At 51.6% G+C, this 108,606-nt stretch overlaps 4 protein-coding genes and 2 non-coding genes across 11 annotated transcripts; 3 read left to right on the top strand and 3 right to left on the bottom strand.

The window, feature by feature from the left end:
- Positions 1-10,409: 10,409 nt before the first annotated feature.
- Positions 10,410-18,151, bottom strand: RPL3 (ribosomal protein L3). The gene is made up of 10 exons (XM_055808270.1): positions 18,062-18,151; positions 16,509-16,701; positions 15,733-15,901; positions 14,701-14,836; positions 13,481-13,667; positions 12,908-13,068; positions 12,510-12,611; positions 11,940-12,035; positions 11,228-11,347; positions 10,410-10,516 (listed from the first exon to the last, which is right to left on the bottom strand). The coding sequence occupies exons 1-10, from the start codon at positions 18,062-18,064 to the stop codon at positions 10,472-10,474; spliced, it is 1,212 nt and encodes a 403-aa protein (XP_055664245.1). The 5' UTR covers positions 18,065-18,151; the 3' UTR covers positions 10,410-10,471.
- Positions 10,900-10,992, bottom strand: LOC114010919 (small nucleolar RNA U83B). Its single transcript, XR_003552622.2, has one exon. It is a non-coding gene; the product is annotated as a small nucleolar RNA U83B (small nucleolar RNA).
- On the bottom strand, positions 13,277-13,369 carry LOC114010918 (small nucleolar RNA U83B). The gene has a single exon (XR_003552621.1). It is a non-coding gene; the product is annotated as a small nucleolar RNA U83B (small nucleolar RNA).
- A 4,684-nt stretch (positions 18,152-22,835) lies between the features above and the next one.
- Positions 22,836-41,449, top strand: SYNGR1 (synaptogyrin 1). 2 transcript variants are annotated; one of them, XM_055808195.1, is made up of 4 exons: positions 22,836-23,084; positions 34,614-34,851; positions 36,320-36,465; positions 37,633-39,044. In XM_055808195.1, exons 1-4 carry the CDS (start codon positions 22,986-22,988, stop codon positions 37,729-37,731), a joined length of 582 nt encoding a protein of 193 aa, XP_055664170.1. In that variant the 5' UTR covers positions 22,836-22,985; the 3' UTR covers positions 37,732-39,044. The 2 variants fall into 2 exon arrangements, with proteins under 2 accessions (XP_055664170.1, XP_055664169.1); XM_055808194.1 differs by having other exon boundaries at positions 22,838-23,084; positions 38,903-41,449.
- Positions 41,450-48,475: 7,026 nt separating this feature from the next.
- On the top strand, positions 48,476-57,403 carry TAB1 (TGF-beta activated kinase 1 (MAP3K7) binding protein 1). 3 transcript variants are annotated; one of them, XM_027780348.2, is made up of 12 exons: positions 48,496-48,672; positions 49,184-49,232; positions 49,417-49,553; positions 49,693-49,846; positions 50,475-50,561; positions 51,127-51,265; positions 51,740-51,853; positions 54,190-54,301; positions 54,406-54,550; positions 54,962-55,184; positions 55,482-55,638; positions 56,712-57,403. In XM_027780348.2, the coding sequence occupies exons 1-12, from the start codon at positions 48,596-48,598 to the stop codon at positions 56,917-56,919; spliced, it is 1,602 nt and encodes a 533-aa protein (XP_027636149.1). In that variant the 5' UTR covers positions 48,496-48,595; the 3' UTR covers positions 56,920-57,403. The 3 variants fall into 3 exon arrangements, 2 of the variants coding, with proteins under 2 accessions (XP_005232962.1, XP_027636149.1); XM_005232905.4 differs by lacking the exon at positions 49,184-49,232 and having other exon boundaries at positions 48,476-48,628; XR_008747787.1 differs by lacking the exon at positions 56,712-57,403 and having other exon boundaries at positions 48,493-48,672; positions 54,962-55,305; positions 55,482-55,620.
- A 22,736-nt stretch (positions 57,404-80,139) lies between these two features.
- MGAT3 (beta-1,4-mannosyl-glycoprotein 4-beta-N-acetylglucosaminyltransferase) lies at positions 80,140-103,912 on the top strand. Of its 3 annotated transcripts, none has more exons than XM_055807752.1 (2): positions 80,140-80,395; positions 97,179-103,912. In XM_055807752.1, the coding sequence occupies exon 2, from the start codon at positions 97,180-97,182 to the stop codon at positions 98,686-98,688; it is 1,509 nt and encodes a 502-aa protein (XP_055663727.1). In that variant the 5' UTR covers positions 80,140-80,395; position 97,179; the 3' UTR covers positions 98,689-103,912. The 3 variants fall into 3 exon arrangements, with proteins under 3 accessions (XP_055663727.1, XP_055663729.1, XP_055663728.1); XM_055807754.1 differs by lacking the exon at positions 80,140-80,395 and adding an exon at positions 80,769-85,944; XM_055807753.1 differs by lacking the exon at positions 80,140-80,395 and adding an exon at positions 85,968-86,778.
- Positions 103,913-108,606: the final 4,694 nt, after the last annotated feature.

The raw sequence follows: 108,606 nt of genomic DNA, 5'->3' as shown, positions 1-108,606 counted from the left end.
GGGGGTAATTTCCTTGGCACAAGTGTGTTGAGGAGAAGGTTACATCCACTGTCATCACTCTCCACTGCTACACAGGAGGGCAGGGCTGGGCGAGCGTCCCAGCCCAACCTGGCCAGGACACCTGTATGCCACAGGACCAGGAGCTGGGAGACCCAAGTGCCTTGCCCCGTGCTGGGAGAATGGGTGTCCTGCCCCAGAGACATGTGGAAAAGCTCTCGGCACTTGAGATGTGGCACTGCTGATCCACGTTTTCAGGAGAGGAAACACACGGGGACTTCCTTGGGCCATGAAAGGTGCCATGGATGGGGATGTGGACAGGGGCGGCTCGTGACTCTGCAAGGCAGAGGCTTGCACACCCCTCCCGGCCCCGGGTGAGACTGGCGGCCAGGCCCTCTGGCCTTTTTACTCAAAGGTTCTATTTGTGCTCATGGGACAGAGGCCCGTTGTGTGTGCAGGGCACGGGTACAGCCCCCCTGGCATTTCAGGGTAGGGGGGGGAAGAGCTTTGAGACAGTGGTGAGGCTGGAGCCCACGCTGTCACCATACGCTGCTCTGTTCCCACGGCCGCCCTTGCTCCGCCGTGCCAGCTGAAGCTCACAGCAGCTGGGGCAAGGATAGAGGACATCCCTCTGGGTCACCTTCCCCAGGGCTTCTCCATGCCAAAAACATCTGTGTTGGCTTACAGCTGCCTCCTCTCCCCACCCTGGCCCTGCCTGAGGTCTCCTTGCGCCCCAGACCAGGGCTCAGCCTGGGGGAGACGGAGGCTCAGCATGCCGGAGAGGCAAGAGGTGTGCTGTAAGCTGAGACCGAGACGACTTGTCTGGGCTGTCTCCAGCGCAAGCCCGTGTATAAGCCCTTCTGAATCTCCGTTTTTGTTCGCCTTGGTGGCGTCAGCAGCTCTTCGCTCCCTCCAGGAGATGATTCTGCTTCCGTCACTGCTGTTTCCTGTCTTTCTCTCTCCCCCCTCGCTCCCGTAGAGCCAGGCAACACCAGCACAAAAACAGGATTCGAGCTGCTGGAGAATTACCCTGATAACAATGACCAAGGAGACAGTCCGCTGGACGGGACCCTCCCCAGAGCCAGACCAAGCGGGGCCCCTGGCCAGCTCACACCAGCCTTTGGCACCCCCTCTTCACTGTCCCCTGCGGCTGCTGGTGCACGGGGCGGGGGGTGGGGGGGTGGGGTGCGGATTTCAGGCAGGGGAATGAGCAGCCAGAAAGGGGAAAATCTGGGTGACCTGCTGCCTGCCAGCAGGTCCTTCCATCCCCACACCTTGACCATGGCGACCAGGCAAAGCAGCTCTGACACCATTCCCACAGCAGCTCTGGTCCCCACCAGCAGTCAGCAGGGCAGCAGGGATCACGCTGTGCTCTCCCTTGCCAACCCAGCTCCGTTTCCCAGCGGACAGAGCATTTCTGGGAAGCAGCCAAGGGCAGCTGCAATCTGGCTTCACCCATGAGCAGAGCTGAAGGCAGCTCTGGCTTGCAGGCAGGACTGAGGGATGTAATGCCTACAGACATGCTCCCAGGCAGCAGCAGCCGCCCTGGACCTGTGTGTCCATTCCTCCACCCTGGGCAAGCCTGAGGGAGAGCTGGGATTACTTTTGCATCCCAGATGGAGATCTGAAATTCAGGGAACCCTCGCCCTTGGCCGAAAAATCCTTACCTGGATCGTCTGAAGGAGGTCCTAGCCCCAACTGCTGGCCAGCACTCCCTGCCAAGGAGCTGCCACCCTCCCAGCGTGCTGGTGGAACCGTGGAGGGAAGCATTGCCTGCTTTGCTTTGTGCAAAGCTGGCCAGCACAGCTGAGGCAAGGAAAGAAAGGGCCTGAGCGAGCCTGGCTGACAGTGCCTGAAGCAAGCTGGGAAGCACATGCACAGACCGATCTGCTGGCAGGTCCGGAGGCAGTGACAAGTGCTGGGAAGGAGCTGCAGAGTGGGAGCGCAGCTGGAGACCAAAGGAGACACATCCATAGCCTTGCTGCAGCTTGTTGAACAAGCCGGGTCCATGCACGCGCGGGCGTCTGTGCCGCCCTCCCCCTCACAGGTGCTTGCTCACCCCTAACCAAGTGCTCCCTTTGCCTCGCATGGCAAGAACCTGCAGCTTGGAGGGCAGCAAAAACACTGGGTGAGAAAAACCACCCGAGTGACATCTCCCCTGTCTTTATGGCCTGGAAACCATACCGCCATGTTCCACTTTTTATCCAGATTTAACAGGGCATCTGCTTCCCACTGGGACAGTGGGTGGTCTTGGAGGTGGTGCAATGCAAGAAATGTCCTAGAGATAGAGGAGGCCAAAGAAGTCCTGCCTGCTGCAACACCCAGCAAGTGCCAGCCTCGCAGAGCAAAGCTGGAGCAGGATGCTGTCTCCAGCCTTACTGATCCCTCCAGCCTTAGCCCTGACCTTGCTAGTCCAAGGGGAGATGATCACTGCCCTACCCTGTAGATGCACAGCTGGTGCACAGGACCTTGAAGCAATGGCTGGGACTGAGGCCAACTGTAGGCGTGAGTCTGTCCTGCCCAGGACCCCGGGGGTTGTAATCCCCCGATTACCAGCGGTGCTGCTGATCTGTAAATTCCCGACGAGGGAGGAAAAGCTGACTTTTGGCCAACACAGGAGGTCTCTGACCAACAGAAGCAGGAAATAGCTACGGTGAGCGAATAAATAAATGGTGCAACTGTAGCTCTGCCTTACATGGTCTTTGTGGGGAGTTTTCCTTTGTTTTTCAGGTTTGCTATTTATACTGCAGAGTGTGAAAATGATGTCAGCAAAGCCTCTGCTCTTTGCTGCAAAGAAAACCAGCCCCAAGAATTTTTTGCAGGGCTGAGAGACCTCCTTGAACAGCAAGACTCAGAGACTGTTCACAAAGCTGGCAGAGCTGGCAGGAAACCTCAGTTGCGGTGTGATTTCTGAGGAGTCCTCTCCATTTCTATGTGCAGGGGCTCATTTGTCCCAGCTCAGTGGCCCATTTGTCCCAACCCATCTAGGATATGGCTCTGCTCATGTGAAAGTCCATCTTGCCTAAGATGGACTCATAACCTCCTCCAAGAATATCTCCAACCCCTTCCAAACCTAACTTTTCTTACTGCCTTTCTTTTTTTGACCCCTTTTCCTCTATCCCATTCTCCATTGCAGCCTTTAATGGTTTCAGCTCCGGCCTGCTCAGCCCAATGGTGTTGTCCCAGCTATGCCCTGGGGGACAGAGGAAGAGGGGATGGGGTGTCCTTCTCCTTGTGGGGCTTCACCACTCCCTTGGAAAGGCTCAGGAGGTATTTCGGAGAGCCAAGCTCCCAGCTGAGCAGTTCCCATATTCACATGAGGTGGGAAAGCACAGGTTCAGCCCAGAAGGTCGACCAAGTTCAAGCTGAGCCTGCTCAGCAGTGGATGGCAGGCAGCAATGGCCATGCTTTGGGAAAGGAGGAATATACCCTTCCTTCCCACATTTGTCCCCTGCAGTTAGGAGCTGCAATGACAAGCCCACGTGAACAGCTCGGTGAACAGCTCGGCGAACAGCTCGGCAGCCAGCGAAGCCTTGGTGCCCGTGGGCAGGGGCAGCTGGTGGTGGTGGGAAGGGAAAAGCCAGCGTGAGTTCAAGGGTTGCCGGTGTACTTGAGACGAGAAAAAACTCTTGGTGACACATGCATCAGGTGTTTCCAGACGATAACAAAACCTGCCTGAGGTCATCAATATTTAATTAGCAATGGGCTTGGTTAAACATTATCCCGGGGGCAGGAGGGAGGGGAAAAGTCCTGAACTGAAGAGAGATTTAACTCTTTGCAGAGAAAGGGGAAGGTTGCCTTCAAGGAGAAAGGGTATCCGTGGTTGGATGTCATCAGACTCTGACATTAGGTTGGCCAGAGGGGCAGAAAAGCTTCGGGGTACACGTCTCTTGGGTCTCCAAGTGAAAGAGGTGCTTTGCCCCATGTAAATGAAATGATCTAAAATTGGAAGCTCAGCACTCCTGCACCCCAACAGCCCCAGGCCAGCCAAGCAAAATGCTGGAGCAAGACGCCTGAGAGCAATGAGGCTGGTGGCCTGTCTGGTTTCCCCACCGGAGCTCTCCCAGCCTCGGCCGAGCCAGTGGCTGGGCACTGTGGCGCTTTCTCTGGGATGGCTGAGTCACCGCCCTGCTACCTGTGCAGGTTCGCACCTGGGTGCCTGCCTCACCGCTGTCTCCTCCGTTTCCTCTGGCGGCTGAATCCCTGGCATCAATCCCATGCCCCTGCCCCCAGGGAGACCCAGCTCAGCAACCCAGGACAAAGAAGAGGAGGAGGGAGGCATGGGGGGGCTTCGCCTAGGGTTTCTCTTTGGGAGGAAGGCTTGGGTTGAAGAAGGAGATGCTGAAGGCTCAGGGTGGGGGGGATGTGTGCATTTTGGCCCTCCAAGCACAGCCTGACACCCTGGTGTGCTCCAGGAGGAGATGTAGTGAAGGTCCATCTCTGGGGTGCAAGAAGCAAAGCAGCATGTGATGGAGGGGGAAAGACCTTGCCAAGGGAAGGGAACTGCCTTGGGGCTGCAGCTTTTGTACCCTCAGGCTCCTCCCCCAGGTCGGTGCCAGGTGGGACCTGCGTGTGTGCAGAAAAGGATGGGGCCAGGTTGCACACAAGGAGCCACAATTAACGGTGCTGGAGCGTCCTGATCTCCATAGGCAGCGTGTATGGTTGTGAGGGGGAAGCTGCAGACCCTGAAATGGGGAGCTGGCACCCGACTGCATGGGGCAAAGGGCTGCTGCAGCACCTCTACACAGGGCAGGGCAGGACCCAGGAGAAAATGGTGCTGAAATCCTGCTAGTGCCCACCGGGCTCTGTCCTTCCCTGGCCCCTCACCGTCCCTCTGCTTCTCCCTGCCACCTCCCCCTCCAAAATCCTCTCTTGGCTGCCCCAAACCTGACACCCGTAATTACCCCAAGATCACAGGGACCTGCTGAAAGAGTGAGCGTGAGCCAGGCTTGGGGGCGGGGGGGACGACACATGAAAAGCAGCTGCGGCCCCTGCCCGCAGCCAGGCCCCCCTGCCGCACCAGCAGCCCCCCGGCAGCAGGGACACCTGCAGAAGGCGCCTGCTGGGAGAGGGGAGCGGGAACCTGCTCAGGAGACGGACAGGACAGCACAGCACAGCTTGGGATATGGCCAGCGGCAGCTCCCACCAGCCAGCCAGCATCCCCAGCGCCTGCTCCTGTCTCGCAGGGAAGCCCCTCTCGGGGGGCAGGAAGGTGAAGCTGGGCTGGCGTTTGCCCACCACCCGCTTCACTTGCCAGTGGCTGGGTGCCAGAGGGGTGATTCCACTCTGCCCCAAGCAGAGCCTGGGGAACAGGCAGCCTTTGCTGGTGCTTGGCGTCACCTTCCCAGGGATGCTGCATGCTGTCCCTCCTGCGTTCTTGGCAGCAGTGGTGGTGGTCTCACACCAGCAAGCCCCCCAGGCGGGATCCCCAAAGCAAAAAGGCCTTTGGGGAAAGGGTCTGGACAGATCCCCAATGTGGCAGTATGTGAGGGCCCGTGACTGGGGTGGGGTCAGCAGCAGCAGGTTCCCACAGCAAGGATGTCATCTCTCCTCCACATCACTGGTGATACAGACAACCTGCCCAGCACAGCCATACCATGATCCTGGGACCTCACCCTCCCATTTTATCCCTGCTCATCACCAGGGCCAGGCACCGAGAAAGAGGATGGAGGTGTGGAACAGAGAAATAACCCCCTGCCGGGCACCTTCCCGTTGTCAGGAGCAGACATTCTGCTTTTCTTGGCCCCAGCCTCAGTGACATCCATGGGCACAGCCTGCATGACTTGCACGGGATGGGTCCTCACCAGGGTCCCCGGGAAGCTGAAGAGGGGATGAAGTCAAGGTGGAGAAGGTGGCGCAGTCCCAGTCCTCTTGGACCCCTCACCCATGAGCTCTGAAAACAGGGAGGGGGAAAGTGAGCAAATCCCCCATTTTGGGCAGAAGAAACAGCAGCAATGACACTCCAGGTCTCCAAGCTAAGGAAGAGGCTGCAGCCCTGGGCAGGGTGGAGCAGAGCGGCAGATGCAGGGACTTCATCTGCGAGGAGCAAGGAAATGTCCTGGAGCTGTTTGATCTTATTGTATGGAGGGAAGCGGGAGTGGGCGTCCAGCCTTGCTGGAACCAAACAAAGATTATAAATACCTCCTGCCACCAACAGCTCCTCACCGACCTGGCCCGCTGGGGACCCGGTTGCTGGCTGATTCCCAAGGGGAAAAAATGAGCACTTGAATGTAGTGGTGGAGCGCATGGCAGACAGCTCCAACCAGAAAGCTGGGGGGAATTTGTCCCTGCGGGATGAAGTGTGTGGGCGGGACATCTCCCACCACCACACACGGCCGTATGCAGCAGGAATGGCCCTTGTTGGCTTGATTCAGCCTCTACTGCCACTGGTGTCAAAAAGGTTTTAAAAATACATATTTAAACAGTCCCGTGATGTGGTGGCTGGGCATGAAGTAACGCCTGAGCCTGGTGGACAGCCTTGGAGAGGTGTCCCTGTGTCCTTTAGGGCACTAGGCCAGCACGTTTTCCCGCTTCAAGCCTTGGGTTTGAATTCAGTACCGCAAGTGTTACCAAGAGTGCCGTCTGGCATGGGGTTACTTTGGGGTTTCTGGTGCCCAAGCCCTGGCAATGCCTCTCAAGGGCACCTGGGAGTCCTGGGCAGCCCTGACACACAGCGGCTGTTCCCACCAGGAAGGGAGAGCAGCCTTGTTTTAGGGAAGTTGGGAGGCAATAGGAGATAAATTTAGTTTTCCCTGCTGTGGCCTTCGGCTGCCGCAGAAACACGTGATACCCCAGCACCACACTGGGAGGGGGCGGTGAGAAGACTTCCCAAAACTCACGTGGGCTCCCATAAGACCCGTGCCTGGCTGGGGAGCAGCACTGCACCAGGACCACTGACAGCCAGTGGCAGGGAGGCCGTGGTGGCTGTGAGGGCGGGGGAGCTTCAGCTTTGCCTCGGCATGAGAAGTTGGGGTGCCCATGGGTCTGCAGCCCTGGAACAGGGCTACCCACCACCCCTTTGCCCCACGTTGGGAGGGCCTGACCTCTGTGGGGACCCACCTCCCCGCTGCATCCATCCCCTGTTGGGTCCCGCACGCACTTCTAAGGGTTGGTGAGAAGCCAGAGAGTTGTCAGGTACAAAAACAGTCCTTGGGCTGGGGGGGCTGCAAATCAAACGCATGCTGCACTCGGAAAAGCCCAGCGGAGCTGCTCTAGTAGAAAAGCCGCCACCCGGCATGTGAACCCAGCCACTGCTCCCCTGGGGCACCTTTGTCAGCCTCTCTCCCCCATCAAGCATACTTGAAGCTCCCTGCCTGTCACTGGGATCAAAGGCAGGGCTGGGGTGGGGAGGCAGGGGTGTCAGCTGGGCCACTTGGGAAGCTGACTACGGGAGCCAAGACCTCTAACTTGAACCTGCTTTTTTTTCCCCTCCCAGGCATCCTTACGCACTTCTAACATCTCCGCTCCAGCATCGCAGCTGCATCTCGTTTCATCTCCAGTGAGGGAAAGAGGCAGCACTGGAGCCAGATGCACCGTGGGAAGGCTGGAAAAGTGCCCCCCCCTGCCTCCAGGACCACCGGGTCCCAGCCCCTGTGCTGCTGGCAGCTGGGGAGCACCAGGTGCCGGGGGTGAAACTCAGCCCTGCTTCCCAGCCATGACCCTCCCAGCACCAGCTGGGATAGGGCCCGTTCCCAAGGTGCCCAGTGCTGTTTCAGCAGGGTCAGGGCTGTGCCTGTCCTCCTGCAGCTCTTGGGCTGGCCCAAGCATCACCAGGGTGCAGGATCTTGTCTGAGCAGATCGTGATGTTGTTGGCCATTTGGGAAGATGCGCTCAAGCAGCATCACCACAGCACTTGGGAAGCTGGGGGTGTGTGTGTGTGTGACTGTGCCAAAGAGAAAAAGCTCAATGTTAAGAGAATGCAGTTAAAAAAAAAAAAACACAATACACCCCAAAACCAGTTTCTGGGTTCTTAGGAGCTGCTGGACTGACATGGCACCTGCACCGACTGCTGCCTACTGGACTGAGGACTGTCCCAAAGACAGAGGATGGATGCTCCTCAGGAGTGGGAAGGCTGGGGGGATGAGTGCCGCCAGGAGGACCCAGACATTAGGAGCAGGAAGCTTTGCAGAAGTCAGCTTGGTGTCCCCTGCCTTTGCCTTCCATCTGCATGGCTTGGTAGCGACCTCCCAAACCTGAATGCCAGGAGCTCCCCAGGAAAACGCATGGCGAGGCTTCAGGGAGCTCTCGAGCAGCTGAGAGGGACCACGTAGCCTGGGTGACCTGGCCTCAGCTAAAGGCCTCACCCTTTTCTCCAGGCCAGCTCCACCAGCAAGTCGTAGGGGACAAGTGTCCCACTCACCATCTACAGAGGGAGGAGCGCCACCTCCTGACGTTGGGTGTTCTCTTGTCCCCAGGATTCCAGGATGGAAAAGGATTAAAAACTGCTTTTGTGAGGTTTTTTCACCCCTAGCCACTGTTTCACGGGTCAGAAGCCATCGCTTCAAGAATAAACAAACCCAAGTCTGGCACTGGATCCCAAGCTGAACCAGCTACTCCTGCTAGACATGCACCAAGCATGTTCAACAAGGACAGCATTTCTTCAGGACTGCTTCCTTCTATTTAGGTGCTAATTTGACCTTAAATTCCGCCCCCTGCTACCACTGCCACTTCAAAACACATTCACCAGCTCCCCAGCCTCCAGTGGAGCTTCCACCACAAGGTGCGACTTTGTAAAATGAGGTGCTTTTACAAATTTTCACCAAGGCAGTGCATAGCTTGTCATGGATGCTCATCCCCAACACATCCCAATTTATCCTGATTTAATCCCAGTCCCCTTGGATAAATCTGACCTGTTTGATTGAAGCAGCAGTAGCAGAGAGGGCTGGCTTAGAGCCATGCTCTTGCTAGTCAGTTTGCATGTAAGTGCCTTAAAACAGCCAGCTTGCCACCAAGTGAAAATACCACCTAAGGCTTACTAACAGGCAGGGAAACCTCACTCCTCAGAGCTGCTCATGAAACTGCAGCCTCAAGATGGACAACAGGTTGGAAATTCCACTTTTCTGCATCAGAGGAATACTAAGGCTCTTCTTCACCTACCTGCTGATTTGAGACTTGTGACAGAAGAAAAGAGAAAATAAAATTAGCGGGCAAGACCTCTCTTGTTACATTTGGCTGAAATCAGCCAGCAGGTTCATGTGCTAAATGAGGCTGACAGGGAGCCAACCAGCTTGTGCAGCCATTGTGTCTGGTTTCTAGGGGAACAAGGTAAATGTTTTCTCTCCTTTTTGCCACCTCTTAACTCACAAGGTTCTTACACATCACCACAGGAAATATTATCTACATCCACCTTCCCCATTTCAGATTAAAAAGCAAATTGGGTCAGCCTCAGAGCAACACCGCACTTCAGTGTGTAGGTCTGGAGTTACCACCTCGATTGCTGCCATGTCTCCAATTATGGTCAGCGAAGGATACAGCAGCTCAGTTAGCTAAATTTACACAAGCCTTCCATCAGGCTGTGGCCCAACGCACAAGTGATCTCACTATTGCAGGAGAGACAAGCACTCCAGGCCACCCACCGCTGCCTTTCTTGGTAGCTCAGCTCCCCTAACTGCAGCACTTCCATCAGGGACAGTGCTAGTCCTTGCACACAGACAAACCCCGTAGTATCTGCCCCCTCACCACTGGCCTCTGCCGTGAACACCGGCCAAACCGCCTCCCCAGGAGCTGGCAGTTACTTTGAGCCATGCAGTAACACACCAGCAGCCAGCACAAGCAGCTCTCCCTCCTCTTGGAGGGTGGGATGCAGAAGTCTCCCTCCTCCCCTCCCAGGGAGGCCCCTTTCCCATCACAACAGGCAGAACCTTCCAGCAGGTATGGAAAATTGATTCTGGAATACTCGAGGTAGGAATTTGTCACATTACCTGCCACCTTCTGCTGCTCTCAAGAACAGTAACAAGCTGCATTTGTAAATGGTGTGCAGGTTGCATCCCCTCCGTCATACAGGAACTGGAAGGTTTCCATGGTAACCAGCAGCATCAGCCACCTACCTAAAATTTAGTAGTTTCAACTGTCTGAAGTAGTTTTATTTATTTCAAAAGCCGTTTGATTCAAAGGAGCTCTCTAGCCACCCAGCAGAGGATTAAAATGTGGAGTATCTCAGTAATTGCAAACACATTTAGGGCTCCTGCTGCTTTACTATTTCTCACACAAACAGAAAAGTCTTGCTCTGCCCAAAAATCTTTACTCTCCAAGAACAGCAGTTACAGCTTCTTTCCCATGACAGGAACCCTGCTACGAGTTGGACACTCTTTGAATGAGCTCTACTTGCTGCTTTGGTTTGGCTGCTCCCACACATAGGGCCTGCAGTGAGAGTACCAGACTTGAAACAGCTATGTATAAACCAAGAGGCAACGTTAATTTCTTTAAAATATTTATTTTGTCTGAGAGCACACAGGCCAGAAGACCATTTCACACATTAAGCTGTCTCCTCTTTTGCAATACGATCTTTCTTGAGTGGTCCCTGAAAAAAAAAAAAGAAACTATGTAAACAGCAGCCTGCACCAAAGACCACATCCCATCCCAATTACAACACCTCTTGCAGCAAAGGTGTTAGGGCCAAAAAAAGCCCTCAGTGTGGCAGGCCATTGCAAATCCCAAGCCCCATCCCCACAGCTACAGGTTTCACGGGAAAGCTGAACTTGGCGCAGCCGTGCTGCGCCAAATCAATGACTTTGTATTTAACAGAGAAGAAATGCTGGTGCCATCTCGTGGAGAAGCTGAACCACTCGCCGACCCAGCAAGGGTTTCACATCCCACCCAGGACTCCCAACCTGCTTTCTCCAGCAAGTAACAAATAGGGAATGCCACCCACAGCCCACAGTGAGGCGAGTGCAGTGGTCTGGAGCTGCTCTCAGAAGAAATCCAAGTACAGAGCCACTCCCCGCGGGTGTCACACACTGCCCAGTGCTTCTTCCCATGCCTCATCACTGAACGTGCCCAAACACAGCAACACCCCTCAGGCACCAAGCACTGTTACTGGGGTAGCCACCCCACGCCCAGCCCATGGCTGGAACACAGTGGCAGGATGCACTCTCGACTCAAGCTACACCATTTGTTACAGAGAAATTCTGGCCCTGTGGCAGCCCAAAGGTCAAGCTTCCAACTGCCATTAGCTGAAAGACAATACAGAGGTACACAACACAAAGCTGCCAGCTTCAGAAAGTGTCCTTACCATGAAAGCCTTCTTCTCCTCAGCTGTCTGGAAGCGGCCATGACCAAATTTGGAGGTCGTGTCAATGAACTTCAAGTCAATCTTCTCCAGGGCCCGGCGCTTGGTCTGCACAAGCAGGGACTACAAGAAAGATGCCAGGTGAGTACACAGCAGCACCATGTCAGCCTGCCAGTATGCTGGCTACTTATCACTTCCATGGCTAACGCCTCCCACATCACTCAGACTTCACTCTCCAGCTGCTATTATGTGCAGGAAGCCGATAAGCCAGTCTGCACCTTTGCCCTTCAAGGCTGAAGACTAGGCTAGATGGGCTTTCAGCAGCCTGGTTTTGTGAAAGGCATCCTTGCCTATGGCAGGGACAGTGGGACCAGATGATCTTTAACATCTTTTCCAACCCAAACCATTCTGTGATTTTATGAGGACTGGTCAACTCATACCAGCTGGTGAGCCCCAGTCTGCCTGCCAGTGTCCTTACAGTCCCACAAGAGCTCTCAACCCTGAAGCCTGCCCTTCAATACAAACAGCCCCGGACTGCATTAACTGGGAGAAGCACCTCATGCTGCTCCTGAGGTCATTAATGCGAGGTGGGTTTGTGTGCATGGGGCTTTTCTTTCCAGCTGGCTGCATGAATCCTCACAGCAGCAACCAACACCTGCACCAGAGGCAGTGCTGCACTGTTCCAGTCCATCTGACAGCAGGTTGCACTACTGACCTTGCGCAGGGTTAGGACCCTCTTCTTGGTCCCAACAACACAGCCTTTCAGCATGATGAAGTCATTGGTCACCTCGCCGTAGTGGACAAAGCCTCCCTGAGCAAGGAGAGAACAGTTAAGTGTCTGCATAAAGCAGGAACAGTGATCACATCTGCCTGCAGCTTGATGGCCCATTCGCACGTTCACTGAAATCCCATTTCCAGTATTGCCTTTTGCTGGTCAAACTTCTCGATACAGCCATTTACTTGCTGCCATAAGGCTGTTGCTAAGATCAGCAGAAACAAGAGGCAGCCAGCAGCAAAACAGCAAAAGCTGCTCTCCCTGCTAAGTTATTCCTTATTTACAAGTATCATTTCTAGGCTTGTAACATCCCTCTATAATATTGCCACACAGCAAATGCAATTAGCAAGTTACACAAATCAATACTGGTATGTCTGAGCAACACCACCTCCCACAGCAGCCAAGTTTTTTCAAGAGCTCTTCGTTCAATCATTCTGCATATACCAGGCCCATTTGATCTAGGACTGCACCTCGGAAGCAGACTCTCTCCATAGAGCTGCAACAACTTACCAGAGGGTTAATGCTTTTGTCAGACAAGTCATAATCAGTTGATGCATTGTTTTTGATCAGCTTTCCATCCTTTATTTGGTAACCCTGGCCAATCTTGTAGATCTAAAAACGTCAAGAATTTCTACTTAGCAAAAGGTAGGAGAAAGGGTCTGTCATTAGGTAAAACATGAAGAATTAGGATTACAAATAGCATTGGAGAAAACTATCTGTTGCACTTCAAAAGCACACAGCCATACAAGATTATGGCGATCCAACATAACTAACTATGGTTACTGCTCCCAAGATGACATTCAAACAGAGCAAAACATCCAAAGCAAAACTCCCTCCTCTATTCATCATCATGCAGCAAGTGACCTCAGCCAGCTCTCACTTCTTCCCAGCAGCTCAGGGACACAAACCTTCTTATTGATTTCAGTCCGGTGGTGATACCCCTTCTGACCAGCCCGGGCCACAGAGAAAGCCACGCGAGCAGGGTGCCATGCACCGATGCAGGCCACTTTGCGCAGACCCCTGTGAGTCTTGCGGGGCAGTTTTTTTGTGTGCCAACGGCTGGTAACACCTGAAAGAAACCGAAGCAGTGATGACAACCACTGTCAAGCTGAAATGTCACCTAACTGTTTGACTAGAGTTTAAGCCACCTTTCAAGCTGCTCTCCCCAGGCAACAAAAGGGGAAGCCAGACTAAACATCCCAGGAATTAACCACGTTTCCTGATGAAGCACCTTGTCCCTGAACCACCCATGCTCCCTCCCCCAGATGTCCCTGGGTTGTGTTCTCAGAAGGAAGGCAGCATGGAATGACTCCTCATGGATGTCAGGCACTGTGCCCAGTGCTCATTCCATGGTCTCATCATTGAACTGTGAAGAGCCGTATTTACCTCCTCAGCTCTTAACCCACACACTTGTGAAAGCTAGAGGCTAGGATTTCACTAAAAACTGTATCCAATCACAAAGAGAACTTCCATGCATTTACCTTTATATCCCTTGCCCTTGGTGACTCCAATGACATCTATCATCTCATCCTGGCCAAAGACAGTTGACACGGACACCTGCTGTTCCAACTTCTCCCGGGCCCAATCAACTTTCTCAGCAACAGTGCCACCATTCACCTGGATCTCCATCAAGTGAGACTTCTTCTGCCTCAGGGGAAGCAAACGCATCTAGAACACAGAAAGGATGACATTTAGCTCCTGCTCTTCCAACATGGACTTTCTACTAACTAGCCCAGCATCCTTCTAATCCTGGCCTTATGTTTTTCTAGCTAAACATACTCATTTCCAAGGTACACAGCTTCAACATACTGAAGTAAAAGGTCCCACGCTAAGAGGGAAAGGCTGTAATGCAGCTTCAATGACCAGTCACAGTACCTGGAAGTTATATGCCACCCACAGGAACATGGAATTTCCCTGATCAAGTGCAAGATGTCCTTGCACATGGTGGGGGCAGTGGGACTAGATAATCTTTGAAAGGTCCCTTCCAACCCAAACCATTCTATGATTCTTTGATAAAGCCTGCCACACAGAAGGACACTTTGGGTAGGGTTGCAGCTGCAGTTACTTCTACTATATTTAGCATCAAGGGACTGATACGAGTATCAACGTCATCTGCAACACTACCTTTGCTGTCTAGTACGGCAAATTAATTGTAAAACTAGCAATGTCATAACTAGACATCTTACTGCACCTACAGCCAACTCAAAAGATTTAACTGCATCTCCCAAGGAAGTCTGGCAGAATACTGATGGCTAGGGAGAAACCACCACACCACTCAGCAGCACACCTCCTTTAGCTGAGCAACAGAAGCCATTAAAGGCCTCCAAGTGTTTGCAGTCCCTACAGAACACAGCCTGAAATGATGCTGACCACACAAACTCCACAGTGAAGCACTCAGCATGCTTTTATTAGCTGGAATTAAGGGAGTTCAGGTCTACATAGTCTCAGCAAAAGAATGAATCCAAAAGTTCCTACTAGGGTTCAGTCTCTTGGGACACTTGCTTCAAAAGACTGCCAGTGGCTGCCCTCAAGCACCCTGTGAACACATACTTTGTACAGAATGAAGAGTGCTAGTACTTGTATCATGCTTCCACCAGCATCAGGCTGCAAGGGAGGGCAGAAATCTCCCCTACAGAGATTAACTGTTTTATGGTTGCTCTTAGCCATTTCCAGTGTACATCTGAGTTCCACAGACACTTACCTGAGTGTGAGCCATGACTCTAATAACCTGGCAGTATTTCTTCATGCTATTGAAATCTTTCTCCAACTGCTTTTTGCCCTCCTCATCTTGCCATTTCTTGCAGTATTTGGTGAAGGCCTTCTTCTTGGACTTGTGCCTTCAGGAGCAGAGCAGAGACAAGGTTTGGCTAAGCCCTTCATCAATCCCCCAGGGAAGTGGGGACGAGCGGAAGGAGCTGCCACCTCAGCTGGTTTTGGCTCATTGCCAGCTTCTAAAAACTCTTTTCCACTGGCAAGCGGAGCCTGGAGCTCATCAGACAGTGGCAAAGTTGCCAGAGCTGAGCGGAGCTGCCATGAATTCCAAAGCACATTAACATTCACAGTACAGAAGACAAAAGACTGTAGGGAGATGTCAAACAATAACAGAAAAAAAAAAAATCTTTAAAGCAACTGTTGCATGACTGCTATCTGCTTCAGAATACCATAATTTCCCCCCTTGTAAGCCCAAGCTATGCCTGACAGTAAGGTCACTACTTTAACACCCTTGAGATCATTATTGCTCTACTCTTGACGTCTCTTCAGCCTGCTAAGTTCATAAACAAGCTGTAAACTCTAGACACACTGGAGCCACACTCAGGCAAATGTGCATACTTTGAATCACAACAGTGCCTGGAACACTAATCAGAAGTAACACTTGTCTTCCCCTTTCCTGAGAAAACAGGGCTACAGTCAGGACTCGACACTCAACAACAAGCGCCAGAGGCGATTTCCTTATGTCCGCCCGTCGAAGTATCATCACATGTAGCCTGTTAAGGAGATTTCAAGCGAAAACCAGCACTGTCACTCCCACTCTCAAGATGGGCACTAACACACTACCACCCTCCCAGAGCCATTCCTACAGCCTGTCCCATTATTAGGCCAGTTCATCCAGGCCAAATAGTAATTGCTTAAAAGCCCCTTCAAAAAGCTATACTAGCATAATCTTCAACCCAGCAGAAAAAAATAAAACCATGGCACAATCTTAAGGCAAAAAGCAAAAGCCCTACTCTCTTACCAGTTCTTGTAGAAGCGACGCTTACACTCATCGCTGATGTGCTCAGCAAAGACGGTCTTGAAGCTACGGAGACCACGAGGAGTCTGCACATATCCCACGATGCCCACAATGACCATAGGAGGAGTCTCTATTATAGTGACTGCCTCGACCACCTCCTTCTTGTTCACCTCTGGGTGAAGACAGGAAAACAGCAAAACTAACACCAGCATCAGCTATTAAAACATTTTTTTCACACAAATCCCTCACACGGGAAGTTAAATAACCCAGGTTCTTTTCACAAAGGCAAAGATGATGCATGCTAAAGTGACCAAGTCTAAGTTATACTTCAATGCCTTGCAAAAATTTTGAGGCTGGCTCAGTAGGAAGCACAGCAACGCCTGGTAAGCATTACGGATGGTAGCAAGTAACACTCATTCAGGAAAGGTGAATCAGCAAAAAAAACCACAGGCAATTTGTTGTATCTGTCCATTGAATCTAGGTTATCCTAAGCAGCCTGTTACAGTACAGCTAAAGGAAACCATCAGATAATTGTGCTCAGTCCTCAAACAGGACCATTAACAAAACAGATACTGCCAAACATGAAGTCTTGCTGCTGGGACATCATCCACATTGAAGTGGGAGGGGTATGGGTGTTTTATACCTCAGCTCAAGGGCCTTGAACAAGGTGAAGTCACACTAGGACTCAAATTCAAAGCTACTAACAGACAGGTCATCTTTCACCATTCATAAAAAAAAAGAAAACCACCTCCTCCATTAAGAGGAACATTAATACATACTGGATCCAGGTCTGTCAACTTCACGGACAATGTGGGTCATGCCAGCTTTGTACCCCAAGAAGGCAGTGAGATGGACAGGCTTGCTGGGGTCATCTTTAGGAAAGCTCTTCACCTTGCCCCTGTGCCTGCTACTGCGCTTACGCGGCAGGAAGCCCAAAGACCCATGTCTTGGAGCTGAGAACTTGCGGTGAGACTAGAGAGAGAAAATAAACATTTAGTGCTTGCTATAGAGATTCACTTATACCCACTCAAGGGCCAAGGCCAACTCTCCTCTTGCAATGAAACATGAATATTATGTATATATCAGACGTTTTGCATTCTAGAAATTCTTCTCAGTATCAGCTGTTTGGCTTCTGAATACCAGTATGGTGTTTTAAGAATGTGATCCCCTTGTCTCAACTGTGTCCCCTCTAGAATTCCTCAACATCTCCTCCCTTTCAAGCTTATTTTAAGGTATCACCAAGTACCACACTTGTCAGGGAACCACACAAGCGGTAGTTTGGCCACAGCATGCCACCAGAATTTCAATGCACCTCAAAAGCCTAGAAAATTGAGAAGCAATGTTTCAACACATCAGTAACGCTATGAAAATAAACATTATAAAAACAATTCCAGTCTGAAAAGCTGCAGTAAAACAGTATTTCAGCATCCACCTTTAGGTCAGACATTTTGGGCAGAGCTGCCGTTATTTTTTCTAAGCTGGTCCGGCAGCCTCCCTCTGCAAGTCGAGAGCCAAAAGGCTGGGTTCCACCCGGAGAACTCTCAGCCCAAAGAACTACCCATCCCACCTCACATCCAAATTAAAGAAAAACATTTTACAGCTAAAAATGGAGCTAACAACCAATAGCTAAGAAATATGTCCTACTTAAAAAAAAAAACCAACACAAACACAACAAAAACCACAAAAACACTTAACACGCTGCCTTAAGCGGACAGTTTGCCAGGTCCAGAAAAGGCTTTTTGTTAGCGTTACAAAATGTTGTGGCAGGGGCCTGGAGAACTCCATTTTGACGCCTGCTGAAGGCTCCCAGCACAATACCTTCGCGTACGAGTGAGACACGGAATTGGATGTGGATGAAAGATGAAAAGAGGTAAACTGCATTATTTGCCTGACCACCCCGCGTGCTCGCCCCGGCCCCCCTGCCCCTGCAGCAGCCGATGCAGCCTCACCGAGGGCGCCCCCGGACCCCAACGCACCGCGCGCAGCCCGCCGGGTCAGGCGGGCACGGCTGCCGGAGCCTCTCCACACCAGAGCCCCCCTACCTAAACCAAGGGCCCATGACCACCACCGCGAGCAAAGAGCCCCCTTGGCAGCCCCCCGCGTGCCCCAGAGTCCCCGGGCACCAGGAGGGCCCGGCCGGCGCCTCCAAGGCTAAGCCTCACCCGCCCACGGCGCCTGCCGCGGCCGAGTCCCGCAACAAACCCTGCGCCGCCTCCGGCAGGGACCGGGGGCGGCGGCAGCGGGGCCGGGCAGCCGCCGATGGCGGGATGGCGCCGATTCCCGAGGGATGGCGCGGCCAGGCCCGGACGGCGCCACCGCCAGCAGCACCCACCATCTTGTCCCCACGCCGGGCCGGAAGGGCCGACAACAGCTGCGCGCGGGTTTTTTATAGACTTCCGGCCCCACCCCCGGTGACGCGCCGCGCGGCGGTCTCGCGAGAAGCGGGGGGCGGGGCGCGCGCGGCGCGGCGGGTGGGGGCGGGGCCAGGGGAGCGCGCGGGGCGCGGCCGCGGGGAAGGAGGCGGCGGGCGGAGCGCCCGGCGGGGCGGTGGGGCAGGGTCGCCGCCGAGGCGTGCGGGCCGTGGCAAGCAGCGCTACGCTGCGGCCTAAAAAAGCAAAAGGAAAGGGGAGAGCGTACTGAAAGGCGTGCAGCTCCTCACATAAACGTTCAGCTGCGGTGCGTTACCACTTTATGCAAAACCATGACGTCTCCGTGCCATCGTTCAGCTGTATGTAACCTCAGGGAGTGTGTCCCCCTGCGGTCATCCCCCTGGAGTAGGCTCGATGTTTCATTTCCACAAAATAACGTGCTTGTTCCAAGCTGGGAGTGAGTACTGGCCTCGTACCAGCCCGGACAGAGCATCCCCGCTAGCACTGAATAGGTTGTATTGAATGGCTCCGGGGCCGTAGGGAGCCACGATGCCCCCTGAGCCAAAGGGTCTTGACAAACCCGCATCACGGTTTGCAAAAGGTGTTAGGTAATGTGAAGAATCACAGTAACGAGAGAAAAATATTAAAAGTTAATAACATAAAATACATTTTGCTGCTAACATTGGCACCCATTACTTTTGCATGTATCTCAAAATAGAAAAAGACATCAAATAACATCTCTTCTTTCACACAGGGACGTGTTCTCGAGCCGATCATGTGTTCTCCAGGGGCTGTGTCCTGCTGGGTACACCCACGGTGCCTGGCACAGTGCAGCTCCAGACTCAATCAGGGCCTCTGTGTGCTACTGTTGAATTAATAATAAACAATAAAACCAACGTAGATGCCAAAGTTAGGCTGTGAAAGAGGAACTGAAAATAAGACTTCCTGTGGAACCTGTCTGGAGCTGTCGTTACTCCTGCTATTCTCTCTCACGTGCCGCTTGCTGCTGTCCTGGCACAGAGGTGAGCGCCATGGGACCCGCCATGTCTCTGGGAGATGCTGCCTGGCTTGGCCCATGTCAGAAACTTGCCAGCACAGGAGCTGGCACTGTGCAGGGTAGGGACAAAGCAGAGCTGAGGCGAAACCCAAACAGGGAGGGAGCTGGGGGATGGGAAATAAATTAGTCACCCTCCATCCGTTGATGCTGGGAAATCAGATAGGATCCAGCTGATGAAGCTCCCTCAGACTTCCCTGGATTGGGAACTGCGTGAGTACCCTCGTGGGATAACTAACGTGACACATAAATTCCAGCTGAAATGAACCCTGAAGCGGCTCTGGTCCTCAGCCAGAATCTCCACAGCTCCTGGCCAAGGAAGGGGAAGGAGGACCACCCTAATGGATCTGGAGTGGACCCACGTCTGAGGGGCAGGAGAGGGTAACAGGGCCACCTGCCTGTTTGGGCTGGGCTGATGAAAGACCAGGTGAGAAGGTTTCAAGGAAGTGATGCTGTGAGACATGGTCCCTCCAAGGACCGCACCACGGGTTAGCAGAGGGACAGCTGCCCTCCGGGCCTCATGAGCTGCGAACCCCCTTTTTCATGTCACTGGAGACACAGGACATGCACCCAGCAGCTGGGAGAGGCGAGGGCTTCATCCATCCTGCGCTCCAGCAGCTGAATGCCAGTCCCTTTTGGGGGAACAACTTGCCACTTGCTCAAAATGTCGGGGTGTCACATTGCCTCTGGGTCAGCCTGAGAGCCTCAGCTGCAATAACACAGGCTGAACCCAGGCTTTAGAGAACCGACATAGCATCAGACATCCAGGTGGCTGGTAAAAGTAAGAGCCAAGCCAGCTCAGCTGGTGGCCACGTCCTGCTACCTACAGCCTTTCTTGGAGTGAGGATGCAGGACGCAAGCCAAGCAAAGAAGCCGATGAAGCCACTGGATGGTTGAGATGGTGTCAGATATATCCAGAAGGTTATCTGTGGAAAATAACCAAACTGCTGAATGGTAAGATCCACCTCCACCCATCCAGAGGCTAAATAAACTGGGAATAAGTGGGTAAATTTGTGTTATTAGAAGGAACATGGGCCTTAATCCCACACTGCCAGTGGTACGAAAGGAGATGCAAACTCAAGACTGTGAAGATGATGGTACCCTGAGCTGGGTGGGCCGGAGCTTCCCACACATGGAGCACCCAGAGTTTGACCTTAGGATCTCCTGGGGCTTACAGAGAAGAATGTGTTTGACAAACACAAAACCATGGGGAGATTGCTGCCCCCGGGGATGGCTGCTGCCCTGCCTCCTCCTTCCCTGCCAGGGACTGCAGCACTGCACAGAGGCCATCTGAATTCCCGCTATGGGGATGCTGACCTGTAACATGCGATATAAGTGCTGCACATTATGGTTATATCAAGTTACTGCAAACAGTAATTAAATAGTCCAAGCAAACACCTATCTACAGAGCCAAATCCTGCTACCAGCTGCACAGGTGTAACGCACCTAAGCCATTCAGCACAGGAGGCTGGTTACCCAGCTAGTGTGAAATAATTAAGGAGGGCATATCCAAGCATTAAACACAATTAATCAAATCCCAGAGATCTACCTCCCCGCCTCAACTCTGGTCCCTGCCAGTTCAGTAAAACGCAAGGTTGGAGGCTTTGCTGGAGGGACTCTGCAGGCAAACCTGTGTGAAAAAGCCCATACAGACCAAGAAGAGGTGCTTCATTTGGAGGACATTTCATTGCCTGCCCTAACCTGGCAGATAGTGGGAAAGGAACCAGTACAAACCAGAGGGCTGTGGGTACAGCCATGCTGGTGCTGCAGCTCATCTTCCCAAAGCAGAGCTGCCTTGTCCCTGGAAACATTCAAGGTCAGGTTGAACAGGGCTCTGAGCAACCTGGTCTAGTTGAAGAACGTCCCTGCTCATTGCAGGGGGCTTGGACTGGATGACCTTGAAATGTCCCTTCCATCCCAAACTATTCTGTGATTCAATGGCTGGATGTGATGGGGGAATGTCCCCCACACCTCCAACCTGTCCCTCAGAAGATGCCTCACAAAGGACAAGGAATGGCTGCTTACTTTTTAGTGTGCTGTTCCTAACAGGCAAACAAGGGTAGGCTTCAAGTGTTTCTTTTATCTCCCCCCTACATTTGCCTCTAGCTCCTGCACTGAGCTCTTGAGTTGTGCAGCCCATTTGGAAACTCTGCCAAGAAAATGTATTCAGAATGAAATGGTACTAGAGAGCGTCAAGCACGTTCCCCATCCCACTGCTCTGCTCTCTGCTGCCTTGCTGCTAACCTGACTCTCTGCATAGGTGTGACCCAGAGGCGAGCGGGACGTAAGCCACACAGCTGGTCATTCTGCTTTGTCAGCCTCCATGCTGATGGTCAGGTGGAGCAATATTGCTCCACCTGGATCCGGAGCTGAAGCAGCTGCGTTTGCTCCCTACCTGGCTTGTTTGGCCAGATCCAAACCCTCTTCATGCAGAACACTGGAGAATTTCAGACACCTATTTAGCAAAACCAAATTTCTGCCCTCTTATCTCCCCTCTTCCATGCATCTCCCCCAGTTCATGGGGATGTACCTTTCAACGTGGGGACTTTTGTATTTCTGGGCCGTTTGGAGATGTCCTGGCGCTGTAAGACCTTACAGAGTGCTCACAGTGTTCCCACCTCACTCTTCAGCCAGCTGCTTCCAACAAAGCTGCTGCCAGGTTTGAGCTGAGTATCGCCATAATCTTGCTAGAGCTGTCCCGTGGTATGCCTGGTGGAAACACAGTGCAGAACATCTCTGTCCAGCTGAAGCATTTGAGCTTCAGTTGTGTTCAGGCTGAAGCAGAGTCAAAACGGTTTGGCTTCCTCTGCCAAGCTTAGGGAACCACGTTACAACCCAGGGGCTTGCTTTTAATTTCAGTCCTATGAATATAGATTGTCAGGGACTCTGCAGAAGCCAGTGGGCCGCTGGTATGCAGTTACTCTGCACAAAAGGTGCTGGTAAAGGAGTTTGAGCCACTGCTGAGGCTGGATGGCTTCTCCCCAGGCATCCCTTCGCCACAGCGGGACTGTGGATGCAGGGGAAGGCTGGGTGACTGGCGAGGGAGGCTGCAGCCCCAGGGATGCGAGGTGTGGACCCCACAGTCCCTGCATCCCAGAGTCAGGGGTCGTCCCCATAATCTGGACTCCCCTGTTTGCAAAGGGCCTTTTCCCGGCTGCCCCCTCCCAGGGACACGGCATCTCTAGAGCCAGGGATGTTAGAGATGAAAGCCTGGGGCTTCGCTGCAGCGCGATTTTGAGGCTCACCAGGCACCTCTGCCTGGGAACAGGCGCCCGGGCCGCAGGGAGCACGCTGGCTGCTCCGCTGGATAACCGGGTCTCTCCCAAGGGGGCCAGCCTTGCCCCTCTGTGGGGGCTGCAAGCGGTGAAATACGCTGGGCTGTGTGGCAGAGGGGTGACGGGTGGGTGGGAGCGGGTGGGGAGCTGGCCCCACGCTTCTGCTAAGCCCTACCAAAACAAAGCAGGGCGGCCCCCCGCCTTCCCCCTATGGCGGTGGGGTGCGCTGCCTTTGTACCGGGGTGCCCACACGCCCCCCCCGCACCCGCCGTGCCCGCACCCTCCCGCGGCCCACACGGTGCCCCGCGGCCCCCGCACCCCTCCCCCCGGGTGCCCCCCTCCCCTCCCCGCGGTGCGGCTGCGGCGGGGGGGGGAAGCGGGCGCGCGCGCGCTCCCGGCGCGGCGCGTCCCCGTGGGCGGGAGCGCGCGGCTCGTCGCCGCCGCCGCCGGGCAGCCAGGGACGGCTCGGCGCGGCTCGGCGCAGCTCGGCACGGCTCGGCGCAGCCCGGCACCGCCCGCCGAGCCCCCCGCCCGCCCTCCCCCCACCCCCGCGCCGCCATGGACGGGGGAGCCTTCGGAGCGGGGAAAGCTGGCGGCGCCTTCGACCCGCAAGCCTTCATCCGGCAGCCGCAAACCCTCCTGCGGCTCCTCTCCTGGGTAAGGCCCCGCCGCCACCGGGGGCTGCCACCGGCACCGGCACTGGCACCGGCAGCGGGGCGGGGAGCGTCCCGCCGGGCTGCGGGGGGCGCGGGCGCGGGGCTCCCTCCGGGGCGGGCAGCCGCCGCGGGCCCCAATCCCGACCTTCTGCATACCTGCGTATGCATATAGATATGTATTTCTCAAACTGTTATATATACGTTCTTACCTGTTATATATTTATTATTATATATTTTACATATGCTTGTGTGTGCATATGTATCCACATAGATATGCATATGTCCATTGATATGTTTCCACATGTCTAGATCCATACACACACAGATACATATGTATACGCCTCCGTAAGCATTCATGGCTATATCTCCATATATATATGCATGTGTATTTGGATATATGGATCTAGTGCTGGGTTTCTCAGTATGTATATATCTCTCTCTATATATCTACATATATGTGCGCTCACACAGATGTACAGCCCTATGAGCATATATATCTGTGTGTATGGATATAGGGCCATATGGGGTGAGAGCACTCTGCTGGGATTTCTTCCCTGGGGAGGGAAGGGGTGCGCCAGGTTGGACCATGACCCTATCTCCATCTCGGCTGTTTTGGAGCTGGTGGTGGGGTCTTCTCCCCCCCACATTCCCCTGTGCCGGTGGGTTTATGGTGGGCATGGGGACGCAGTGGGTTGTGAGGTGACGGGGGGAGCTGGGGGGTGATGCTGCAGTCCTGGCATGGCTCCCCAGCAGGTTGGGGCTCGAGGGGTGCTGGGCTCTGGCCCTGCTGGCACGAGTTTGGGGGGCTACAGGGGCTGGATGTTGCTCTGTGTTTTATCCTCATCCTCTCACCCTGCCAACCTCCTTTCCCTGTAATGCTTTGCTCTCTGGAATTTGTGGGGAAGGGGGCACAGGGGAAGGAGGGTCTAACGGGGGTGGTGGGGAGAGCACAGGGTGCCAGGGGACAGGTCTGTCCCTCTTCCCGTGAAGCCGATCCCATGGCTGCCAGTGGGGATGGTGCATATGTGCAAGAAGGTCATTGGGATTAAGGCAGTGAGAGCTGCAGCGCCGAGCTGGCAGGGAGAGATTGAGGTCTCGGCCAGGAGCGGGGAAGGGAGGGCAAGGGAGAGAGAGTGGAGGAGACACATGCGCACCAGAGCTGGAAGGAGAGGCATCAGGCTGGCTTTGGGAGGATGAAATAAAAGCAGTGCCAGGCAGGGGAAACGAGGAGGGAAAGGGAAGGTGGCCCGGCTTGCTGCCGGTGGTGGGGAGGCAGCCCTCGTGCTTCTGGGTGGGTGGGTGGGTGATGTCCCCTCTGGGTGACGTGACTCAGAGGGCAGCCAGAGCGTCCCAAGGCAGCTGAGGACGTGATTAATGTGGGTGATCTGTCTGTCCGTCCATCTGCCCGAGCTTGTTTACAGTACAGCACATCACTCAGGGAGTGGGCTGGCAGTGCTGGGGCTGCCACTGGGCACCAGGCAAGGGGGTACGTGTGCCCCCTGCACCCAGGCGGGTGGAACGGAGCCAGCCCGCGAGCCCAGGGATGATGGACGTGATGTGACCTACAAAGGCGCTCTCGTTGCTAATCTCTGTGGCAGAATTTCCTCTTTCTCTCCCTCCCTCTTGGTCTGGTGGTTTTTTTTCCCCACTTCATCAGAGCACTGCGGGATTTTGGCTTCCCAGAGGCACCAGGTGAGGGAGAGAGGACAAGAAATATGTTTATTTTTAATTAGGTACCTACTCTGCTTCACAGTATTTTAGACATTCTTGGCTTGCTCACCGAGCTCAGCTCTGCACCCTGCAAGGTCTGCCCAGGCAAGGAGTGTTTCCTGGGGACTGGCATCTCCTTGGGACCCCACATTGTTTCCCCCTGCCCACCTGACCTTGGCAGAGGACAGGGAGGGATTTACGCCGGGCACTCCACTTGGCCATGGAAATTCAAGTCCTTTTACAGGAGCTGGAGGTGCTCCAGGTTAGCAGTCCAGCAAGGGAGGCTGGCCTGGCTGTAGTGGTGCAAGGCTACGCATGCCCCTCTTCTCTCCTGAAATACGAGTTTCTTCTCCTGCTTTTCCACTGGCTTGATCTTGTCTGTCCTCCTGAGCATCTCTCCCTCTGCAAAGCTGGGGAGCCACATATTTAGTTGTGGTTTTGGTATTTTTTTTAACTTGAGACTGAGAGGGGTCCTCATGAGCACTGAAGTCCTATCTCTGGCTGTCACAAGCATCAGACCCTTTATGGCCCCTTCCACAAATGGGTTGAACTTTGCTGAAAAAAAGACTAGTTCATGGGGTTTTTGCCCTTCTCGCTCCCTCTGGGAGAGGGTTCAGCGGCTCCAATGGTCAGGGCCTTCCACCATAAATCTATTCGTGGCTGAGTTTTTTATCCATTTGCTTTTGTGCTCTTGTGCCCTTCAGTTTAGACGGTGCTTTTCCCTCCCTAGTGTTTTCCCCTGGGTGTATTTATAGACTGCAATCGCATCCGCATTTAGCCTTTCCATTGCCAGGCTCTACAAGGCAAACTCTTCTGGTGGCGAAGGGCTCTCCATCCCTGTGGTCTCTTGTGAGAGTCCTTCCTTTCACCTGCTCTTGCATGCACTGAAAGCACCTTGCCTCCCAGCTCCTGAGATCTCATTTGCCTTTATCCAGCTCGTGGCGTGGGTGGTCCACTGTCTCCCCAGGGCAAGCCGGAGACTCCTTTTGGTCTGTTTCACATGATGAGCTTTCACTGAGAGCAGAAATTCTCGTGACTGCTTCCCCAGGCAGTGACCTTGTGCTTAGGTCATGCTGCCTTTTAGCAAGCTTTATGACGGCATGGGAGGTGCATATGGCGTTTTACCAACAGGCAGCAAAACTGGCTTCAGCCCATGGAGTTTGTAGTCCAACTGAGATGGATGCAAATCTCCAGGGAAAGCTGCAGGGTCAGGAGCAGATGGGGTGTGAGAATATTTATGTTGCTCCTCGCTGAGGAGGAGATGGGATAGGTTTGACAAGGAGGATGCTAAACTATGGAAAGAGGTTAGCAATTCTGGGACATCTGTCCACTGTGACCGTGTTGTGAGGCAGCTCGGGTTTCTTAGCTGCTTTGGAGGTTGGGCACAGCAGAGTATGTGGCTCCCTACAGTAAGGTTGCCTGGCATGGGTGTTGGAGAGTAGTGGTGGTCCTGCAAAGCGCCCGTGTCAGGTTTGGATGTTCACCCTCAGTGTGAGCCATTTCTCTGCTGCTGCCTGTCCCAGATGTGCTTACCTGGATGAAACAGCACCTTGTAGCACAGGGAGGCAGCCCTATGGAGCAGTCCCTCCTGAGCATCTCTGCTGAGGCTGCCTTTAAGGGTATCTGCATCTTGCAGTGAGGGGACTTGTGTGATGCAGCTGGACTGAGGCTTGCCAAGGAAAGCAATCCACTGCTAGAAGATCCCACAGGCTTCTCCAACTCTCTGTAGGGAAGGGCAGAACAACTCCCTCCCTATTCCCAGTGGTGGTGAAAAGAAGTCATGCAGCCCACCCTTTTGTGGTGGGTGGCTGGAGTTTACTCCCAGTCCTGGTCTTTAAAGGCATTGCTCTACACCATGACATTTCACTTGCTGCTGGCTGCAACACAGGCATGCTCTGAGCTGAGCTGCATGGCACAGCTGGTGCCCCACAATAGATGAGACGTGGGTGCATGGGTGGGTTTTTTACCACCCTGACATATAGACCTGCATTCAGCCTGCTTAGGTGACCTGACGGCTGGAGCTAATGGAGCCTCAGCTGGAACTAGTGGAGATGGGTGACCCACACCAAGCTGGAGCTACACAGCTCCAGGATCATTCTTGAAATAAAGCAGGCAAGCGTGGGCACATCCCTGCCTAATCCTGTTGCGTCCTGACCGCAGTGCTCTCCGCAGCCGGCACGGGGGAGCTGGGAGGCTCCTTTGCAACCTGCGGGCGTTGGATGTAGCACCGGCTCCATAAATAAATAAAATGCTAATTGAAACAGGTTGTTCCAGGCGCTCCTGACTGCTTGGAAACCTGCTCACTGGAGAAACTGAAGCGCTGCTCAATGTAAAAGCCTAACAAGGCAAAAGTAACTTGCCTTTTGGAAGCAGGCCCAGCTAGGTGGCTTGAGTGAGTGTATTTCCACATGCAGCTGCACAGGCAAAGCAGCCGTTAAAACTTGCCACACAGATGTGTCCCCCTCCAACACCACGGGCACTGCCTCTCCAGAGGGAGGTTTGGTGAGGTTTGGTGGAGAGGTGCTGCCTGCCCTCCATCTCTTCCATCACCTGTTGCCATTGCCACTGTGTCCCCTGGCTGGTGTGAGCGCAAAGACCTTTCGAGCCGGGACGGGAAGCGCTATCCCCTGTCTCTGCAGGCATGTCCCATCCCAGGCAGCTCCAGCAGAGAAGACAAGGCAGGTGAAGGACGGGAACCACATCCCCAGCCTTGCCATGATGGGCTGGCACCTGCAAGCTGGAGGATGGGGACAAGCCCTAGCATGGCAGGCAGTACTGTCTCCTGCCTTGCTGGCGGGTCCCTGGCCTGCTGTAATGACGCCCAGCCTGTGACACCCCTTGCCTCTTCTCCCCATGCTGTCCTTTGCTCTAGGGAAAGGATACCAAGCATGGGCTTGTGGTAGTAGTTAAACTGAGCCTTAGAGCTCAGGTGGCCTCAGGAGCCTGAAGCCAGCTGCAAACTCCAGCTTCTTTCTGTCCCAAGTAAATTTAGCTGAGATGTTCCCTGTGTTCCTGGAATGTAGCTCATGTTCTCTGCCTCTGCTCCTCCATGTGATTTTTGCCCCAGCCACCATGCTCGCTGGCTGGGCGCTTGTGAGATGCCTTGGTGCATGGTGAAGGGAACAGGGCAGTTCAAGGCACGTGCTTTCAGTCAAGCCCTAGGTACAGTTCTTCATAGGATCCCGTTCTCTGGGTCAGCTTCAGAAAGGTTTTTTGGGGGATCGCTGTCACTGGGATTGGGTGAGAGGCTGTGTCAGAAGATGGACAGTAGATGTACACAGCTGCGTGGTGATTTGGGCTAGGATACAGCAGGTTGCGTTGTTTCCAGCATAGCATTTCCAGGAAAGATCTTGGAGCAGAAACAAATATGTTTGATGGCATTTGCAGAGAAAAATCTGAGAAGTAGCACATGGGGACCAAATACAGTCAGAAATATGAGCAAAAAATAAGATAGCCGTATGTAATCTGCTGTTTTAAAACATGAGAGGCACACAGGTGGGGAACAGAGAAACTGCATGGTGATGAGACATCACTAAGGCAAACATTTGTGGCAAGACAAGGCAGCAGAGAGAACTTGTGTGGCTGTGAGAGGAGCAGGTGGCAGCGGATGCGGTTTCCACCTAGGCTGGCACAGCCAAGCCAAGGAGGGAGAGTTGTGTTGCTGGGAAGAAAATTGAATGCTTCATCATGCAAAAAGATGCGACCTTTGGGTGGTCACTTCGCTGAGCAGCGACCTAGCAATGGAGGGACCATCTGGAAAGCACAGAAGGACCTGGATACCACCATGGGGGTGTGGCTTTTCAGGGTTGTCACTAGTAACAGTGGGACAGAAGATGATGTTTGACCACAGGAAGAGCGTGAGACTTGTGGGACTGGATGCAGCTTCCTGAAGCTGCTGTCTGGGACACAGCCTGCTGTTACAGCAGAGGGAATCTGCCCCTGGCAAAGCTCTTCCTCCCTCCCTGGGGTGGCTGGCACGGCTGCTCAGCCCAGGCCTGGCTGTCGCTGGAGGCTTCCCAGCTTCTGACTCCCCATCGTCTCCCAGGGCTTGTGCTGCTGTTGGGGGGAAGATTGATTCAGGTATGGGTCTGGCAGGCAGCGGAAGGGTTAATGGCTAGCATGTTGGCTGCCAAGCCATGTGTGAAAAAGGCTGGCTGGCCAGGAAAGCCTGTCCAGGATCCCGTGGCAGGAATTAGGGATGTGGAGCCTTTCTCCCCTCCATCACCTGCTTCAGCTCAGCCCCAGCTGGGGAGCTGGTGCCACGTGGCTGCTGGCTGGGGGGGGTGAGCTGGAAGGGAGGTGCTGGTGTATCTCTGCTCTTCCCCCATCCACTGCTCAGGGGAATCAGGTACAAACGGGTACAGGGAGTCCAGCCCCTCCAGCACCCGCACAGGGCTCAGGCACACCACCCAGACTGTGGGCAGGAGTCATTTGCTGCCTGCGTGGTGCCGGCTGGGGGAAATAATAGAGGCCACCTGTTTCCAAGCTGCCAGTCCCATGCTTATCAAAAGCTGCATATGTTTTCTTCAGAATAAACTAAATACAAGTAGATCTAATGATGATAATAACAATAGCCATAATCCAGTCTGTGCAGGGCTCTCCAAAGCTTTACAGAGACTCCATTTGCGAGTAGTGGAATGAAAATGAAAGCCAGATCATCTCTTCCAGTTTATCATTTGCACTCTCCCCTGTTCTTGCTTTCTTTTTAAACAGATTTATCCTTGGTCATTACCAGATCAGACACAGAAGAGGTTATTGCTTCATGCTGCTCAAGGTAGATTTGATTTGAAGTCCCACAAGGAATATTATGTCACTAAACTATTTCCTCTCTATAATAGAATAAAGAGAGGGTGTGGGAGAGGGAGAGGCAACACACTGTGACAGAGCCTGTGATCAGAGGGCACCGCAGCGAGCCCAAGCAGGCAGCTTGGCAGAAACCCCCTTCAGCCTCATCCCCACCATCACGGGAGTCTCAGGGATGAAGTCAGGAGGCAGCATGACAAACTCCTGGAATGAGGTGCAGGAAAATCTTAGCGCACTGCCAGAGGCGGGCTGTGCTATGCAGCCATCACATGATGCTCAGGAGCGTCTGATGCACAGCTGGGGATGGGCAGCATGGTGGAAAGCCTCACATGATGTTCAGGAGGTTTTGGCTGGCTCTCTGCAGGGCTGAGCCTCCAGTGGGGAGGTGAGGAGGGGCCAGAGAGCCTCTCTTCTGAGGGCTCATCTCTCGCCTTTGCCTCTGGCAAAATCAGCTCACCTAATCTAGCAAGAGGGGGGAAAAAGAGATCTTTTATGGTGGGATGCAGAATTTTGCCTGTTCTGCACTTTTCTCTCTGTAGCAAGCCCTTACATGCTAGTAATGGCCAGTATGAGCCCCTTGAGAAGCTGAGAGAGGAAAATTCCCTCCCTGTCTCCTCCTCGCAGTGCTTAGTGATCATTTTGCTGTGTCCTTTGGCAAGTTGCTCTGTCTTTTTCAGCTTTGTGAAGTGCCTGACTCTGGGCTTTGCTTGGTGTCTCAGAGCTCTTTGATGAAAACAGAAGTCTGGGAAAATCATTGCAACAACCTGTGTGGATGTGATGTTTGAGGAATGGTGAAGTCGACAAAAGCTGGGTCCTGGCAGCAACACTGACTTGGCCAAATCTTCACCAAGTGCTCTTTTCTGTTCCTTTTTTGAGCCTAGCTGAACATATTACTGTAAGAGACTGCGTCAGTGAGAACCACCATCCCTGTTGTTGGGCAAATAAAGTTTCTTGGCTCCGTTTTGAGCCTTAATTCTGTTCCTGAGAATACAAGCAGAACCTCGCTCCAGTCTTGGACGAGCATGCAACAATTACTGCAGGTGGGCTGCACACCTGCCCAATTAGTGTTGCTCTTGGAGGCTTAAGGAAACCCTCTCAACCTAAAAATCAAGTTACTTTAAGTCCTGTTAACTGACTTAAGCAGCCTTGCTGAAGAAATGAGACTGCTCAGGTGCACAAAGCTGGGGATGGATGCATGGTTTTTGTTGCTTAGCATAGGAAAGCAGCTAATGATCTCCCTCTGTGTAGCAGAAGGATGGGCTGTGTTTGGGAGCATCGGAATGCAGTGCTTTGCAGCTGCCTTCTGTCAGCCTTTGGACAAGACACTCACTGTGTCTTGGTGCTTAGTTGGGGGAAGGCTCCTGCCATCTTCTCCTCAGCTCTCTGCAGCTGGATGCGTATTTTGGACCATTTTATTAGTGGTTGTAGGCAAGACTTTGTGCAGCGAGGATTCACTATGCCAAACAGGTGTAGAAGGAACAGGGAGTGGTAATGCAGAGGAGCAAGAGGATTGTACTGGTGCTGCTGGTAGCTGGCATTTCTTCAGAAGTGATGCAGATGTGATGGGAACAGGAACATGAATGTGTCATCCTTGCAAACCTGGTGCTTTGTTTATAATCCAGGCAGACATTCATACTGCACTGGCTGCCTGGGTCATCTTTGCATGGATTGTGAAATCAAGGAAATAAACAATACTTGCTCTTTCAAAGGTGGGTTCCTACATCAGTGAGCTTCCACCCACCTGCCCCCGTAACAGCAAGAAGTAGCTACCAAGGATTAAGCATGCAACAGTTTCTCCTGAGGGCTGTGAGATCTGGGCTGTCACAATTATAATTTTCTAGAAAATTGTTTGTCTACGCACCCGTCACAACAGTTTCTTGGTACAGACATCAACAGGGATAAAACAGGCAACATTGTCAGCCAGCAGGAGCAGCAATTGCCTCTTCTTCTGTTGTCCAGCTCTGCTTGTTGGTGTGAATCCTCTGGTTTAAGCTGCCCATTCTTGCCCAGTTGGTGTTGTCCAGTCCAGCTCAAGGCTTCTGTGCTCAGCAGATCCTCACAGCATTTTGCTGTGCCATGAGGGTGGTGGTAGGCTGGCAAAGGGAGCAAGCCCTCTCCACTGCCACTGACTTTTCCCTGTCTGCAGTGCCGGGGAGTTGAGCATGGACCAGAGCTGATACCAGTGGTGAGGAAAACACGGAGAGAAGGAGACATCCCTTAAGCTACTGTGCTTTGGTCCATAGAAAGCTTTCCTAAAGACAAAGAGTACTTGGGGGTGGCTGTTTCAGGACACAGAAGATAAGGACCTGCAGTGACTTGTTCTGCTCACAAGTGAGAATACCCTTAGTGGAATGTCCCCAGAAAACTCCTAAGATCATCTTAAATCAGATGCTTGCCAGTAAATCATACCTTGGGCATCTCCAGGCTGCGAAACATAGAGAAGTTGTGGCATCTTGGCTGGCCGAAGATAGAGAAAGGAAGTTAGGAATGCCACCTCTGCCTGAAAATTAGGGAGAGAGAGATGTCCCTCTGGTCTCGTGACTCTGAGCTGCATCTTTACGACTTGCCAACATAAAAAGGTACAAACGAGCAAATGTAAAAAGGAATTATTCAGCTTCTTTCACTCACAGATGAGAGCTCTTCCAGGCCAGCAGTAAAAGCAAAGATAAGAGCAGAAGGAAGATGTCTATCAGGATATGAGCGAAGTAAACAGAGGTGTCTCTGGGGAGAGGCCATTACAGAAGTTCATTCATCCCAAATGAGTAAGCAGAGACTTGAAATACAGCTGGTTGCAAAGGTTGACCTGAGGCAGGGAATCGACGTTTTGGCAGTTTTGAGCTCTAAACCAAAACTGAACATCAGACTGTGCCACTTTTGAGGTGGTTTCTCATCTTCCAAAGAGAAGATATGCTTTCCGTCTAATGCTGTAGAATACGGGGTACCCGCTTTGTAATCCAGCGTATGGAGGTTGGTACTTCAGGTAGCAGCATCAGTGTGGGTCACAGCCTCACATTAGGACATTACTTCAGGAGTCTCTCAGCTCTCCCTCGGATTAGAAAAACAGTGTTACTGCCAATGGTCCTAGGCAGACCTGTCAGCCCAGCCTGTTGTGAAGGTGTGTGAGCCTGGCTGTAATTGTGTGCAATTTCACCGCTTTCCAAACCATTGAGGCTGAAATTTTGAAGACCAGACCTTTGCTTCAGGCAGAAGAGATTTTTACTTAATTTTCATGGGCAATTTCTGCAAAGTATGATCAATCTTGATTTTCAAGAAGGAGGAGGAGAACAAATCAGTTGTTTTACTTCTAAGCTTAAAAAGCTCTGGTGAACTTTCAGAGAACCCATACAGTCCCCATGCTTAGGATAGGATTCAGCTTTTTTCGTTTGCTGTAGTGTGTCAACAATATGCCAAATCTCAGCAACCCAAGTGTGACCGAATAATGAGCCTTGGGGTGAAAAAGTAGTATCGGTGTCAGTGGATACTTGTTAGAATTTGGCAGCTGAAACATGACCAGCACTGAGTATCTGCCCAAGGGCTGCTGGGACCATAGGTAAGGATTGTCCTCTTGTTCTTGATGCCACAGGTCAAACAGCAGAGGTCTGTGCTGTGGATCTCAGGCATACAACCCCACCGATAATAGATGGTGTACTGCGCTGGCATTAATCAACAGTTAATTTTGTCACAAAGCTGCTTCTTTGCTTTCTGGGTTGTCTGCCATGCCCTCTTCTGCTGCTTGGTTGGATTAGGTGGTACTGGGGTCCTTCTGACCTAGCAAACCCTCAGACCTACCTCCACTCCCTGCAGGAGACTTGGCCACCTCATCTGCTTGTGTGCTGCCTCTTCTTGCGGGTTGGGTGGTGGTTCCAGGGGTGCCAGGGTCCTGTAGCACAGGCAGCTCCCAGGCTAGCAGAGTGCCCTGGTGACATCCCAGTGCAAATCATATGTATGTTCACCCCATGCTTGAAGTCCCATTTCCCATCTACCTGGGGCCCTCGCAGGCAGCCTGCAGATGGGCTTTTCCTACTGAGGGTTTCAAGATGCCCTGCAAAGAAAAATCTGTACATGCTGCCTTAATCTTCCCCTCTTTCTCCTGTGGCTGTGAGGGGAAGCCGTTTATCTGAGAAGCGGGACGGAGCCTGCTGTGTCAAAGAGGGACAGCCTTGTGGCAGGCAACGAAGGCTAAGCCTGTGAATGAAGATTAGACCAGCAGCGGCAGATTACGGCATTTCTACCTGGACTCATCCTTAATTCTGCCTGATTTAAAATAACATGCAGTGGCAGTGATGGGTAGGGAGGATTCATGATGGCCCTGCCAGGTGGACCTGGAAGGGGGATGTTTGGCCCATGAAATCCACAAGGAAGGTTGGAAGGTGGTGGCGTGCAAGTGAGTGGACAGCAGGATAGGTGGTGTCATGGGCTGGGCTGATGGAAAACTGGTGGGGAAAGGTGTGTGATGTGTGGGGAGATGGGGATAGTGGGACCCAGGAGAGTGGTGCTGCAGAGCAAGCAGAGCTGTGATTGTGGGGAGGTGGATAGGGAAAAAAGCGTAGTAGCTGAGTAGATAAAATTAGTGAACAAATGTGTGGTAGAAACAATGAATTCCTAGAAGGAAAAGGAGTGGGTGGAAGAATAAGTGTAGACTAAGAGGTTTTCCACTACTTGGAGCCCTTGTACTCAGGCACCTGCACCAAACCCATATCCCAATTTATACTCCATGTTGCCTCCCTGTGTGTCTGTGGGAAGCTACCCTTACTCTGGACTGTGACTGCTTTACATTGCTTTAGATCAGATGGATAAAAAGGCTCAATCTAAAAGTGTCCTATTTTAAGTTAATCCTCAGAAATAAAATGAGACCATCTCCCCAGTAAATTCCCCACGACTACAGCCCAGGCAGGGCAGCGGGGTGGGAGCTCAGCAGGGCAGAGAGGTGCCTGTCCCCTGCAGAGCTCTCCTCTTTTGTGCTGGTCCAGAGAGATGGGGCTTGCCTTGATGTGTCTCCTGCCTCCCTCCCCACCAGGTGTTCTCCATTGTGGTGTTTGGCTCCATTGTCAATGAAGGGTACGTGAACCGCCTGGACGAAACACAAGAGCACTGCATTTTCAACCGCAATCGCAATGCCTGCAACTATGGCATTACCGTGGGTGTCCTCGCCTTCCTCAGCTGCCTTCTTTACCTGGCTCTGGATGCCTACTTCCCGCAGATCAGCAGCGTCAAGGACCGCAAGAAGGCAGTGCTCTCGGACATTGGAGTCTCGGGTGAGCTTGCTGGCTGGTTGGCCATAGAAGCCCTCTCATCTGCTGGCAAGGGAGAGGGAGGGAGCTTCTGCCCCCTTGCAGGCCGGGTCCCTGCTGAGAGGGAGGTCTTCGGGTTCTGTGCTTTCTCAGGCCTTCTCTCTCCATTTCTTCCCCTTTCTCTTCTTCTCAGCCAATCTGGCTGATGCCTCCCTGCTGTTTTCCATAGGCATAGCTCAGGGAGCCCTTTAGGATCAGCACGTCTTGCCTCCCTGCATGCTTGTGCTTGCTAAGGCCACGTGTTGATGCCTCTGGAGATGGTACTTCCTTCTCTTCCAGCTCCAGGGGATTGAACCCCATATATTCTAACATAAAAAACCACTGAGGGTTTCATGAGGCTGAGTAAACCAGTCCTCCTAGGTTACCTGGCATTCCCCATCTGCAGGACCTCCTCCAGCCCTGAGGCTTATTCTAACTCACAGTCAGATCTGTCCATCCCCAGTAGTGTGTTGAAGTGACAGAGTGATGGGGTGTGTGTATGTGCATGTGTAACACCAGTCAGCAGCATCATGAGGAGGTGCTTTGCTCTCATGCTGTGATCCCGAGTTGCTCTACTGATTTACTCCGGCATATAGGCAGACTTCTCCTTGCCAGGGTCCCTCCCCAGTTTGTCAAAGGGGCCATGAGTGGAGTGAGAGCAGGACTGGATGCAGCATCTGAGCTTGTTTAGGACTTCTGGCTTGTAAGTTTGTTCACAGTTAGCCTCTTGCCTAGCAGTCCTGTGTACAGCTAACAAGAGAAGGGGAATGGGAAGGACTGAGCCCTGTTTTGCTGCCACTTAGGAATGCCCATTTCCCTCACTGTCGGGTATCTGGCTGCACCTGGCAAAGAGGGTGAGTCCCACTCCTCCCCACCAGCTGCCAGTCTGGACTCGTGGCTCCCCTCTTCACCCCTTGCCCAGGGGTACAGCATGTTAATGATCCTTCAGCACCTTTCCTCGGTGTGAGTCCCTTAGCCTGCGCTGTCCTGAGCAAAAGCCAGTCTCTGTGCAGCTGCAGGCTGGCTGCTTCTCACCCTTCCGCAGCTCCCTTGGAAGGAATTGCTCTTTGCTTGTCCTTGCGGGACAGGGTTGTGAAGCAGTGGCTGTTTCAGAGAGCCCAGGTGATCACTCCTGTACTGGAAGCCCTTCAGGCTCCATCCCAAGGCAAATGCAAGTCCTGTGATCAATCCAAACACAAGCAAATGAACTCCTCTGAGGTATTTTATGCAGACACCTATTGTCACCTTGACAATTTAGCCATCAGCAAGACTGCCAGCTTGCTTGCGCTTAGGTAGGTTGTGTGGGCAGAGTTTGGCCCAGTCTGCAACACATCGGTGGGTCTTGTAGTGTTGAAGTTTCCAGAGAAATATGATGTGTTTATGTTCTGTTCACACATACCTTCTTGATGTCTCTCCCCTTCCCCTTTGGCATGCTGGTGGTGGTCCATCCCAGCCTTTTGGGCATTCCTCTGGTTCGTTGGCTTCTGCTTTCTGACTAACCAGTGGCAAGCTTCAAAAGAAGAGGACAACCCACTGAATGAGGGAGGGGATGCAGCCCGAGCAGCCATCACGTTCTCGTTCTTCTCCATCTTCACCTGGGTGAGTACAGCAGCCATGATGTTGGATCAAGTGTCCTCTCCACTATATTAGCTCGTGGGGAATGGAAGGTGACTGGCTAAGAGTGATTCCCTCTGAGATCTCAGTTCACGTGGCTTCTGAGAAGGGAAAACAGGAGGGTAGGTGGTTAGGAGGTAATCTTGGGAAGCAAGGACTCAAAAACTTACATGGAAGAAGGCGCTAGAGCATTAATAAGCACAATGGGCAAGAGTCCCATATCCCAGTAAGGAGCATCCTTGACAAACCTCTGATACAACCTTGGACAAGCCAGCTCCCCAGGCATCATTTTCCCTGTGTGTCAGAAGACTTTACCAGCATTTTCACCTCACAGACAGTAAGCAAAGAAGGGAACTCCAGGCCAAGGGTTGCACCCATCTCCCTCCCTGCTTTGCTCCTGCCACGTAAAATGTCATCAGTGGCCACAAGAAGCTGCAATCAGCATCCCTTTGGGCTCTCCCTCTGCACCCACGACTGCGGCACCACCTCACTGGGTTGCCTCTTGGGAAGCTGGTGGTGCTGCCTCTTAAGCCTGCCATTTCTCTAGCAGTTCTTTGTTGCTGCTTTCCTGGAAAAACGGTGGTGTGCAATATAAATATCCCCCATGATTTCCTCCCATCTCTGAAAGCACCAAGCCTGAGTGATTTTTGTCTGAAGTGACAGGATGGTGCCAAGCAGGAAAGCATTTAATGTCAGTCTCCTTGAGGCTTTATCATCTCCTCTCCCTACAGGCCTTAACGCTGGGCAGGGGCCAGGTAGGAAAGGTGCTGTAAGGCCACAAAGCTGTGAGAGGGGAAGGGGGGCTGCAGAGTGTTGTGCAGTCAGCACCCTCGGCAGGGTGACACCAAACGGGGCAAGGGACAGCAGTGTCTGTGTGTGCCCCCCACAGGCTGTGTCCTGCACTTGAGTACTGCCAAAAGCCCCTTGCAAGCTCCAGCAGAAAGTGTGACAAGGAGTATAGCTTTTGCAAGGGTTTCCTCAGGACCCTTTTTGAGGTGCCACCACCTGCAGTGTGGTCCTCCCTGATGCACAGGTTTGCAAGTGGCTAAGTAGGCATCCTGTTCGCCCCATTCCTTGAGGGTTTTATTTCAAACACTTTGGTTTGCTTTTCATTACTGATTCTCCTTCCCACACCCCTCTTTCTCCTCACAGGGCTTTCTCGCGTTTCTGGCTTTCCGGAGACTCAGAGACATTACTTTTCAGGAAGAATACAACACCCTGTTCCCTAACTCCCCGTCCTTGCTGCCTTAGTGCCCCTCACTGATGGGGGAATTTGGGGGAAGGGGTAGAGGGATGCAGCTGGAGGAGGTTACTGAGCAGAAACAGTTCCAACACCCCAACCATGGGTGCGTGGTCACTGCAGGGCGTGGGGTGGGAAGACATGGGCCATTGAACTGGAGTGTGGTTGTCCACTGAACAGGGGATCTCCCTCTGGGGAGTTGGAACTGGCAATTTCTTCTCCTCCTCCTCTGCTCCCTTCTTTCTCTCACCCACACCCTAACTAACAATGCGTAACACCACTGTGGCTTTCTTTTGATGACTGCTGAGACCTAATACTTCAGCCAGGAGATGCCCTCTGCCCCCACTACTTTATCTCCTCCATTTCCTCCCAGCCCTCATTCCCCAAAAACCTCTCCCCTGTCACCTGCCAGACGGCTTACCTCTTTCAGAGATGCTCTGGGACAACGAGCCGTGCCTGCTGGGGTCCATGATGCTGAACCCTGTGCCTGGGCTCCCTCAGTCCACCAAAGGGTGTCCCACGTGCAGTGCCTGGGGCAGGAGGCAGCAGTATGCTTGCGAACCATCCCCTGGTCTGGGAAGCAGCTGTCTTGCCTCCTGCTGCTCCTTTCCAAGGTCTGGGCTGTACCGTGTGGATGTTGGCTGGTGAAGGAGTTACAGGGGGTGACCACTACCTCGCTACTCTGGGTCAAATCCTGCTCTCCTTCCTGGCTTCTGCAGGCAAAATGGCTGCGTACCTCCAGCCCAGCAGATGAATCTTCTGTGGTGTTGCTGAGGCAGATTGCCTTCCCAGGGGCAGGAGGGGCTGAATGGGATAACCACATGCCAACTGAGCCTCTGCGACCTGTGCCATGTCAGTGAAACCCCACCACCAGGCAGGAGGTGCCCAGCATACCCCAGAGACACTGGGGAGCCCCGGCAGGCTGCACGCAGCCAGCTGGGCTCAAGCCAGCCGTGCCCAGCCCTCCTCTGTCCTGGCAGGCTCATGCTTTCTGTGGGGCAGCCTGAACCTCATGCTCTCAGGGGTGTTTCACTGGTGGTCTGCCACGTGGGCCTTGCACACTAATCCGTAACCACTACTAACCCCACTTTTGTTTGTTTCTCTTTCTCGGTACGTTCCCCCTCTCTTTTCTCCCCTCCCCTCTCTGCTTCCCAACTCTTCCCTCCACCTCCTCCCTTAAAGGTGGGCCAGGCGTTCCTGGCTTATCAGCGTTTCCAGCTGGGTGCCGATTCGGCCCTCTTCTCCCAGGACTACATGGACCCAAGCCAGGACTCCGGCATGCCTTATGCTCCCTACACGAATGAGGAGGATGCTACAGATGCGGTGGGGACATACCAGCAGCCCCCTCCAGCAGATGCTTTCGACACCGAGACACAGGGGTACCAAACGCAGAACTACTGAGCCACCGATGCCCCTTTCCCTTCCCCTTTCCCTTCTGCCCCTTTTCCCACCGCCGGCAGAAAGCCGAGGCACAAACCAGACAACGTGCGTTAGTGGCACAAGAGGTGGCTCTCAGCTATGCTCCAGCCTTCTGGGTCATCTGTTTTTATTTATCGTTTTTAAAAAAGGAAAAAAGAAAGAAAAAAAGGTTTCCCCATCACCTCTTCCTTCTCCTCCCCCCTAAAACTACCTGCCAGAACCAAATTCTTCCAAAATCTGTCACCTCCTTGTGAAAGGAAGGTCCCCCCCTTCCCTCATCTCCCTCCTGCCTGCTGCAGAGGGCACAGTCTGGCCAGTGGGCAGGAGAGGGGCTACAGTGCCAGCAGGGCAGGGGAGAGGGTACTGGAGGCAGAAAGGAAGGAATGAGAGGGACTTGGGACCTTTCTAGAAAAGACAGTGTCACTAAAGGCTGGAGTAGATGCAGGAGCATCTGAATTGGGCTGGAGAGCCTGGTGGCTCAGGGAGGGGGATAGTGTTGGTGTCAGCATGCAGGAGTGCCAGGGTGGAGGGGGGCCAGAGGGAAGCAGGAATGGCATCCCCCACGCAAAGACAGGGGGGCTTTTCTCTGCCACACACTGGCGAAGGAGTGATGCTTTATTTTTAGAGGTTTTGGGGAGAAGTGGTATTGGGGGGTGGGGGGTGGGGGGTGGGGAGCATGGAGAGATAAAATGGGAAGGGCAGAAGGAAGATTTGCAAGTACAATCAAAAACTACAGTCATGTCTGTAGGTTACAGCAAGAGACTGGGCAGAGCAGAGGGTCAGTGCCAGGGGAGTCATTCCTTCCCCAGCCCCCTTGGATTGAGGTGGAAGTGATTCCCCTCACCTGTACGTTCTGCTTGCCACTCTTCTGAGACCAGTGTTTGGCGAGGCAGGAGGGGAGCCATGCCCAGTCCCTGGCCCCCAGATGTAGTGCCTGTGGAAGGAAGGGGAAGGATGGAAGAGGTGGGCTTCTAGGGGGCCCTGTGAGCCCTCGTCTCCAGCTGGGCTGGTTCGAGGGGGAGAGGAGAGCTTTGCCATTTCACCCTGGGCAGGAGGAGGAAGGAAAGCCAGATTCACTCCTCAGGTCCTGCTGAACCCTCCTCCATTCTTCTGCTACCACAGTGCAAAGCCTCTTACTGATACCATCTTTGTAGCACACGGGAATGGAGCGGGCTCCCCCTGGAAAGAAATACTGCTGCTGGGATGGCCAGCATGCGACTGGCTCTTGCACAGGGGTGCAGCCAAGCAGGGAAGGGTCCAGCACTGCGCAGCTCTCCTTTGCCTCCCACTCAGATGGGGAGGAGGTCTTGGTGTACAGAGAATTGCTTGGGGCCAGACCGAGCTCTCTGGAAACTGGTGTTGCTGTACTTGCCATAGAGTATACCGTAGTGCATCTTCTGCAGCAGCTCAGATCCTGGCCGTGTTTAAAGCTTCGCCTAGGTGGCAGTAGTGACTCTCAGATAGAGCTTGTATGGACATTCCACACATGATTTTCCTTCAAGTAAAGAAAGATACAGCTGTGGAAGCACACTCTTCATTTCAGGACAGAAGTAAGGTCTGTGTGTGAAGATGGTCCCTAAAGGGAAATAATTCAGCAATAGCCACCTGGACAATTCTCCCCAGCACAGACATCTCTCAGAGCACAAAGAGCAGGGTATGCCTTGCAGCAGTGAGGAGCTCCATCCCCCAGGCAGCCGCCCCACTCCACCCAACACTGGCCCCAGTAGCAGAGATCAGGAGCAAATTCAAGCATCCAGCCTGCTCCCCGTAGCACCCGTAGGAGTCAGGATGATGGGACACAGGTCTGGCCTGTGGTTGCGTGAACATCTCATCTGGAGGACACTAAGGTTACCAGTCCTTCCTTTCTTCCCAGCACAACTCCTCTCCAGCTGCCCCACAATGATAGGGAAGGGGTAGAAACCATAGAGCTGCAGGCCCCGAGAGAGAGGGGGGAGTTGTTGTCCACTGTACAGAGGCACCATTTCTACCTGCTCCTACCAGACTTGTGCTGCCGGTGGCTGTCCTCATCGCTTGTCCCCATCATGGTTTGCCCCCTGCCTTGCTGGTGGTTAACCACTGGTGAGGATGCGAGAGGGGGACCAGCTAGCCTCATGGATGCACCAGAAGGGACTGGGCCCACATCCCTCACTCTGGCTGCAAGCAAAAGCAATACTGTAAATAGGAGAGGTATTTTTTGGAGGGAAGCTCCTCAGCCTTCTTTTTCTGTGGGCTGAGCCTAATATTTAGGCTTGGGAGGGAGTTACTTTATTAAGAGAGGTTCGTTATGACTGTGGCTGTGGGGGGAGCTCCCTCCAGTTTGTCTCCTGCCAGGGGAGAGAAAGGAACGAATGATGAGGTGGAAGAGGAGAAAAACTAGTTGTACTCACCCAGACTCACCTGTGTCATGCTTCGTGCTTTCGTTTGTGGGGTGGGGGGTGGGATGGGATCAAGAGGAGGAGTAGGCTATAAATAACCAACCCTCAGCAGAAATGTGATGTACTTATTGGGAGGAACTGCCCATCACATGTCTCCTCTCCTTGGTGAGGAGGTGAGGGACTAGGCACGTGAGGAGAAGCATGGACCATATGTGGGGGTTCTACCTGGGTCTATGTTTTGGGGTGTAGCACAGGAGCATCTTATATGCCCCTTCTCCCATCAGAGTTACCCAGACAACTAAGCACCGTTTGGGGCTGACTGATGAGCAAGCTTTTCTCTATCCTCTTTGGCTTGCTGCCCTCATGTAACCAGCTGATGGGTTCTGGTGGGCTTGAGGTAGGAATGGCCGTCCCCCTCAGAGCTGGCACTTGAGACATGATCCAGGTGGCTTCATCCTGGGTTACTGCCCATCTCTCTGGCCTTTTCCTCCTTGCTTTGTGTTGTAGGAAAGGCATTGGTGTGGCAGGGGACACTACAACAATAAATACTTGGGCAAATTCTTGCTTTTCCTCATGGGAGAAGACATATCCTCTGTGGGTTGACACACTTTCAGTCTTTGCAGTGGAGAGTTGGTGGTGACAGACCTGGAGGTGGGACTCTCCTTGTTTGCATGTAGCTCTTTAAAATGCAATCTCCAGTGGCATTTGGCTGGTTTTGCAGCTGATGAAAGATACGGACCCACCCAAAGGGTTGGTTATTTTATCTTAGGTGCTGCTGATAAGTTGCTGTCTATTTCTGGTGATCATAGGCAAGACCTGAGCAGCTGGCTGGAACATGTCCCTTTTAGATCCTAAACATGGGTGAGATCAGCCCCACTCCAGGGATTAGGAGATCAGAGGGAAGGCTGTATAAGCAAAACGATAAAGTGGCTTTCTTCCCTCTCTGCCATTTGTCCAGATTACAGAGGATTACGCATCCCCTGTTGGGAGCAATGGCCCCTTAATGTCTTCTTATCTTACAAAGCCCCCAAGTAAGAGACTGTTTTGTGGAAGCAGGGGCTGTGAAGGGCAAAGGGATGATGAAACTTTGCCCCAATTCTACCTGTGGCTTCAGTCTTCTGACGCGTCCCCATCCCCTGCTCACCCATGTCCCCACCACACTGTTCAGCACCTCATCACACACCCTTCCCCTCCATGTTATTCCTGGCAGTTCCCTCAGGGGAGGAGGTGTCTTTGTCCCTGCAACTCTTGCAAGCGCTTGGGAGGACCCGGGAAGGCAGCATTGCAGGGTGGTTCCCACGGGACTCTTGGCTCTGATCCCCAGAGCAGGTACAAGGCAAGGAGCCCAGCAAGGCCACCTCATGCAGCAAGTCCAAACCATCCATCCAGACAACTCCCTGCTGCCTACGTGGCATCCGTGACACCACCTGGGCTGCCCTGCCCCTTCCCCTGCCTCATTACTGCCTGTGTATAGTATATATATTATATATATATATTTAAAAAGATGTATAATATAAAGCTATACATATATACGTATATACAATGACTCATGGATGGCCTGCTGCATACAGGATCCCCTGAGTGGTCTTGTCTAAGCCCGAGTGTCCCTTCACCCCTCCTCCCGCTCCACCCCTCAGCCCCGTCTGTTCCAAAATCCAACTACAGCGAACCCCGCCACCTTGGCACCTGTGTTTACAATGTCCTATATATTTGTGGTTAACAAAGTGAAGGTGGTAACTACTGGTGTCTCAATAAAGTTATGAGATTCAAAATAACCAAACTATATGGAAAAAAATGGTCTGGAGTTTTTTCTTTGGGAAGGGATGGCTTTTTTTGCTCATTTTGCTACAAGAGCACAGCTCCTATGCTCCTGCATGGTCGGCGGGCAAGTTTATTGACAGTTGGTGGCTTGAATGGAGGAAAGAGACTTACAGAACTGCCTTTAATGAGAGATACATTTCGGCGGGAGCTAATGGTCCTTTGTTTTTCTTGGCCTAAATTTCAAATCACACATACCGTCAAGTGTCTTTTACCTAATCGGTAGGAAGGTAGGAAGACATGAGAAGGAGCTTGACATGCCATGTTAGAAGTAGACTTTCACTGTGAAAGGGATGTGGCTATAGGGGGTGTGGATGGGGGACATCCAGGAATATAGGATACAAACTTATATGAAAATAAACATCTGTATTTCCACACCGGGGGAAGCAAATCTGTTTACTCCTTTAATATGTTTTTACCTCTATTCATCTATGTGTGACCATTGCTCAGGTGTCTAGCATAGTACACATGCTCAAAATAATCAAATACTGGGAAACAAAGGCTCTCAGGCAATGTCGACAGTGGGTGTCAGTAACTGATAGCCTGCCACTAAAAAGGATCTCACTTCAATGGGTTTTGCAATAAAAATAAAATTCAAAATCCCATCCCATGCCAATGCTTAGGTAAAGTTTCCTTCTCATCCCCTTTTAATGAACCTGTCACCTGAGGACCTTGAGTATCACATTTCTCAACCCCTGTGCAGTTTGAGGACAGTAAGCAGAAGCGTGGTGGTGAACACATTCCACCCATTCCTCCAAACTCTCTCTCCCCTTGGGGACACAACTGAGCGCAAACACACTGTAGCTTCACATCAGATTATATGCAGAAGTATTGATAGACTCATCTGTTTCTTGATCTTTGCTTGGACAAAGGCCCTTCCTACTGTCCCAGCTGTTGGAGTGCAAGTGTTGTGGAGATACCTTGCCCACCGAAAGGCAAATGTCTGTGCTGGCAACAAGTGGAGTTAAAAGCTGGTGAGACAAGATGTTGCCAAAAGCGGGCATTTAAGATGAATAACACTCTGACATTACTAGTTTGTTTATGTCTTCTGATCATTTGAAATCTCTTTAATTTTGCTTTCTGGTATTTCAAGCTCTTATGAGTCACGTTTTGAAGCCTTTCCCTGCAGTCATGACATCTAGAAACATTATTATAAAGTGTTTTCTTAAAAAAAGTTCGCATAATCCCAGGACTCAAGGCGATGAGACTTTGTTTAGTGTCTCAAGGAATTCAATAAAATCATATGTTTTGGCACAACTGAAACAACCCCATTTCCCTCCCTGAAAAATTCAGCTCGTGTAAAGCTCCGCAAAACCCCTGTTTTGCAGGGATATTTGGCGCTCTCTCAGGGGGATCAGCACTCCCTCGCCATTCCCCGTTCCCCTAGCAGTAGCTCTCCACGTTGGCTCTCCAGCTCTCTAGAGGGTGCTGGGGGAAGGAAGCTGCTGTTTCCAGCTCTCCTTCCTTAATGCTTTTTCTCTCTATTACTGCACTTCTATTTCTTTGCCATTCCAGCCTGTCTGGAAATAGTGACCTGCAGAGGAACAAGAAGCATTAGGGCATCTGTGCCTGTGGGAAGCATCAGGCTGAAGTTGGTAGAGGTAGCTGGGGAGACCTTGGGATGGAGCTGTGTGAGAGCTTGCAACGCCCCCCTTCCACCATCCCTTTCTGTGATAGTTTGCCACAGAAGCAGAGCAAGTGCAACAAGCCGGCTCCTTCATGGAGACCCTTCTTTTCCATATCACCTCCTGCAAGCCTTGCCAAAAATCACAACTTTCCTTTCCAGCCCCTGCCTCCATTATCATCAAAACAAGGCAGACAAAAAATCCCCTAAACATACCTCACGCGATCAGTAGAAACTAAATGATATGATGCCTTCTGCTGTTGATCCTGTATTTGCTTCCCATTGTGTATGGTTTCCAAACACCTACAAGAGCACTGCACTGCGGCTGCCCTATGCGCCCTGCTCCCCACGGCACGTTGTTCAGTCATGTTCATCTTTTATCCAGCAGCCCAGCAGTGACCATGCTTCTTCCTTTTCTACAGGGAAAACATTAGTAAAAACAGGAAGGCAGCAGTACAGCTTGGCACCAGAAATGCCATGTGTATAATCCCTAGCACTGGGGACAGAGAAACAATGAGAAACAATTAATTATAAAAAGAGAAGGAGGGAGGGAGGAGGAGAAGGAGGGAGGGAGGAGGAGAAGGGGGGAGGAATGAAAAACGTGGGAGTTTGGTCCACGGATGGTGAGGTTCAGTGACTGACATCCTGAATTCTTGGAGAGATTTTGGCTGCATGAGAATATAGCATGGTAATTCTGAGAGGATTTACTGAAGGTAAGAAGTATAAATAAAACAAAGGATAAAATAAGCTTGATCAATACAGCCAGAAAACACTCTGTTGGTGCAGTATTTCATCTTGCAAGGGTTGCATAAAGCTGTTGGTTTCTGTGAGCAGATATTAATGAAGCAGTGCAGCAGCTTCAGTAGCACTTTCTTTTGGAGGACTGTGAAGTGCTGGACAAATATACATCATGCATTTAGCACTGCAAGCAGCCTTATTTCGTAAATCTTACTATTCACTTTTTGCAGGCCAAGTAGTTAATTGCCCTAGCCAAGGTTAGGGCAGAAGCTTAATGACAGAACCAGAGAAATAGCCAGACAGAATCTGGCACAAGTATTTTCACCAAAAAAAAAATTGCTTTGCACCAGCTGTATGTCCCAGCCCCATCAGACAGAAAAAAAATAAATCAGAATGACAAGGATTAGTGACTATGAGCTGAAGCCAGACATTTAAATTAGGAACAGGGCACATTTTTAGCTGCAAGAGGTGACTAGTCATTGTATGATGAAGGAAAGTAGCAGCTTTTCTACTTTGTATCTTTAGGGAAGTTGTTTGGCTTTCTCACATTCTGCCCTATTGCACCCACAGACAGACTCTGCTCTTGTTAGTCTCAAAAGGACTCACCTATGGATATAAGGAGACAGAAATGTCTAAATTCCCAGTCCTGCAATACAATACATGCTGGCAGTCTCTGAGCTCACCTGAAGCCTTGCTGATTTCAGTGGCACTCTGAGCAAGGACAGGGTCTGCTTGTGCTCATCAAGGTGCATGACTACAACCTTGAAAGTAATTAAATAAGCACAAGCTTCTGCTGCAATGCTGAAAAAGTTTCATCGTGTTTTAAAGCAGAGAAACTCACCTGTTGCTTTTTAATGAGATGGAAAATGCTGTTATACACATATTGCTGCAGCATCAGGAATTCTTCTTGATACTGGTAAGAAAACAAATCTTTATCAGTACTAAACCTGCCCATCCTTCTTTTATTGCAGACTCAAGACCTATTCCTATCATTATTTGTACCCACTCACAGGTTTACCCACAGGAATGCTCCAAATGACATCGGTGAGACCAAGCTTATACAGAAAGCTAAACATGCAGAAACTTGTTTGCACACCGAGGTTCTAAATTTAGCATTTTTTTCTGTCTTTGGCCAATAAAACCTTTTAAAAAGTAATTCTGCCTGTGTGCCTAAGTCTGCTTGAACGGCTGAATATTTGTGAACCTTGCGTGAAGGGGAAGGATCTGTAATCTTTATCTATTTGAAAGAAAGATATGCAACAAAAGAATAGACAAAGGACTTACAGGAAAGGGAGCTGGAACCCTCTGCATGACCTCCTGCAGCAAAACCCATCGTTCCATAGAATGAAGTTAATTAACCAGCAATTATTTCTGAAGTGCATCTGATCTAATGTATTTGTCACAAAGATATCATTAAAAGAGTATCAAGCCACTGCTGGAAGTCAAGACTACTTAACACTCCCACCCTCACCACAATCACACTGCTACATGACTGAAACTGTACATCTCTTGCATTGCAGTCCCTTCAGCTTCAAATCACACAGGGAAATGTGCTCTTCCCCAAGCCCCCTGCTGCTGCAGCCTGTCTGCCAGCTGTCACTCACTTCAAGATATGCTACTCACACACCCGGAGGGCTCTTCCACTGACTTTTAATGTTAAGAAAGTGGTGGGAAAGATTCTTGTGTCTTCTCTCCTGCTTCAGCTGAGCTGATTCAATGGAAACTGTCCCTCCTGCAACCTGTCCCTCCTGCAACAGCCTACCTCAGCCTAGAAAGGGTCTTAGGGAAGAGCAACACCAGTGATCTCTGGTTTTGTCTGTATTGTTCAGGCAGGCACACAAACTATTTTACTGTTGTGTCTGACTTGAGACTACCAAGAACTGCTCCAAACCATGGTGGGTATTCAGAACTACCTGTCAACTGTTGTAGACATCTTCCCATTGCTGGCCTGAAAGCATGGTTTCACTATGTCCTTGTTATGGCCTGCAAACAGAGTGGGAAAGGGCTGTGGATCACCTTAGCAGAAGCCAGAGTCCAAGCTGAGACAATGGACACCTCTTGTGGTGTCTACAGAGCAGCAGTGCTGCTGAGAGCCAATACTCTTGTGTTTACCTGGGCTTAGTCTTCCCTAGAAGTTGCACAGAACACGATGCAGTTCTAAGAAAAACATTTCAACACCAGGCTCGCTCAGGGCTCTCCAGCAACCCCACCAAGCAGAAATGTCACAGCCCTGCCCCTCTTCCCTCCCTACATCTTGCAGAGGTGGCCAAAAGGTGCTTCTTTCTCTCAGAACTGAAGGCCTCAAGGTAAGAAATGGAGATGTCTCCATTCCCCCTGGACAAGAGGATGGGGTAACAACAGGGAATTTTAAATATTCCACTTCTGTGGGATTTCTCTCCTCAGGAAGGTGAGCTGACCATGCTCTCTCCTCCAGTCAGTAGGCAAGCTGGGGCACCAACCGCAGGCTCCCCTATACCGCCGAGGGGGCATGCTTCTCCAGGGTATCATTCCGGGAGCCCCAGGAGGGCTCCACAGCCACCGCTCTGGCCACATTTCCAAGTGCCCTCAAAGCTGACGCGCCAGCGCGACCCCCTGCTCAGGACAGCGCAGCCCCGGCGGCCAGCGCGGCCAAGCTTGCTCCGAACGGCACCGCCTCCGCGCGGGGGCGGGGCTCGCGGGGGGCGGGGCCCCGCTCGCGCTCTAGCGCGCCCCGTCGCTCCCGCCCACTGGGCGGGGGTGGTGGGCGTGACCATCCCCTGCGGGTGGGCGGAGCTGTGGCCACCGAGGCGGGAGGGGGGGGTGTGTGTGTGCGTGCTTGCCTGAGGAGCGGCCGCTCTATCCGGCGGCCTCGGCTGCTCTGGAGGAGAAGGGCGGGCGGGGGTAGGTCGGTCCTGCTCCAAGATGGCGGCGCAGAGGAGGAGTCTGCTGCAGAGTGTGAGTGGCACTTTCCACCCCGGTCCACGCACAGGCACCCCCCGGTGGGTGCGAGGGGGTACCCGGGCCACCTCCTCGTCTGCCCCCCGCAGTGCCGTGTGGGAAGGGGGAGGCCCGGCGGGGGCGGGGAGCGTTCCGCTTCAGCGGGGGGTGGGTTGCTGCCCTCTGCCCCCGGGGCCGCCTGCGGCTGGGAGTCCCCGCCACCCTGGCGGGCCGGCCGCTCCGCAGCGCTGCGGGCGGGGGCGGCAGGTGGCGGCGGGGGCCGCGCCGGTACCGCGGGCTTGGGGCGGCCCGGCCGTGTGAGGGGGCAGCGGCGCTGCAGGCCGGCGCTGTGTGAGCGGGCGGCCTGCGCCGGGGGCTGGGCCCGGGGTGTCTGACCGCGGCGGGGACCAGTCCCCCTGTCCTGGCTGGCCAGAGTCCGGCGGGGGACCCGAGCCTTCCCTGTGCTCCCGTGTCGCGGGGCCGCGACGGGCCGATTCACCACATGGATAGCTAGTGCTGTGCTGTACCCAGCGTGAAACTCTGGTGCAAATTTAACTTCTGCTCTCTTGTTAGCAAGAGCTGGAGGTGCAGCCAGAGCTCAGCTTCAGAGGGAAAGGAAGTGGTAAGTGATCCAGTTCTGCAGCAGGGAAGCTGAAGCTATCGGCTGGGGTGATGTGCTGCCGTGCTAGCGAAGGGAGGAGGGTTGAGAAGATTGTAGGGATGGATTTGTAACCTGTACTGGACCAGGATCCTCAGTTCAAGATGCTTGGGGTTTACGTGATCTCCTTCCTCTTTCTTTCTCATAGGAACAGCAGCCCAGTTGGACAGACGACTTGCCATCCTGCCATCTCTCCGGAGTGGGCTCAGCTCCAAACCGTTCCTACAGTGCAGATGGCAAGGGGACAGAGGGTCACCCCTTGGAAGATAACTGGTTAAAATTCAGGTAAATGGGTATTTAGTTTGTCACACAGGACTTGGAAGAAGAGGGTGGGGCCTGGGCATGCAGAGGTGTCTGGAGGAACGTGTTAAGTATGTCTGTGTCTCACAGACATCTGTGACCTCTTTGTTTCTGCCTCTGACAGGAGCGAGAACAACTGCTACCTCTATGGTGTCTTTAATGGCTATGATGGCAACCGAGTCACCAATTTTGTGGGTCAGAGGCTCTCTGCAGAATTGCTGCTGGGCCAGCTACATGCAGACCACAGTGATGCTGATGTGCGTCGGGTTCTGCTGCAGGTAAAGAAGCTTTCTTTGACTGGGAAAGCTTCCTGCTTCTCACACTACCCACGTCCTTCTTTTGCCACCAGGGGAGCAGCATCTGGTTTCTGTGGGGGTTGGAAACATCTGCCAATGGTTGCAGCTGCACTCATCCTAAGCAGCTGTAGTGCTTTGTTTCACTCCCGCCTCGTACCCATCTGTCCCCTTGGCTTTGTCAGCACAGTCCTGAGAGTTTTCCAGAAAGCTGCAGCTTGTCTTCACTGGACACGTAGGAGCAAGTCAGCCTGTGAAGAAGATGGCAATAAGTGAAAGGGGGAAGTTAATGTGTGGGGAGATGGATTTGTGAGTGCGCTTTGAGTGATAGGCAAGTTCTTGGAGTCAACGTGCAAGATCAGATAGGTCTCTGACATTGCTGTGAATGTAATTTTTATGGTTTTGTCACCTGTTTTGAGCTGTTGCAGATTGTTTTTACAAGCTGTTAACTAGTTGCACTGAAATAATTGTGTTTCAATGTGATGTACTGATCCTTGAAATGTCTGTATGTATAGTAATCATCCACTCTTATGAGCCAGTCTTAGGGAGGTGGGGATGGGTAGCCTCAAAGGCATTGGATAAGAGCTTAGTTTCTCTTCATGGCCTTTTTTAGGCTTTTGATGTGGTAGAAAGAAGCTTCCTGGAGTCTATTGATGATGCCTTGGCAGAGAAGGCCAGTCTGCAGTCCCAGCTACCAGAGGTAATGTAGCCTTAGGAACAGAGGTTGTTGAAGGTTGCACCTTCCAGGTTACTGGATGAGGTTTGGGAATGTTAGTCAGTCTGGGCTGAGGGAGGCTGAAATTGAACGTGGTTTCTCTGTGGCTCTCTTCTGGGAGCTTGCATGAAATGAAGCAAGTGTCTTGGTGCATTTCCCAGAGTTCCCACTGTTTATACTGGCACTATGAAGACCCATCATTGGTTATCTTAGTAAGGAACTGAACATATCATGGGGAGGAGTTCATCCTGTACATGTGGCTCTTCCAGGACAAAGCTGTATGATGCGGGTGAGAAACAAGGCCTCAGATTTGCATGGCATCTGGGCAGGTGTGGATTCTGTTCTTAAGGTTCCGGAGACGACAGTCCAGTTCACCTGATTGGAGCTATGTCATTTGTTAGGATTGAACAAATAATTGTATGTCTTGCACAGGCTTGGCATGAAGCTAAGATATGTCAAGACAATTCCCCTCCCTATGGAATCTGATTCCAGCTGTGGTTTCCGTGTTGTGGACTGTGTATTTAAGCATCTCCCTCATTTTGGGTTCCAGGGTGTCCCTCACCACCAACTGCCTCCTCAGTACCAGAAGATTGTGGAGAGATTGAAGGTTGTAGAGCAGGAGATCTCTGGAGGAGCCATGGCTATTGTAGCTGTTGTTCTCAATAACAAGCTTTATATCGCCAATGTGGGTGAGTTGTTTTTTGTCAGCAGCTCAGTCTAGGCATTTCTGAGGATGGCTGTGGTTCTAAGAAGTGAAAGCAGTTTGCATGTGGGGGACAGTTTCTTTGGTCTGTGGCCAAGGAGTGATATGCTTGTTACTTACAGGAGCACTTGAAATCAGCCTGGCTCTTTATTTCTGCAGATGTTGGCTGGTGCAGTGTGCATGACCAAAGAACAGAGGGAAAGTGGGTTGAGAGGCAGTAGTGCAGGTTCATTGAGAAATGGAGAGCTTTCTTGTGAGGTACCAGCTCAGGCCTGGATGAAGAGCTGCCTAGCAGGCCTACTATGCTGCTAGCAAGGCTACTCTTGGAGATCATGATGAGACAGTACATGAGCTTTTCTCTTCTTTTCTATTTCTCTCTCCTGTTCCTTTTCCATTTGGGTATGTTCTCCCTCTTAACGGCAGAGCTATCTGGTGCCTCATCTCACTGCTCCCACTGCAGGTACCAATCGAGCACTGTTATGCAAGTCCACGGTGGATGGGCTGCAGGTGACTCAGCTCAACGTGGACCATACGACAGAGAATGAGGATGAACTTTTTCGCTTCTCCCAGCTGGGTGAGTGTTGAGTTTCATGTTCATATCTGAGAACATCACATGCCTCCGTTTATCTGGAGCACCAGGAATGATTCAAGCCAATGGAAATAAATAACTGCAAAAAGCAGCTTACTGTGTTTTCAAATGACAAGTTCAGTGCCTTCTTTTTCTGCGTGTCTAGCTATTGTGAGGCTGTGGAGTGATTCACTGAACCAGCGGAAAACTCCTTTTTTTTCCAAGTTTTGAGTGTTAGTTTTATGTCGTGACTGCCAAACTGACATTGATTTGCCCTCCAGCTATGTGATTGCTGAAGTCTATAGGAAGGCAGGAGTGGAAGCACGGAGCCAGCTGGTAGAAACTGGGTGGAGAGTATATGACTGCTTTTTTGGAGGCAAACCACATTTATGCTAGGTTAAGTTGTGTGTGATGCCGCACCCTTGGGATGGTGCATTTCAATATCCTTTTGTACAAGCTGTTGCAAAAAAAACAGGTACTCTGCAGATGGAGCCAGGCCAAGCACTGGCGTTCACTGCTGTCACATCAGTAACTATTGAACTCTCAACGCTGACATTTTGCTATAGGCAGTTGCCCTTTCCTTTGCAGTTTTGACATGTTTTCTTTCTTGGTCTAGAACTAGCCCAGACCACTTGTGTGATTGCTAGTACCGAATTCTTCTTATTTAGATACTTACGTTGTGTACCTTTGTTTAGGTAGAACTAACTGGGCAGTTTTCATTGGCTTCACCTGGTAGATATGTTCTTATCTGGTGAGGCTGTTGATGTGGCAATTTTCTGCTTGTCTTATTCTGTTTCTGGGTCTTGCCTTATTCTATTTCTCTTCCATTTCCTCTTTTACTCATACTCCTGCAGTAGGGGTATGTGCTGTGAAACAGAAGGCTGAATACAAAAATCCAGGGAAAGAGACCCTTTGACTGCCTTTCTACTGCCAAAAATGCAGACTTTAGCTGTAGTCCATAGCAGAACAGGGATCTGCTAGAAATACCAACCTTAACTTGGTGCAGCAGTGGCTCTCCTGCTGGCGGTCCCAGCAGAAGGGAGAGCCTGTGGAACAAGTCAGTGTGCAGAGGCTGTTATGAGGGCCCAAGGAGGTGGTTGTAGGGCTAGGCTGAAGCGCAGTGGTGTAAGAGGGTAGCGGGGATAGTGTTCGTCATGATGATGCTTGTGTTGCACCTCTCCTGAGGGGAGGAAAAGGTCTTAGGCCTTTGTGGCTTTTCATCCAGCACATCACACCTTGTTTAGTGCTCCAGGAGAGTTGCTGTGATTTAGACACAACCTCTCTGGTGTGCTGTGAGCCTCCCTGTATTTGTGTCTGTCAGTGGCATGTATCCCCCTGCCAGGAGCTGGCACATGAGCAAGGCCATGTTGATGAGTCAGCTTTGGTCTGCAGCAGATGGCAGAGTTGTGTCTTACTGCTGGGGTAGGTGTGGAGCCATCTGTGCAGTGAGGTTTGGTTTGACTCAGAGGGAGAGTTTCAGTTGGACCCCTGCCCTCCCCTTGTACTGAAGACAGTCATCTCTAGATAAAATCTCAAAATAACATTTTCTGCCTGTTAGCTGTAGGTATAACCAGGAAAGGGGATTTGCCAGAACAGACTGGGTAAGTGGCTCATCTGCTCTGAGTCCTGCCTCAAATAGTAGCTACACCCAGATGGTCCCTGTTAGAACCTTTTTCAAGATAGGATTCCTTCCTAGACCCTGCCAGAGGTGTATCTCCTTAAATTTATTTAAATAAATACTTGTTTGGTCATTGTCTTTTTTTTAGGAGTAGCCCACATCAGTTTGAGCATTTGAGCAAATTCAGTGCCTCTTGTTCTCCTTTTCTCCCTTTGCAATCTAGCGTATTAGTGAAATTGTTATGTGGAGTTTAGGAGCAGGGATTGATAATAGATGGAAGAAAAAGCAGAATCCTTCTCATATGTTTTCCTCCTTCCTGCCTTCTCCTCCCACCGCCCAGTCCAGAGCTGACAGGCGCAGATGTTCCCCTGCCTTTTCAGCAAATGCCTGTGCACACAGGCCAGCTGCCGCTGGTGGCTTTGGACCAGAATGTGGGCTTTGTCTCGGGACTGGCCAACTGTTGCATTTAGAGTGCGCATGTCAGGCTGTGTGCATCTCTCTCCTCTCTTCTTCCCAGATTACAACTAATGAAAAGGTGTCCCTTGGAACACAGCAAACTGCTCTTTCTTTTCTCCCTCTTGGGGTCCTGATGATTCTTTGGCATCTCGTTTTGTCTTGCAGTTCTCTTTGGCTGTGCCTATTTCTTTTCTCATTCCTGACAACCAGAGGAAGTCCTGCAAGTTTCCCAAAATCAATTAAACTTTTTTGGTTTTCAATCTGGCAGGCTTGGATGCAGGGAAAATAAAACAAGTGGGAACTATTCGTGGGCAGGAAAGCACTCGGCGCATTGGAGATTACAAAGTCAAATACGGCTATACTGATATTGAACTGCTCAGGTCAGAAAAACCTTTGTGGTTTCAGGCCCTCCTTTTCTTCATGACCCTTTTGTTCTCACCTACCATGTCACCATTAAATACTAAATAACACCGTCTCTTTCCAGTGCTGCTAAATCTAAGCCCATCATAGCAGAGCCTGAAATACATGGAGGGCACTCCCTGGATGGCGTGACTGGCTTCTTGGTGCTCATGTCTGAAGGGCTCTACAAAGCGCTGGAGGCAGCTCATGGGCCTGGGCAGGCCAACCAGGTGAGCCTACTCACATCGGAAACGTTCCTTCGGCTATTGACACGCTCCAGCAGTGTTGGCTGCTCTCATAGGGGCTTGCCTCCTCATCTGTCATGCGAGTGCTGGCCAGGTTGAATGCCTGTGCCACCCTATTCCCATCTGTAGTAATATGGGAGCTGTTTCGCTGAGCCAGTTCTTCTAGGTAGCTGCCTGTCCCTTAGGACTAGCCCATTAAAGGGAATGGGATGATTCAAGGCGCAAGGGCACATAGCAGCAGGTGAGACCGGCAAGCAGCACGGCTGGAGGAGTTGCCATAAAAACTCTTAGATGAAATGGCAGGAGAAGGTTTCCTCCAAAATCTCCTAAACTTCATTCCTCTTTTTTTTTTTTTTTTTTTTTTTCCTTCTTTTCTTCCTTCCCTTCTCTGCTCAGGAAATTGCAGCCATGATCGCCACAGAGTTTGCCAAGCAGACATCGCTGGATGCTGTGGCACAAGCAGTAGTGGACCGGGTTAAGCGGATCCACTGTGACACTTTTGCCAGCGGTGGGGAACGATCTAAGTTCTGTCCCCGGCATGAAGACATGACGCTGCTTGTGAGGAATTTTGGGTACCCCCTGGGTGAGATGAGCCAGCCCACGCTGACACCAACACAAGGTGTGTTGGGGAGAGAATGAAACCAAATGGAGGGTGGAAGATAAGATCTCTTGGTTGACCCAGCACTGACCTAACATTGGGAGAGGAGATACTCAGTGTAGAAGGAATTTTCTTATTGAAGGTATTATTGGCTTCTGAGATACAGAGTCTGTGATAACTTGACAGAATACGGTACAGCACATAAGAAAGGCAGTTTAATATAAATCCTTGGGTTCTTTGGCCTTTCTTTGCCGCTGTGCACCCTCAGCCGATCATGTCTCCGCTGCATTTTATAGCTCTTGTTTTCTCCCTTCTCAGGAGGCCGTGTCTACCCAGTCTCTGTGCCGTATTCCAGCTCCCAAAGCACAAGCAAAACGAGTGTCACGCTGTCTCTTGTCATGCCTTCCCAAGGCCAGATGGTCAATGGTGCCCACAGCAGCTCAACTCTGGATGAAGCCACCCCCACCCTCACAAAGTAAGATTCCTGCTCTATTGCTACCTGCAGTTTTTCCCTGCACCTCACACTGTGTAAAGTGGTTGAAAAGCAGATACACCTGTCAGTTACCTGTCAATCATTCCTTTATCTGGAGTGTGGTCCTCCTGACTGCAGTATTGACAGCCAGCATAATGTGTTAGCTGGAAAGCGATTGTGTGAGGAGTGGGAATGAGTAAAGCGAGCAGCTCTGAAGCCAGCTCTGGGAACATGCCTTTGGAGCAGCATCTGCTGCTGCTGGTGGAGGGCATTCTGGCAGAGAGCAGCCCTTCTCTTTGGATCTTGTGTGCCAAGCGTGTTGGATGCTGCGCATGGGGGGAATGTGGGTCCCTTTCATTTTAATAAGAGGGGCTATGCGGGTCACCTGTAAGGCTGCTGGAGACTTGCTGCGCAAGTTGGCTTGCTCACAGGTAGAGGCTAGGGTAGAAAAAAAGGATAAAAGTTAGAACTGGATTCTATTTGGATCCACTTTGAAGGATCATACTAGCTAGTGGCTCTGGTTTGGGTTCAGCCTTTGGCATGGAGTGGTGTGTGTACACACTGCAAAGTGAAGAAGCTCTCTGATTATTGTATTCTGGTAGCTCCAGAAACAATGAGGCTGACGCACTAGAGCTGCTTTGGCTGCAGCACAGGTCACGCAAGAATAGCTTTCCTTGCTGCCAGACTCTTCCCGTAAAGCTCATACTGTATGGGTATGGGGAGGCCAGCAGAGTGCATGCCTTTCTTTTTTTTTCCTTTTTTTCTCTCCTGTTTTTCCACTCCCTTTTTTCGCCATTCCTCTCTCTCCCCTGCCCCCCGGCTTCTTCTCTGTTCTTTAGAACGCCTGGTTGTACTTAAGGCCTTCCAGTTCAATGTGAATCAGGTATCTTTGGTGTTCCAAGCAATTCCAAGCAGTTCTCAACACTTCTAGTGCTCTCATAGATCAAGAGACTGCAACTTTTTACCTGTTTGCTAAGGATAGCTTGATTTGTGAAGAAGCTGGTACTTGTTCTGGTGTTTTTCTTGTCCAGAGCATCAGATGGGGAAAAATAAAGATGCTTGTTTTCTCTCCATAGCCAAAGCCCAACTGTAACACTCCAGTCGACTAATACTCATACGCAGAGTAGCAGCTCAAGTTCAGACGGGGGTCTCTTCCGCTCCCGACCCACCCACTCGCTCCAGCCAGATGAAGATGGGCGTGTGGAGCCTTATGTGGATTTTGCAGAGTTTTACCGGCTTTGGAACATGGACCATGGTGAGCAGGGAGCATTGACTGTGTCCTAACATGGGAATCTGCCTCCTCCAGACACCCTGCACTCAGCTGCGTGGGCAAAGACTGAGGCAAGAAGGAGAGTGCTCCACTGGGGGCTGTGTTCTGCTGAGAAATAACTCCTATCCAGGATGTGCTGAACACTGGGCTGGGGAGTGTGTGCAGCACACTACACACGTGTAGCCTGTGCCATGCACCCAATCCTGACCGACCTCATTCCCTCAGAAACCCTGTGAATAGGGGAAGGGGTCTTGAATGCAACCCTTGCTGCAGGTTTTTGCAAATAAAGATGCAGAGAGGGCTCCCTCTGGGTAATGCGAGAGTAGGGGCCTGTACCAAGGCTGTGTGTGTGCGCACGTGTGTGTAGGTGTACATGTGTGTGCCTGTGCGTGTGTACTGTCATGATGTTTCCACAACTCAGTCCATAATGCTGTGATTCTAGTCTTCAACTCCTTAGAAGATACCTCTATTTTGCAGAATAAATAACTTATAGCTACACTTGGTGGCATCTGTGTGGCTTGCTCTCTTCCTTACAATGTTGTGTGGGGGTGTGACGGCTCTTCCTGTTGAAACCCTCCTGCTGAAACCACAATAGGGGGTTGCACCCTTGCAGCAGGCAAATTTCTCTTGTAAAAGCGGCCTGAGCCCTTGCAGGTGGCTTAAAAGCATAAGGTCCTTTTCCCATGCTTGCTTACTTGAGATTTGGCGCTGGATTCTGGCTTGGAGTTAAACTATAAATTCAGACTATTGGTTTTTGTAGGCAAAATGCACATCGTTTCCCTTAATGCAGGCCATCTGGGGAGTCGTAGAGGGCAGGTGGAGTTTGTAATGCAGTTTTCCTGCACAGGCTTCTGGTAGCGCACAGCAGGAGGTCACGTGTGGCTAGAACCAAAACGATGTCGTGATGTGGCTGCCTTGACGATGCAGATGTGCACCCTCGTGTCAGAGCGGAGAGGTGGGCAGTGAGGAGGGGAGGGTTCCCGCTGGGCTGCTGGCTACACACCAGGTCAGCCAAGGCCTGGACTAGCTGGCGGAGGCATCAGGCTCATGGCCGTCTTGCTCTTCAGTTCAGATTTTTGACGGCAGGCGGCAAGCGAGCCTCTTCCCTCCCTGCTCCAGCCTTCCCCTTCAGCCTGCCTTGCTGGCTCCCCAGGGAAGGGGCCTTTCTCCAGCAAACACGGCGAGGCCTCGGTAGCGACTGCTGTGCCACAGCTCCTGGTACCTCCGCCGGGAGTTGTAAGGCACCAGGCAAAGCCAAGAGGGGGCAAGAGGAGATCACAGGAGAAAGAGCTACTGAGGGAACTGGCCTAGGTTCCTTCCCAGATACATTTTTGCCTCCAGGCTGGTCACCTTAGGAAAGAGAAAGGGAAAGGGAAGGAGTCAGGGTGAAGTAACAGCGGATGCTGCAGTCAAGGCCAGTGTGTAGCCAGGCCCTGGTGTGTGCAGGTTCAAGGCACTTGTGGCGTGCCAGCTTGGAAAGGAGCAGAGGGAGATTTATCCCTTTGGATAAATCAAATAGCCCTGAGTGCCCCAGGGCAAGATCCGAGTTCACTGAGAAATAATGTGGGCAGGATCAGAGCAGTGAGAAACACCCGTTTCCTTGGAAGGCACAACAGGGATCCCTTGCCCGTAGGTGGGTGGCTCTCCACCGCTGCTGCCTCCCGGTCCCGCGGGCATGGCTTTGCCTGGCAGGGTTTCGTGCAAATTGTGCGGGGCTCTTGGCTGCTGCGCTGCCTGCAGAAGCTCACATTTCCCTGTCGTGTAGTTCCCAGGAAGACTGAGTGTGCTGAACATGCCGGCACAGGCACCTTCCAACCCTGCCAGGGAAGTGGCTTTGAGTGGTGTGGAGGGAAAGGCAGCAGCTTTATGAGGCTTGGTGCCTTGTCCCTGAGGCTGACTGAGGCAGGGGCTGGCAATCCCTCACCTGTGCCCTCTGCTCTGTGAGAAGCCAGGAGTTCAGGTATCTGAGCCCAGCCTAGCTTTGTCCTGGAATGCTCCGAAATGTCATTTGGCCTGGAGATCCTATCCTTTCCTCCAGGTTATTGTGTGGCTATTTGATAGGATGATGTGATCTTGGTATGGACTAAAATGGAGTTGAAGAGGTTTTATCCTATTCTGCGTTCCCTAACCTGGCACAGATTTCAATAGCTGTATAAACACGTCTTTCTTGCTTATTCCCCCATCCCATTTATCTATGGTATTTGCTAACTTACACTGAGAACAGTTCCAATGGGAAATATTCCAGCATGTGGATGCTCCAGATAAAAGTTTAAGAATTGCCAAGTGCACTTACACAGGCAAAACAAACTTTTCCTTTGGCGTAATTATCAGTTTATGAAATACAAAAAAATAAAGTAGGTAAGAGTGGGTGCATCACACTAAGCTGTGTTTGCAAAGCCACTGGAAAAAAAGATGAGGAAAATAAGGTTTTCTGTACATGCTATGTAAGCCATGGCTTAGGAGTCCAGGTCAAAGAAACAGACTGAACATTCTGTACAGGGGAAGGAGGCTTGGGAGCAAATGTTGGTGTTTAATATAGTGATGGGAAGATGTGGGCTGCAACAACGGTGGAAAAACCTCCTCTCCCTTGCCCCTTTAAAATGAAGGAGTGGATGGAAGAAGACAGAACCAGAAACAAGAGCAGGGGCCTTTTTGCAGTGTAGTGAAATTCAAAACCACCAGAAACTTAGTCCTAGGCAGAAAGAGAAAAACAGTGCAGCTATGCACCACAGACTGCTGGAGAGGAGCTGGCAAATTAAGATCGGAATATGCAGAGTGAGTCTGCAGTAAAGGCAGTTAATCTTATTTTTCAAGAGCTATCCCCTTGTGAGACAAGGGTAGAAATGACAAGCCCACGGGAGCAGTGGGGAGCACCTGTGGCTCAGGCTGAGGGTTGTTAAGAGGTGCTCAAGCTGTGGCTGGTGAGACAGGCTGGGAGAAGATCTGGATCCCCGTGCTCACGGGCAGGCAGTGAGGTGAGAGGGCAGCCAAGCTGAAGTGGCATGCTGAAGATTCAGCAGGGCCAAAGATGTCGCAAAGATTTTTTACGCTTTTGGGGAGGATCGAAGCCATGTGCCCCTCACTGTATGCCAGGGGTGTGGAGAAAACCCAGCAAAGACTGGTAAGGACTTTGTAGACTCCCTGCTGCCTTTGAGGACCTCCAGAAATAGCTGACAGAAAGAGGAGGCAATGTTGGGGCTGGTTTCAGTATGAAGCCTGGGGCTTGTGTTGCTCTGGACTTGAAGCAGTGTCTGTCCTGAACCAGCCCCCAAAGCCTTCTTTCAGCTTGCACTCTTCCTCCTCCCTAAACCACCATTATCCCCTCACCGGGTGGAGGTGCCTGGGTGGGAGACAGGACACACTCCATCATCCCTCCCATCCCTAATTTTCTGTCCCTCCTTGCTTCTCCTTTACTGAGAAACCTTTCCAGCAGCCCAGTGGGGAGTGCCCAGCACTGGTGGAGGGGGCTGGGTGGGTGTTGGCAAGACACCCTTGCTGGCAGCTGTCTGCACCTTCTGTGCCCCCATACATCTCACGGTCCCAGGACAAGCAGGGTGGCCTCTGCAGCACTAGGAAAGGGCGGTTTCCAAAAAATTCTTGGCAGGGTCGTGTCTACCCCAGCATGGGGTGGACATAAGCCATCAGATGGAGACCTAGAAGCTCCTGGGCTGCCTTGGGGTATGGAGGTCTGCAGCCACAGAGTGGCCCTTGGTGACACCTAAAACTGAGGTCCTCACCATCTCTGCCACTGAAAGATCACCAGGGACTTTTTTTTATTTTAAGCTCTCCATTAGCTGAGCAGCGCACCCATTTATAACATAAATCTTTAAATAGAGGAAGGTTAGCCAGGCAGGGTCATGGCTGGCAGTCAGTGCTCAGCTCTGGTACATCATCTGTGGGCAAGTCATGCAGAGCTTGGGTTTTCTTCAGCAGCCGAGGCACCAGCTGAAGCTAACGTGGGCTGGTTTGTTCCCATTCACCTCTTACTTCACACTTGGTTGCTTTTGGCACACCTGGACATTCCAACAGGGAAGAGGCATCCAGTCAGCAAGTGCCGCTCAGTGCCACCAATGCTCCCTGGACCATGCAAGGGAAATGCAGCATTCTCGACTAGAGTCTGTGCTCCCTCAGCTGCCATGCTCTGAAGAGGAAGGAATGTGTTCCTTTCCTTTCACCCCTTTTATTTTTCATCACATGAAGGTTTTGAGAGTGTTAGGAGATAGCAGAAGGGTTTGTGGCACCACTGAAAAAAATGCCACAATTGGCCTCCTGCCATTGTGTGGCAGATAGCCATAGCTGAAGAGTGAAGCTGCCTAAAATATATAAATATTTTTTAACTTGATAGCTAACAGACAGTTGTTTATATATAATAGTCTAGTTTTTCCTTTTCTAGAAATTCTGAGAAAGGGCTTTAAAGTAATCCCGTATAGTTCATTGCTCAAGTGACTTGCCTTTCTCTGGTTAAGAGCATCGCTGGCATCCTAAAACATCAGTGCCGTTAACATGAGTTGTAAATAAACCACGAGGGATGGGTTAGGTATTTTAAATCCTATAGCTCTTTCTGTAAGCATAGGAATGCTATTTGGAGTATTCTGGCTAAAATTCAGCATGAGTACTTATATTCTGCCAACTGCAATCCCCTCCTGGAGTTTCAAATGGATACGATATTTATCTTCACTTCCCGTCTTAACTATTGTGTGTTGTCACCGTAGGTTGCTAAACAACTGCTGTCTCATCAGTGGCTGTATTTTGCTAGTGAATAAAGTGAGCCCCACGTGCATATGAACCAGAAAGCTATTTGGAGTCCTTGCATAAGAACCCCAAGATACATGTAAGCTGTTAATATTTATTATGTGGAGCTGAGAACATCACTGAAGATGGAGGGATTAGAGTAACTGAGTTCAGGCTGTTGAACAGCCAGACAGAATGGAAGAGAAAACAGATGCCCTGGAGGAACAAGAGCAAAAAGCATGAGGAATTTTCTGCATGCAGGATTAGACTCCAGTGGAGCATGGAAAGAAAAAGCTTGGGAATACTCCAGAGAGCCAGGGCAGATAGGACAGATGCAGTGTCATGGCTTCTTGCTTGGAGGTGAATCTTCCCCTCTCCACGTCCTCAGGCAAGCGGCAGCTTAACCTCAGGCTCGCTGGGCTGCCAAGCCAAGAGCCCTGGGAGAAGGGACCTGGCCACAGCCGGAGACAGGTGGGACGGGGTGTTTCCAAGGCACATGAGAGGACTTGATCTTCTGGGCTGTGCAATGCTTGGGCATTGGCCTTCTCTCTGCTAAGTGTTTCGAGAGTCTCCTAATCTGTTTTCTCTTCTTGCCTCATCTCTCAAGAACAGCGTAACCTAGAAACTCTGCATTTCTGCTGCTGGTTTTACCTCAGCTGGGCAAAGAGCTTTTCCCTGCCTTACGAAAAAATGAGCGATGGCAGGGAGCAACACCAGCCCCTTTCTGCAGGGCAAAGTCCTCAGCAAACCAGCTGCTTTGATGTCCAAAGGACTGGTAGCAAGGAAAGGTAAGGCTTGGAAAGCCAGAGGCTCTGGAAGGGTGGCCAAGACTACACCTCCCCATTCTGGAGCTACAGAAACACTTCTGCACAATGCCCTTCTGGTTACTGTGGCACTAAGGTGGCCAACAGCCACCAAAACATCTCGGGAAGCCACTATGGTTTGTTTCCAAAAGCAGCCACAAGCCCAGTCATCCAAAACTGAGGTTCCTAGGGGTAGCTGGGCATTTCTGAGCGCGTAGCACAGAGCTCCCAGCCGAAGTGAAATCAAGCCAACATGACTGGCTTTGGAAAACTCAGGACTTCTTTCAAAGTACAGGGATCAAAGCTGAGCTGTTAGTGGTTTCATGCATCAGCAGTTTGGAAAGTCCCTTGCTCCAGCCAACAGCAACTGGCAGTCGAAGCCAAACAGGTAGCCACTCTCCTTTGCCTGCCTGCTTACAGACTCCTCCTGCCCTTGTCCGCACGCGAGCTGCTCGACTCCTGTCCTGGCTGCAAACCTGCTCAGCAAAACAGCCAAAAAACTGGTGCGTCCATCACCTCTGAGGCAGGTGGGCAGGGCCCCCCCTCCCACAGCCAAGGAGAGGGTGATTTCTTACCACTGTCATACAGACAGGGACTGTAGGAGGGAGGGGGAGAGCCTCAGTGCCTTGTCTCCAGATCTCCACCCCAGACCCGCTGTGCAATCCCTGTGCAAGGGGCACCGGCTGCCCACATCAGGAAAGAGATGCCTCTGTGCCTGGTTTTAAGCAAAGCAGAGCAAACCAGCCAGGTCACCCAGTTTAGCCTTGGTTAAAGATTTGCTGTGTGTCTGCTGCGGCGTGGCTGCGAGGGCAGAAATGAAAACTCATCTTTGCATGGGCTCACTGGGCACTGCTGTTCAGTCCGGCATGGAGGCTGGCCCCAGCTGGCCCTCCCGCAGCCCACAGCATTTTTTACCTGCAGCCATAGGCTGTATGAAAAGGGAAGAGGCTCTTCCCTCTGTTTGAAGCAAGAAATATGCAGTGAAGCAGCTGAAGAGCTCATCCCTAAAACACTTACAGCTCTTAAATGTAAATGAGAGTCAGGCGCTAAGGTGAAATAGCTTTTGGATATGAATTCTTCATCCAGGTAGTTCAATAATTTACTGAACTGCCCCCCTAATCCCAACGTATTCTGGTGCCAACTCTGCTTTTCCTTATTGTTCCTGTCATTAGCTCTTCCAGGAGCTCTCAGCTGCTGTGGTGAGAAATATCCAAAATAGCTCCACGAGGGACTTCTCTGCAACCTGAAGCCTTGAAACAGCAACAGCAAAGAAGGCGGCTAGGTAGGAAATGGAAAAGGTGAGGAGTCAAAACCAACATGCAGTCAATAAAAGCTTTCAGAGAAGAGATAAGAGCAACAAAACACAGAATGGCTTACTGCTTCCTAAAGGTGTGGTGGGAATGAAAAGAGCTTATGCAAATGTCTGGAGGGGGAAAGAAATTAGAGGAGAAGCGTATCCATTAGTAAATGAGTGTGTGACTGTATTATTCATGGCTGCAAATATATGAGCTGCAAAAGTACAACATTTTTGTTTCTATCTGCCTTTAGTGGTGAATTTAAGAATTTTGGATAGCAAGGAAGTAATTAAGACCTGAAAAAGCAGCTTGTGCCTGCCACTGCAAGTGAGGAATGTGACAGCATCCTTCCCGAACTCCGCAGGGCTGTTCACCTGGATAAAGTTACTTTGTGTTTGCAGAACTGCAGCTTAAGTCAGCATGAAAAAACCAGAACAGATACAGCACCTTGACAAAACAAAGGTACAACATTAAATGATCTAGCCGATACACCTATGGGAGTTGATTTTCGACAAGTCACTGGGGTCTGGCAGCTCCTTGGCACCAAGGGACCCTCACTGTCCTCTCCTTGATCCCCAGCAGTGCCCCTAGGAGGGATGCAAGAGTTCTACACTGCGCCTAGAAGCAAGGTAGGCGGCTGAACGTGCCTGTGATTTGCAGCTGCCATTGCCAATCCCACCACAAAGTGGCTGTTAATTGTTACGCTCGGCACCAGCTGCCGGCCAAGCGTGTGAGCAAACGCGTAGTTCTGGGGAGACATGTTGTTGCGCTAATGGTCTTATGCCAAGCTTTAAGTAGGCTGGGGACCTGCGGCTCTCCAAGCAGGAGAAGCATTTCACTCTCCTGTAATTGGACCAGTTTCTCAACCCAGGGGCGTTGGAGTGGGGCTGTGATTCCTGGAGAAAGGGACGGCTCTGCAGGCTGTTTGTCAAACCCACCGCAGGCAAGGGAGAGACGTGACTTCGCAGGATGCCCCCCGCGCAGGGGAGCTGGGAGGCACACTGCCACAGCAAGCCTTCTGCTGCAGCCTCTCCCACACCCCATGGCTGGACGCATGCTGGTCCTCAGAGCAGCCAATACCCCATGACACAAACCAAGACATGGGACAGGGAAGAGATGCGAGGTCCAAGTGTGAGCCAGGCTCCATATCCACTGGGAAAACCAGCTTCGTGCCATAGCAGGGAAATGAGGGTAGTTTCCAGAAGAAGAGCAGCCACAGCTAGCAGAGATCAAGGGATGAGAGAAGAATATGTTGTGACAAACTTCGTTTGGGAGGTGGCTGATGTTTATTGAACCACAGAAGCATGGCAGCTTCAATAGGAAATTTCAGCAGAGAATGTAAGTATTTCTGTATTTCTGGGGGAAAAAAAGTAAATTGGCATGGCTATAAATACAGCCGTGCGGAAGCATGCTGCCTGGAGGACCCGGACTGCAATGATAAATGACTGCTGAGTGCTATTTAGGGCATGGAGGCCTAGGGAGGTGCCAGCAAACTAAATATCTAGTCAAGTCATGGCATCTTCACTAATGAGTTCAAAGCAGGATGGTAAAGGGGACTTCTCCCGGCTCCCTGCTTATCCAGGGCTGGTAAACTCCCCATGCTGGAAAACAGCTCCAACAGGCACGAGCTGCAGCAGTGTCGCTGCAGAAACTCCCCCAGGCAGCAGTGCTGGGGTTATGATGGCTCCTAATGAGGAGGCACGTTCACTAAACCGCATTAAGCAGATCATCTAGGATAGGGACATAGCCAGGAGGTAGCACAAAAGTGGGCTATGGCATACAGACTTGGTGGGGACAACCCACTGAAACATTAGGAAAACACAATAGGCATCGAAAACCATGCAGGATTTGGTGGGACGCACCGTATTGGACGGCCTCCAGTGAGAAAGCCCGACAGACCTGGGCTGTCCAAGCAGCCTGATCTGCCCATTTCAGTCCCTCCGTTTGTTTCTGCTAGCACAATCAAAAAGCCAAGTCACAGAAGTGCTTTCAAATCAGAGCAATTCCCTGGCCAAACACCAACAGAATTCTGACTTTTTATTCCTGTCTGGTATGTAAACACATTTCAAAGGGCTGCAGTGGTGGAGGGGAAAGAATCGCTGCTCCAGGCCAGCTCCTGCTAGCCAGGGACAGTGGCCGCACTCCCCGGGCACTGGCCCTTCTGTGGGAAGGTGCAGCCGCAGGTCAGCAGGGACGAGGGGAAGGAAGCGGCTCCGGAGTTTGGTGTTTGAACTCTCCTCCGACCTCTGACGCAGCTTTGCTGCCAGCGGGCTGAACTCTGCAGCATCCCTGTCCTCCTGCCTGCCCCTAGGCTGCCCTTCAGCTCTTTTGAAGGAACCAGAGGAAACAAGGTCGAGGAGCTGAGCTAGATTAAAAAGTAACCCAGGTGAAAAAAAAGAAATTTAAAAAAAGGGATTTTTTTTCAGCCAGATCAGTTCCCCAGCTGGGCTTGGTAAATGCACTCACATGCAGCCGAGCTGCTTGCCATGCTCAGTTTTGGAGCCATTCCCACCATGGGGGTTGTATTGTGGACAGCAGGCTGGAGCGGTGCAAGGGGGCCTGGGAAATGTGCAAGATGCAGCAAACTCCACTCAGCCTTGCCGAGCTGGTACCCTGCAGGGACCACTCACAGGAGGAAGCAGAGATATGCGTCTCCAAGGACTGGGGAAACTGGAGAGGAGCCAGTGTGAGTGATGGCAGGGTGGTGATATGGGCAAAACTGGATTTTACCACCCTAACGTAGGAAAGGGCTGAAGAGAGGCAGGTAGAGTGGAATAGTGCAGGCGCAGAAAGCAGAGGGGGGCCCGAATGACTGCTGCAATGCTTGCCCTGGTCCTGGCCACTTGTGGCAGTGGCCAAGGTGCCCAGAGCTTCCTGCCATCAAACGGCTCTGAGAGCCAGTACTTGCCTGCTAGCCAGCAGCTGGAAAGGGCTGCAGTGTGCTAGCATGGGCTTGCCAAGCTGAGGACTAAAAAATGGATTAGTCCTAACCGATGAGATCCAAGGAAAGATGTGCGGACCACCCCATCAGTGCATCCCTGTCTCTGCAAAGCCAAGGACAGGGCTCCCTGACCTCCTGAACTCGGCTCAGGAGTCTGCACTGGCTGTGTCTGCTTGCAGAGATGTACAGCAACATCTTGCTCATCCCTGGGTCCCTCAATCTCCTCTTGAATCCCCAAATACCTCTAGTTTATCACTCCAGCAGCAGTGACATTCCCTCGGGAGAGCAAGCACCATTGTTCACTAACCAAGGCATGTCAGAGAGATGCTTTCGCTCCCCCTTGCTCCAGCTATACTAAGCACGCAGGCTGGCTGGAAATGAGAGTGACCAGGGAAGATTGGCCCTGTGGGGAGCATATCCTCCCCATGGCATTGACCTTCCCCTCCTAGGGAGGATTGGCAATGGGGAAAGAGGCAATTCTCCATTATCTGCAGCACAGGGAAGGCAGCCGGGGCTCCCAGGGAGCTGGCAGGAAGATGGAGGAGCTGGAGGGATGCAGCAGTTTTTGCACTGTTTACTAAATGTGTCTAAAACATGAGGCTGAATCATTTATTTATGGTCTGGCTGATGTGCAAAATTTTGACCAGGGTGACTGCTGCTAGAGAGAGACCAGACACCCTTAGAAAGGCTGCCAGAGCAAACCCTCTGCTTGCCACTTTCCTCCTATACCAGTGCAAAAAGCTGCTGTATACAGCCTTACAAGAGCAGCACTGCTGCACGCAAAAGCATGGTGCAAAAGCACAAGGATGCAAACACCAGCAAAGGGAAACTGGGCTCAGAGAGCTGCTCTCTGCTATTTCACAGGAGCCTGTTTGTGTGTCCTGCCCCAAAGCATCACTGCTTATTCCCAGATACCTGCAAAACACCATAGCTGGCCGCTGCATTAAGCAGATACCTGAAGGCAGGAGAGGATGATCTATGGTAAAGGGGTATGTGGGTGGAATGAGGTAGCCATAAAACCACCCCCCAACAACAACAACATGAATCTTGCTAATTTAACTAAGCCCCTGTATTTATTCACTGATCCATAAGGCCTTGATTAGAGATTTCCTAGGAAGACATTTGTTTTAGATTATATTCAGGGAAAATCTCATGCTTCTGGGAAGGCTCTGCTGTGTATCGCTCCCAGGTGTTCAAACACCATGAATCGGATCCTTTAATATTCTTGTGTTTGGCTTAAAATAAAAAGAAAATAATACCAGCTCCTTTCCATTTGTGTTCTGCTCTTCCAGTGCCTGAGGTGTCTCAGGTAGCTTCTCCGTGTGGTTCTTTGCAACTCCCACGGTGCAAAGCTCCCAGAAAAGCAAAAGGGGCAGAGCAGGGGGGATGCAGCTGGGGGATGTCACCTCCTCACCCTCTTCCCCAGCTCAGTGATTTCCCCCATCCCACTGACACTAAATGCAACTTCACCAGGCCTGAGCTTGTCTGTCCTTAAGGCATCTGTGGTATTTTGAGCACATGCATGTTCCTCCCACCCTCATTTCCCATGACCCGTCTGAGGTGCTGGAGCAGGGGGCTGCAGCCCCGGCTGGCAGTAGTTCCCACAGCTGCTACTTGGCCCTGGGTGGGTGAGCGCTTCCCCACGGCACCAAAACATCTGCTTGGTCTTGGCTGCAAGCAACTGGCTTCACACAAGTGATCTGGCAGCCTGGGGGGACCCAAACTAAACCCGAAACACGGGAACATCCCTCTGCATCCCTGCCAGCTGCAACTGGGGAAGAAGGGACTGGGGAATACCTATTTAAGACTCTGCTGATCCCTCTTAAATCTGGAGGAAAGTTCTGTCAACATCTAAAACCTGCCTCCTTTCACCTGCAAGGATTGTTCACTACAGGAAAAACAGGTTTAAATAAGCAAAAAGAAAAATAAAAGAGCACTAGAAAAAGGAAATAGTTCTGCAAATTGAGACCCAAAGAATCCCGGAGGTATTTGATGCTTGAATGGCTGAATGAGATGCCATTCTGCAAGGCGGAGCATTCGGACTCATTTATTTATTTAAATTGGCATTGAGATGCTGCTCAAATTTGCTGCCTGCAGCTATCCATTAGCTGGGATCCAGCAGGCTGACAAGGACACAGCAGCCATAGGGGGATGCAGAGTCCCCCTTGCTCAGCACCTTCCTGGGGAGGGTTTTCTTCCACGTAGTGGGTACGGCAGTGAGGGTAGGTGAAGCAGGGGATGGCATACTCCCCAGCACCTCAGGAATGTGTCACCCTCTATGCCAGCCATGATTTCCCAAGTTGGATGCCATCTTACGGGCGGTGCTGGGGCGACTGGTGGGGATGGGACCATCCTTCACTCGCGTGTGCCGTGACATTTCTGATATCACATCAGATGGTGTTAAAACAGCCCAGTAGCAAGGAGAGCAATAATGTACCGAGTGGTTTGGGCCTCAGCCAACAATGTGTAAGCACACCAGGAAAACCCAGCTCTGGGGCACCCATGAGATGGAGCAGCCCGTGGCAAGTTGCCCCATATGAATTTGGGAGGGGAGGTTAGCAAAAGGCAGGAGTGGCCTGTCAAACCAGTCCCTCCTAAAGGTCTTACAGTGCCGGTAACACCTGTACATGCCCAGACAAGTCATCAGCAGGCTGCAAGGTGGGATGTAGACCCCATGCAGCAATGCAGGTCTGAGGCTGGTGGCCCAAACACACTGTTGTCTCCCTACAAGGTGTGCACACAACTTGGTTAACTGTTTTTTCCACCCTGTGGCAAGCAAGGAAGGAGCACTTTTGGCTCTGACATGGGACAACAGCTGAGGGAAGGAGCCAATAGCTCTCCTGAGCCTCCTTGTCTCCCAGGCGCAAGATTCCCCGCTGGGCACGAGGGCTTCCAACACCAACTTGCAGATGGAAAAGGTGCTGGTTTGGAGCGGTGGGTCCTCCAAATAGAGGAGCCCCCTTGGAGGTACCCACCAGCCCCTTTCCTGCTCTGTGGCCCAAACAAAACGGCTGCAGCTGGTGGGGACAAACGGCTGTCAGGGCAGGAAGCAGGAGGAAACAGGAGTTAATTGCATGAGGTTTAACAGGTCCACAGAGGAGCAGACCACCTCATTTTTGGCCAACAGCCTCTTCCTGGCCTCTTGTAGCTCAGGATGTATGAAACAGCCCATGGGTTACCGCAGCCTGTCAGGGCTGACCTGCAAAAAGTCAGGCAGCTAGGAAAGCGAGGAGAATTTTGTGTCCCGTCCCCAGCAGGCCCTGAGCTCAGCTGCATTCAGAGGAGAGGTTCATTGGTTCAAGGTGAAAGTAAAGGTGAGCTAAACCCAATCCAGGCTTTGTTTAACCGTGTTACGCTCCTCTTTCTGGGGTTCTGCTGACATCGTACATTGTTTTCCGGACTAGCGCCAGACATTTTCTGTGGATACATTCCCAATGGCATTCCAGGCGATGAGCTGTGATAAAAACCTAACCTGTTATGTTGTAGGGCACTTCCTCTTCACCCTCACATAATCCAGGAATGGGATTTATTTGGGATATTTACAGCTGCAAAGAAACGGCAGCTGGGTAAAACACCTCACCAAACAAAAAGGAAAACCCCACAATTAAAATGCAGCTAAAGAAAACATGTGAAACCCGAGATATGGAACAAATCCCAGCTTGAATCATCTGGTTCCAAGACCTGTGTGGAGCCCATTGAGCTTGAGCTAATATCTATTCACAACATGCAAGAAGCAAAGACAAATAGGAACGGCCCGGAGCTAAAGTTACAGGGCGCTGCATCCCGAGGCGATACCAGCCCCCTCTTCTGCTCCGACACCCAGTCAGGCACTGGCCCTGCTCCCAGCATTCGTGCCTCTGGTGCTGTCACTGCGCTCTCCTCACACTTCAAAGCCCTTCTCCAGGGAGGGCAGGAACATCACCAACAGGAACGTGCAGCCCTCCGCAAACTCCTGAGCTCTTTGGCTGCTAGAATTTGGGCTTGGGAAGCACCTCGGTGTACTCCTGGCCCTGCGGTAGCCCAGCGGTGCCAGTGTATGTCACACTTGAAGGGCCGGCGGTTGGACGGAGCACTTTCTGTTGTCCTAGTCCCCAGCTCATCCCCACCGGGAAGCCGGCTGGGGACCCAGCAGCTCCCAACCAGGTATCCCTCCCATGGGAACTAGCCGGAGGGATAACACACAGCACCCTCTTAGGTGTTGCTCCCATGGAGGTGCCCCCAAGCACACCATTTAATTCTGGCACTGCATCTAGGGGGGCTAGGCAGAGCAAGCCCTGTGTAGCACTTTGGAGCGCGCATATCTACCGAAGCCTCCTTTACAACCCTAAATGACCCACAGGATCATTTGCCAATCTGTTGGCAGCTGTGCCCTGACAAAAAGCCACTGCTTCCCCCGTCTCCCCCAGCTGCGATGGTTCTGCTCCCGGCTGGCCGCCCCACACAAAGCCCTGCCCGCACTGGCACAGGCAGCATGACCCGGGCACGGGAAGGGTAGCTAATTGAACTGTCACAGTCAGCCTGAGTCACTTGAGCGAAACAGGCGACAGAGAGGCTGAACCAGTAATTTTGAAAGTTCCCAGGAGAAGGCCTAGCCTGCTGATGGGGAGGCTGGTGGTGGCAGGTGGATGGGCTCGATTACATTTTAACCCCAATAGCTGCAGGCAGTGCAGATGTGATCAGACCTTTAGGTGTCATTTCCTTTCCAGGTCTCATCTTGCTTTCAGGCTGTTTTCCTAATTTTGCATTTCTGGGCTATTGGAAATCTGTCCTGGCCTGGAAGATGAGTAAACCTCTGTCGAGGGCTCTGTGCCCGTTTGCAGCTCCCCAATTTGCTGGAGCCGGGTGTGGAGCCCCTGCACAGGCACGGGCGGTGGGTCTCTGCAAGAGCCTGCCAGGCTGGGCAGAGCGAGAAGGTCGCTGCAGTGCGACCACATTAGTCTTGCAATGAGCTGTCACTCCTAGAAGGGCTTAATAGTTTAGATTGATGAGCCTGGGAGACACTATGTGGCTCACGCTCCAGCCATGTGGTTCAGTCAATGGTTAAGCCAATGCGGCCAAACTTTGCCAAATAAGAGGCTGTGGGGTCAGGGCAGTCCTGCTGACGGTGACCCCGCTGGCCTTCCCACCTGCACCCATCACACCTGCCGAGACAGTCTAAATGGTTCTCTCTGGGATGCTTTGATAAGCCTCTGTACCTCACGGGTACTTTAGAAAAGAGCAATAAAATAAGATGAGGGGCTGACAGAACATGCACGCAAGGGAAGAGCAAATGATGCACATATTTTAGTTGTCGGCTGCCACACATAGATGACAGCTCCCTCCTTGGGGTCCCTTTTGAAGGGACAGGCAGCTGTTGTCCTTCTGGGATGTCCCTCTGCTCCATGTTCCCATCTTCTCCCAGAGTGGAGGAGCCATGAGTGAGTCAATATAACCCAGGTGCAAGCAGAGATGAAGCAAGCAGCTCACCAGCACAGCGTGGGACAGGCTGAGGTTTCCCTCCTTGTTCTGACCACTGCCCCAGCCAAGCCATGGGGCACGGCATTGCCCTGGCTGCTCACTGCTTGCAAGGGATGTTTCCTGAGTACTGTAAGCACTTGGTGGTACTGCCTCCAGCTCCCCCCTGCCAGCAATGAGGGAGCTGTACCTTCAAGACAGCACCGTCCAACATGGGTAACTCCTCTCTGCAATGTTATCAAAGACCTTATCAATGCATGCAGCCAGCGCTGGTTGCAATGAAATTGGTTTCAAGCCTGTTTTCTTTACAATTCCCTGGCTGGACATGCTTGTATCAGTCACAGGGGCTGGAGAAATCGATCCAGCCCCAGTCAAAGCATGTTCACGCAGCAGCATTTTAACTCGTTTGGCTGCAAATCCCACCGTGCCCTTGCCTGTGTCAGAGGTTGGATGAGGGAAGGCAGGAGCAGCAGCGCCCGCTGTGCTCCCGGGGAGGTCAGCTGCAATGTGAACCAGCCCCTCCTTGCATGGGGCTGTGCTCATGGGGGCTACAGTGCTCCTGCGCCTACCCTTATTCCCTCCCCAAATCCACTTGCCATATCTCTGCATGGCTGGGTGGGTTGAAGGCCAGCCTGTGACTTTTCAGTAGATGTAATTCTATTGAAATAATAGATGACACAAGAAAAGGTGCTGAAAAAGAAACAGAATCAAAGGGACCCTCAGATCAGCATCAAGGGCTAAGAGGGGAGGGCAATGGAAAGCAGAAGGGATAGCTGGACTGGTGCCTCACCTGAGACTGCTGAGGCAAGGACATGGTTTCAGGGAAGCTGTGGTGGGAATCATATACCATGGAGGATATTTCAAGGCAAACTTTGGAAAATGCCACCCCAGGAGCAATTCTGCAAGTGGATGTGGATGGGGATGGCTGTGGTTTAATGTGGCTCTCCCACCTTTGTCTCATGGGAGGAAAAGTCACAATTCAGAGGCATCGGGGCCATCCCCTGACATCAGGCAGCCAGAGAAAGTCCACTGGCTGAGGTGAGCCTACCTGGGCTTGGCCAACAGCCCCAACTCCTGTAGAAAATGCCCAGGATCCCTTCTTGGGTGCCCCAAGGCAAATCCGTCCTGCTCTCTGTGCTGCTGGTGAGCACTTTAAGCCCCTGCCAGCACGCACCAAAGAGTTTAGTGCTGCTTTGCCACAGCCACAGCAAGCTTCCTGTGGTTTTGTGCACTGTGTGCTACCTATCCCTTTACCACTTTCTCACCCAGTGGCTGCCCCAGCAACTCTCCGCATCCCTCTGGCTGCAAGCTGAGAGCACGCTGCTCACCAAGTGGCTTTGCAGCTAAACGGCTGAGCTGCACGTATGTGCAAGAGTTTCACTATGACTTGGACTTCATGTAGCTGGGAGGACAGGGCATGTGCTCCGGGATTGGGCCACGTCCAGTCCAATGGCACCTTCCTGCATTTTCTCAGGTTTCCTCCTTCAGCTTCAGTAGCTACTGACAGCGTTAAACATGGAGGTTGGCCCTCGGCCCAGGGTCAGAGACCCAGGGCACAGACCTGCGTGGCACTGCAGTGCTGCGGCACCAGGGGGGTTTCCCTCTCTGTGGGTGCTGGATGTGGCCAGCATCTGCAGCCCTGGGGATCACTCCAGAAGCTGATGGAGGTGCAGATTCATCTGGAGTGAATGGAAACAACAAAATAAAACCCCTCCAGACTGCGGCCACCAGGCAAAACACACCAGTGTGCCATTTCCCTTCCCTCCCATGCTGGTAAACTGACTCTAAGCCACATCTCAGTACGTCCAAGCATGCAGCTGCTGCTGCACTGGATGGGCTTTTGAAGATGTTTCTCAACATGTCCTTGTTTTGGCTGTGGTTGTTGCCTGGGGTGCTGTTGGGGGGGAATGATGTGCTTGGAGACACCACGTCTAGTGAGTAATATGACGTGGAGATGCTGAAACTCAGGTCTGGAAGAGGCCCTAGGGTGAGCAAGGCTGGGGAGAGCATGCGGATGTTCTTGTCCTCCCCCCTCAGCATCCCCGTGGGACCAGGGTTTCCTTCTCTGATGTGTAGGCACAGCTCCATTTTAGAGGATTTGGAAACTATACCCAAGTGGCAAATGAGAAACCCCCCTTTGCTTCATTGTCCTGTCCCTGCTTTCCCCACGGTGTTTCTCAGCCCTCCCTCAGGAGCTGCCAGTGGGCCAGGACCACAGCAAAGCGAGGTGCAAGAGGGACATGAGGTGGGGAAGCAGCAGGCTCAGAGAAGTGGGTAGGCAGGTCAGTTTGACCTGAGCCTGGTTAAGTCGGGAGAAATACAGCGTTGGTGTCTGCAACACTGTGAATTGCGGTCTGGAGAGGGGTGACAGGTGATAGCTGAGACATGCTGTGTGTGAGGAGAGGGAAGCATGGTTCACTTTTCTCCAGGCTTTTTTCCCCCTCATGTTGTGATAATTATGTTTGCAAGACCAAATTAACACTCTCAAGTGTGAAGAGCAAAACTCAGCCCTGGGAAGAAAGGAGCAAACTGCCTCCCTCCCCTCAACCGCAGCAACAACTCTGTGCACGCCAAAGAAGGGCAGCTGCACCCAAATCTGTGCATCCAGCATCTTCTCAGGGTCCTTCTATCCCCTGTTGTCACATCAATTATAGAGATGTGTTCTGTTCCTTCTGATATCTTTATCTTTGTTTTGGCCAATTCTGCACACTGAACTAACTAACTAAATAAAATCCTCTGGTTTATTTGGTTTCCAAAGCCAAATGGTGGTGACTTGTTGGCTTGTGCGTTCATCACTGGGAGAGCCAGCAGGTACTGCCTCCCATGCCATCTGGAGGGTGCAGGCTAACCTAATTTCAAGCAGTGACAAGAGCTAGAGAAATGAAGGCAGGTGATGTTCTCCTTTGCTGTTGCTCCTGAAAGGAAGACACCAGAAAGCTCCCACCCCAGCAGCTTTTCTTCTGCGAGAAGGGGTTTGCTGTCACACTCAGAACAGGTGATTCAGAATATGAGCACCCAGTGACACCAGGACCCTCAGTGCCCTCCACTGCTTATAGGCAATTGCTGTTATAGAACTCTTCTGCCTTGCTGCAGAAACGCCTCTAAAGCCACCTCTGCATGTGCTTTTTCTTGACTGCATGGTTTCTTTACCAAATACATGTAGAAACACACTTGGTTGCTGCCAGGCCAAATTTTTGCTCAGCTTTTCTTCACTCTTCTGACAAGCCACCACTGACTTCCTATTGTTTATATTTCAGTTGTTCTTGTAGGAAGTGATGGAACCTCTGATATGTCAAGTGGTCTAAAACCACACAACAAAACATAGCCCCACGCTAAAGAGTTTGCAGGCTGGAGAGGTATGGCATTAGCAGGTACAAGTGGCATGAGGTGGGACAGGCAGGACGCTGGTGTCAGCAGACACCTTCACTGCTGTGCCCACTGCCTAGGGCAACCATGCCACGGCTGCCACCGTCCTTTGCCCTCCCAGATGTGGAAAGATTGGATTTTCATGCTGCTCAGAATCGCTTTGCTGTAGGAGATGAGGATAAAACTTGATCACTTTGCCTTTAAGATTGCAAACTGAAAAAATTCAAATGCATTTCAGCAAATAATCCAAGGAGCAGGGCTGCCAGAAACCCCTAAGTGAGAGCAAACAATCCTTATCTGGCAAAGTTTTACGTTACTTAGCACCAGTGCAAGTTTAAAGGCATTTGTTTGTTTCTGTTACACACAAGGCATCTTTTCTGGGTGGATCCTGTTATTAGGGTTGGTCCCTGAGTATTTGTACCAGCACTTGTTCATCTTCCAAATTGCTTGACTACAGCCTTATTGCTGGAAATGGTGATTGCCTGTGACTGTAATTTTTTGCAGATCCGAGGCCTCAGAGCATTCAAGGAGGAGATAAATATCATTGTCTTATGGCGTCTGCCTTGTGACCGACATAGAAATGTCACTTTGTTGTTTTCCTCCCTGCCACCAGCAGTGCAAAACGAACAAGGGCATCGGATTTCAAGATTGGTTGGCTCAAAGGAGGACTTTGTTTGAGGAGCTAGATGGAAAGGCCGTTAAAAGGACTGTAATCCCAAAGCGGAGGAAAAGAGGTGACCTTTTGGTGATCTTCTGGGGAAAGGGCGACAGTGAAAGTCCGGCTCCATGACCATTAACTTGGCTCTGTAACTTAGTACGAGGGAGTTAACCAAATGTCAAGTGACTTGCATGCAAGGAGCCCAAGAATCACTTATCAGCAATAGCCACATGGTGAAAAAAAGATCACATAATAGCAACTGAGCAGGAAGAATTTGTAATTCCTCTTAGGAAAGGGACTGGCAGAGTTACCTCTTTGTGTAGCCGCAAATCCTTACGCACAGCTCCTCAGATGTGAACCAGGTTCACCCAGAAGTGATGGAAAAGCCCCTTTCCACTCCCTGCCTTTGGCTGGCAGGTTGGAGCTACCTGGCTCCTCTGGGGTTAGTAAAGCCCAGCACATGCCTGACACCCTGCCTGGAAGCTCTTGCCCATGCCACCCACTTTCAGCACTGTCCAAGAGGAAGAAAATGGGGCCATGTCACAGATCCTGGCCACCAAAACCTAAAAAACCACACAAGGCAATGTTTTGCTGCAAAGCCTTGCACGTGGCAAGGCAGCAGTGTTGGGTGGGGAAGTGCAAATTGCCACAGGGCTGAGCATCACCAAGGAGCCCACTGGGGCTTCAGTTGCAAACACAGAAGTGTCTCAGCAAACAGGCTAAAATGAGGTCTCAGTTTTGGCTGGGTGGTGTTTTATCTCGCTTCTTCCATCAGAATTCATTTGCATGCAGAGGTTTGGATTTTAGACCATTTAAGGTTAACTCATTGCAATATGTTAACCGGCTGCTTTCCCAGAGGAGCAGCCGGTGGGGGTTAGGGAGTGTGCAGAGCAGAAGTTGCTCTGCCAGTGGCAGGATGAACAATCTCTGCCACATTCATGCCTGGGGTCACTGCACACCCAGGACATCCCTGCAGCGTGCTCAGCTACTTCCCAGCTCTGCCCATTGTTCCCTGAGCTCAGTCCCTCTCTCTTGCCCCGGAGAGGGGCAGGAAGCATCACACGCCATGCCAGGACTGGTGTCCAGCCACCCCACGGCCTGCAGGTACACAGGGGCATGCTCTGCTTTGTCCCTCTCTTCCCTCCCCTATTTCTGCTCATCATGGAGCTCATCCAAATTGCTTTGCTGTAAGACCCCTTCCTTGCTGCCAGGTTTGGTTGAAATTGGCCAGCAGATGCAAGTCATATCATGGGCAGCTGATAGGTGGATAGACAATATGATTGTGAGAGCTTAATTTCTGTAAGAAATCAGGCTTAAAATGACTCCTTATCCCAAGGGGGCTTGTCCAGTGCATCTCAGACTGAGATATGCAAAGCAGAGAGAAAACACTACACAGACAGCAATGGTTAGGGTGCTAATTTGAGATCCAAAGTGGAATTTCTCCCCTACCACAGCTTCTCTGTTTGGCCTCCAGCAAATCACATAATTTTTCTAATTCTCTGTTCCTTTTATGTAAAACAGCCAAAGGTTTGGGGTTTTTACCTTCTGGAGAGGGTATGATGGCTAAGTAAATTAGAAATCATGAGGTGCTTGGATACTACATCTAAGCCTACAGCCTCAGTCTGGTGCCATCAAAGCACATAATACCATTTAAATTTCTTTTTTTTAAAAAAAAAAAGATTTCTGCTGTCCGGGTCCACAAAACCAGAACCACACAAGTTTGGAAACAAGATCCCACTTGGGAGGGGGTAGAGATACAGCTGCACTGGGCTGAAGGATGTACCACCATGCTATTGCATCCAGTAACGTACTAGCACATACTGGATCAACAGCCTTCTGCATCGTTCTGCTCCAGAGTTAGCCTGGGGAAGAAGAGCAAAATCATGTATTTCCTCACATAAAGTTTGAAAGGTGAAGCTAAAATCTCCACCAAATCTTTGCAGGGCATAATAGAGGGGCAAACACCTCCAGGGAGGCTGCGGGAGCCTGTCTCTCTAGTTAGGAGTACTCAGCATGGCAAACACTGTTTTTTACAGGACAGGGGACCTGTAGTATTGCAGCTGCCTCTCCGTCAGCAGGGATGTTATCCTGCCTCTAGATTTGTGGTCTGATGTTCCTCAACATTTGCAATCTCTGGGTGAGCCTGTAAGCTGTTTGTTTTATCACATTAACATGGAAAAGTGTTGGCTCTCTTCAGACTGCTCCGGGGATAATATTTGAAGCAAACGGGTAATGCTTTGCAAGTGAAGGAGGTCCAAAATAGTGAAGTTTTCTTTCCATTAGTGCCAAGCACCCCTTCTGTGATGGATGTTCGCTGGCTGGGGGAAATGAATCGGTGATTGCTGTCCATCCCTAACAGGATTTACACTCCCAGAGCTGAAATCACCCCTACAAGCAAGGCTAATGCTGCCACTTGCCAGACCCCTCAAAAAAAAAAAAAAAAAAAAAAAAAAGAGCAGTCATGAACTCAATGCAAATTGAATCACAGCTGCCAAATTCCGCCTGGGGATGCAGGAGCTGAGGGCCTCCCTCAAGCCCAGTTTTCTGCTAGAGACCCATGGCTGTCCCAGAGAGCATTGTCCTGTGGGCGAGCGACTTGATCACAGACCCGTAGAGATTGGGGATATTGTTGTTTGCCTTCCTGTTGCCACTGATATGCTAGTGCTGTCGTCAAGATGGAGCCTTTCGGCGTCCTCAAGGGCTGGTGCTGGTGTGCAGTATTTTCTGCCACAAAATGACCTCTCATATGGCGAGGACTTCACTTGCTGTATCATTGTCTTCCTCCTCTGTCCTCATTCCTTTCCCTCAATACTTCTGCAATACTCCCGAGGCACTTCTGAATCCTGAGCTGACTTCTGGCTGTCTTTAGTCATCCTCCTAGCTGAGTTTGCAGCGGGGAAAATTCCCCTTCATTTATGCTGTCTCTTTGCCTGAGCTCTGACAGGGTCTCCATCTTGGCCTTAAAGCTCAGAATTAGGACGGCCCTTTCACAGGGAAGCCATCTCTGGTGCCAGCTAGGGAAGGTGAGGAGAAGAGGCAGAAGATCAGCCCGTAGGGCAGACTCTTGTGCATCCCCGTTGGGTTGCCGCAAGTGCTGCTCGGGAGAACGGGTGGCAGCAGTTCCACAGAACAGCTTCTCTCCTTCTCCCCAGCGCGCTGCCCAGCTCGCCCATCTGATAAATAGCAGGTTGGAGGGGTGTTGGCACCGATGCTTTGTTTTTAATGTGCTGTTTTTCTAAATTCCCATCAAATCTCGAGGAAGGGTGTACTCTGGTTCTGCTTCCTTTTGACCTTTCGTTAGCTCTTGGCCACAAGGGATGAGGTCCCACACTCGCATGTCTGCGTGTTTGCAGCGGTGCCGTTCGGCCGGGGGGTGGGGGTGGGGTGTGTTTTGGTTTGGCTTGGCTTTGTTTTCCTTTCCAAAGATGGGCCTGATGAGGAAGGAGGGAGGGAAAAGTTGAATTAAGAAAAGGCAGCTTTTGCGGTTGGGGCGCAGGATCGAGAGTCAGCAGACACAGGTTCTATTTCTGGCACCGCAGCAAAACTTCCTGGATGTCGCTGGGCACGGCAGCCCGCACATCCCCGCCTCGCCTCGCCTCCCTCCCGCCGAACAGCGAGCGCTCCTGCCTCCCCCCTGCCTCGCCCCGGGGCACGGGGAGGGATGCTGCCGCGCCGGAGGGGCCGGCTCTGCCGTGGGGCTGCGGGGCGGCACCGCGGCTCCGCCTCGACCCCGCAGCATCCTCGGGGGGCACCGCCTGGCCCGGCGCTCGCTACCGCAGCCCGCTCCGTACAGCACCCTCGGCTCTGCCGCGGGCCGCCGCCCCCCCACAAGGCGCTCCTTTGTGCGAGGAGGCGGGGGGCGGCCGGGCCGGGCCCCGGGGGGGGGGCGGCGGCGGCGGCCCGCGGCGGCGGCGGCCCGGGGGGCGGGCGGGCGCGCCGGGGGAGGAGACAGGCGGGGAGGGCGGCACAAAAGGGGCTGCTGCAGCCCTGCCCGCCGCTGCCGGCGGGGCTCGGCGCGGCATCGCGGCGCAGCGCATCCTTTCCCGCGGCCGGGAGGAGGTGCCGGGCCGCTCCGCTCCGCGGCGGAGAAGGAGGAAGGCGGCGGGGGGCTGCGGGCTCGCCTCGCCTCGCTTCGCCGCGGCCGGCGCCGAGCCATGCCGGGGGGCGGCGGGCGGGCCGGGGGCGAGCGGCAGCCTCGCCCCGCCGGGGGCCCGGCGGGCACCGACGCTGCGCCGGCCGGGGGTGAGTGAGCGGGCGGGCGGCGGGGCTGGGCCGGCGGGGGGCGGCGCGCACCCCCTCCCCGGTGGAGCTGCCCCGGGGCTGCGGGCGCTGCGGGCAGCGGCGGCGGGACCCCCCTCCCCTTCCCCGTCCGTCCCCCACCCGCCGCTGCCGCCACCTGCAAGTTGTGCGTCGGCCCCGGGGGTGCGGCGTCATTCCCTGCGGGCACTGTCAAAGAGGCTTCCCCCGCCGAGCCCCCACCTTCCCGCTCCTTATTTATTTATATTAGTGTTATTTTTTTCTTAGTCTCCCCCCTTCCTTCCCCCCCCCCCCCCCCCCCCCAATAATCCCGGCATCCCCTGCTAGGGGGAGCATCGGCGGTGGGGAGGAGGGAGGCGATGCTGCCAAGCCCCTTGCCGGGTGCGGGCTCGCCGGGGATGGAGGCACCCTCCGGCCGGGGCACTGCAGCGGAGGCCCATCTGCTGCCCGTGCTCGGCAGGCGAGGAGGGCACGGGCTGGGGATGCGTGCCAAGCCTGCAGCAAGCGAGAAGGAGTAACAGGAGTGTGCGCGTGGGAGGGAAAACATACATACAAATAGATCCGTATGATCATCAAACGTCCCCTCTCCCCCTGCTCTGTCTCCATGTCAGGTTGCTGTAATCCCCCCGTTGGGGGCTGGCTGCAAAGAGACGTGGGCAGCCAAGTTCTCCCTGCTCATGCAGGGCTGTCAGGTCGCTGCTGGGCTGGAAATAGATGTATGTCCTGCTGGAGTGGCACAGGCTGGCGGAGCTCTGTCCTTGTTGGAGTTTAGCTCCCTGGGTGAGCATGACAAGGGTGATGGGGAACATGGCATCTGCTGCAGCTCTAGGCTTCCTGAGACAGCTCAGCAAGGGAGGGAGTGCAGAGCGGGATGGAGAGAGGCTCCCCTTGGTGCCTCAGCCTGTGGTTTTCCTCTGGGTATTTCTGCAGGCTGCGGTTCCCGGAGCCCTGCCTGTTTCCCAGAGCTGAAGCTGGGGTCTCGCACGCCTCCTTCCACCCTAAGGCGCAGCTTGGGTCAGGAGAGAGCCTGCCCTGTCTCCAGCACACAGCGTGGGTGCCGAGCGCCTCCCCTCCCAGAGAATGGCCCTCCAGTTAACTCCAAATCCCTCCCCTTGAGTGGGAAGTTCAAGCCCGTGAAAACATGCAGTGGCACCATTGCTAACAAGTATGACTTGAGTCACTGGGATCCCCCAGCCCCGTGCGAACAGTTTCAAACTCCCACCTAACTCCTGCCCTCGTCTCCCCACCCCCTGCAATGTGTGAGTCTGCAGGAACTTTTCAGGACCCCTCCCCGAAGGGTGGCTCTCGTGCTCGGTAGATCCCACGTGCAGAAAGGGTGTTACAGTTGAGCTGGAGCCTGTGATTTAGGGAACACTTGCAAGCCCTTGTTGCTGAAGCCTGGTTGCTGCCAGCTCCTCTGAGAAGAGCTGAAATCAAGCAGGACCTGCCATTGCTTGAGCCTCAGACAGCAGAGAGGCATCTCAGAGGGGAGGGAGAACTGTGGGCTCCCCAGCACATCTCCAGTTTCTAAAGCCCCCAGTAAAAACAGCTATAGCACCTGCGCTGGTTTTTCAGCCTCAGTAGTAGTGCTGGGAACATGTCCTCCAAGCTGGGTGGAAGAGCGGTCTTTTGAGCTATTCCTGGGGAGCCTCCAGGCTCCCTGTAGTGTTATAAAGCAAGCTTTGAATGAAAGCCATTGAGATCTGCAGAAGAGGAGTGAAGCTTCAACTCTGCCACTGCATGTCATAAAAGTCCCTCAGAGATTTATAGCTTCTGTATACCCTTGGGTGATTTTGCAGTAGTGGTAAGAAATCCACTGCAAGGTATAACATTCCCTCCCTGGGAGGACTCTGTTGCACCTCCGTAGCTTGTTTATTAATGCCCTGGATCTGGCAATTAGATCCTTGGGAGAAGGAAAGGACTCAGGCTAGGTGCAGGTGAGTTTTCTTGCTCTGTTCCTAATGTGGTGGCCCAGCTGCTGCCTTTCATGCCGGCACACCTTTGGTCCTAGGTGCTGTTGAGGCTTACGTCCATCAGAGGTGCCCAGAATGTGGGGGACCGTTTCCAAACTGGGTTCAGGGGCTGAGCTGCTACCTGCCTCCCTCCCTGCAAATGCTGATAAGATGGGGAAGAGTTGCCTGCGTGGCCCGCAGGGGTTGCCTTAGCAAGGAGGTCAAGAAGAGGAGATGGGAAATAGTGTGTGTATTTGCATGGATGTTAGCTTCAGGGGGTGCTCCTAGCTGTAAACACTTACCTAGAGTACTTGTGCCCAACACAAGGCAGGGATAGCTGGTCTGGAGTGTTGCTGGGGTGCTCTGTGCTCACAGAGCCTGCTTAACCTAGGCCAGGTGCACGACAGCAAGCACAGATACACTTGGTGTGTTTGCCTGGGGAGCGTACCTATGAAGTTTGTGTGCTTGTGCGTTTCTCATATGCCTTGTGTTTACCTTTCTCCTCCTTCTCCCACGCACGACTGGTTAAGTATGGTGTGACTTTGTGGCCTGCCAGATTGGTGTCACGTGCTTATTGCATGTCTTTTAAGGGATGCTTGTGTGACAAACATAGGTGGGTGGTTGCTGGGTACACATAGCAATGCACACAGGTCCTGCTGGGTGTGCTTACCGTGGAACGCATGTACTTTTCTAGAGTTTCTGCCCGCAATAAAGGTGGTGTGCATAAACAGCTGTGGGTACAGCAGTTGTCAGAACAGTGCGCTTAGATGTTATTGTGCGTGCTCAGTGTGTGAAGGACACCTTGGGACAGAGAAGTTTCTGCCTGTGCCCCTCCCTTGCTTTGACCTGTCAGCAAGCACAGATAAATGCTGTCTCATGACAGGGTTCAGAGCAGAGTTTTTGGCTTGCTGTGTCTGAGCTTCCTCCTATCTTGAGAATAGCATCTTTAAGGTGCACCAGCTATCACATATTGATGTCTTCCCCCTGGTCCCTGCATTGGATCATAAAGGTGGAGGAAGGAAGTGGGGGAATTTGATGATGGATAGATGGGGCAAGCTGGGCCAGCATTCATTCCTAAAGGCTGATTAGGTTTTAGGTGGAGTTAGTTGCTCTAAAATGAGCCCTTTGTACATTGTTAGAATCTGTGACCCAATCAGTGGGATGTAGCTCGAGGAGGTGGTGCTAACGAAGGCTGGTACAGCTGACGATAACTCTGGCAGAGAGGGAGGCAGAGGGGTACTGACTGGCACAAGATCTTCACATCTTTAGGTCAGTGTAAGGTGCCTCAAACAGCTGGTTCATGTTACCAGCCCTGACTGTAGAAGAGAGTGGCTAGTTGTCCCTGCCTGCATTTCCCTATCACCCATCAGTTCTGCAACAAAAGGTCAGGCTGCATTGCATTTGCCCTGACAACAGGATGGCATCTTGTGGTATTGCAACAAAGTGTTACAGTGGGATCTGAAATTTGGGGAAGGTGGGCACATGGGGCAGTGCAATACAAGGGGACATAGGGGTATGTTTGAGGAATGCTCACTGTTCCCCACCCTGGATGTTCTTGGAAGGGTGATGACATCTGCAGTGCACACATGGAGTGTGCTGTCAGGTCAGTGCTGCAGGCTGGCCTTGAGGAGCATTGGCAGAGCTGCGTGAAGGGGGAAAGCTTGGTATCGTGGGCAGCTCCAGGTCAGGTTTGGGGTGTTTTGATAAGAGTTAGGAGAGTGTGTGGTTGGGACTGGACTGTGCCATAGTAGCGATGCTGTGTGGGGTGCCAGGACCAGCAGCTTGTCCTAGGGACCAGGGCGTAGTTGCAGCCACATTGCTGCTGAGTTCCCCCTTCTGAAGGAGGTGGGAGGAGATGCCTTTTGCTGGAGCAGCCATGTAGGGTGCACAAGAGCATTCCATGTTTCTCCCTGTGAAATGGACTCTGGTTGCAGCTCTCAGGAAGGCAGAAAGATGGTTTCTTTACTTTCCTTTTCAGAATTCTTTGCGCTCCCTGCTGTGCAAACCCTTTACTTCCTTCAGGCTCCTCCTGAAGCACAACAGGTACCTCCTGCTCTTCAAACCCCTGAACACCTGGGACAGGGCAGGTGTACTTCCGTGCTCAGAAACTTGCCCGGTGGAGCTGATGGGTGAAAGGGAGTGCAGCACTGCACTCTGAGCTTGCTTTCATCGGGTAGGCTGAGGGAAGCAGCAGCATGAAGGGAACTGGCTGCCTTACAAAAAGTCAGGGCTTGTTCTTGAGCCATGATCTAGGAAGTGATTATTCCCTGCTTTAGGATAGCAAAAGTTACCCGAGCTGCTCGCTGTGGGGGCCTTGGCCTTTCATAATGAAATAACACCCCTACCAGGTTGGATAGGCAGCTTGATGAGATCAGTTAATGTTCCCTGTTTCCCCAGCTAGGTGAGTGGCGAGGCCTGTGTCTAAATAGGGTTCTCCCCCCACCCCCAAAAAAAATCGGCCATGGCTGTGGGGTGTGACCAAACTGAGCTCTGCCAGCAGTCTTTTTCAGCATGTAATGCAAAAGCTGCAAGCAGCAGGAGAGGTGGGTATGGCTGTCCAGGGGGAGAGAGGCAGTGGGGGCAGCTCCTCTTTCTGAGGATCATCTGAGTCTTTGCATTTTATGACAAGGTTTCTCTCCAAGGGCCTTGAAGCAACCCATAAAGCTGCTTTTAATTAGGCCAGCCCACCCCCTTACCTGGAGTAGAAAAGTCTCTCTCCCATTTCCCACCCAGGGAAACTGAGGTGTGGAGCAAGGTGGCGATGTGCCTGTTGGTGCACACAGAGGCTCCGCAGGAGAGCAGCAACTGAAGCACAGCACTTCCATTCTTCCTTCACCGCCGGCTGTCTTGGAAATCCCAGAGAACAGCCGGGTGTGGGTGCTGTGCCAGGGGTTATCGATAACTTTCTAGTCACTGCTTGGATCCTGTTGCCCTTTTCACTGCAGATATCGCCTTGTTCTTGATCTGCCGCCTAATCTATAATCCCGGCTCCCTGCTGCCTTTCCCTTGGAGTGCTGTTTTCCCCTTGGTGTGTAAATCCTTACAGGCTGGGCCAGGGTTAGCAAGGAGAATCAAACTGTCATCTGTTTAAGGCTTTGGGGTAAATTTTATCTTGGGATATTGCTGACTGTGTCTTGCATGATACCAAAGCTGCAGCAAGCAGATTTGAAGCATACCGAAAGACTAATGCAAATTAGACCCGCTGCATAACGGCTTCAGCAGCTGTGAAACCTGCGATCTAAACGCAGGTATCTGCTACGCTGACTTTATCTGAGTTAGGATCCCCTGTTTTGGCATGCAGATACTGGAACTGAACAAAAAGCAAGAGAGGCAGTATGGCAAAGAGGCATGAAAGGAAGTCTCTCTCCTGGATGCTGAGCCCTTTAAGAAAGAAGGGGAAGGTAAACTAGAGCCCTGAGATTTTAAGCTGGTTTTGCTGAGGCTGAAGAGAGGGCTATGGCAGCACTTTCAATTCCTGCTTCCTCTGGCTGGGCAGCAGGGGAGAAGGAGGAGGACGGAGGCCTGCGCAGACTGAGCATGTTGGGCACAGACCGATGGCAGAGGCGGCGGGAGCTGGGGAAGGTAGGGCTTGGGGAGACGCGTTTGCCTGTGCAGAGGCTGAGAGCAGGGGGTGCTCCCTGTGTGCGAGGAGGTGCTGTGTTTGTGGAGCTGGTGGTGCGAGGGCTGGCTCAGAAGCAGAGTAAAGGGCAGGGTAAATCAGGAGAACGGTGCCCTGAGGTGATCAGCGTGAGCTGCACGCTGTTGTTGAGTGACCCCGTTGCTGAGGGAAACCTCGGTGGCCCCGATGCTCAGGGAGGCAGTATCTCCCAAAGGCAAAGGAGCGAAAAGCAGACTGCAATTCTCTCTGCGTTCAGTTCGGCCTTCCCTGTACGATATTTGTGCTAGTGTAAAAGTGTTCCTCCTTTCCTGCCTCTGGAGTGTTTTCTCCTTCCCACCTGCCCCAGTAATCCTCGCCTCCGCGCCTGGCTGTGCCGGTGCTGCCCGGCTGCGGCTCTCCCCAGCTCCCCGCGGCCAATGTACCGAGCAGCCCTGCTTGAAGGGGACACGATCTTGCTGCTTGGTCTCCTGGGGCTGTGTGAGGTCTCTGGGGAACAGGTGGGTTAAAGGAATTGCTGTTCCCCTATCAGCCCCGTGTCCTCAGATACCTCCTGTCATGCTGTTGCTTGGTGCAGGCCTGACTTAGCAAGTGGCTGCTGTGCTCTCAGATATGTTCTGTTGGCGCAGAGCCTCTGTGGCCTCAAAATCCCTATCTAGCAGCAACTTCTGGAGCAAGGGTTGACCACACCTGCATTCAGCTTGGCCAGAGGGATGATGGGATTGCTTTTGCATAATTTAGCAGTCTCTTGAATTATTTATAGTGCAGTTGTGCTCTGGAACAGAGTCTTCTTGCTTCCCGTGAGTGCTGGGGTGGGAGGGGGGGGGGGGGGGGGGGGGGGAGGGAAGGGAAGGGGAGTTTGTCAGGCATCCAGAGTCTATCACTTAGTGATGAGGAAGTGCTGTAGGTTTCCTTTCTGCCTGTATTTATTCACGTATGCCTCTGCAGCTGAACTGCCCTGAAAATCCAGTTTGGGTTTCTACATCACTCAGGTGTGTGGTACTGTGGAGCATCTCTGTGGCTTGGAACTGTGAGAGGTTCCTGTGTTTGGACCCTTGTCTTTGCAGTAAAGAGATGATGTCAAGCTGGAGACAGGGAATCGGGTGCTTGGATATGGTGCCTGACTCGGTTACAGTGCTGTACTGTGGGTCTGAAGCAGGGATCATTGGGACTGTTTTTTAAAATACTCAGATGCTTGAGAGCATTTTTTCTTTCAAAGGCCCATCTTGTCCTGCCAAAGTATTTTTTTAGCTTTAGCATGATATGGTCCATTGGACTTTACAAGAAATCATAAGAACCTGAAGACTTGAAAGATCAGGTGGTTGAGCAGCAAACTGTGCAGCTGAAATTCCCATCGTTTCTCAGTAATTAAACCCTGAAGAGCAACCAGTTGAGGGCAGAGGGAGACCGGGGCAGCTTTTTACTGGCTCTTGCAGCAGAAGAGCATCATGAAGATGAGCTGGGTGGGCTGAGCACCCCCACCAGCTACCTATGAGCTTAATACACTATGCCCCTCTGCCTCACTATGGCAGGTTGCTGTACCATGCAGATGGGCTGTCCCACTCCTGCCTGTCTTGTCTTGGTGACTTCAACATGACGATAGCTCCCTGCCCTGCACATTCTTCTTGTTCACCACCAATTTTTGTGGTGTGCTTACACAGTTTTTGTCTTCCTCTTCTCCTTCCTTTTTGACCTGGCTGTGGCAGCTGACTTCTCAGAAACAGAGTTCAATATAAATGTTTGTGTTATTAAAGACCTGGAAGGGAAGGGAAAGGGCTGAGGGTGGAGAGAGAAAGGAACTTGGCCTGTAATCAAGCGATTGTGGCAGTAAACTGCTCTACTTAACAGTACAGTAGACAGAAATGCTCAGCTTCCCTGTTTTTATCTGCACAGTGTCAGTTTGTGGCTTTTGCGTTTGGGGAAGAGCTGGCTGGACAATTTCCAGATGTCCCTTGGACAAGTAATGCTGTCCCACCTGGCCCTGGCCTGGTTCTTGGGTTCTTCAGCCTGAAACAAAACTCATTCTTTCATTGAATGGTTTTAGCTCTTGTCAGGGATGTTGGCAACTGGCTAAATGCAAAGTTCTTCCTCATCTTTCTCAAGGAATAAGGCAATCTAAGGCAAGAATGTGAAGACAAATGGTCCCAAGACCTCTGTGATGTCCAGGGCAGCATTTGGTTTCACTAATTTCTCCCTCTTTGCCTATAGACCTGCTCCCATTTCTCTCCCCTTGGTTTAATCTGGAGATCAGGGTACTGCTTTGCTTAGTGAAAGGGTATGTTTGTGCAGAAGAAGTAAACATATTGTTGAGACCCAGGCCTGCTGCAATGCCTGTAAACAAGATCCAGCCGTCTGTGGGAGGCAGAAGAGAGATTTATGTGACCCTGAGTTAAGTGCATTAGGAGGCTTTTGATTTCATTCTGGGAAACTGCCCCTTTTTGTTGTACCATATGCCTGTTACCGGCATAGAGCTGTTGCTGAAGATTTGATTTGTGTGGATTTAATCCGAGGGGCTGTGATGCTGCAATCAGAAGGATAACATAAGCAGGGGGTTGTCTCTGCAAGCCGGAGGTGCTTTGCAGAGCCCCTGAGCCCATGCCCTTTGTCCACCCCAGAGGTGGGAGTACGGGCTGATTTACTTCTGCCTTGGGGCAGGGCACTGAAGAGCTCTCTGCCCATCAGCACTTTCTTTCTGAAAATAATAACAAAGTGAAGTGGCAGCAGGGGATCCAGACGGCACTGTGTCGAGGTCTTGCCTAAGTCTTGAAAGAGGAAATGAAGAACAAAGGCAGAAGAGACAAATAAATAAGGGTCTGTTCTTGGTCCAAGAAAAATTCCCATGGGCTCGTGTAACAGTCTCAGCAAGACGTGACACTCCCAGGGCTGGAGTTAGTTTTTGAGAAATAAAAGGAAAGGGGAAAGAGGTGACAGAATAAGGAGCAGGGGGTCGGGGATGGGGAGGAGAGAAGGAGGGAGAGACACCCTAGAGAAATGTCTCAGGATGGAGTCAGGTTTCTCCAGCTGTTCCTGGTGAAGAGGGGTTAATGCTCTTTGCATGGGATTGGCTGGTCACCAGAAATTCAGGGAAGAGGGGGATCCGGGGGCTGCCAAGAGGGACCCCTGTGGCCTGAAAGGAGGGGAGGAGGGGAAGGAAGAGGCTGGGAACTGCTCTTCCAAACAGTAATAGATCGGCTACTGTGGGAAAGTGAGCACACTGCCAAACCCCAAGTGGTTGGTGATGGATGGGGGAGGAAGGAGGGCGGGGATGGAGGGCCAGCTCTTCTCCGTGGCCGCTAGGATCTTGCTGCTGTTCCATGGCCTCTCTTTATTTATTGTCTTCCTGGGGTTTAATCACTCCCCCCCCCCTTGATCCGTCTTGGAGAGCTTTTATCCCCGGGATGCACAAACAACTGCCACCCGCTTCAAAAATAGCTGGAGGCAGCGTGGTTTCTGCCTGCCTGCGTGGGTCTGTGCACAGTACCCATCACCATGGCATCAAGTGCTTCTTGCCTCCTTCCTCTAACTGCCTCGCTCTGAGCCCACAGGGCACCCACCTCACCTTCCTCTGGGCTCTTCAGCCTGCATCTCCCTGTTGCTTGGGCTGTTAGTTCCCAGGAACTTTCCTGCTTTCCTTTGCACAGGGCTTATGTTCATAGTCTGGCACGTGTCTGTCATGTGGTCTTCACCCATGGACCCTCAGCTATGAGGGTAACCAGTAATCTTGACTGCTTGTCTTGGTGCTGTTCTGAGGATTTGTGATTTGTACTCCACTTTCTTGGCATACATGGACTGCCTGCCAGGATCTGCTTTGAAGGCAGTTACCTGCTGCTGCTTCTTCCAGATCCCGTCTTGAGATTTTCTCCGTCCCTGATGCTGCTGGGAGGAGTTAGTGGGCTCATGGTCATTGAATTGGGGGCCTTGTTGGAGACTTGGTTAGATGAACAGCGCTTTAAAAAGCCCTGTAACTTTGAGTGACTGAGGTTGTATCTACATGATACCACAGTTTGGGTGAGAAGTGAGCTGGTGAAATAGTTTAGAAAGTTTCTGCTGGTCAGCTGCTTGTTCTCATGCCTAGGCGTTTTCTTAAAAGTTTATTTTTAACCCAGTTAGATCTGCTGCTGATTTAGCTTTCCAAAGCAGACTTTCATACAATTGACAACTTGAATTCGTACAACTGGGGGGTGGTGAGCTGTGAAGGTGGTGAGGGAGGGAGGAGAACCTATGAAACAACAGCCTGTGTTACCACATGCCTCACTGGAGGTCTCTGAAAGCATGATTTTCTTTTATCATCAGACAAAATGTTTTTTCCCTGTCCCTCTCTGTAAGATACTGAGGCTAGATGGGAGTTCTTGCATGCTGCTTTGATTACCCCATGGCCTGTCTGAGGGCGTAAGTTGCTTCTTTGTGTGGCTTTGTCCCTTTTTCCTTTCCTTCCTCGTCTCATGATGGAACATTCTTTCCCTGTAAGATAACCAAAGTCAAGAAGTGATAGAACTAGCCAACTCAATTTTGCCCTGCTGTAATAGTTGCACTGTTGAAGCAGTGAGCAGCCGCAGTACTGTATCTGGCTGGGAGAATGTCCTTGCATCCTTGGTGTGCATGTGTGTACTGCAGAGTGCAGTGAGCAGTGCCTCAGCTCACCCTCTGATGTCCTGAAAGCCCCGAGCTTGGAGCCAAGTGGTGACGCAATCTCCAGGGCCATCACAGCAGTCTTCATGGAACCAGCTGTTTTGAGGAGGCAGTAGGCAGGACTGAGGAAGAGTTCTTCCAGGATATCAGGTGTAAACGAAGGAGAGAAGATAGAAGAGCCACTTGTCCTTCAGTGGAAAGAGCACTTAGATTAGTGGTGCTAAGGAATGAAAACTGTGGCTTCTGAGAATGTCTGACAGATCAGAGTATGCTGAGGCATCTCTGGAACCATGGGAATTCTTATGGTGAGACTGGCTTTATCTGGGAGGCGATTAGTTATGAGGGAGCCCAGTACAGCTGAAGGATACAAAAAAGACTATTTGATAGATTCCAGTGGAGTTGGAAATCTAGCTTGAAGTTTTCTTTATCATGCAGTACTGTACCCTTGTGATGTTCAAGTACTTCTTGGATAAAATTAAACTGGTGTCTTTTAGGCCGTTATTGGGCTTCAGTAGAGTCTTCTCTGAGAAGTTCTTCTTTTAAACTGGGGGCTGGAGAATTATGTAATTATGCTGCTATTAGTATTATGGTTGTTACAGTAGGAACAATCTGTTCAAGTGGAAGGTTTTATAATGGACTCTGAAGGTGTTCAGATGCTGGTCTATTCTGCTGACTTCTGGAAGATCAGTCTTGAGCCAAAATCCTGTCAACAAGGACCACTTTATCTCCAGGTCCCTTGTGTTATGTACAGAGGGTCAAAAGCTGCTTTGTCCCAGAGTGTGCAGCTATCTTGCTGTGGCTGGAGATGTGGCATCTAAAATAACCAAGGCTTAGTCCACCAAAGAGCAGGACAGGACACTTGAGAGAAGAGTCGAAACAGTGACAGCCTGTGGAAAGTGTGGAGTCCAAAGGTACTGTGCTTCCAGGAGATGAAGTAGTGAGCAGCCACAGTACTTAAAAAGCTGGAGGCTTTGTATTGCATCCATCTTAGTTTCTGTATGCAGCAGATTGTAGCTACTGGCACAGAGCATTTGGGTTTCCTACAATAAAGCATAGGAGAAGACACCTGTTTTCTTTTTGACCACAGATATTACTGGTCAGTTGAGGCCTGGTAAGGTCTCGCACACGATCTGGAGGCTTGTGGTTGACATGTGCATCATGTGTCTGCCTCCACTGGGAAGGGGAAGGCAATGCCTGTGTTTCTCAGCTGTGCTCTCCTCTCACTGCTCCCTGGCCAACCTCACCTTAGCCTTGTGTAGATTCACCCTTTAGCTGTCTCCCCCCCCCGCTTCCATCCAGTTTTCTTCGTGGGTTGTTGACACCCATGAATGGTGTGTAGATGGCAGCTCTGGAAGTCAAATGGATGCTATGGTGGCACGCTGTTGAGTGGTCACCTTATCTCTGTTCGCCTCCCTGTTGAAAGGGAGGGAAGATGCTTAGGGCAGAGCCTCACTCTCCATTAGCCTGACCTTACTTGAAGAGTAACTGTGCTGGATGGCTTGCTCCAGCTGGTTCTGCTGGCAGCAAGTCAGTGGCACTTTGTGGTCAGTTGCCTTGAAGCTACAAAGGAAATGCGTAGCGTGAGGTATTGCTGTATTGCATTAGTGCAGTGGGCAGCAGCTCTTGATGAAGGTTGTGGAAGAATGTTTTATTTGGTCCTTGAAACTTGAACGGAAGCCAATATGGACCTGCTTGCACTCAAACTGCCTTGTACTGTGACTGTCAGAACTTCCTGCTGACCACCTTCTAGCTTGCACTCCCTGAAAACACCGTGGCATCCTTCATGTCAGAGATGCTGAGCCCTAGCTACCTTCTGGTACGTCCCACTTCTCTCCTGTGCAGCTTTGTAATATAATATTCTTTTCCTATCCTTAAGCAAAGTGTGATCCTTTTGTCCCTGGGCTAGTCACGTTTTCGTTGTAGACAAATAGTAGGTTTTATAGCTTCTCCTTACTGCTGTAGGTGTTTGCAGGATAAGTAACATGAGATTTTAGTGTTTTGAGGTACTGTGACCCCAATGCATGTTGTGATTCCTGTTCCCTATGGATGACGGGTAGAGCTAGTATTTCGGAAGTGTGGAGCCTGTTCGTTGCTTCTAGCTGGAGCAGAGAAGTGAGTTTGGCCCTCAGTGTGGAGTGGGGGATGGAAGTCATGCTGGATTTTAATCTGCCATGTGAAAGTGATTCCAATTTGAATTGTTGCTTTGTGTTGAAGTGTCTGAGTGATGGGCAAATATGTTACTGCATGGGTGTTACGGGATAACTTTAGGCAGAGGAGATGAGCATCACTGTATTAAGGGTAAAACCACAAGCGGCTACACTGACTTGTCCCCCACAGCAGCTTTTCTTCTGTAACTGTGGGAGAGGTCTAGGGAGTCTTAAGTCCCATGCCCTAAAGAGATGGAGTGTGGGGCAGCAGGCATCCAGTGGCTTCTTGCCAGTGTCCTCCAGAAGAGAACATTAGGACTGGTTAACTGCCAGCTCTTAGTGGTGTGTATCTTTGGCTCCTTGAAAAATCAGGATGTGATTTCAGGATGGTATAAATCAACTGGCCACTTGATATAATGGCAAAGTAAAACAGTAACAGGAGCCTGGGGATAACTCATATACATACCGCTTCCAGCTTTCCTCCTTCTCTGAAAGCCCTTCTCCTGCATGGTTGAGACATAACTTCAAGCAAGGAGATATCAAAGGGATCCCTTACAAAAAGAAGCTTTCAGCTTGTCTTGCCAAGACTGAATGTTGGAAGCAGTTTATAACTGCATGTTCCCTAAAGAGCTTTGTCTTAATGGAGCTGACCGTCCATACTCCTGGCTTTTTCTTCTACTTGAACATTAAAGCTTTTCTTGCTGTTGTTTTTAACCTGACAGCAACTTGATCACTCTCCCTGAGATCAAGTTGACTCTTTTCCCCTTCTCACTCAAAACTGTCAGAAGGGAAAAACCTCTTCTTGCTGTTTTCTATGTTTCTGGTAATTGATGGCTGCTTTGTGGCAGAGTAGCTGGGCTCTTTTATGACAAGCAGAGATGCCTCCCTGACTGGTACCTCCTTTCTCATTTCCACCACATGTAAACGTTCTGGATGGGGAAGGTGGGTAATACAGTCTTCCTTCCCTGCTGGCCTCTGTCTCCAATTAGCTACTGCGCAGACATATCTTTCACTGCATTGCTGATCAGACGTTGTGGGAAGGGCTATGTGACTGATGGTCTTTAGCATCTGGGCCCACCCAAGACTGCATGACTGCTCTCCAGTCCTTGGCAGGGGAATCCCTGGCATGTGAGAATGGAGGTGGTTGTGGGGGAAGAGGTTTTGAGGAGGACACAGCCTGCTGCATTGCTTCCCTCCTTTTAGGAGGAGATGGGAAATGTGCTCTTGTTCCCACTCCCTAACAAAGGCAACCGAGCAGTGGAAAAACTGCTTCCTGGGACATGTCAGCAGCAAAACAGCAGAGGGTACTGCAGGGCCAGCTTGCTTGGGCAGAGCTGCAGGGCAGGGCTGTGCAAGCCCAGGCCAGGCTGCAGCAGCGGGAGGCAGCGCAGCTGTGCACGGGCTGAGCCTTGCCCGGGGGGTGAGGAGCTGCAGAGCCGTGTGCTGAGCCTGACAGATACTGATGTATGCAAATGTCAAGTGAGGAAAATATGCCGTACTTCCTAAAACCATGTGTTCTGCTATGCTGAGATGGCACACCACATCCCAGAAAGTGAAGCGGTTTGAATGTCAAGAGTTACAACCTTTGTCTGCGAATTTACTGTAGCATGTGGAACATCAAAGCCATCTGGGAAGAAGATGATGATGTGCCTTGTGTGACTCCTTCAGCAGCTGCCCTCTGTCCTGGGCCAGCCCAAAGCTGGCTGCCCTGCATTTGTGTGTCCTGTAGGAACTGGAGTGAAATCAGCATTACCTGGCAACCGCTGGGATTGCTTTATTGAAGCAGGCCAGGCATTCATCTCACCCAGGTTTCAGTGTTTGAGGGAGCAACCTGATGTCTGGAGGTAATGCCTTGGAGAAAGGGCAGGACACCTGACTGGAGAAAGCTGTACTCATTTACCAGTGAGGGACGCTTTCTCCTGACAGCCAGTTGCTACCAATTTAGTGTTTTCAGCTTTTTTGTGCCCTTCTCTTCCCCACAGTTCAAGAGGGAACAAAAACTGGTGACATGCAAGGAAAAGGCACTAGAGTCCTCTACCTTGCAAGTGATCTCGCTGCTCTATCAAGACATTAATGGACCCTTAAGACCCCCCCCCCCCCAAAAAAAAAAAATCTGGACACAATGGGGGCTCTTGGGGGGTTTCTTCAGCCCCTTGTTTTGCCCCCACAAAGAAAGCTTGATGGCAAGCCCGAAGATGGTCCTTCATGGCTTTGAACAGAACATCCAGCCCCGTCACGGCTAGGCCACCACAAAGATGGTTGCTCACCAGCTGGGCTATGACCAGGCATATGAGGTTGGGCTGTGGAGCCCTGGCAGGTGGGTGGAGGAGGTGAGGGCCTGCCCTGGTGTGGACCCCTGAGGACAGCCACCATTTCCTCCTTCCCAGCCCACGGGACAAGATGGCATCCTGGGGGCACAGAAAACCAGGACCTGGCCCCTCTGCGGGCCTGTGTCATGTCATAGTACCTGAAAAACCCCTGTAATACACATTAATGAATAGGATCAAGCTATCTCTTATTTTTCTTGAGTTTTTTTCTTTTATTTTTTTTCTCCCGTGGCATTGCTTTAACTTTTCTACCAGCTTCAGACTTGCAGTCTTCCCCTTCAGAGCTTGACATGGGACTCCTCACTGCGCCACCCGAGCATGGGGGATGGCATCAGTGGACAGTGGTTCTCACTTAAAAAGGTGACCGCAAAGTGTCCAAAAATGCTTGTTGCTGAGCTGTAAGGTATAACTGCAGACAACCCCTCTACCAAAGTCAGTATCCGAGCCATCTGTAGAGCGCTGAATATGTTTTCCTTTGGGCAGTTGCCATCTGTCTGAATGCTTTATGGCTTTTCACTTCAGTATTAAATTCTCTCCAAGTTAATCAGTAAACATGCTTCGCTGTATTTTGCTTAATACCCTCTGAACCAGCGGGAGTGGGCTGGGTGCTTCATCCCCCTGCTCCCACATGATGTGTCGGCTGTGGGGAGCCCCAGTGCAGGGCAGTGGGACAGCCCCTGTGTGGGGCTGGTGGCGTGGGGCAGCTCCCCTGTGCCTCCCAGGGGGGAGGGCTGCCTCCTGGAAAGGCGTTGCTGGCACCATTGCGTGCTGGGTGGAGAGTTTATAAGTGATGGCACAGCGTCTGTGGTGCGTCTCAGGAACTTTGGCCCTGGCAGGAGGCAGGGTGCGGAGAGCTGCCACGGGCGAGCGTGCTGCGCAGGGGGCACAGCGGTGCAGGTGCATGCATGGGGCTCCAAGGGGGGCTCTGCCTCTTCACCTGCTGCTGCACGGGGGGTTTCATGCTCCAGGGAGGACTGCCTGTGCGTTGTAAAGGGCTTTTGGGTGACCTTGTTTCCCCATGCACCTTCACCCCAACCTTCCTTTCCCTAAACAGCAGGTGAGCACCTTTTCTGCTTTTCTTTGGCAAAGCATTGGTTGAGCTTATTTTTTTCTTTCTTTTTTCCACCCCCATTCCCCCCACACCCTGTCCTTTGTAGTCTTCAATCACTTCTCCATGCCTGAGCTGGAGGAGGGGAGATGCTGTAGGGAGAGGATGAAGGCAATATTTTGCACTTGGAGAGAAGGGCTCTGCGCCGCTGGCTTGACACAGATCTGTCATGATGGCACAGTATTACTAGCGGAGACAGCCAAGCGTTTATTTTAGCCACCTGATCCAGGTGCAAAACACCTCAGCATCTCGTCCACAGAAAACAAAAAGCAAAGGGCAACATTTGGAGATACAGGGGACGTGAGAGGGAGGGGAGAAGAGTGAAAGTGAGATAATCTTAATTTTATTCTTTTCTCCTGTTCCCTGTGTGAATTTGGCTAACCTTTCCTAGGAAAAAAGGTGGGGTTTAGGGTGCCTGTTGAGCAAACACTTGAAAAGATCTGAGCAGCGTAGGTTCTGGCTCTGGCAGCCTGGCTAATGATCTTCGTCCTTTAGAACTGCCTCTCTTGCACCATTCATGTTTCAGCTGTGTACCCCTTACTCTTGCCTTGTCTGTCCTGCTCTCTGCTCTCTCTTCATCTGCCCTCAACCCTCTGGTGATGCAGGGCCTGGGGAGACCTATGTTAATTTTGTTTCCATCAATAAATGGGGACAAATCTATGAAGTGTGGTGACTTCACTAGATCATTAATCATCGTTCTGGATTTCCCATCTTTCTATCCTGTTGCCATTGCCTTTCTTGTCTTTGTGAGTTTATAAGACTGTGACTGATCTAGAAGAGGTTCAGCTTGGTGTAACCCACCCAAGACAAAACGCCCAGTTCAGATGGCAGGGGGTGGGGGGAGTAGTTCTTGGACTCAAGTCTTGGAAGTTGCATGCTGAATTTGGACCAGCTGTCTGCCACCCCCAGCCTGGCTTTCTACCGGTGGTAAACTTTTTGCACCTCAGTAACTATTGAATGTGACTTTCCTTTTCATGGCTTTTCCACAGGATGAAGATGAGACGCCATAAGCTCTTTCTGACTCTCTGCATGGCTGGTCTCTGCCTCATCTCCTTCTTGCACTTCCTCAAGGCCCTTTCCTATGTCACCTTCCCCCGGGAGCTGGCTTCACTTAGTCCCAACCTTGTCTCCAGTTTCTTTTGGAACAATGCCCCTGTCACACCTCAGGTCAGCCCTGAGCCAGGGGGTGCAGAGTTCCTCCGCACACCCCTGTACTCCCACTCCCCCTTGCTCCAGCCCTTGCCCCCCAGCAGAGCCAGTGAAGAGCTGCACAAAGTCGAGTTTGTGCTGCCAGAAGACACAACAGAATATTTTGTTCGTACCAAAGCCGGTGGCATTTGCTTTAAACCAGGCACCAAGGTGTTGGAGAAGCCACCTGTGGGAGGGCGGCTGGAGGAGCGAGCGGATGGCGCAGCCTCGGGGCGGCCGGCTCGCAAGCCGCTGAGTGCCAGTGGGACCAAGCGGCGCAAGTGGGTGGAGTGCGTGTGCTTGCCGGGCTGGCACGGCCCCAGCTGCGGGGTCCCCACTGTGGTCCAGTACTCCAACCTGCCCACCAAGGACCGCCTTGTGCCACGGGAGATCCCCCGGCGGGTCATCAATGCTATCAACGTCAACCATGAGTTTGACCTATTGGATGTCCGCTTCCACGAGCTGGGAGACGTGGTGGACGCCTTCGTGGTGTGCGAGTCGAATTTCACAGCCTATGGAGAGCCACGACCCCTCAAGTTCCGTGAGATGCTCCTCAACGGCTCCTTCGACTACATCCGCCACAAGGTGCTCTACGTCTTCCTGGACCACTTCCCCCCCGGCGGCCGCCAGGACGGCTGGATCGCTGACGATTACCTGCGCACCTTTCTCACCCGGGATGGCATCTCTCGCCTCCGCAACCTGCGCCCAGATGATGTCTTCATCATTGATGATGCTGATGAGATCCCGGCCCGTGATGGTGTGCTCTTCCTCAAGCTCTACGATGGCTGGACGGAGCCCTTTGCCTTTCACATGCGCAAGTCGCTCTATGGCTTCTTCTGGAAGCAGCCAGGCACCTTGGAGGTGGTCTCAGGCTGCACCATGGGGATGCTCCAGGCTGTCTATGCTACCGACGGGATCCGTCTGCGGCGGCGTGAGTACTACACCATGCCTGGCTTTCGGCAGTATGAGAACAGCACAGGACACATCCTGGTGCAGTGGTCGCTGGGCAGCCCCCTCCACTTTGCTGGCTGGCACTGCTCCTGGTGTTTCACCCCAGAGGGGATCTACTTCAAACTGGTGTCGGCCCAGAATGGGGACTTCCCCCGCTGGGGTGACTATGAGGATAAACGAGACCTCAACTATATCCGGGAGCTGATCCGGACTGGTGGCTGGTTCGATGGTACTACGCAGGAGTATCCCCCTGCCGACCCCAAGGAGCAGATGTATGCTCCCAAGTACCTGCTCAAGAATTACCAGCGGTTCCGCTACTTGTTGGAGAACCCTTACCGAAAAGCAGAGAGCACTGGGTGAGGCCACTGGGGCTCACATGGGAAATCAGAACTTCACAACAAAGGGAAGGAGTCGGGTGTTTTCATCTGTTCTTTTTCTTTTTTGTTTTCTTTGGTTCTGGGTGGGGTGTACCATTTCTCCAGGATCTCTGCCTTCCCTCCCTTCCTTCTCTTCTTCCCTTCATCCAGGGTGATGTCTGGGGATGTGAATTTCTTGGTAACGGGAAGGGAGGCCTGGGCAGGAGGAGGAGAGATGTTTGGGACCTACTCTGGCAGTAGCATAAAGACTGTCTTGCATTTCCCGGACCTCTTCTGCTGGCTGGAGAGAATCTCTGCAGCCAGCTGGTGGATTTTCCTCCGGGGGAGGCCGGGAGGGTCCCATGGGGAGAGAGGGCAGCTGTTCCCATCCTTTGTGGATTGGAGCAAGCACAGATGTGAGTCTGGGCTATTCAGTGAGCGTGTGAGTCAGCAGGCACAAACTGATGCGAGTGGTCACGTGTGCAGATGTGTGTCACAGGCATTTTTTTGGATGAGTGAATGTGCAAAAGCATCTCAGTATGCGTTTATTTTTTGTATACCTCTATATTCAGAGTATTTTGGGGAAGGGAAATCCTTTGCTTCCAAGGTGTTCTCCCCAACATGCAGCCTCGTCCCACAGGCTTAATGCATCTGTCCTGGGCTGTATCTTGTCCTGATGCTCTACCAATCCTGGAGCAGACAGATGGGAAGCAGAGGAGAAAGCAGATTTATTTTTTTTTTTAAACTCCTTTTTCACCCCTGCCCCCACAACACTGCATTGGCTTGGCCCACAGAAGCTGAAGCATCTTCCCTGCAGTACATGCTTCTATTGGAGCTGGGGTGAGCTGCAGGGTACTTAATCAGATGGTGGGAGTGTACGTTTACAAGTGCATGGTTTCCTATGTGCATGAGTGCTAACATGCATGGTTTTGGTATGCACGTGGGCGTTTGATACCAGTATTGGTATATTGGGGGGGGGAAGGGGACATAGTTGGGCTTAGGGGTGTGTGTGCTTTCAGGAAATGGTGGTATCCAGAAGTTGTGGTCTCTGTCTTGGCATGGATGACTTTTTGGGGAATTCATAGGAAAGGGCCAGGGAGAGCACTGGCTCTGCATAGCACTGTTGCGTGCTTCTGTGGCTGCCTCTGCAACACTGCAGGCTCTGTTTGTTGCAGGGTCGCTGCTTACATGTGCTGGCCATTTCATCTTGCTGTAAGGTAAAAGGGAAAGGAGAAGGGCAAAGCTCTGAGTCAGCAGTGGGTGTTATGGAGAAACACAAAGCCTGTCAAAGGCACAGGATCCGTCTGCTCTTAGGGTGTGAGGGAGCTCATGGAGAAAGAGGGCATAGGCAGACTTTCCCGGGGACCAAGAGGCTGTTTTGGGACAATCGTGCCATCCAGAGAGCATGTGCAGCCTGGGCTGTGCAGACAGGACTGTGCAGAGGAGAGGGAATCTACAGCACTAGTTGCAGCTGGTTGGGCCAGTGTCTGCTCAGAGTTTGCCAGTGATGGGTGGTCAGGATCTGGCCCATCTTATTGGTTCAGCTCATTGAGGACGCAGATCCTCATCTCCACCCATACCGCCCTTCCTTAGCAGATGGCTTGATGGAGTGCCCGGAGCCTGGGCTGTAGTGGGCAGAGGGTGAAAAACATGGTGAAGTTGCTCTGTTAGCCTTGCAGTGGAAAGACTGGCTCATGTTCCAAGCATAGTAGTGAAGATCATACAGAGGAGGAGGAGGAAAATGATGGCATAAGGAAGAGTGACCCTGACATCGGGAGTGCTGTGTTGAAGCAGGAGGGTTTCCATTGCCATTAAGTCATTCCATCAGGGTCCGTATTCCTGTGCTGTCCAACCTATTCCCAGCCTTGTGCCTCATTCCCATCTCTGTATATCTTTCTTTAGCCCTCCTATCCACATCTCTAGAGAAGTAAAAAACATCGACAATAACTTGATTGCCTAATAAGACTGAGACTGGAACAGAATAAAGATGAACATTCTTTTTCTGATCAAACTGAGCTTAGCTTCTTCCACACCTAAGCCATAATGCCTGCTTAGAAGAACTGAAGGACTTTGATTTAAAAAAAAAAAAAAAAAAAAAGGCGTTCTCACTTCTGCTGTGTCTTCCCCACAGGTAGAAAAGTCCCATTTGGGAACCTAGTGGAGGGAGGAGGAGCTCTGGTAGGCAGAATGCTCTTCCCCCAAAGGGAATCTGTGGCTCTTCTAAGTGCAGGTTTGTTGATGCAGCAGGACGGAGTCTTGTCGCAGTCACAGGGTCCTTGTGCCAGATCGCTGCATGGAGGTCTTCGGTGTACAGGGATTATAGAGAAATGGGGATCCAGCTGAGAGGAGGAGTCTGCTTTGAGCAAGATGAGAGCGGTAGCACTGAGGCTGCAGCACAAGGGGGACATGCTTTCCCCAGGGGCAGCCAGAGGAGAGCAGGTGTGTCAGCTCGTGGGATTCAGTAGCAGAAAAGTATGGAAGGAAGAATCTGTTTTTCATTTTTACTCTTGGAGGGAGCCTAAGATCTAATCTCAGACCTTTGGCTTTGCCTTATCTTTGTGACAAGAACACAAGGCCAGTGCCAGGCCTTGCTGAAGACAGGAAAGACAAGTCAGTCCGTGCATGGGTGCTTTGGCAGCAGCAGAGCCCCGTGAAGCAGGGGCTAAAGTGCATGTGTGCTAGGGCTGCACCTTGTTATCTTCTACAGTGGGAGCAGCCTCTCCTCTGGTACCAGCCCTTCTCATGCATGGGCATCCTGGGGGATTTTTAGTGCACTGCAAGTCACGTTTTCACTGCTGGGTATGGCCCTTGGCTTGGGAGTTTCAGATGAGCCCACAGCTGCAATATCTGGATCTCCTGTTCCTGAAGTGTACAGCCTGTTACCTTCGCTCCTCTCTCATCCACTGTTTGTTCCATCATTCTCCACCTCTCCCTCTGAATTGCCTCTCCCTTCTGCCCCCTTGGGCAGAAGCAGAAGGTCTTGCTGGAACAGTAGTGCTGGGTCTTTTCTGCAGGACTCTGGCCTTGTTCTCCTGGACTTACTTCCTTACTCTTAGAAAATTAAATTTAAAACAGACTTCTGTTGTGGTGGGAGGAAGGGGCTTTACAGATGAAATGCGTTCTTTTTTGTTTCTCAGGAATTGTTTAAACATTTTTTGATTTAAGGCCAAACCAGTCAATGCTTCTGTCTAATTTGTCTGGCTAACCCTGTGTTTATTATCCTTAGGGGCTAGAGTGCTTGTCATTAAAAATCATCCTCCTTGTTCCTGGAGGGGACGAGGACTAGCAAGCTGACTTGTGCAGAGTGATTTCCCAAGGTGGTGGGTTGCCCTCTGTCCAGCCTTGCGTGTGCTGCTGTGCCAGGGCCTTGGTGGCCAGCCACCCTCCCAGACCACCTCCATGGGAGGGACCGCAAAAGCATGTGGGGGTGTGGAGTGGCAAGAGGCAGAGGAGGAGGCAGGTTTGGATCAGATCCTCATTTCCTAGTGCTGAACTCTGAGGTGAGTGTTGAGGCTCCTTTATCTTGTCTGAATCAAGTCCTGAGGTTTGAGGAGGCATAGGGCTAAAAACCCCTGGGCTGGAACTGGGATCAGGCCACCAGAGCCCAAGTCTGTTGGTTGCTGCAGCCGTGAGCAGCGAAGCCATGTGCCCGCTGCCTGTGGGAGCGAAGCTGTCCAGTGGAGAGAGAGAAAGCATTGCCAGACTTTCCCTGCAGCCTTCTTCAGCTCTGTGTTTTTTCTGCCCCAGCACCTTTCCACCTTCTAATTAATTGGTGCAAAGGAGGACCGGATAGTAGGTGAGGCAGCGTGTGGCATTGCCAAGCCTTGCTCTTCGCTTTCTGTCTGCCCATACCTGTTATTGACTTTCTGTGTGCCTCCCACCTAAAAATGGGATTGTGTGCCCCTGCAGGGCTTTGGACTGGGGAACGCGTCGTCTTCCTTGACTGCAGGTGAAGGGAAGGACATGGGCTTTGGTGACCTGCAGCAGGTGAACTTGCTGAAGCAGAGGGAACCGCGCAGGTCAGCCATCTCAGCCCCTCCGGAGGACTGGGGGTAATGCTGTACCCAAGTGATGGACAGAAAAGATGAAGTGGTTTTGTGCCTGTGTGGTTGGTAATGAAGGGTGACATGCTCAAGTCCACTCTTGCTGTTGCTTTCTCTCCCTGTGTCCTGCTGAAGTGTTCGCTGTCACGCAGCTCAGGCCAGCCTGCTCTTCATGTCTCTGTGGCAGGTGAAAAGGGGGACCTTGTGGCCTCCAGGTAACATAAGAGTCAGGATGGAGGGAGAGCGTCGGAGCAGAATAGGTATTTGTTCCCCTCCACCCCCCTTGGTGTATCCTTGTGGGACAGTAGTGTGTTTTCCCCTGTTGAACAGCCCCTGGGTCTGCCCCTGTCTCCCAGCTCCTGCCAGCAATCTCCGTGGCTGCTATGCCTCTGCACTGTGAAGACACGTGTCCGGGGTCACTCCTGGTCCGATTAGTGAACACTGGTGATGAAGAGGGAAGGGATGGCTCATCCTGGCTTCACTGACCTCAAACCTTGGTGAGAAAGGAGGGAAGTGAATGGGAGAATGGATCCTGAATCCCTCCACCGTTGTGTGCCGTGCCCCCCCCTCCCCCAACCTCCCTTCGGATTTCATTGGACAAACTTGCTGTTATTATGGAAAGGGAGGGGGAGCTGGAGGTAAGGGGGTGGCAGGAGGGGCTCAGATCCAGCGCCAAGAAAGAAGAGCTGTTTCTAATGCAATACACTGACATTTAAAGCTTTGGGGACTATAGATAACAGATTAAGAAGGGATCTGAAGTAATCTGAGACTAAGATTTCAAACCACTGTTTTTTCCTTCCTGTACGGATGGGATGATGATGTAGTATCATCCTGGAGGTGGTCCATCAGCACTTCTGAGCCTGGGGTCCACCTGGACCTATTGGTGGTGTTGCCCCTGGGGCAGCCCCAGAACACCCTGCTTTGGCAAAAGAATGCGTGGACTTGCCAAAAATAAAATAAAATAAAAAAAATTTAAAAAAGGAAAAATAAGAGTGTCTGCAAAGCTCCTTTCCACTCTGTAATTTATAAAGAGCAAGTAATAATGAACTTTTTGTAAGGATAAATCAAATGTACATTCTGAAATCATTTTCTCTGTAAATGATTGGATTTCATTTCACCCTTAAAGGGATGCTTAAAAGGAGGAGATAATAATAAAAAAATTTACAAAGTATGAAAGGAAACCAAGGGTGTGTGTGTGGCAGCTTTTATTTCTGATCGCCGGGCAAAGGGGCCACTGGAAAACAGATGAGGGAAATTGCTTCCCACCTTGGCAGACTGTGTTCCTGGGAAGGGAGATGGAGGGGGAGCCTTGGGTGGTTTGGGGAATGATTCCTGATTTTGTGGGCCCAGGTCAGATTAGGTGACTATGAGCACATGAAGGCACACAAGCAGGTAATGATGGCTGCCGGCCGAGTAGTTCTCAGAAGAGCTGGTGGATGTAGGAACCAGCATCACTGCTCCTTAAATGGTCCCTTGTCACCACCTTCCCTCCCTTGGATGCACCCACTTTTTCAAATAAAGCTGTGGAAAACCCTGGAGCCCCAAATTACACCTTCCCCACTGCAGAAATGTCTCTGGTGGCTACTTTCAGCATGGTGCATGAGAGAACATGACCTCCTTGTTTTGGCTTATTTTAAAACCTGTCTAGTGTAATTTTGACTGTTCCCATTATTTGGTATCAAAGCGTGGTCCTCCTCTGAATCATCCTAAGCATCTGGCCTCAGCAGTGCCTTTGGCAAGGGCCTTTCACAAGCCATCTACAGCTGTTTCACTTTTTACCTTTTTAAGTGTCTTGCACTTCAGGTCCATTCCTGGTCCCTTTTAGAGATAGCGACTGTAAATGTCACAGGTTGGTTTCCATAAAATCATTAGATCCAGCACATTCCTTTTTCTTTCTCTCTTCCACATCAGACCAATGATTTCAATTCTCCTCTTGTGGAAGAGTCTCTGTAAAACTAGAGATTTGTGTTGTGCATGCTTAATGCCTTTCTGCTGCTTCTCTCTCTGGAATAAAGGGCCTGGAATAAACGTGCCACTCTAGTAATTAAAATTCTCTGTTAAGGATTTTTATCATTCTTAGTGATTGCTGTATTTTTGTGCCCAAATAGGTGATAATCTAAAAATACATGATTGCCAGAATGCCTGAACTTTCAGCTTTTCAAGAAGGGGAGATAAGTATATAAGCTTAGGCCAATGGCAATCGAGTGAGTTTAAGAAATGAGAGTTGACTAGGTCAAAGGTTCTCCCATGTTATTTTTCTTGCCTCCAACACAAAATCTTTTACTGGCATTTGTATTACTTTAAGAAGTAATTTAAATGGCATTTCTTCATTTCTTGTGGGTTTTTTAAAGAAAGCATTGACAGAAACCAGAACCTTTTTCCTTGGCAAGCACGAACTTCTGCTGTGGGAGCTTGAAGTGCCTCTGTGAGTGAGGGGTTGGCTCTTCAGCAAACCAGGCTGTGGTGGAGACCCTCATTTGCAGGAGCAGCGCTGACAGTCAGCTGAGTGCAGGGACCACGTGGCTCCACCGTGAACCTTGTATACCGTCTCTCAGAGGGTCCTTCAAGACATCAAAAGGGATCTTGGTATGTGCAGCGTGCATCCTGAATGTGGGATAGGGAGCCTTAAGTGCCGTATTGAACCAGGAGCATGCAAGCCATCTAATGCCAAGTAAATCCTGTGTGTTTTGCAAAATGTCATTACACCAACAGGTGTTGTTTGGGGAGATGCACCATGGAGGGGCTGTAGAATCACCTGGAAATAAGCTGCTTCTCCAGGCTCTCACTGTATGTCAGGGATGCCCAGTGCTTATCACGGGCATCGTGCAGCATCGCTCAGTGGGAACCAGGGCTGTGACAGGCCCTGGGTCTCGCAGAGGGGCTGACTCCGGCTGATTCCTGATCGATGCCTGCAGCAGGTTAGCTGATTGGGGGATGGACATGTTGTTTCCAAACACCAGGGTGCTTGGAAACGAAGTGAATTCAATATAAAACTACACCTTTTAGAAAGCTGGAAAGGGGATACCAACAGCTTGGCTTGCTGGCTGTTTGTTTTTGTTGCTCAGATACATTTGTTCCCTGTGTAAGGGCATGGCTTAATATGCTGTTTAGCAGGGATAGTTAATTTTTAATTATTAGTCCAATTTTGTTGTTTGGTTGGTTTTTTTTTCTTTAAATCTCACTGCTTTAGTGGCTCAGCTGGGGAAGCAGTGAGAACTCAGCTGGCCGGGTGGCAGCTCACGGAGCCGCAAGGGAGAGAGTCACCCCAGCCCTGGAGAGTGTCACCAGCAAATGGCTTCACGCTCACGTGCCCCCAGCTGCAGGCGCTGGCTGCCCTGCTTTCCAGAGCACCACAACAGAGAGGATTTGGCTGCAGCCGTGGTAGGAGGGAGGCAAATTCCTGCTCCTGGCAGCAGCATGTGTTTCTGTGGCTTACAGGCACACTTACACCCCAGCTGTGTCAGACCTTCACCTGGGAGCGATCCTGGCAGGGCTTTGCTCTGTTGCTGCATAACAGCCTCAGAGGAGCCATCCAAAGCTGTCCCATCCGGAGAACGGGCTCCGTGTCACTGGAGTGAGAGGCTGACATAAGGGATATAACCCATGGATGCTTGGATGAGGAGCCTGGCTTGGGGCCAGGCTGCTGCAAGCTGTGCCTTTTGTAGCTGCAGCAGGGACAAGCACGTCAGCAGAAGGGTGGAGGATCAGCCCACTTCAGCTAATGTTTGGGACATTACTGTAAGCATCTCCAAGAACCCCAAACACAAACCTTTACTTGAAATTAAGGAAAACTTGGCAATCCTGGCATTTCCAGCATTTCTGGGTGTGCTTTTTTTTTTTTTAAAAAGCAAATGAGAGGAGAAAATAGTCATTACTGTCAGTTGAAGTACATTACAGCTATGTAAGAATACACATTTTTCAAGGCCATCTCTCTCCTCACCCTGCCAAATGAAATACAAAATAAAACTCCATTGTTTTGCTCTTATGTTTCCTGTGCCTTACGACTTGAACCATGGATCCTCTTGGCTAAAGTCCATCCCAGTAACAATTTAATTTGGGAACCACGCTTTACCTTTCTAAAAATAAGGAAAATTGAGAAGAAGAGCAACTAAGCTGTGCTGAATAAAGGTCTAAAATGACTTCTCCAGGATATCAAATTAAAGAAAATATGTTACCCAGAAAATGTATAAAATCAAATATTATGAACCTGCCTCTATGCAACAAACTCTTTCCTGGAATTTTAGCCCTGTCCTACAGTCTGGACCTTTTCCAAAGAGAGAGCAACAAATCATCAGTCATATCTTTTTTTTTTCCCCCTCAGACACTTACTAAGAACCAGACACACACACAAAAATAAAAGAATGTAGAAAACATCTACCCACTTCTGTTTGGTTCCCAGAGTTTTTAAAGCATTTGGCTCAAACTGTTACCCAGAAGTGAACATCAGAGTACTGCAAAACAAAAAACAGATTTCCTCAAATAGGACAGAAATAAATCTATCTAAGGACCCATGACTTAATGGGACGAGATGTGCAATAGGTGCCTTCACCTAGAAAAAGAAGAGAAGCAGCAGGATATAGCAGCTCTGCCCTTCTCAGGTTGTATATATGTACATGGGACTCAACCCCACATGATGTTGGGAGTTCAGATGCCCCTTACACAAACCAAAATTCCATGGCTTGAGGACCTCACCACAGCATGTGGCAGGCAGAGTACAAAAACCCTGAGATCACCATGTGCAGCCCTGCCGGGGGGGTGGTGATGGGGCTGCTGCCACCAGCTGCAAGCTCTCAGCTCTCCACAGACACTTCTGCAGAAAGCCCACAAGGCTGTCAGAGTGATGCAAAATCACAAGGATAACGGCACTCACAAAAGCAGGGTCTCTGAATGGCTCTGGAAACCTTCTGCAGCATGCAGCTGGTGCAAGGTGAAAAATGCGGGGAACAGATCTTACTAGCCAGGGAATAATAATAAAAAAAATAAATGCTTCAAACAAATCCAGCCACAGGGAAATTTGGTTGAAGAAACACGAGTTGTGCTAAGAACGAAGGTGCACATGGACCAATTGCAAAAATACTACAGCAGCATTTTCCATTTGTTAGGTAACAAAACTGAGCTTTCCCAGTGACCGTTGGTGCAGATCCTTGCAGTGGCAGCAGCTCTACATTGCACAGGAGACTGCTCATGGCTGTCAGTGTTTGCAGCACCCTGGGCTGCAGGGCTGGAGGCTGGGAAGCTGAAAAGCCCCACTTCTGCAGCAGCAGCAGAGCTGGGAACTTCTCTCTTTCCCCCTAGCAAAACATGCCCTGCGTGTGGCTCCCCAGAGTGGCTGGTTAGTCTGTTACTAAAATCTGGGTTTGGGCTGTAAAACAGGAATGCCCCTTGAAAGGCAGCTGTGTACCAGCAATCTCTCCTCCCTCAGCACCTGTCTTCCTTCCCACATGCACTCGACATCAAAGGTGCTGGCGGTTCAGGGAAAGAAGCCACTTATGCTACCCGTGGCCATCCACGCCTCCTGGCTCACTGCACCCGGAGAACAGGACCCCCAAAGCCATTATTCCTTGCGATTGCTCAAGGGAGATAAAGAAATAGGGCTGCAATGAAAGAGAGAGCTGTTGAATGAAGTTACACTGCCAAAAGGCCTCTGCAAGGTCCATTTACTAGAAGATATTAAGGGTATTAAACTCAAGCTCAGATGGCATTGGTGGGTCACTACCCATCTTCCCTCACACATTTTGGGATTTTTTTTGGCTCCTGGAAAAGGCCAGCCTTCTGTTTCAAAGTGCAGTTTTTCTCTTGACCCTGCAGAGTTCCTGCCAGATGCCATTTGCAGATCTGTGGGTCACATTCACCTCCCTGCTGACCAAGGAGGGTTTCCT

The sequence above is a fragment of the Falco peregrinus genome, chromosome 6 (assembly GCF_023634155.1).
Source record: "Falco peregrinus isolate bFalPer1 chromosome 6, bFalPer1.pri, whole genome shotgun sequence".
Lineage (NCBI taxonomy): Eukaryota > Metazoa > Chordata > Aves > Falconiformes > Falconidae > Falco > Falco peregrinus.
Note: the sequence above shows the minus strand (reverse complement) of the source record. Positions and strands in the feature narration are given on the sequence as shown.

Excerpts from the sequence above, each read along its gene's own strand:
- TAB1 (XM_027780348.2), top strand. The coding sequence starts at position 48,596 with ATGGCGGCGCAGAGGAGGAGTCTGCTGCAGAGTGTGAGTGGCACTTTC. Across the intron at positions 49,847-50,474 it reads TGCGTCGGGTTCTGCTGCAG|GCTTTTGATGTGGTAGAAAG; the intron begins GTAAAGAAGCTT and ends GGCCTTTTTTAG. Across the intron at positions 55,639-56,711 it reads GCCACCCCCACCCTCACAAA|CCAAAGCCCAACTGTAACAC; the intron begins GTAAGATTCCTG and ends TTCTCTCCATAG.
- RPL3 (XM_055808270.1), bottom strand. Across the intron at positions 14,837-15,732 it reads CGTCGCTTCTACAAGAACTG|GCACAAGTCCAAGAAGAAGG; the intron begins GTAAGAGAGTAG and ends CTGCTCCTGAAG. Across the intron at positions 11,348-11,939 it reads GGGTCCTAACCCTGCGCAAG|TCCCTGCTTGTGCAGACCAA; the intron begins GTCAGTAGTGCA and ends TCTTTCTTGTAG.
- MGAT3 (XM_055807752.1), top strand. The coding sequence starts at position 97,180 with ATGAAGATGAGACGCCATAAGCTCTTTCTGACTCTCTGCATGGCTGGT.
- SYNGR1 (XM_055808194.1), top strand. The coding sequence starts at position 22,986 with ATGGACGGGGGAGCCTTCGGAGCGGGGAAAGCTGGCGGCGCCTTCGAC. Across the intron at positions 23,085-34,613 it reads TCCTGCGGCTCCTCTCCTGG|GTGTTCTCCATTGTGGTGTT; the intron begins GTAAGGCCCCGC and ends CCTCCCCACCAG. Across the intron at positions 34,852-36,319 it reads CTCGGACATTGGAGTCTCGG|CCTTTTGGGCATTCCTCTGG; the intron begins GTGAGCTTGCTG and ends GGTCCATCCCAG.